Source organism: Cryptomeria japonica, chromosome 7 (assembly GCF_030272615.1).
Source record: "Cryptomeria japonica chromosome 7, Sugi_1.0, whole genome shotgun sequence".
NCBI lineage: Eukaryota > Viridiplantae > Streptophyta > Pinopsida > Cupressales > Cupressaceae > Cryptomeria > Cryptomeria japonica.
The window spans coordinates 184,250,567-184,352,061 of record NC_081411.1 but is presented as its reverse complement, the minus strand read 5'-3'; the positions used below and the strand labels follow the sequence as shown (position 1 = coordinate 184,352,061).

The window sequence follows — 101,495 nt, the reverse complement described above, 5'->3', positions numbered from 1 at the left end:
CACAAATTTGTTTCCCTCTTTTTTTTTTAATATTTTATTTCTATTTTTTCTTGTGCACAAATTATTACTAATATTATTAATACCAATTTTAAGATGTTGCTTAAAAATTAGCAAAAAAAAGATACTCATGGGGCCACTAGCTCCACAAATATTTCCTAAAAAAATTGAGCAGCTATTGCTAACCAAAATAAGCTAAGTGGTCGCATGGAAACATGCCCTTTGTTGTTTTGTTTGGTTAAACTTAACTTTTAAAATAGAGGCTGTGAGTTTAAAGTGGTCTCCTTTTGCTTAAATAATCTCCCAATCTCATATGCATTTACCTAAGCTACAACGAAGACTACCCATCGTACAAATATACTAGAAGAGAAGGGAAAAATAGTGATAGTCAACAGGCGAACAAATGGTAGGGAAAAAATCATGAACGACAAAATACAAAATTCCAAGATAAATGATCGGATGGTTGTGGACGTTGCAATAGTCTTGCACGTCCCTCAATGAAATATGGACCCTTGATTTGAAAAATCAGTCGATCCATTTCAAATAAAGAATGCTTTCAGCAAAAGATAGTAGGGAGGAATCGGGGGCAGGTGAATCTATTTATTAATAGGTAGACACGTATCAGAAGGAGATATTCTAGAAATAGCACATATGTGTCAAGCAAGTTCATTCCCTAATTTCACAATGACAAAGCATTTAGATACACTAATACCTCTCAGTTCATGAAATTAAATGGTGTTTAGCATCAGTTCAGTCAAATTTTTTAAACAAACTGCTCTGCAGGATCTAATTTTAAGTGCATATGCTCGCAATTACGCCAAATTTGTCTTTTTGAACTACTCTATGAATATCCTTCTAAGATTACTGTTGTAGCATTAAAACATGATTGTAAAGCAAGTTGATTTTGCTTACTAGTTTATACATTTTTTGGAAGCCTTCTCTCTCTTAAGATGATATACATGTAGATTTTAATTGAGTTGAAATAAAGTTTCCAAGTTCTCTGTTTTTCAATGGAATTGTGTTGGAATGGAAAACAAAATTTTCACACCCCATCTTACACTTTTGTGTAAATTATTATTGTTTTTGAAATGTTCTAACCGCAAATATCCATTCAATTCTCTCTAAAACAGTGGCATTTGACTACTTCATTATGGCACAATAATTTATCTGAAAGTTTGATTGGAATTTCTTTTGTTTGGCACCCATCTATTGCAGAGTTCTTTTAGGCTAGGACTATCTATAACAGAATCTTCTAACCTGAACTATCTATTTTCAGTGTATTTTTGGATGGCATTGTTTCAAAAGATGGGCCAAACCCAAACCAATCTTCCTACAATGGTTGCTTCAATCTGTTTATAATAAATGAAAATTAGATCTTAATATGAAGGACACGACGAGGTGTTTCGAGATCGACATTAGATAGGTCTTCTGCATCATTATTGGTGTGGAGGAGTCAGGGACTTGTTTCTTGTACAGTTAAAAAGAAGTCATTGTGGAGAGAGGCAAATTGTCTTTGATCTTGCAAGCCGACATGGAGGAAATGGAAATTGGAAATGGCAGAAGACATTTCTAGAGAATCTGGTCCTGAAATTGAAGATGGCTTTACACCTGTCAATTGTTTACAAGATTCCAAGGCATTTCCAAAGAATTAACTTTGTGCACATCATGAAATCATCGCATTCCATGAGACTACTTCATTTTGAGACATTTTGTCAAACAATTCTAGCACCTTTTCTAGGCTTCCACATTTTGCGTACATTTCTACCATGGCATTTGCAAGGATGACATCCGATGAGAGTCCACATTGGTTTATGGTTTTATGGATATCCATTCCTAGTTCTAAAGCACCCATTTTTGCACAACGTGGAAGGATACTGGAAAAAGTTAGCGAGACTGGGTTTACAAGGTCTGCCAATTGCATTTGCTTAAATTTTTGAAGGCCTTTTCAACATGTCGTTTTGTGTGTATCCTACAATCATTGCATTCCATGAGACAATGCGGTTGCCATAACCGCTAGAAGACTTTAGTGGCTTCGGGAACATCTGGAACTACTCGACCTTTGCCACAGCCTTCCTATGATTGCAACCTATTAGCATTATATATATGAGCAATCTGGAATTGCCCTAGCATTAGAATATTTTAAGCACAAATTTTGATTTGCAAAGCTTTTATTGTGAAGCGCTAACAAATGTCTCTTATTCCAAGTCTTTGGGGTAGGAGGTCCTTTGTTGTGTACGATCCATTTTTAGTGGAAGTGTGGGATCATTTTCAGGTTTTCGATTCCTCAATTTTCAGGGATGTAGCAAGTTCCTCCACAGATTTTGCAAGGGATGCAACGGCTGTAGCAAATACACAGATCAATTAGAAGGAAACCCTGATGCACACGTTCTCAAGGCCGACCTTCCTGGTATTTTTTAATTCTTGATTGAAAAACGATTCTCTGTTTTGCTTGTGGAAAATTTCCATTCGTGAGGAGAGGGATTAAAATGGAATGTGTGTTTTTCCTTGTAGGATTGAAGCAAGAAGAGGTAAAAATTGAAGAGGATTAAAAAGGAGATGTATTTCTATTACTTCAACTGAAAAGTAAATCGAAAATGATGAACGATCAGGATGTATTGCATCATCCTACATCCTTTTTTAATCCATTTTTGCCATTGATTTTGAAATATAGGAGGTGCATCTCATATAAGATAAGCCTTCGACGTATCTTTGAACTTATAATGTAAAATATAAGATACCCCTTCAGTGTAAAATATTTGACATGAAATGGAAGGATCTTTCTTGGAGCATCTTATTTATTTATTTATTAGGGAGTGTTTTACACATATCAGAACAGATTATTATTATTTTTATTATAAATTTGAGATTTATATTTTTGAAATTTTGAGATTTATATTTTTGAGTTTATAATGTAAAAAATATTATTGGTTTAAAAATTTATAAAATCTTTAGGTTTTTTAAATATTTTATATTTTAAAAATAACTATTTATTTTAAATAGTTTTCTATTTTTTATTTATAATATTACAAATAAAGTTATTTTTGAAAATAAATATATAGTTTTCAATAATGTTTTATTTTTCAAAATATAAGTGAGAAGTTCTACGCGGCTAATACTTCTTCATAGTATTGTAATAAAATTATTTGTTGTAATTCATAATTATTATTATTTTAAAATTCTATTTTTTTAATTATGTTTATGTAATATTAACTATGACTCTCACTTCAATAAAAAAATAGTAATAGTTATATTATAATATAAATAATATAGTGAAAATATATATTTTTCTTAAAAACATAATCTTAATATAACTAAAAATTCATGAAATTATAATTATAATTATAATAATAAAATTAATCTTAAACTTAATTATTAATTATTAGTTTAAGATTTATTATTTTAATTATATTTATGTAATATTAATTATAACTTATTATGTACATGTAAATTCACCATTATTATAATTAGATTAACGAGAAACCACCAAGACCAATTTAATTAATCAAATCTATAACATCAATGAAAGTATGCTATAAGAATTCAACAAAATAAATAAATCAATGCATCAAAAACCTCGTGTTGAATCTATCCATGTCACTTCCATTTCTCTCCTGCTTCTTGTGATATGTTGGTATGATTGCTCTCAGATTTGTGTTGTGAAAGACCAACAATATGATGACACAAGAATTTGAAGATAGTGATTCTTGAAAAAGGGAAAATGATGTTCAATTTATATATTCTAGAGAGTCTGATTGGATGGTTGAGATGTGATTGAGAACTGAATCTATCAATTGTTGATATTTTATGTGACATGTTGGTGGAAGAGAATTGTTCATGCTGACTAAGTTGGATTGATAGATCAATTGTCTTGATTGAAGAGATAACTAGTTTGATTGGGAGTTGAACATAATTGATTGATTAGTCAGTAAATTTTATTGGTTAGTTAACTGGATTGATTAACTAGATGACTAAATTGATTAAGTTGTTAACTAAATTGGTTTATCAGTAAAAACAAGGTGATTGATAGTTACCCGATTAGTCAAAAAAGGTTGATTGAGAGTTGACTAGATGTTAGTGGCAGATAGATTTTTGGCATGTGTTGTAGGAAATTACCATGAAATGTAATTTAATTTGCATTTTGGTTTTTGAAAATGTTAAACGACACATAAATTTACAATAAATCAAATTAATTGGAAGAAATTTGAATTTGGGGAGATTTGAATTATTCAAAATGGTGGGAAATTAAGTTAAATAAATTTATAAAAATAAAATCATTTGGGGGACATAATTACGTAATTAAATAATTTAAATAAATTATTTAATTATGGGAAAATAGAAATTGAACTTAATTAAATAATAAAATTATTTAACTAAGGTAAATAATCATAATTAATTAAATAATAAAATTATTTAATTAATTTTTGAAGAAGAATGATTAAATGATTAGATGATTAAGAAAGAAATTGAATAATTATATCTTATGATGGAAAATGATATTATTGACTTAGAAGAATGAAATTAGATTAAAATTGAAATAATTAAATATTATTTAATTAATATAGAAGAATTATTAGTGATATTACTAATGGGACAGTTTTAAGTGTTTACATTTTGCCCTTCTTTGAGACAATGTTCGAAGTAGCATTGTTTCAAACAAAGCTATTCTCACTAAGAGATGTCATCATGTAATAAAACACTAAGTAATGAGTTGTCCTTAACATATATATAGTTTACACAAGCGACATCATTATTAATAGAATAAAATACAATGTATAATCATAAATATTATATTCTAATAAAGTTTCATCCTAGAGGATAGAGAGATGGAGGGGGAAACAATGAGAGAGAGGGAGCAAATAGATAGAGTTATAAAAGAAGATATAGATGGAGATAGAAGTAAAGATGAAGATCAAGAAAGAAAAGAGGAAGATTGAGAGCAAGGTAGAGATATGAAGAGATAAATAGAGAGATAGAAGAGAGGAATTGATAGAGATGGAAAAGAAAAATAGCTAGAGAGGGGGGGAGATAGAAAGATAAAGATAGAGATAGGAAGTGATATAGAGAAAGACAAATATTGGTAGAGAGAGATAGCGAGATTTAACTTGATACATATAGAAGGATAGATTATGGAAAAAATATGGAGAGATACATATAAAGAGTAAAAGAGATATATAAATAGAGAGAGAGAGAGAGAGAGAGAGAGAGAGAGAGAGAGAGAGAGAGAGAGAGAGAGAGAGAGAGGAAAAATCAAGAGAGAGAGAGGGAAAGAAAGAGAGAGAGGATGTATGGATAGAGGTCTAGACATGTTTAGAAAGAGAGGGGGAGAGAGAAAAATAGAGGTAGAGATGAAGATAGAGCAAGAGAGAAAGAGGGAAAATAGATGGAGAGATAAAGATAGAAAGATAGGGGGATAGAGAGGTACAAAAAGAGAGGAAGAGATAGAGATATCTATAGAGAAAGGGAGAGAAATATATATATATATATATATATATATATATATATATATATATATATATATATATATATATATATATATGGTAAACATGGAGTTTTAAAAAGATAGAGATAGAAGGAGATATAGAGAAAAAGGGAAAGGGAGATAGCTAAAGAGATAGAAAAAATAAAGATAACTAGATATAGACAAATGGAGATGGAGAGAGGGTGAGAGAAATAGGGGAGATAGAGGGAGAGATAGATATATATTTGAAAGAGATCTAGAGAAAGGTAGAGATATACAAGGAGAAAAAAGGGAGATAGAGAGAGGTGGAGACAAAGAGATGGACAAGATGAGAGAGAGAGAGAGAGAGAGAGAGAGAGAGAGAGAGAGAGAGAGAGAGAGAGAGAGAGAGAGAGAGAGAGATGAAGTGAATTAAATACAGAGGTGAAGATAATGATATATAGACAAAGCAGAGTAAAGAGATATATGGAGATAGAGATAGTAGGGTGAGAGTGAGAGAAAGAAGGTGACAAAAAATAGTAATATAGAGAAAGGTATAGAGAAGGCAAAAAGAGAGGGATAGAGATAGGGAGGGAGAAAAAAGGAGCGTGTGTGTGTGTATGAGTTAGAGAGAGAAGCATAGAGGTATAAAAAGAGGGAGTGATGAGGATAGAGGGAGAGATAGGGGTAGAAAGGAGAAGTGTTATAGATATAAATTGGAAAACATAGAGGGGTGAGAGAGAGGGAGAGCTGGACGGAGAGAGAAAGAGGAAGAGGGGAAAATAGAGATAGAAAGAGGGGTACAATGAGAGAGAGGGAGATAGAGAGGTAGAAAGATAAAGATAGAGGGAGTGATATATAAAGAAAGGGTAGGAGAGAGAGAGAGAGAGAGAGAGAGAGAGAGAGGGACATATAGTGAATGTCTGTTAGAGAGAAAAATATTTGGAGATAGATATAGAGAGGGGTTAAGATATATATAAATAGATTGAGATGGGGATAGAAATAGAGAGAGGATAGAGAAGTGGAGAGATAAAAGAGGCAGTGCTAGGGAGAGAGGGAGAGAGGGAGAGGGGGTTTGGAGGGAGAGGGGGGAGGGATAGAGAGATAGATATAGTGGGAAGAATAGAGGGGGAAGAGAGAAAGATACATGGAGAGGTAAAGAGATATAGATAGTGGAGAGAGATAGATATGGACACACTAATCAATATCATGCTACCCTAACCATAACTTCCCAAGGGCACATGATATCCTTACATTATTGGTATGAAATGAGTGCAATAATAAGTTAGCTTCTCTCTCTCCCTCTTACTCTCTCACTCTAAACTTTTAATTTAGGTTTTAAGTTAAAATTATTGGTATGAAATGAGTAATCAAAAGTTAGTTTCTCTCTCTTTCTCTCTCACTCTAAACTTTTAATTACACTACCTATCAACCAAAGAAGGATCCTTACTATGGTATCGAACTTGTCTATTACTTCTTTTTCATATTTTCTTAATCTGAATTAATTATGCTTTCTCTTCATATAGGACCAAATCTTTCTTCTTGAACACAACATACAATTTTTCGTTGTACTACGCTCTCCAAGAGTACTTGTTTCCAATAATCTCCATCTCTCCCTCAACCAATTTTCCTTCTGTCCATCTCTAAATTTGTCAATCTCAATTTCTCATTATTTGTTTATATCTCTATCTCTATATCTCTCTCCCTCTCCACCTCTCTCTATATCTCTCTATGTATCTATCTCTCCCTCTCCCTCTTCCTCTATATCTCCTTATCTCTTCATTTAGATCTTTCCCTCTATATCTCCTCATCTCTCTTTATCTTTATCCCTCCCTTACATTTCATTTCTCTCCCTCCCTCGTATCTTCATCTCTACCTCTATCTTCCTCTTTCACTCTCTATCTCTAGAATGGTCTCCCTCTCTCTTTCCAAATGTCTTTCTCCCGCACTCTCTTTCCCTCTTCCTCGAACATTATGTTTATATTACATTTCCTCTTTATCTCTCTCCATATTTATTCTTCCATATCTCCTTCTATCTTTATCCCTTTATCTCTCCATCTCTTTCGACCCCTATATCTCTCCCTCTATCTACCTCTCTCCATATATCTCTTCCTATCTCTACCTTTATCTTTCTATCTCTTACTCTCTTATTATCTCCCTCTTCCCCTCCATACATTTCTCCCTCTCTCTCCATATCCATCTTGTTAACCTCTCCCTCTTGTTCATCCCCCCTCCGTATCTACCTCTTTATATCCCTATCTTTGCCCCTGTCTCTCCCCCTCTTTCCCTATTGAAAATAAAACATGATCCTATTAGAAATGGAGCCTAATTATCTTCGAAATTAATAGGTCCTATCAAATGACCTCAGGTATTGCATAAAAGTATGCAAAAAAAAGACCAAAATCTTTCCTCGTTGACCTTCCAAACCTCTTCAACATACCCATTGCACACCAAGATGGAATTGCTAGTTTAGGTTTTATGTTGAAAGTCATTTTATTATGTAAATAAAAACAAAAACAAAAACAAAAATACAATTATTCTACAGTAAGTAAAATAAGATAAAAAAATTAGATATGATCTCGTTCAAGAATGTCTAAGGTTAAAGAATGCCTAGTTTGATCAATAATGTTTTCAGCTCAGATGCTAACAATTCTTAAACAATGTGATCCGGAAACACTATAGATCAATTCTCATGGATTGTGGAAACTTGATGTCTACTAATGCCTAGTTTACCTTAATTTGTTCAAGCGATACAAACCTCATTTAAAATAAGAAAATAACAGAGTCCCCTTATAACCAAATGAGTACTTTGTACGTATATATACTTGGTTTTCTTTTAAATAGAGAAGAGTATTTTGCCCTCCAGCTGTAATACTGTTGAGAGCCGCTTTATGGTGGGCATTACCAATTTTTGTTCCTGGACTTACTGCAGCATTGTACGCATCGTGATCGATACTTTTGCTGGCCTCTTTTGTCATTAGGGTAAATCTTTGTGCTGCTGCCTTCAGCACTATCCAATACGCTACACTATAATGTCATTAAATAATTCGATCTACAGTATTATGCCGTGTCTACAGAAGGAACGCGCAGCCTCCGTCAAAAGACGTGGGAGAATGGACATTAACTCGTCCAAATGACGTGGAAAAAAAAAGACAGGAGAGATTCCATCGACAAGATAAATGCCACGACTGCGACACTGCCAAAAGAGTGGTAACGTTGCCTTATCATTGAATGCCTTTATTTCGTAAGGAGACTTTTGTTTAGCTGGACTGACACTTTTTGTTTAGGTGGAATCAGATATAAGATTTGACGTGGATTGGGTGTCCGGGAGGGCTTGGATTTACAATTTTAAGTTTGTTTAGATTTTATAAAGTGACTTGTTAAATTCTTAGATAATTTAATAAAGTAAGTATGTCTATGCAATTGTCATCTAGTTTTGGATTCATTTAATCATTTTTATAATTATATAGTTAGTTTAGTTGAAAGATTAATGTAAAGAAAAATGATTATTTAACATTTATAAATATAAAATTATATAAAATTCAAAAATTAATAATTTATAAAGTATTATTGGAACATACAAATATCATATCAGCTGGAAACATGAGTATCTCAAATAAATATGTATCACAAGTATAGATACTTTGTACACTTTTAATAATATGAAAACTATTCATATTATAAGACATACTTGAATACAGTCAAAATCATATAGACATTTTAAACTTTGAACACTTCACACATAACTTTTTTATTAATCAAAACAGATTACAATAATAAAAATAATTATAAGCAGCTTATCCAGTATTGAGATTAATGAGCAACAAACACTAGACACATACTTGACCGGTAAGTTTTAACGTGGGGAATTTGACAGAAAAATTAGACTTATATAAGAAGCACTTTTTTCAAACATTATGAATCACCGAGAATGCTTTTCCTTCGTTACTCGTAGCCATTTCTTTCTCATCCTGAGACGTATCTTCCTCAACAGCATCTTTCTTAGCCATATGCTCATGGCAATCCCAATAAAAAAAGGCAAGCCACTTGCTTATGGACCGGCGCACATAGTCCAAAAGCCCCCATCTTTCTAGTTTCTTCCACACCCACTCCCCCACCCAGTCAGTAAGAAAAGGAAGTAGACCATTTAAGTAGTTGAATCTGGCCTTCTTCACAGAAAATTTTGCAACCATGTAGAAAAAAGTGAAATTAGCACAGGAGCAGATGAACAAGCACGACCCAAGAACGACCCAACCCAGCTTGTGAGCTCTGTCTGCAAGCATGGCGTACACTGCAAGCATGAAGCCATACGCTGTAAAGGCAAAAGTGGCGCAAACCAATAGATTGGTGACACAGAGGAACAATACTTTATCTCCTGTGGTGATTGGTGTACTCATCTGCCACATCAGCACCACGAAGAGCGACAGAAAGAATGCCACGCAGTCAAAGATGAGAAAAAGCTTGAAGGTGTCTAATCCAAGCAGAAGCGGTGAGCCTTCTCCCTTTTCTCCTCCCTCCACAAAACCGCCCGGAACAGTGAAAGCCGCCGTAAATGACATTGTCGCTAACAGAACTGCTACCACTAGTTCTGTATTGCGCCTGTCCTCATATGTTTTGTCCACCATCTTTACAGCAATCTCGTGTTTCTCTGCGCTCACCTTTGGAGCGCTGTACAAGAAAGGCTTGCGCTTCGAAGGATAACTAGCCAGCACTGAAATTATCTTGTCAGATTCGTGATACTGTGTGTTCTCTTTCACAATATCGAGGGCCGTTAAGCCTTCCTTGTTAAGGGCAAATCTGTTTATACCCCGTATACGGAGAAGCGACTTAACCATCTACAAAATGCACACTCAAATTAAGTACATAAAAATTGATTGTCTATTTAAAACAATTATGCTTATAGATTTCTGATTTTTCCTGAATGAGCTTCAGATCCTATCTCCAGAGGAGATACTTTCATTAATTTCATTTTAATATTAGCTATTTCAACAGTTCACGAGATCTGGTCAAGAAATCTTACACAAACCCAAAACGTATATTTCAACACATAATAGCTGGTTCAAGGAAAAATTTTCAGTAGCAACCAAAGATTAGTATAGAAAGAAACTTACATTGAAGTTTTTCTTCCTGGCTGCAATATGAAGAGGCGTGTCTCCTTCACTTATCTCTGAAAAAGTATCCTTCTTTTCTGCGGGAAGCGTGTTTTCTCCACTTTGCAGGGGCCTTTTTGCGGCGATTTGCAGAGATTCGTCTCCTTCACTTATCTTTGAAAAAGGATCCGTTTCTCCAGCCGGATCTGTGTTTTCTCCACTTTGCAGGAGCTTTTCCTTTGGAGGCTCTTCGACTCCCTTGTTGACCAGGTATAATAAACCTAGCTTTTCATTCAAGTAATCAACAATTCGCACTTGGCTAACTTGGGCAGCAAAGTGAAGCACATTCATTCCACGCCTAGCTGATATTTCAACGGCGTCTGGCCTCCCCTCTATTAACTCTTGTACTGCTTCCCGATGCCCCAATTTCACTGCCACACATAGCGGAGTTTCTTCTTTGTCATTGACAGAGTAGCAAAGTTGGGGTTCAATCCTTATTAAACGCCTTATTATATCCACGTCGTTCCTTTCAACAGCTATATGTAAGATTGTATCTCCTTGTTTGTATTTTTCTTGGATTAAATCTTTTGCATTTGACAGCTCCAGTATATGATCCGCCAGAACTGTAAAACAGACATCCAAATTTATTACCTTAAATCAGATAAGATCTCGTTCAAAAATTATCAAGGCGAACGCCCAGTTTACCTTTGCTCAAGTGATGCGAACCTTATTTAAAATAAGAACATAAAACAGCTCTAATCCCCTAAATTAACAAAAAAAATAAATTAACAAATGGACAATAAAATCATTAAACGTCATAAGCTTTGAAAAATAAAACATTATAAATATATATGCTATCAACTGTAAAGGAACCTGAGCTGAAGTAATATACTATGAACAACATAATTTTAAAAAAAATATTTAAATGAAAGATTTTTGTATCATTCATAAGATTAGTTTTCAATCTGAAATGGAAATATGAATCTTAGGCTAAAACCTCATCAAATAAGAATTAAGGATTAGTGATACTCATTTCACAAATTTATTTCTCACACAATCTTAATCTCATTCCAGTATTGAGTTCCTTTATTCAACAAGACTTAATTCCTGAAAAACTCATTCAAATTTACCAATAGAAAAACAGAACTGCTGGATCTTGCTATACAATTGTGCTCATGCCATTTCAAGTGAAAGAAAAATTTGGACATAGGTGAAAAGCTTGATAATGAGATTTAGACTATTGGTTAGCTAGATTGGTCTTACAACTAGAATGATTAAATTTAGAAATTCCTAGATCTTAACTAAATATGCTATATCGACATAGAACATAGAAACGAATACGCAAAAGACTAACCGGAATCTCCTCTGTTTATTGCAACATATAAGCAGGTCCTCTTGTCCTCCGTTTTTTGCCATAGACTTGACTGACATACGGCTAACAGTGCCTCCACTGTGTCTGAATCGCCGCTCTCGTAAGCTTTGAACAGAACCGTTTCACCAAGCTTGTTTCGGACATTCACGCCAATTTGTTGGTGTTGGAGTAGAACCTTCACAACTTTGGAGAAACCTCCCTGAGCAGCCAAATGCAACGCAGTATTTCCTTGGGCATTGGTAGCCTTTACAAGTTCACGATTGAGCTGTAGGAGCTTTTCAACAAACTTTAGATTTCCTGCACTAGCAGCTAAATGGAGAAGAGTATTTTCCCCTCCAGGTGTAGTACTGTCGAGAGCTGCCTTAAGTTGGTAACTCTCGATTTTTGTTCCAGGTCTTACTGCAGCATTGTACGCGTCGTGATCGATCCCTTTGCTGGCCTGTTCACGCTCAGTTGCCATAGCAAATTTCTGTGTTGCTACCTTCAACACTAGAATGATGCCGTGTCTATAAGGGGAATACGTATCGTCGGTTCAAAGAATGGGGAAAATGGGCATACCCATACCCGTCCAAAAGGCGTGGAAGAAAAAAGACTTTGAGCAGATTCCATCGACACTGCCAACTCAGTGGGAACGTGAGCCTCGTTGCCTTATCCTAGAATGCTATTTATTTATTTATTTACCATCTACTTGAAGTGACATTTGACAGACGATTGACCAGCAACTAAAGTGACCATTGACATAGGACTTATTTGTTTAGCGGGCATACCCATACCCGTCCAAAAGGCGTGGAAATAAAAAGACTTTGAGCAGATTCCATCGACACTGCCAACTCAGTGGGAACGTGAGCCTCGTTGCCTTATCCTAGAATGCTATTTATTTATTTATTTACCATCTACTTGAAGTGACATTTGACAGACGATTTACCAGCAACTAAAGTGACCATTGACATAGGACTTACACAACTTTTGTTTAGCTGGACTCACAATTTTTCTTCAGCTTGAATCAGATGTAAGATTTGACCTGGATTGGGTGCAAGCGAGGTCTTGAATTTCAAGTTTGTTCATGCTTTATAATCGGTCGCTGTTATTCTAGTTTCAAAATGAACTTTTCGTACAGTGTGATAGCGATCTGTTAGTCAATCACGGTCATTTATAGCAAAATCGACAGTGTAAAACACACGACTAACACTCGTGTTAGTCAATCCATACTGCCGTTTTGAAACCACAATAGACTCATCCCTTACAATCTGACTTATATTATTAATTGTTACGTTCTCAGATAATTCTATAAATTTTGTGTATCTGTCCAAATGTGATCTGGATTCGTTTTGATCTCAAATTTGTAGGATAGTGACGACTCTTCCCTTTCTCTAACCTACCCACCCTTAGATTCGCCTCTTTCAAATAAACTTTTTTAAACACAGAGGCTACATCAGTAGTGAAGGGTGGGGATATCCGTATACAGTATTATGCTGGAAAATGGATACGGGTCCACATAATATAATAATAGACTTGCTTTAAAGATTAAAGAGAAAAATGAACATCTCGTCAAACAGGCGTGGAAAATATATGCAATAGAGGGGAGTCCATCGAGAACATTAACCCCGTGACTACGACCTCGCAAAAGGGTGCCAACGCTACCGTGATTGATCGCTCTGTTTAGCTATTCGGTTAGTTGACATGACATCTTTTATATTGTCAATTACCTTCAATGCTAGCCAAGATGCTTACATTATCAGTAAATAATGTGACAGCACGATTATCGTGTGAAATGGATACGGCTCTACAGATTAGAATAGGTGGCCTCACGTTAAAGTAGAAACTGGGCATAGCAGTCAAAAAGATGTGGAAAATATATGACACAAAGGAGATTCGCTCGAGGGAAAATATTCCAGGACTGCGACACTTCCAAAATGTGGCAATAAGTTGTTTCAGAAAATGAATTATAGCTTTATTTACCGTCACGGAGGAGGAGGAGAGCGTGTCCTGTCACGGAGAAGGAAGTGCGTACCCTAAGCGACTGCCCTGTGAGTGTAACGTCTGGTGGGTGTATTGCCTGCGGCGTAGCCGCCTCAGGCTTTTCAACTTTTGCTATGAGGATAAAGGAAGAAGCACGTCAGATAGGAGGAAACCCTAGTCAAAGCGTTACAGACACACCTACATCTGGTAGAATGGACGAGAATCAGCAAGGAATAAGCATAGAAGAGTCAAATCACGGAGAGAAGAACGCGGTTTCTACACCATGTGCCGCGAAGTAATGGACCATCAGCAAACAACGATGGTGGAAGTAAAACCTTAGAATTTATGTTACCGGATGAAGTGATTGATTGCATTGAGGATTGTCAACACCGTTCTGTAATTCTGTTTCTTCTTAGAGGAATACCATCTGAAACTGATTTTTACAAATGGGCTAAACTAAACTGGGAGAATTAGGGGATGGGAGATAGAAGCCATGAGAGGGCTAGGAAAGGGTTATGTGTCCTGCAAGTTTAGATTTGCTGAGCATGTCTAGGTTGTGCTACAATATGGGACCTAGGTTATTTGCAGCCAAATTCGGACCATCTAAATCCCGCTACCCGATGTGAGTTGAGCTTCTCTTTTTAAACCTTGCCTTCAGGCCTTATCTCAAAGAGAGAGTGTTTAAATTGGGAAGAGTTATTTGGTGCATGAATAACGCGGTAAATTCTCTAGCTTGAGGGTACATCCTAGAGTCTTCGTGGAAATGGATTTGAACAATCAACTTCCTAAAATACATTAAACTCATTGGTCCTAGGTTCGAGTTTTCCCAACCCTTGGTTTATTTAAACAAATCAATGCATGCTTTTACTACCGACAAGACGGGCATTTGATTATACTTTATCGTCTCAAATGGACTAGATTGGTGGTACAACCTCAAATTCCTACCACAAATAGCCCGCAAATGTTGCAAACTACATCCCAACCTCCAATTACCTCTGAAGTTCTTACAATCATTCAAAAACCTACCAATTCCTCTTTAGATGACCAAAATAGAAATGTTAAGCTCTCTAAGACTTTGTCTACCCCCTCATATAAAGACACAGTAATGTCTGATGGTTGGCAAATTGCAAGGAAAAGAAAAGAGCCTTCTAGACCAGCTACAATTCATAATAGACATTCAACCCCTCAAAGCCTTCCATTGTTAGAAACTAGCCCCCTTACGAGGTCGCTTGATTGTTCTTCACCTACGAGGTCTCTCTATCATACTTCCTCATCTCCTCCTCCTTCTGTGAAACATAGATCAAGATCCTCCTCATCTATTTCTATAGAGACTTATTCTGCTAACCAATCAATTGCTCTTGCCAACTATTTTGACATGTTGCCATAGGAAGAAAATCAGTCCTCTTAGCCATGAATTGCAAAATTTTATCACGGAGCGTAAGGGGGATGTCTTTAACCCACTGCAAATATGGTATTAAGCAGACTATTAGAAACTGGAAGCCTAATGTTGTTTATCTCTAGGGAGTCAAAATTAATCATTCTTGTCTTGAGTTTTCTCTTTGTAATGTGTGGAGAGCTGCCATATTTCTTCATACATCCCACAGAGATGGTCGAGGTGGGGCTGTTATTGGATTGTCTTCATGGATTTATAAATTTTTCATTAACAAAGGAGAAGACCCTTCACATAGTTGTGTGTGAGCCCTCACTTCTATTAATGGACAACCAATTGGATTTTGCTCTATTTATGCACCTAAAAATGCAAAAGAGAGGTGCCTTTTATGGGATTAGATGGCTAACAATTTACCTAATGCAGATTGGGTGGTAGGAAGCGATTCTAGTATGGTGGAACACTCCAGAGATCGCAAGTGGAATAGCCATATTAAACTAAGTTGTGAAGGATTTGACAAATGGCTAAATTGTAAAAATAGCATTGGAGTTGTTGATCCAGTCTATAAGCAATTCTCTTCTCATACTCATAATTGGTTCACTCAATCCACTTGTAGATTTGGAGATGATAGGAAAAATAGTAAGATCAATTGGTTCAATGTCTCTCCCAACCTATAGTTGGTGCAAGATTCCAATGGTTCTTATGTTATTGTTGATTAATCTCCCACACTATTAGATCACTTTCCTATCCTTTCCTCTTTATCGAGGTCTCAAGACAATTGCAAAACAAACCAAATACCTTATAAGCTTAATAATTTGTACCTTAAGAATCCTTCTTGTATGGCTACCTTGATTGGTATTTGGAACTCCATCCCCAAACCCAAGAAGGGTGAGTCTTACAGAGAATGGTGGCATTATGTTGTGTCTCAATGTGTAGAGTTTCTATGCTTCTTTGGTAAAATACTTGCTTGGCAAATAAAATACAAGGTAAAATCCTTTCAAGGGAAGTTGGAACATTCTAGGAAATTACTTATGTCTAATCCAAATGATAGTTGTTTACAAGATTTTGTTGCTTCCATTGAGACTAGGCTTCGTATGTTTGACATATATGAGCCATACTTCATTGGTGCAAGGAGGGCAATAGAGGCTCAATGTATAAGTGCAATAGAGGGAAACAATTTATAAGTGCAATTCATGATGAAAATAGGATTCTTTGGTCCAATCCAGAAGAGATCAAATCCATGTTTCTTCAATCCTATAAGAACCTTTTAGAGAAGATGTTTATTAGCATGGTGGACAATTAATATTAGAGGATATCTTGAAAGATCTCATTCCTATGAAGGTCGATCTGAAGTAAAGTCAGTTCTTAGATCGTGAGTTTTCTATTGAAGACTTGGAACGAGCTATTTTTTCTATGCCCCCTAATAAAAGCCTAGTTTTGATGGGCTCTCAATTGAGTTTTATCAAACCATGTGGCCACATATCAAAGAAGATTTTTACCTTCTTTATTTGGAGGCTATAGCACAAGGTTCTTTAAAGCCTACTATCAATAAAGGGCTAATTAAGTTAATTCCTAAAGGGAGAAATGAAGATTCTATATCTGGTTGGAGGCCTATTACTCTTTTGAATGCCTCATATAAAATTATAGCTAAAGCCCTTGCTACTTGGATAAAAACTATAGTGAAAAAGATTGAAAGACCTAAACTAATAGGATTTCTTGGAGGCAAATTTATTCTCGATAACTTAATGTTGCCATGGGAAACTAGTGAATGGGCTCTATCAATAGGACAAGATGCATTACTGGTCAAGTTGGATTTTTACGAGTCATATGATAGAATGTGGTGGAGCTTCATCTTTCAGATTCTTCAATGTTTGGGGTTTGGACCCAAGATTTGTTTATAGATTACGATGCTCTTTAATGATGTCAATGCCCAATTAGTCATCAATCGATCCCTTTTTAATTCAGTCCCCATGCAACAATCAATCAAACAAGGATGTCCATTAGCACCTTTCTTATATGTTATTGTTGCTGATTTTCTTGGATACTTATTAGAAAAATACAATTGAATGAACTTGATTAAAGAGATTTCTATTCCCCACAATGTTGCAGTGCTTAACTTGCATTTTGTAGATGATAGTATGCTATTCATTCAAAATTTAGAAGAGGAAATTAATAATGTGTTGGAGGTGTTGAACCTATATTGCTCAATTTCAGGTTCTAAATTAGCCCATCCTAAGACTGAATTTTTTATGGCGCAACATGTTTGTGCACCTCCTTAGATCCCCAATGACTAGATACATATTGTAAATGAGGGAAAATGTTTGAGATCTTATGGAATTAAGATCCAGATTTAATCCAAGATTCTCAATAGAGTACAAGAAGCTATGGTGAATGAAGATTTAAAATATGATGGATGCAAAATAAAAATGCTAGAATGCAAAAAGTATGCTCCAATGTTAGATTGTCAATTGCTAAATTGCTTATTTGGATCCTATAAAGATGAAAGAATCCTCTTATATAAAGAAGACCTTAGAAAATGGAGGGATACGATTAAGAGGTGAAAAGATAAATGGTCAGCTAGGATTAAAGGGTATGTAGAGAACAGGGAAAAGTTTAAGAAAACCGCCCCCCCCCTTCGGACAAGGTGTAAAAACCTAGCAAAAGGTGTATAATTGCCGAGGAAAATATTAATTTTACAGGCGAAATTTTGTGGTTTACGGAGAAAAATAATAATCTCCATTGGCGAATCATTCGTGATCGCTCAAAGTTTGTGAAAAATCCTGACAAATTGTAATGTTTTTAAAACCAAAAAAATATTTGCATGGGTGAATTGTAATATTGGCAATTTCAAGCTATTTTCAAACCATAAAAAAAATATATTGGTGATTTCAAGCTATTTTCAAACCATAAAAAGTATATATTGGCGATTTCAAGCTATTTTCAAACCATAAAAAAAATATATTGGCGATTTCAACCTTTTTCCAAAACGTAAAAAAAAAATATTGGCACCTCAACAGTCCCCGTCAAGTCATTAAAACACATGGAACACAGTCGTCAACCCTCTGCTTGAAAGATTCCCCATTAGAAAATCTCATGACCTAGCGACAAGCCCTTATGACTCTATCTCCAGCTCGCAAGCTGAAAATGCTAAGCCTTCATAACCTCGAGATCTAGCAACTGAGGGAAACTAAACTGCCACTCGCCAATTCTCGACCTCAAAATGTTATGTCCTCGTCACCGTAGCGACTTGGAGATAGTGGTAACTTTAACCCTTCTCACGTACTCGCCAACATAGAACTGTTTATCTCTTAACCACTAGCACTTCACTTGCAAGCTCACGGCTTGATCACGTCTTCAAACATTTAACCTCGCGAGCTGGCAATAACCATAAAACTTAACCACAAACTGTCTACTCGCTAGCTCACAACCTAAAAATGCTAACATTAAACAAACATGAGAGCTAGCAACAACTATATGAAATGAGTTACTTGCTAACTCTCATGGCTATAAAGCATGACATCAGACCAACTCGAAACCTCGTGACCAAAGCAATTTCATTAATAATCTTCAGCTCGCTAATATAAAACGCTAACACCCAAAAAGATAGAGACCTCGCAATTTAAAGCCAAACCAACTTGTCACCAACTCGCGGCTTGATCACCTCTTCAAACATTTAACCTCGCAAGTTGGCGATAACCATTAAACTTAACCACAAATTGTCTAGTCGCTACCTCACGACCTAAACATGCTAACATTAAACAATCATGAGAGCTAGCAACAACTGTATGAAATGAGTTGCTCGCTAAATCTCGTGGCTATAATGCATGACATCAAACCAACTCGAGACCTTGCGACCAAAGAAATTTCATTAATAATCTCCACCTCGCTAACATAAGATGCCAACACCCAAAAATCTAGAGACCTCGCGATGCAAACCCAAACCAACTTATCGCCAACTCGTGGCTTGATCAAGTCTCACACATTTAACCTCGTGAGCTGGCGATAACCATAAAACTTAACCATAAACTATCTAGTCGCTAGCTCACGACCTAAAAATGCTAACATTAAACAAACATGAGAGCTAGCGACAACTATGGTGGCAAGCTAATATGTACAAGGAATTTTTAAGGCTTGGATGCCATCTCATTCCTAAGGGACTAGTTTGAAGGTTTCTCCTCAGTCGAGGTTGATTAGATAAGCAAGGACAACAATTTCAGAGGCATAAAAGGATTGGATAGCTTCTGAGTTAGAGAGGGGAGATCACAGATTTCTCTGAGAAATCAGACGTTGCTTGTTGGCAGGGATTCTGAAGAAGAATTTGTACAATCAAGGAGAAATAAAAGCAGAACAAAATCATTCACATAAGATGAGCCTTAGCAAGATGCAATGGATTTGATAGGCATGACTTCTAGAGTCACATTGAAAACACCAAAATGATGATTTTTCAGGTGAATGAGCATCACCAAATGAAGCGTTAAAAATTTATATATAAAATAGAATGGTGACTTAATTGGTACAAGAGAAAAGAAACCTTTTTCATTTTCTGAGAGTGAATGGCTTCTACAACTGCAGAAGTTGATGGACCAGAAACTTTGCCAATTCCAATGTAAAACTTTATGGTAGTATCTTTAAGTTTTGGGCATTTTGATGGCCCCCCAATCCCTTTAGTTTCACCACCCTGAGGAGTCTTACCCTTGTCTGACATCCCAATCCCTTCACCACTTTGAGGAGTCTCAGTCTCACCCTTTTCTGACATCTCAATCCCTTCACCACCCTGAGGAGCCTCACCCATGTCTGACATCTTGAGTCTTGACCTCTCACTACGAATTAAAACTAATACTATCAAGTATGAAGGAATGATTAATTACCTTTATGCCTTCTCAATTCTGTGAATCAGGAATCAGGAATGCCTGGGCCTGTGTTGCAGGATTGTAACTCGGGCCCTCCGCCCTACAATCAACTTTGACATTCCAACTCAAATTGCAGAATGCGAATCAAGAGCTCCCAAATTTACTAATCAGACACGAACAAATTGTAAGAAAGAGTTTTTCAAACTGTCAATTGTATTTATATCAATCCATGATTGCATTTTTGGCAAATTTCGTAGGCATTTCAAAATGCATCTTGATTTAAGCAGGGTGAAATGGGTCCTCAAATGCTTATAATGTTTTAATTGATATTGGCAAATTGGGCCTCATTATGCTTAACGTGAAATTTAACAATACGGGAAATGGACCGACGTGTGCAATGAATATTTAATTTACCATTGGTGAAATAGGTCCTGGGCATAGGGTAGTTTTACTATTTCTGGTGAATAACGAAGGTAATTTAATACCCACATCTAAGTGATTCCAGGTGAATATTACAGGCATCCACATGGAACAATATGTGGTCAATGGTGAAGCCAGAATACAGTGGACCATTAACCCCAAAATTCTAGGCGATTTGACCACCGTGCTGCCCCAGACTATTCGCCATTTCCTGAAAAATGAAATCGTGGAATTCGCCAATTGGCTAAGATTCACCACTAAAAAACTCTCTAGTAGAGAAAATGATAAAATAATAAGAGGGTAGTTAGGAAAAATAATAAAATAATTGAAGAGAGTAGGTATAGGAAAATTAAGAGATAAATGACATGTGACATAGAGTGAAAAGGATAATGAATTAATTAAATAAATAAAGATTTATTTAATTAATAAAGGAAGTGAGGCCAATTAAATACATAAAATATTTATTTAATTTAGGGAAAGGAATAATTTAAATAAATAAAAATATTTATTTAAATAGGGATAGGGCTAGAAAATGATAAATGAATTAATTAAATAAATAAAAATCTATTTATTTAATTAAGTTGCACAATTTTAGGTGTCTACATTTTGCCCCTTTTTAAGACAATGTAGCCTATTGCGTTGGGTCAAAAAAGATGGTCAACTGACACATGCCCCAAAGATATCCTGGTAAGGGTGATGAGTGATTGATTATGCCCCCTCAAGAGATTAATTGAACAGATTGATGGAGATTGATCTCTCAATAGATTATAGGAGTAAACATTGGATGATTGCTATTGTGTAAGTGATTAAGTTGACATGTACATTTGATGCAAATACACAATTGATGAGGTGTAACTGAACAATTGATGGAAATAATCAGTATAGCCAGACTGATAACCTTATTAAGTTGATTGAGATTGATTGAGAGTAACGCTAGTGCAAGACAAGGTGATCCAAAGATTGATTGAGAGTAACGCTAGTGCAAGACAAGGTGAGGCAAAGATTGATTGATTGGTTGATCCAGGGACATTGAGATTGCAAGAAGCAAGTTAGTTGATTTGATAAAGCGATTAAAGATTTAGAGACATGCATTAGTTGGATAAAGCATTTGATTGAGCACTTTGCAATGAGAAGAATGAAGAAGATGATGAAAGAGAGATGAAAGATGTGATGAAAAGACAAAATTAATGAGAAGAAAAATTATGAGAAAGAGGATATGAAAGGTGATGAAAAATTCTTGTGATTTTTAAAGTGCTTATATCATCATCAACCTTATTATTGCAAAAGAATAAAACTCATCTAGATATGAATAAGACCAAAATTAATCATCATACCAATTGCGTGAAAGAAAACACATTAGACAAGAAAAGATTACCTTAGTTTACATCAGACTGTTATGTCCTCGATGATCTTAGATGATCATGTCCTATAATGAGTTATCATATTACTAAGGAACAATCCACAAGAAGCAAACAAGTGAAGATGCCCCATCCTCGCCTTTCTAGTCAAAGACATCTTGAAGATAAAATCTCTAGTCAGAAACATCCTAAAAAATCTAAAAAACATGTCCCCAAAGATAAAATCAAAACAATCAAAAGACATAATCAAACAAATAGACAATATGTTTTATACCACAGTGATTCTCATTCAGTTATCATGCTAATTAGATATATTAATAATGTGTTATTATGTCTGCTCAATCGTAATCTCGTCACAACATGATTTCATTGAAGTTCAAAGCTGCATGCTCATCTGAAGTGTTTGTGTCTCTTTAATGTTTATTACATGTTTTTGGATTTTTAGGATTTTCAGAGTTGTATAAATGTTTTAATTTTTTAAGGACTTTTTATGATTTTTATGATTTTTTAAGGACATTTTATGATTTTTTCAATGTTTGTGCCTAGTGTCTAGCAAGGCAAAAGTGATTTTTATAGAAATGGATATAAGTGAATGATGGTGAAGTCTTATGTGATGTGCAATGACTATCCCACAATAGGATAACATGTTAATCCAAGCACAAGGATCACATATAATAATATATGTAAGGAAGTTAAGTAGTGGAACAACTTCCTACACTAACCTTGAGAGGAGGGTAATGCAAAAAAATTTACAAATCATCACAATAGTTACAAAAAATAGAAATACTCATTGTAGACACCTAAAATTGTCCTGTTCAATTAAATAAATATTTTATTTATTCAATTATCTAAGCCTAATTCTTCTATTAATTAAATAAATCTTTATTTATTTAATTAATTCATTTATCCTCTTCTAGCCTTATTTCTTATTTAAATAAATACATTTATTTATTTAAATTATCCTTTTCCTAAATTAAATAAATATTTATTTATTTAATTATCCCATTTCCTCTATTAATTAAATAAATCTCTATTTATTTAATTAATTCATTAGCCTTTTCTACACATGACACATGTCATTCATCTCTTAATTTCTACACTACCTACCCCTTTCATTATTTTATTATTTCTTCTACCTACCCTCTAATCATAGTCGACCTCCTTTTACACCTCTCAATCTTATCCCTCCATTTCTTATAGTGTCTTCTATATAAGGAGATGCTTCCTTCATTATCAAACCCTAACTACTTGATCAATTGACTACACTACGATCCTACTTGCAACCACATTTCGTTCTTTGTTGAGCTCTTGTGCACATAAAATCTGAGAGCAAATATATCAAGCAAGATCAATGCAGATAGGAAGAATGGAGATCAAAACCCTATTGGACATGTGATGGCATAATCTTGGTGATTTTGTTTTATTTACATTGTCTTAGGTAATCTTCATATGTTATGGTGGATCTTTGTTGTTGTTAGGCTAGGGTTTGGTGGTTGAATTCATTTAGCCTTTCAATTTTGTTATTATTGTTATCCATTTTCACCATAAACATTTTGGCATGTCCTGTGGGACTCTTGTCCCTTTTGTATTTAACCTTCTTGTTGCAGATTTTGTGTTTCTGAAGTTGCGGATCTGACATTTTTGACAGCATTTTGGTATTTTCGCGTTTGCGTACTTTCGGATCGCGTTTTTTATTTTCTGGTGCGTCTGCGACAACTGAAATCGCGTTTGTGTTATTAGCAATATTTTGTTTTGCAGGTTTTGGAAATTGCGTTTATGTCCTAAAGTCGCGTCTGTGGTGGTTTAAGCCGTGTTTGTGTTAACCAGCCACGTCTGTGATTTCGAGCTGCGTCTGTGCCTCATAGAACCACATCTGTGTTGAGGGTAACCACGTCTGTGTTCATCAATTTCAAATTTTGAAGTTTATTCATTCAATTTCAAGTTTTGCATTTAGGGTTTTAGATCTGGTCTATTTTGAGCTAACATTTTCAGATCTAGCTAACGAAATTGGTGCAGCTTGTCTTGAAAGCAAAACGTTTGGTTGAAGGCCCCTATTTTCACAAAGTCTTCTGGGTTTAAAATTTACCTAACTTATGTGTTTGCAGGAAGGGGTGATCATTTGAAACAATCCAACCTACTAACAACCTTTTGTTGCAGGTCCTTGGTAAGAGTTTTTGGATTTTTATTGTGTGCCTTGTTTTCATAGACTAGAAAACACTTCAATTGGTGCACTAAAATTGAATCATTGTCTTTTGTGTCTTGAGCAATAGGCTCTTTTTGTTTAATCTTTAGAGGGTCTGTCTTCTCGTGTGGTCATTAGGACTACTAGTGAGAAGAGAACGACCCAAGTGGTAGCGAGGAAAACCCACCTCTTCTGAACCACTATAAAAAAATGTATTCATGGTGAAAACTATGGATAACGTGTGTTGATTAGTTCATATCGACACTGTCTCCCCATAAACCCGTTTGATCAAATTTATTTGATCAGTTGTAGGGCGTAACCCCTACCGGCTGGGAGCCTTCTGTATTTACAGAGCTAAAAGTGCCGCATGTATGGCCACACGAGCGGATGCCCTTACTAGCACCTTTTTGTTTTAGAAGCCCAAATCCTTCTAGTTGTTGGGGCAGGAGATCGGACCTCTGGTAGCGGCCCACACACATACGGTTCTTAGTAGAGATACAAAGTTTGCCACAGGTAGTTTTCGTGGGGACTGATTCTTGGCTGACCCAAGAAGTGAGTGCCAAGGGTGGAGCCAGTGAGGTCAAGCATCTAAGTATCCTCTCTGAATAGCATAGCCTCGGAGGTAAAACCCCATGTGGAATCAACAACTATTGTCTTGGCCAGCCATAAGAATTGTGCTTGACTTATTTTAAACATTCAGAACATTCAAGACCAAACAGCAAAACATTGTGTCTTTTGTGTCTTCAAGTGTATGCAAAACATTTTTACATCAAACAACACACTTTTTTTTTTTTTTTCAAATTATTTTGAGTCTAGACACTTACAAACATTGGGTCTTCATCACCACTGTGTCCTTTTGTCACGAAAAACAGTCAAACAATCAGATTTGATCACAACAAAATGACTTCACAGATTGGAAAAAAATGCACAAATTTTGTAGAAACGCGTCTGTGTCTGTCATAATAGCGTTTGTGCTGGATAACCACGTCTGTGAAGGGCAAAATCGCGTCTGTGTTCCCAGAATCAACAGTGCATTTCACAAAAATCTCAGAAGTGCGTCTGTGTTGAATAGAACCACATTTGTGTCAGGAAACCGCGTCTATGAAGTATACAAGCGCATCTATATTCAGAATTGCAAAAAAAATTTACAATCCAGCAAACAAACACATTCAATTTCAGAATTCTTGAGCTTCCTAGGTTGTTTCTCCAGGTTTCATTTAGCATTCAACTTGGCTTTGGGTCTCACATAGTCCATCATTGCTTCATATCTCACTTTACATTTACAATTTTTTAAACTTGAGTCAAAAGGTCACTTGCTTGTCCTCACTATACTTTGTCAACACACTACATACAACAATACTTTGCTAAGTGGTCCCTCATCAAGGTTTCTTACCTTTGGGTCTCATTTGGTCTTACTTAGAGTCAAGGTCAACTTACCTCATCAAGAAAAACTATCCTCTCTTTGGAAGCCACACCTACTCTACTACACACATACTTGTTCTTACACTTTGCACATTGTAAGTACACCTCAGATTCATTTACATTCCATCCAACTCTTGGTCTTCCATACCTTTTCTGTTTTCATCTAGTCTCACACATCTTGGTTAATACCTAGTTCATGGTTGAAACCCGTCTTCAAAAATCTAGGAGAGAAACTAAAGAGGCTCAAGAGTCCGCAAACATGAGTGTCTATGAGTATGACAATGATATCTTTTCCAATTCTGATCACACTACATTACCTGACATGGATGTCTCTAGAAACATTCCAAATGTTGAGAACATGGGCTCTACAAACAACAATGATACACACAATGACAATATGGACAACTTTTCAGTACATTCAGCAGATGTGGAAGAATCCATTATGGACCCCCACTTCAATCGATTGATTGAGGAAATAATGAGGAGAGATAGACAATACTTCTTACAAATGATGGCACAAAGTGGAGCCAAGATACCTCATGATTTTGACACGTCTCAAATAATGGAAAATCGACCTTTGCAAAAAACTCACTCCAACATGGATCAAAGGAGGCCTAATAGTGGAGGAAATAGAGGACCACATCTTGTGCCTGAATCACCATCATCTTTGTTTCAAAAACCAGAGGTCCCACATACACATGGTCAAGCATATGATACTCACCTTCGTAGACCATTATGGAAGTCTTATGTAGAAAGATATGCTCAATCACATACCAATGCTAAGGATCAATCACCAAAGCAATTGGATATTCAAAGGCATGCTCAAAATTTGGACACAAGGAAACCCCATGTCAAATTTTGGGGTAACACATTAGAACATGACATGCCTGTAGAGTATGGTATACATGGACAAAATAGATATTTCGTTCCTCAACATGAATCTAGACCATGTGGTCCATATATGCAACATCACTATAGACCTCCTCCATATGAACATGTGTATGATCAATATCATCCATATATGCAACATGCTCCTCCTCCAATGGGTGCCTCAAGTATAGGGTATGGTCCAAGAAGTCGATCTCCACCTAAGAGCAATTTGGAGCAACAAATTAGGGACTTACAAAAGAAAATGGAGGACATAAATACACCAAAGCCAACGTACACAATGAGAGACATATGTCCTTATCCATTCGACAAGAGCATTCCAATGCCTCCTTTTCCTACACACTTTGTGACACCTAAATTTGATAAGTATAGAGGAAAAGGGGATCCTAAGGCACACATAAGATAGTTTTTCATAGCTTGCATTGAAGTAGCAGTAGAAGAGACATATTTGATGAGATTATTCCCACAAAGCCTAGGTGATCAAGCTATGGAATGGTTCTCCCAACTCCCACCTGGTATCAAGTCATGGGGTGACTTAGCAGAGGCATTTATTCAACATTTCTCCTACAATATAGAGATAGACATATCAATCACTACTTTGTGCAACACCAAGCAAAAAGAGGGAGAGTCTTTTGCATCATTTTTACAAAGATGGAGAAATCTAGCCAGCAGATGCTCTTGTGAAATTCCACAAAAACAAATGGTAGAAATGTTCACCCAGAGTGTTAACAAAGACATTGGCTATGACTTAAGGAAAGCTTGTTTGTCTACCTTCAAGGACGTCATTGAAAAAGGCTTAGCAATAGAAAAGGTCCTAATTGAGCAAGGAGCCATTAAGATATTCAAGGAAAACAAAGATGACTTTAAAGGAAAAGACAAGCCAAGATTTTGGAATAAAAACAAGAACACAGTCAATGATGGTGTTGTTGATGCCAATATAGTGCGACCCAAATTCATCTTTTCAGGAACAAGTTCTACAAACAATCAAGTGAATACTCAAACAACTTCCAGATCACGAAGGAAGTACACTCCACTAGGAGAACCACTTGAGTCAGTCTTCAAAAAGCTAGTGGCGAACAAGGTAATCACGGTTCCAGATTTTCCTCCATATGAACCAAAGGTTAAACCAAATTGGTGGAATGATGATGAATATTGTGAATTTCATAAGAGCAAGGGTCATAAGACAGGAAATTGTCATCGACTGAAGAACATCGTACAAGATCTCATTGATAGAGGTGACATTGAGATTGAAGGGCACTCATCCAATCAAGAACTCGAGATGTTTAAGGAACCATTCCCAAAACATGACAAAGGAAAAGCTAAAGCCACAGAGGATCAAACCAACTATACTAGAGCACCTTACAACTATGATTCAACCATCAATCACATCTCGATGGACAATTTATGTCTCTACTATTATCATCAAGGACAAAAACCTTGAGAATCCTACTCAGAGACCCAAGATTGTCCTAAAAGGTGTTGGATCTTCTTCCGAACCTACTTCTGAATGTCATGTTACAACCCATCGAAGTAAAATTACTTTGCAAGGTTCTCCAACCAAGAACACTGCTTCCTCATCAACTAAGCTTGAGTACGACCTTGTGGAACAGTTAGGGAAGACACCCACGCTTATCTCCATTCTTGAGCTCCTACGCATATCCCCCGCACATAAATCCATTCTTGACAAAACTTTGAGAGACACTTCTGTCCCTACTGATCTAAATGTGGACCGGTTTCAAGCCATGGTGGGATACCTTTCCATTCCACATTCCCTTACATTCACAGAAGCCGATGACGCCTCCGTAAGTCAGCCACATAATGCACCTTTACACATTGAAGCCTTCATACACAAACATAAAATCAAACGAGTCCTGATAGATGGAGGAGCAGGTCTGAATATTTGTACGTTGAGCACAGTTAAACAATTGGGATATTTTGATAAAGCTGTGAATTCTACAAACAAAATTACCATCAAAGCATATGATGATGAAGAGCGTTCATCCAAAGGTAGTCACCTTACCTCTCAGAGTTGGACCGGTTACAAAGGATGTGGTTTGTCAAGTCCTTGATCTAGATCTCACATACAACATACTCTTGGGACGCCCATGGATTCATGAGATGAGCGCAGTACCATCTACATATCATCGATGTATCAAGTTTCCGCACAATGGAGTTGAAGTGACCATCAAAGCTGATCCTAACCCATTCATATATTGCCATAATCTGCGACCTAAATCAGAAATAACAATTCCAGCTAATCGAGAGGCTATTCCTTCATCAGCATATGTGGATCCAGAATCATTGAAAGCTTCTACATCAAAACAAGCAGAGATCAAAGAAAATTTCAAGATTAAAGACATGGGATGTGGTGAGTATATCTTTCATGTTGATCAACTCCCACTATCTCCAAAGATATTCAGTCGACAGGAACAATCTATAAACAATTTGCAAGGAATTGGGTGTGAACCACCTAGTGTTGTGGCTACTAAGTCTGAATGCAATTCTAGTGGATCCAACAAAGAATCTATTGAGCATATCGCCAACCCTCTTGAGAAATCATATAGCCTTACCATATAATCCACTACTTCCATTTCCACTCCACTTCCAGACTTGGATCAACGAGAATTACAAAAGCCCTTACTCATTGGGGATCACAAATCAAGCTATGAACAGAAAAATGTAAAAGTCAAAAATAAAGAGAAGTTCTTTAGTCCAAATCAAAATCAAAATCTATTGGACTCTGCAAAAATCAAAGTCAAGGATAAAAATCCTATGAAAGAAAAAGAGCAAGAGTTTGATCTCCCCTAATATCAAAATAATCGGGGGCAAAAGTTCTACAATTTCAAGTAAAAAAGAACACTTGTTGATCCTAAGTCTCCATAATGTCATCCTACTTTCACTTCTTTTCACAATCATAAGCCTTCATCCCTCATCCACTTGTTCCACACATCCATTCCCTTCTAGTGATACATCATGGACCTTTAATGGATCTTCCTCGAAGGACTTTGTTATCAAGGATGCCCAGACTTCTTTAGGTGACACGCATACAGGCCTGTGTAGTCCACACACTAGTAATTCTATCTTAGTTCCTTCATCAACGAAGACAGTCACTCAAGCTACACATCATTCAGTCAAGGAACAAAGCAGCTGCAATCACAAGGTCAAGCCTCGAACATTTATGGTCGGTGACTTGGTTCTTAGAGAAAACCCCAAGAATCAGCAAGACAGAGAGAAGAAGGGAAAGTTCGAACCAAATTGGCTTGGTCCTTACATCATTACAACAACCTATGAATCCAGGGCATATCAGCTCTCAACTAGAGAAGGTGAACCTTTGGAGGATCCTATCAACAACATGCACCTTCGCAGGTTCTACACATAGCTCTTCAAAGTATCCTAATTCAAAAATACAAAAAAATAAAAAAATTCAAAAATACAAAAAAATTATAAAACAAAAAAAATCGTTACTTGGTGAAAACCTAGCAAACAGGTACCTTGTGACACAAAAAAAATTGAAAAATCAAAAAAAGTAAAGAGAAATAATTTCATCCAACGGTGAAAACCACTTCAGTGGCGCCCTGGGCAAGTACCATGGTGAAAACTAGATCACCAGTGCCATGTGTAGAGACATTGCTCCTCCCTTCTTCAGGATTCACTTTCATCCTTCGCTTTGCACACACTCACAACCTATTCATTCGTAATAAATTTACCCATTCCCATCATGGCTTGTTATTTATCTACCTAAGACTGGTTAGCCATTCATAATAAACCTCCCTTTCCATCCATAATAAATCAGATCCTATCTGTGGCTAAGGCAAATCCTACGTCTAGTGATGGGTGTGGAATTGAGAGCATCACATGTTTCGAGGAGTACAGTTTCTTCCAGCTTCCTTCAGTCTATCCGCGCACAATCCGCAATAAAGCAACATTTGCATCGCCAGTCTGCAATAAGGTCTCATCTTCTTCGCAATAAAGTATCAGTTTCATGGATTCAGTCAGTTTCAGATGAGACACAACAACAACAATGAGCTTCAACAAAATCAAATCTTTCAACAGATTCAGACAACATATGGTTCAGTGCTATCTATCATTTTTGTAAAAGTAAACATTGTGACCACAATCAAATAAGACTTATACAAGTGACAAGAGACACTAAACTTGAGGACTATAATGGATGTTGGTGTCGAGTCTTGGTTTTCTTTTGATTTTATCTTTAGGTGACATGTCTTTTAGCTTTTTCAGGATGTCTCTGACTAGAGATTCTATCTCCAGGATGTCTTTCACTAGAAAAGCGAGGATGGGGTATCATCACCTATTTGTATTTGTTGTCTATGGATTGTCTTTTAGTAATGCTATGACTTGTCCAAGGATATGAGGACATTGTGAGTCTAGTGTGAAATGGGGCATTTTTTGTTTGCGACTGTCTTATCTCCATGCAAATAGGTACAATGACTTTTTGGGTCAAACATATGCCTCAATTGTCATAACCTACTTGCCATAATAAAGCTCAATGATGATAACGCACAAGAAGCTCTTTCACATTAATATCTTCCATCTTTCATCCGCCTTTCTTGATTGACTTCCATTGTCCTTCTTGAGTCCGCGTAGCCTGCTATCACATGACTGAGTATAATGACACACCAAAAATATTTGCATTTCATGTAGTTTGCACCTGCATTACCACATATAAGAATTTCATACATACATATAGATATCACAATTGCATCACATCCTGCACACAACACCTGTTAGCACAATTTACATTTGCATTATCATATTCATCTGCATTACATACATTCACATTTGCATCATGCATACACATATAAAACATAAAAGAACAAAAAAACATATTGCATTGCATCATATACATATTTGCATCCATATCATAAGCATCACATAAGAACATCTCATCACATAGGTACACATGCATATAGCTACCACAAAGATGAATCATCTCATATATTTATAATCAAAAGTGTCATGATACAATGATGTCAAAATCATATGGCTACAATCACCCAAAGGTGTCTACATCATCATACAAAAAAATGGTACAATACTGATACATAGGGAGCCTTCTAAGGCTATGATGAACTCCCTCCCTCGGAGCCGCCTGGCCTCAATGGAATCTGAGCCCCCGAAGGACCCACCCCAGGATCATCCCTCCTGTCCCCTCTATCTAGTGGTGGTGGAGGACCCATGACCCCACCACTAGATGCCTATCTCCTCCGACTCTCTCCATGATCATTGTTTTATTTACATTGTCTTAGGTAATCTTCATATGTTATGGTGGATCTTTGTTGTTGTTAGGCTAGGGTTTGGTGGTTGAATTCATTTAGCCTTTCAATTTTGTTATTACTGTTATCCATTTTCACCATAAACACTCATAAATAACATTCAAACCATAACATAGTAATTTACATGGGGAAAACCCTTTCAGGAGAAAAACCCCACACTCCAAAAGCCACCCAATATATTATTAAGCAATCAAAACAAATTACAATATACTTGTAGAGCAAGCTCTTTACAGGAGTAGCACTAATTAGAGATTTAGAGGTAACTCAATAACTATAGGACTCTTACACAACCTGTATGTCATGCACCTCATATATAAGAGATACAATATCAGAAACAATCAAATAGTATTACAAAACCATGGGCTAAAACCACCCAATAAGGTATAGCCAACCTTATCTCCCTTCTAGATGCCCTATGAGGTGTCCCTCCCTTTTTATATCCCATTTATGTGTTTGATGTATTTTATATTTCCTATTTCAGGAGTACAAACTTCTGGAGGCCATAACCTGAGAACTGTGTGTTCGATTGACGAACTGTTTAAAGCACCAGAAAGCTCGCGAAGTGCTCTATTGCCTCATAAATAGCTATGCCATTTATGCCCAATTTTTAGGGCATTTTGGGGCCTCTAAATTACTCAAAATCAAATTTAAACATTTCATTGGGCCCTCCAAAATGGATAAGTTAATATCTTCAAAACTAGATGTGATCTTATGACGTAACTTTACCAGAATGCTTATTTAGCCAACCAGAAGCTTAGGGGAGAATTTCACACCATTTTGTGCTCAAATGAAAACTTACTATCAATAGTAACCTCATGTAAATGCAAGGTTAAGACTCCATTTTCCCAACAATATAAAGCAAGGATATGGTGTAACGAATGTCATATGGTCCAAAGAAATGGCCATGTCAAGAGGTTTTTTGAAAACACGTTTTGCATTTTGTCCTTAGTTTTTTACCAAGATCAAGGGATAGCTTTGGATACGAGGTAGGTAGGAAAACCAAGATCAAAAGGGGTAATGAAGGATGGAAGCAAGCAATGGACAAAATAATGGATAAGAGCTTAAGGGTGTGAATCAAGTGTAATAGATAGGCATACAAAGCTTGCAAAAGATCCTTAATGTTCTCAAGATCAAAGGTGGAAAAGGAATATGTATGGATATAGGGTGAATAAGGGATAGTGGAGGATGAAGGATAATGGAGGATGAGGGATAATAGATGCATGCAGCAGATAAGATAGCATGGATAAAACTTTCTCCCAGTGTAAAGTGAGAAAGGATAGTGGATTAGCATGACACCTATTTGTCAGGTTTTCATCATGGTAGTTTTCCAAGGCGTATATTTGTCAAGTTTTCACTAATGGATGAATTTATTTTTCTTTAATTTTTTTTTAAAAAAAGTTTCTCTTTTTTTTTTGTGTCACAAGGCACCTGTTTCCTAGGTTTTCACCAAAGTGACAAAATTTTTAGGTCTTTTTCTGACTTTTTTGTATTTTTTGTATTTTTTTTTTTCGAAAGATAATGAATAAATGATAGGAGATGCAAAAAGGAATCAAGCATCTCCCTTATTTGGATGGTACCCTTGAAATATGTGCTGCAATAGACCATGGCTATGAAGGTATGCTCAAAGACGTTGGTAAGAAAATGAAAAAGGAATACGAGATCTAGATGATTGGACGGAACTAGAGTAAGGATTTATGCAAAGAATTAGATAAGAGGGATGGAAGAGTGAAAGACAAGTGCTGGATAAGGGATGGGATGTTGGAATAATTTTTCATGTCTAAATGGAAATGCTGGAAAGATCAACATTGACACACACCTTGGGGGGTGGTGGAATGGTGGAGGAAAAGTGAATCTCATATTTTAAGATTTGGATGGAGGAATAGCTAGGGATTTTGGGACATAAGGATCCAAAATGGATGAAGGAGGTAATGGGGGAATAGATTTGAAAGGTTAGGATGGAGGAACAACAATTTTATATGTCAATTTGGGTTTTCCTTTAGACTGTTGTGCTTCAAGGAGATGCTTAGGGATCCAGATGGTTTTTTATTTTTCATGCTTTTGTAGTTCCTTTGAATGCATTTCTTCTACAAGTTCCTTAGGAACCCATATAACTTTTGACTTTTCTTTCTTTTGCTCAATGGGCCTTTGTGGCCTTTTGTATTTTTCTTTTCTTTTGGATCATATTTTTCTTTCTTTCGACATGCTAATTAGATGGACATGTTGATCCTTGAATACATGTCGATTGCTTGACTTATGAATTTTATGCTTGGAATCCAAATTGCTTGGAGAAGGAAAAAATGTGTGAATGGATAGGAATGATATGGAGGTATTTTAGATGGATGGAAGGTGCTCAAAGATGCGTGCCTTTGTTGATCCTGTATAACGGATGGAGGGATATAGGGACCTAAAATGGATGGAATGGATGAAGGGGAAGGTATGTATTTGGACATAGATGGAAGGGTGTTGGATTTAGTAGGGATACCAATGTCCTGAAAGTTAGCTTTTTGGTTGAGACCATGAGCATTAAAATTTGCTTTGATGTGGATGGATTTTGATGTACCTTGTTCATGGAGGCCTGACTGTTTGCCTTGATTAATCCTTTGACTAATGGAGGACCTATTGCTTTTGGAAGAAGAAGAAAGTCCATTTTGAGTTGGATATGAAATGGAAGAAATGACCGGGTCACAAAGTAGAGTAGACCCAATGGAAGTAGAGGAACTCAGTTGACCTATAAAAGTTTCATTAACAACTTGCATAGAGATGTTTGAGTTGTGACATGGACTAAGGGAAATGATGGGATATTTAGGTGGATATGGAGACATGATAAGATCTTTAGGAAAAATAGGAGAAATGATAGGTTAATCTTGGGAGATGGGAGCTTGTGGAAGACATGGAGGATTATGACATGGAAATGAAGGGATACTTTGATCTTGGCATGGAAGGTGACCATTAGATAAAGTGGAAATGGTGTTTGGCTCTTCATTTTGAATAGGCTCATTTAAAAAGGTGGAAGAGGCATCATGATATTTCTTAGGAAGTGGAATAGGAATACTATTTGGAAGGATGCTTAGCTCTTGAAATAGAAGGGGATCATCTTGGAAGAAATGGAAAGGTATAAGAGGATCATCGTGGGATTCTAGGGAAATATGTTCTTGCTCAACCATTGGATGGGATTGGGGAGTTTTGGTGTCTTGTTCTTTATTTATGATAGGACTTATTTAATGATTCTTAAAATTATCCTCTTGACATGGATCCAATTCTAAGGAAGGGATAGGATTTTGCATAGGCATGGGGGATTATTGGAAGGTGTTCATGTTTTGGCATGATGGGGAAGTATTTTGGATGTGAAAGTATAGAGTGGGAATGTTTAGAATTGGAGTGCATGATGACATAGGATCTAACATTTTTAAATTATTATAGGAACTTGTATCAACATTGGGATTAGCTTGGCTTTCCATAGGAGATAGCCCTTGAGGGAAAACATGAAAAGTGTCATCATTAGGCTCATTGTTTGAGGGAGATTGTATGGATTGTTGTTGAGAAGCTTTAGGAGATGAATGCATGGTGGAAGAGATGGAGGCCACATGTGGAGCCTTGCTAGATATAGGTTCATAATTTTGATATGCTTAGGAGTAGTTTCTTGTTTCTCTTTAGGTGAGTCATTAGAATCCTCAATTTTGATCACACGATTATCAAGGAGATCTTGAATCTTATGCTTTAATTTTATACAATCTAAAGTCCTATGTATTTTTGGTCTATGGTCCGCACAACAGTTACTCAAAAATTTACATCCTCATGGATTTTTGTTAGGCAATGTGATAAGATTGTGGTCAAGAATATCTTTTAAAGACAACTCAATAGATTGTCCCAAAGGTGTATATTATTTATATGAGGGATATTTGGAAGAAATGTCTCCTTGTCTTGGTGAAGAAGTCATGCGATCTTTCTTGAGGTTTGGATTTTGATTTTCAATTACTTTTTGTTCCACCTTATATAGTCATTTTAGCATTCCTTGAAGTTTGCCACTCTTAATATCATGAATTTGTTGAGCCAACGTAGCCATGGGAATATATGATTGTTCTAATCTTTGACCTAAGACAATGTATGAGACTCTAGATGGAATGCAAACCCTAAAAGTGCAGACTCAACTATATGATAGGATACTTATGATATGAGGCTGTAAATGAGGTATTGATGACCAATGGTGAATCTAGTATGAAAAAATGTAGGGATTCAAGGAAACTCTAGCTCTTAAGGAAATTGGGATGCAAGGTGTTGTTGGCAATTGAAACTGATCTAGTGGATATCGATGCTTGATTAATGGTTTAGGGTTGTCATTGATGGAAACTCTCCTTGGAAATATTATCCAATAATCATGGATTTTGAGATCTAGAAGTTGTTGTGGTCTAGTAAGCAGTAATCTAGCTCCAGTATTTCAAGATATGCAATGCAACTTTTGGTCTGGAAGCTTTCCAGTGGTTGTGGTGGTGAGATTCATGTATCAGGTGATAGGGCCAACTCGTGGAAGACATTTTGACATCATTTGATGGATCTGCATATGTTTTTGATGATCCGATTCAAGATGAATTTTGATTATACATTATACTACAAGCCAACTTGATAATTATTTATTTTGTGATTGTGGATATATAATACCAGTGTAGAAGATAATTTTGGTATGTGGTATGAAGAAATATGAGAGAGTTGTGATCAATAAGTCCTTTTGGAATAGTTTCACATGCACATTCTTGATCTGGTAGCTGATTGAGACAAAAAATAGAGCAGAGTAGCAGAGGTGGTACAGTCAAACTTTATACACTTAACTGGAACTCATCCAGGCATTGTTTGATGCTATTTTGGAGTTCAATAATTATAATTCATCATTTTAAAAGATATGTAAGGCAGTGAGACTTCCGAGGTTGCAACCCTTATTGTAATTGAGCTGTAAGATCTAGGCAGTGTGCCTGAATTCTAGTCCATTCCCATTTTGTAATATTGTTTTGCTACTAGCCATAGTAGAATAATATTGTGGGTTTAAATCCCACCATGGTTTTTCCCATTTGGTTTTCCACGTAAAAATTCCAGTGTTATGATTTTATGGTTGATTATCTTGTGTTTTTGCATTTTATTTTACTGTGTATGCTTCTAGTGGTTTGAGACTAAGTGAGAAAATTTGTTTGCTGGTAGATCACTAATTCACCCCTCCCTCTCAATGATCCTTGATTCCAGCAAATGGTATCATAACCTAGTTCCTCCAAGAAATCCTAACTGCTTGAGGAAGGTCCAGGAGATTGAATGAATGGACTATGGTTTTTAGAGACATCTTTGGGTGGCACTCGAGGATCTTGATGCAACAAGAAATGAGATAAAATCTTAAAGAGAAACTTGAATGCAACTGAAGATTTCATTAATGGTTTGAAAGATCAAGTCAACACTTCAAGAGACGAGGAAAGAGCTGATGGACAAAATGAAGGAGAAAGAAGATCAAAGCATGGAAAATTAGGATGAAGTTGATGAATGTGACAAGATTGCTAGAGATAATGTTGTATTGAAGAATCAAATGCAATCCATTATGATAAAGCTAACTAAGGAGGTTGAAGACCAGAAGAAGAATTAAGAAAATTTGACTCAATCACTGAAGGATAGAGTAGATGAATGCTTCAGGATTACCTATGAGAATGATCAGTTGAAGCTTGAGTTGACACAATAAAGGAATAATGTTTAAGAACTTGAGAGACAAATTGTTGCCATAAGAGATGAAATTACTATTGCAAATGATTACAAAGACAAATTCAATTGTAGCTCAGCAAGGCTTGATGAGATGCTAGAAAGTCAGAGACATGGAAAGGACATGCGAGGACTTGGATTTGAGAAAGGTGAATCCTTCGGATCTGGACAAGGCAATGCAAAACCTAATCATAAGAAGAGAAAGAATCCTCTGGTAAGACAACCTAATGCTCATAAATTCAATGGTAGATATTTTTTTTGCAATAAATTTGGTCATATGGTGAATCAATGCAAAAGTAGGATGAATAATGGAATGAATAATATGAAAATGGGTCCTACCCTTACCAGTCAGTGTTTCATATGCAATAATTTTGGTCTCAAGTCAAACATGTGCAGAGAAGTGATGAATAACTTTCAGAATAAGAGATGTTATGCTTGTGGGATGTTTGGACTTATCTCTAACCAGTGTAGGATGAGACAAAATCAAATGAATTTTAGACCTATGCAGAGAAATGTTGTTTATCGTGCATGCAACAAAACCGGTCACATTGTAAAGTATTGCAAAAGCAAGAATAATGATCCAGTAAACAAAGGCAAATCATATGAGAAGGTTAAAGCAAAATTAGAAGAGATCAGACACAAACATGAGAAGATGCGGGTTAGAAAAGATGAATCCAAGACAAATAGTGGATCTGCACTTGAATTTGGTGCAGGATCTTCATCCAATAACTAAGGCTTTTGGCCTTAGGGGGTGGCATTTTCATGCAAAATCTTGTAGAACCCCCTGGAGAGATTTGTGATCGATCATGGTTTATTGCAGACAATTATTCAGAATTCCACATATCAATCTTGGAATTTGGTAGAGTGATTTATGTTGAATAGGGCATCTAGTTGTACCTTATCAATGTATTTCTGTCAACTTAATGTTAGGGTTTGCAAGGTTAAAAAGGGATAATATGAATCATTTCTCACATTGCAAGTGAAGAGTTGAAGCAGCAGAGCAAGGAGAACCAATTTCCAAGGCAATCAAAAGCTTTGAGGCAATCCGACAATGACTATTGTGCATCCGTCAAGAACAAGAGGCATTTAAAGCACATTTTGAACCCTAAATTTCTCAAAATGGCATCTTTTTCTATTACTATGCCCTTACTAGTTGAGGTTTCCAGAAGAGTGAGGTCGCAATTCAAGAAACATCCATTTAAGTCAATTGAGGACGATCCCACTAGTGCTTTCTTGTCTGTACCATCTGGAATTTTGCATGTTGATGATGTGAGATCTTATATTCACTATAACACTGAGGAGACTAGAAATGAGGCCATCCTAGCAATTTAAAAAAAATATCTCCGAGACAGAGATGGAAATCTCAAACCAGAATATGCTTGGTTGCAGAGGAAGGGTTTCACGCATTTTGTTCACTTCTCATTGTACAATGAAGATGACTGGGTGAGATACATTTTGAGCCATGTGCATGATGAGTTTATTTGTCTGGACAAACCATACAAGATAACCAAGCAGGTCATCCATGCAGTCACTTGCCTAAACCAAACTAGTGACTAATGTAATTTGGGGAAGGTATCTAACACAACCATTACAAAGGTAACCAGTGTGTAATTTGATAACAGATCTATGATAATTGATTATATTTTGGAACATTATGTGAGATTTGTATCCATGATCATTGGATACAAAGTATTCCAGTCTAGCAAACTAAATTTTGTCTCCAGTACAACAATTTATGCAACATATCATATGGTGAAGGAAGATGTGCAGTATGATCTATGTTCATTTCTTCTTGAAGAGCTTCTCAGCAATTTAAATAAGATTAAGAATATTTGTAAATTTGGTTCTCTAACCATCTGTCTTGCACTATATTTCATGAATGACATTCCCAGAATAGGCAGAGTTCAATGGTCTTTTGATTTACCGATGGCCATCCAAATCAAGAAAGGAATATATAGATTGGGAAATAGGGAGAATCAAACTACTGCCTTGTGGAGATTTTTTAAAATTTTCCAAAGCAAAATGAAGGATAGGGAAAGGATTCCTAAGTAAGTGGTGGAGAAGTATGAAAAATCTATCTATTTCATGGTCGATAAGGACCAATGTCATATGGAGGCAGTATAGCCCAAGACAATTTGGATTTTGCCAATGGCATATGAGGTTGATGCGTAGACACTTAACGCTTATGCTCAACATCTTTTGACCAAACTGATGGATCCAAATGAACCAAGATTTGGCACCTTCAAGGAGAAAGATTTGGAGTTACACAAGAAGTTCACCCAGCTGACAAGAAAAAGAAAAGTATCCAAAATGACTGAAGAAGAGGCTATGCAATTGGAATTCACTAGAGAGGTAGCCAAGCAAGTGAGGGAAAAGGTAATACAAATGGAAGAATCAAAGAATCCTAAGGATGAATCGGTCCCTTCCAAGGTAAATCCTAAGGAGACCAAGTGTGCCCCTACTTCGGTAAAGCCTTCTACAACATAAAGCTCATTTGAGAAAAGAGTTTTGAAGAAGAAGGAGAAACCAAAGAGGACATATGTTGTTGTATCTTTGGTTGCTTCTAAGACTGAATCAGATGAGCAAGCAGAGAAAGCAAAGAAGAAAGGTGAATTTATCATAGTAATCAGGAAACCTAAGTTTGAAGGTAAGAAAAGAAAGAATTCAAAACCAAAACCCTCTCTAATCCATAGGACTAAGAGAGGAAGAAGGCTAAGAACAGAGTTTGATAAGGACCTTGAATCTGGCAAGGTAGAGGGTAAATATACCTTTATTCCTCCATTTATTGTAAAAGAACTAACTGATGAAATTGTTAATGATGGAATTCTTAAGAAAATTAATGTATACTATGATGATTTTCATGAAAATGAGAAAAGGGAAGTTGGGGAAGCTGTTGTGTTGCATCTTCATAACTTCAACAAGTCATTAATTGAGCTATAACATAGTATTCCCAAAGATTTGTATAATATTCTTGATGCTAGGAGGCTAACAACAAGCATATTAGATAAAGAAATGAAAGAGTGAGAATTGATAAACATAAGTGCTTGTATATCTCAAGAAGAGGTTGATAGACTTATGGAGCTAGCCAGTCTGAAGGAATTCAAAAGGAAAAACATAATGAACAGGCTTATGGTTGGAAGGATTGAAGAAGTGAGAAAAGAAGCAAAAGAGATATGGAGAATGTTTCTAAAGAACAATCAGGTAGCGATCAATGAAGATGAATCTTAGAATGATGACACATCTCATCTAGTAGACCAAACCCTTTCAACCCTTGATGTTACAAATAGTCAAAATCCTCCAGACAAAGTGGAGATGAAAGGTGAAGAGGCTCAAGAGACCCCAAAGAATGTTGCTGCACCAAGTGACGACACCGATGCACAAGTAAATGGTAAAGAAGAAGTTCTTATTGAGTAGTAACTACTTGCAGGAAAAGAAGAGGCAGAGAAGGATAAGGCATATGGGAAGGTAGAGCAGATAACTGTCAATGTTTTGGTAGTCTTCGCAATTAACACTCTTGAGGTCAAAGGGAAAAGAATCTCCCATAGATCTCTATTAATTTTGATAAACCTATTGATATCGGATAGATGTCCCCGGTAGAAAGGCTAGTGGTAGCTGCAGTAGTCCAGTGTCAAGCTAGTCAAGACTTAGTAAATTCAGAGAATGAGAACAAGAAGTTAATTGAGATATCTATAGGTATTTTGCAGAAGGTGGTACCAAAAGTAAAATTAGATCCAAACTCCAACTCCTCTGGTAATCTTTCACAGTTGATCAACAACATCAGGACCAATTTTGAATCATTGGAGAAAAAGTGAAATTTTTAGTGATTAATATTCGCCAATTGGCTATTTTTTGAAATTTGGGAATCAAAATTCAGCTAATAAGTTCAACTTTTATAAATTTTATTTTAGTGTTATTTAAATTGCTAGAGAATTTATTTTCTTAATTTTTTTAACTCAAAGATTCGCCACGATATTCTATACATGATTAGATTAAATTCACCAACATTTTATATTTTATTATAAAAATCTAAATTAATTTGCCAATAATTGGATTAAATTCGCCAAGATTTTATATTTTATTAGAGAAATCTAAATTGATTTGCCAATAATATATTATAACTATTAGTTAATTTAGGGTTATATCAACAATCTTTAGTTGCCAGCATTTATTTAAAATATAATCTAATGAACTTCAATGTATTCCATGAGGTAAATTGTACCTACAAGCTGTAATGCTTGTGGCGTTTAAAATTGCTTTTGAATTGTTGACCTCAATGAAAATTAATGGTCTAAAATAATTTTTTGGCCCCATGAGTATTAAAAATTGTTGGTACATTTTATCTCACAAAATACAAAGAGGGCTATTAGATTATTTTAAGTTAATGGTAGAAACTAAATAGAGTCTACCCCTTAAACTCATTAACGATTTCCACCTTTAGGCCTTTAATTTTATATAAATGACTATTTTTTTAAATGAAAGGACTTGCAATAGTAATTAATTTATGGTCTTATTATTTTCCCAGATTCACCAATATTTTCTACCAAAAAAAATTGATATACGCCAATAAATTTATTTTTCTTTATCAAAAGAGGAAAGATTCGCCAATAAAGAATATTATTCTTATTTTTAAAAATTAAATATCCTCCAAGATTTTATACAATTTTTTGAGAGGGGGTTTCTTAAAGTTATCATTGACCACCAAGCGGGTATTAGACAAATTTAAGGAGGTTCATATACAAACTTTCTCGAAGATGGTAGAGGATGACAGAGTGAGATTAAATAAGGGTTTGCAAACAATCTTTGGGGCACTATCTAAAGGTGGTAAGATATATAAGTCTTCTCTTATTTTTCCTAAGATCATAGTTGATATAGACAAGAAGATTGGTATTTGTCAGGGTAAACTAGCTGGTATTTCACAATCATTTGACTCAAATGTAGCCCTAACTAGTAGCATAGAAGGGCAAGTAATGGCTCTAAATGATCAAATCTCAAGACTTAATGCAGATTAAGACAAAATTGTGAGGAGAGTTGGTGAACTCCGGAACTTGATTTCCTCCGAGATGGACACCATGTTGAATAATAAAGTAGATTGTATTGAAGGCTACGGCACAACTTGTTTCAATTGAATTGAAGGATGTGGAGATTCATGCCTATGTTTTCAGTGCATTCATCATAGTTTTGGATAACTTGAACAATGGGTGGGATACTCACCTAGGATCTTGGAAGACCATTTTTGCATATATCTTCAAGTATGTATAATATATCCGACATACACTCTTGTACATAAGTTGTTGAGGAGCATGCCATCTTAAGCATTGTTGTCAAAGGGGGAGAGTAGAGTGAAAAATGTATAGAACAATGCAAGTTTTTGGGTTGATAGGTTGCTATAGATTTTTTTAGTGTTTCATCTAAGGGGGAGCCTTAGAAATTTTGATCTGGTGTACATGTTTCAACACTTAGTCATTTTTTATGAGTGTTTCCATCAATGCCAGAGGGGGAGATTGTTGGCAACTGATACTCATCTGGTGGATATCGATGCTTGATTAATGGTTTAGGGTTGTCATTGATGACAACTCTCATTGGAAATCCTATCTGATAATCATGAATTTTGATATCCAAAAGTTATTGTGGTTTGGTAACCAGTAATCTAGCTCCGATATTTCAAGATAAGTAGTGCAACTTTCGGTCTAGAAGCTTTCCAGTGATTGTGGTGGTGAGATTCATGTATGAGGTGATAGGGCCGACTCATGGAAGATATTTTCACATCATTTGATTGATCCACGTATGTTTTTGATGATCTGGTTTAAGATAACTCATGATTACATGTTACACTAAAGGCCAAGTTGATAATTATTTATTTTGTGATTGCAGATATATAAGACTGGTGTAGAAGATCTTTTTGGTGTGTTGTATGAAGCGATATGAGAAAGTTGTAAGTGAGAAATCATTTTGGCATAGTTTCACGCACACATTCTTGATCCAATAGCTGACTAAGAAAGAAAATAGAGTAGAGTAGAAGAGGTGGTACAATCAGACTTTATGCACTTAACTAGAATTCATCCAGGCATTGTTTGATGCTATTTTGGTGTTTAATAATTGTAATTCGTTATTTTAAAATATTTGTAAGGCAGTGAGCCTTCTGGATTTGCATCCCTTATTGTAATTGAGCTGTAAGCTCTAGGAAGTGTGCCTGAATGCTATTACATTCCCCTTTTATAATATTATTTTGCTATTGGTCATAGTAGAATAATATAGTGGGTTCAAATCCCACTGTGGTTTTTCCCATTTGGGTTTCCACTTAAAAATCTTGGTGTTATGATTTTGTGGTTGATTATCTTATTTTTCTGCATTTTAGTTTCTTGCATATGCTTCTGGTGGTTTGAGACTAAGTCAAAAAATTTGTTTCTTGGTAGATCACTAATTCACTCGCCCTCTCAGTGATCCTTTATTCCAACAGGTTTTACTTGTGTTATGATGGATAGACACAAGGAAAAGTGATCAAGTGAGGGTGTACTATGTAGGAGATGGTGAGCTCCAAGCAGACTACCCAACTCAAAGATGCTTAAATGTTCCCTAACTCCAGGGTGATGTGCCTCAACTGATATGAGAGGATTGAAAACCAATGTTTGTTTCAAGACCTTAAAAGAGTAGCATAAATGAAAGGCTAAGACTTGTTTAACCAATGAATAAGTGCAAGGACTGAATATGCAATGAGATGAAGCAATCTAAAGGATGTAAAGAATAAAGGTGTTATGCAAGGAATAAATGTATGATTGAATGGGATGATCAAAATATGCAAAGAATAGGTATGACTAAGTGAGATGTGCAAGGATGAAAGGTGTGACTAGGTGGAGACTATGCAAGGACCAAAAAAATATCAGAACTGTGAAATGATATCTCAAGAGATTTGAAATGATTGTTTTGAGAACACAGGTTCAATGTTTCAATGGCAATTTTGTTTTTCCATGTTGGTTTTTGCAATGTGGATGAATACTTAGAATATTAGACCAAATTTTTTGTAAAATGTTTCGATTTCAAGTGTGGTGTTGATTATGAAATGTTCTTGTTTGGTTTGCACATAGTCAGAAAACATGACAAATACAATGTTTGTTAGATTTTGAAATGAAAACACATTTAAGTACAATCTCAAGGCTAGCAAGAACAATACTTGTTGAATCCCCTTGCAATCAAATACCACATTTAGTTGGATAGTTAGAAGCTTGGTAGCACTGGATCCTCTCCACGACACTCATTTCTCAGGCATACCAAGCTTTAATTTTTTTAGGTCATCACTTCCCAAGAAATTTACTATCTCAAATTGAAGGGCACATGAGGGGTTTCTTTGGCATGTGCCTATCACAATGCCTGAGTCAACAAGTACAAGGGTTTGAGTAAATCTAAACATAAGGGTTCGTAGTCAAGGTATTTGTATGAGTGGCCATAATCAGTAGCGTTTTCTACTCCGTTAAAGGAGGCCTCCCAACCTGCAAAGGCTACGCTCTACACGTTTTCACATGCCACACGAGCACTGAGGGAGACATAATGGCATTATCACAACTTATAACACTCATCGCTTACAACTTTCATCACAAATGCATTTGTTTATAATGGCTTGGAAGGGATTGGCTTCATCCTCTTGCCACTTGGGTCATTCCCTCTCACTGAGCCTTAAGGGCTTCTTGGGAGGCAGACCCTCTAAAGGTAAAACAAAAAGAGCCCATTGCTCATGACACAAAAGATGCTAGTTAGTTTTAAAGCACCAATTGAAGTGTTCACTAAACTAATAGACAATTGGTTGCAAAATCAAGTCTTTGTGAAATGTCTTGCACCAAATGTTATTAGTAGTTTCAAGATATTGCCTTTGACACATGAAAATAGATGCCCTACACAAGACAAAATTCAAAAGATTAACCTTCAAGATCAAGGCAAACACACCAAACAATCACACCACATGACTAACAAACAAATTAATCTAAGTAACAAAATAGATCTAAATTAACAAATTAAAAACTAAAACTAAATTAACAAATTAAAATCTAAAACTAATATAAATAAACAAATTAAAAATTGAAAACTAAATTAACCAATTAAAATCTAAGCTAATAAATTAAAAATTAAAAATAATTAAAATTAGATAAAAAAAAAAGTAAACTAAATTAAAATTAAAAACAAACAACTTTGATTTAAATTAAATTAAAAGAAACTAAAACTAATCTAAACTACATTAAATTATTAAAAACTAAATTAATTTTTTTTTAAACTAAAACTTAAAAACCAAATGTTAAAATAAAAATGAAAAATGAAAAACTAAACAAAAATCTAAATTAAACTAAAAAACAAAACTTCACCAGAAAAATCAAAAACTTCACGCACACAACAAAGAAACTAAAAGAATAAAATCTAAAGCTAAAACTAAAACAAAATTAAAATAGAAACCTAAAACTAAAAAATTAAAATCTAAAACTAAATGAAAAACTTAGAACAAAAATTAAAGAAACCAAAACTTCATACAACCACAAAATAAACAAAAACAAAAACTTTACGCACAGAACAAAGAAATTAAAAAAGGAAAAAAACACTTAGTCAAAATTAAAACTAAAAACTAAAAAAATAAAATCTAAAACTAAACTACGAAATTAAAAAAAACTAAAACTAAAAAAAATTAAGACTAAAAACTAAAAATTAACAAAACAAACTTCACTTGAGCACTTGAGGATATCCACAAAATAAAATTGTTGAAAGGATTTTTCAAAAATTTCTAGACGAATGCCGAATGACATTAATGATATGCGAGACACATTAGTTGTTTGACAATCAACTAAGGAAAATTTAGAAGCCGAGGCAAGGTAAGTTTGATGTTTCGACAGTATATTTTCCAAAAATTTGGAAGTACAGGCAAGCCACACAACAAATCTGCAAATTTAGAAGCACGACAATGTAATTTAAAAAAAAAAAAAAATTAACACAAGTAAAAAATCAAATGATAAATCCCAAAAAACTAGAAAAATTTGTAGGTTTGTTTGCAAGTAAAAACCAGAAAACAACAAGAGTTACTGCAGAAAATAAGATTTTGCAGGCTACTAGTGAAAAATGGGTTTTACAAGTAGAAAACCAGATTGGAATGTGAATTTTGTTGCCAAATCTTGGATCAATCTTGAAGCCAACCTGCAAAACAAATGATTTAAATCCAGAATCACGCCTGCTGACCAAATAAAATAAAATTTCAAACTAATCTTGTTAAAGCCTCCTGCAACAAACAAGTCAAAATACTAAACTTCTATCAAGCGAAAACCAAACAATTTAAAGGACAAATGCATGTCCCACCGAGCATGCCAAATGTAAACGAGGGAAAATGTCTGAGATCTTATGGAATTAAGATCCAAGATTTAATTCCACATTCTAAATAGAGTACAAAAAGCTATGGTAAATGAAGATTTGAAATATGATGGATGCAAAACAAGAATGCTAGAATGCGAAAAGTACATTCCAATGCTAGATTTCCAATTGCTAAATTTCTTATTAGGATCCTATAAAGATGAAAGAACCCTCTTATATAAAGACCTTTGAAATTGGAGGGATAGGATTAAGAGGTGAAAAAATAAATGGTCGGCTAAGATTAAAGGGTAGGTAGAGAAAATGATAAAACAATAAGAGCGTAGTTAGGAAAAATAATTAAATAACCAAGAGGGTAGGTAGAGGAAAATTAAGAGATAAATGACATGTGTCATAGAGTTAAAAGGCTAATGGATTAAATAAATAAATAAATATTTATTTCATTAATAGAGGAAGTGAGGCCAATTAATAAGTAAAATATTTATTTAATTTAGGAAAAAGAATAATTTAAATAAATAAAAATATTTATTTAAAGAGGGAAAGAGCTAGAAAATGATAAATGAATTAATTTAATAAATAAATCTATTTACTTAAAAGAAGGTTTAGGATAAAAAATTAAATAAATAAAATATTTATTTAGTTAAGTTGGATAATTTTAGGTGTCTACACATATCAGGCATGGAAAAATCACTCGATATTTTGGAATCCACTTTGGTTTGGGAGTTACCCTTTCAAATATGTGTAAAGACCCCTTACCAATTCTATCCTAAAATTTGTTTGTTTTCTTACTGATTTGGTCTTGAGACATTTTGTCAAACACTTGTCTAGTTAACTGATTGAGTTTTGTTTGCAGAGTGTGAGTTTGCATGGTAATTGTTCTCATTTTCAAAAACATAATAAATATACTAAATAATAGCAAGGAACATCAATATAATCTTATGATTTTGGCAAAATAACAATAGGGCAAAAGAAACCTTATATAGAGAGAGAGAGATAGAGAGAGACACATAACTTGTTCCATACAAAACAAGTAATAATTACAATATAATAATGTTTCTGGGCAAAAAAGTTTTAGAGATCACTACTAGTTTCTTTCCATACTTCCATTCATTACAAATTAGGCCAGGTCATTACTAAGGCTTAAGAATATTTTAGCAATACAATGATTTATAATCAATTTCAATATTAAATATTTCAATATTAAAATATGTATGTCAGACATTAATTCATGGTTGGAGACTGCCTAGTTTGGCTGATATCTAACCCATATTGTTCCAAAATCCCTGTTGTTCCTGATTGCATCCTAGAGGATGGTCTGCTCTAAGGATATTTATCCGGTATGTTGGTGCTGAGAGCTTCGATAGAGTGGCGCCCTTGCAGTGGCACCACTGGAACCTGCCTACACTTCCCAACCTGTTATCGCTAACAGTAGTGTTCTCATTCCAAGATACTCATGCATCTAAAGAGTCAGGAGGTGAACAATACAGGTAGACCACAACATCCTCATCATTGTCGTCTTCAACCAAAAGCACACATCTATGAACAGTGATTGCATTCTCACCCGAAATATAATAATGTCGGGCTAAACACAATCATGAAATAACAATGCAACTCAAAATAGTGGATTGGGGCTACATCCAATCCATAGTCCTCTTAGGGTTTTTGTCCTTTGAGGTGCACATAAACTTGTTCTTCTCGAAAAATATCGATACCATAGTGGCCAAAAATGAGCTTCTCCCCAAAATAAAGTCGAATTCTCTTTTCACCAAAAACCCACGCACAAAAAATTATATGGGAAATAACTTTCAAACACCTTGCCGAGCACAAGAAAAATTCTAAATAATTTTATTTTTTACATTTCTTGAATTCTCTTTCATCCCGATGATGGATCAGGGAGCGTGATCCGAAACTTTGCTAATTAGAAACTTGTACACAATCAAATCCAGAAGTTGTTCTCTTAATTTGACTTTATCAAATCTCCATTACTTTAAATTATAAGCTTTATTTTATAGATTCACTTTATAAAGTTTGGGCTTAATGAATAAAGTAACTTATAAAATAAAGTTATCCATAGATAATTATAAATAATCTTCATGAAGTCCCCTTAAGCCAAAAACACATTCCCTAATGACACACAACCCATGAGAATGTGGAAATGTATTAATCTCACCCCTTGAATGATCATTGAGAAGAAGGGGATGTTACAATCCTCTTTGCTCGGAATTGCTTTCCCTCAAGCAATTGCAATGTTTGATGTTACAAGATATCCTCACCTTCCCAAGAGGCATCCTCTAAAAGTAAACCTTTCATATGTATTAAGTATTCCTTGATCACATGACTTCTTAACTTCCTTTCTCTCACCTCCAGAACCTCGACTAGAACGAAGACTAATTTCCCTTCCTCATCAAAGAGTGGTAAGTTGGCTGTAGGAACAACATGCTACATTGTTACCTTATTGAAATAGGATACATGAAAACATTGTGAATCTTGTTATTCAATGGCAGCTCAAGCTCATATGCCACCTTTCCAACCATCCTCAGAATCTTGTATGGTCCATAAAACCTTCGCATAAGCTTTTTTGCGCCACTCCTCTTCAATGAGCTCTATCTATATGGCAGAAGATGTAACTAAACCATGTCATTAATCTCAAATGACCTCTCTATCCTGTGGTGTTCAACATATAACTTTTGTTGATTTTGTGCCTGATGTATGTTAGCCCTGAGATTTCTAAGGATATCTTGATGATCTTGCAACCAATCTCTAGCATGAGGAGCTCTTCTATCATCTATGAGTAGGTCTATAAAGGTCAATGGGTCATAACCATACAAAACTCAAAATGGTGACATACCAATGGACATATGATATGTGGTATTATAGCAATGTTGTCCCAAATACAACCACCCGACCCATGCCTTCTACTGACCCACAACATAGCTACGAAGATAAACTTCCTCCCACTTATTAACGATCTTTGTATGCCCATCCGTTTGTGGGTGGTAGCTAGTGCTACACAATAACTCTATGCCTGCTAATTGGAATAACTCCTGCAAGAAAATACTGAGATACTTGCTATCTCGATCACTGATAATGGTCTTTGGCAGTCCATGTGATATGAATACCTCATGGAAAAAAAACTCTACTACATGAGAGGTTGTCCAATTGGCTACAATGGTATGAACATAAGAAAATTTTGTCAACCGATCAACCACTACAAAAATATAGTCCTTGCCCTAGACTTTGCAAGGATGTGTAATAAAATCCACAGAAATACTCTCCCACTTTTTCTCAGGAATTGGTAATGGCTGCAATTTTATTGATAAGTCAAACACTCACGTGCATGTGTAAGGACATAATCCTTAAGACCCCTCCATGAAAATCTTTCCCTAACCTTTCTCTAGGTCTTAAAGTAACCCATATGTCCTGCTAAAGGTGTGTCATGAACAACCCTCAAAATATTTTCTTTGTCTTGATTCATGTACCAAATATATCCCATCCTTATAGTAAATTACATCATCAATCAACATGCATCAATCATCCTGAATCATTCTGTAATGGTGGGAAAATGGTAAATGATAGATCAAGAAAGAAACTACCCTTTCTCTCAAAGAGAGATGAGAGTTTCACTATTGATTACCACTCAAGGACTTTTCACCATGTTACATTAGAAAGAGGAGAGGATAATTCACTAGATTCAATCTCTCCACATGAAGATGGTAGGTTGAATTCTAAATGAATTGGGAATGATAAGTTGATCCCCTCTTCCCCGTTTGATTTAGAAAGGAAATTGATTGAATTATGTAGTGCAAAAGTGACCAAGAATTGATTATAACTTCAGAGTAGAATATGGGATGAAGTTGTGCACCTGGATCTAGTAGTAGAATGTCGAGACAAAGTCACCCTGCGAATTTGAGAAAAATTTGTCTGGACCGTGGCGGGAATGTACACAGTCCTCCGAAAAATCTATGAAACGAAAAGAGTTTTTCTGTCTCTGCAAATGAAGCCCGAATCTGAAAGTATAGATGCACACCTACAACCTACACTTATAAAAGAGAGGAAAATGGGTTGGGATTGGGGGTTTTCCTTTAGGTCAAACCCCAGTTTTGGAATTAACCAAGTAATGAAAGAAAGTACTTGCAAGTAGCTGTAAATGAAAGACTGAATTCTAAATCACCTCAAGGGAGGTTGTACTAGCAATGTTGATAGAAGGGCTTGTGTGGAATTGAATGTTGAAATCAATCTCCTCTTCAATGGTTGAATCCTTGACTTGAATGCAACACCTAGCCTTGAAGAGAGACTTGAGAATGCTCAATGGTGGAAAATAATGCTTGAATGTTTAATCGCTTGTGAATTTCCCACTCATCCAACTTATTGAACTTCCACTTCCTGAAATTCTACTTATGCAAATGAGAGGACGAATGTCCCTTAAATACATGTTAGTGGATTTGATTTTTGTCATGGGCCGACATCGGAGGAGTTTCCTTCCCACTGCACAACCAACAATGCAACCCTAGGAAGGGTCCTACCCCAAAATAGGATAGGGACAAGGGCGCAACGCCACTGTCCAGGGAGGATAAGGGCACCACACCCCTATCCAAGAGGGGACAGTGGCACCATGCCCCTTTCCTACCCCTTTCTCTAGGGCAGAGTGTGGATGGGGTAATGCAGAGGCCAAGGAAGAAGCTATTTCTGCAAGCTGAGCAATCTCCAATTTCTGATGAGGCTAAAGGATTCATATTTGCATGCGTGAGGACCCTAATGTAGTCGAAAATTGCTACCTGGTCGCAATTTTATGATACTACATTTAGCCTCCACTTTAACAGGAGTATAAGCGTATGCCAATATTGTCGATTAAGTACAAAGAAACAAGATTGAAAGACTTTTACCACGTCAAGGAGGCAAGATGCGCCAAACCCCCAGTGGACTTAGGATCTTATGATTTTGATTTACAGAGTAAAAGGGAATATTGAGAAGGGGATAACCATGACTGCAAGTAGAAAAGTCCCCTTCACTATGAGTCATGAAAGAAAGGATACTAAAGATTACAAAGAAAAATAAAGTTCACTAAATAATTTTAAGTATCACAAGAAGGAAAATATGAGCAGAGTGTATGGCCCATGTTAAAGCGATCCCACGTGCCTTATCAGGATCGATTTATTTAAGGTAGGATACACCCAAGAGAGAGAAGAAAGGGAGCACGTTATCGCAAGGATTTAGCCCCCAATCGAGGTATAAACCCAAGGATAATGAACACAAAACATGACGTAGTATAAATTTCCTTGGGGTCAGTATGTTGTATGATAACTCATGTATATCATGTATGTATATGCATATAATAATCTTCATTCCCCAAAGAAGGATACTACCTTAGAAGAAAGGGAAGAGAGGATGTCTTTTGAGTCAACATGAAAGAGACCGAGAAAAGATCTCAATGCTTTGCATCATCCCCAAGTAGACATTAAGGGAACAATAGAAAAACAAGGATACACATAGAAAAATGGTCACAAAAGAGCAAGAAAAGAGAGAGAGAGAAGATCTACAGTGCTAATATCGCTAATCTAGCACAACATCTACCTCCTGATCTTGCTGATCACTATTTCACGGAGGTAAGCAACATGCTAGAAGAGCAATATCTAGCACAACAGATGGAGCTATCACAAGATCCAAACAAGGACTATGCTCATGTTGTACGTCACTGTGTTCGATTCTACGAGCTAGGATTAGGGATTGTGAAAACTCATCCAATAAATGTTTGTCCACATCAACATACTCATACTCACTATCAGAAGCATTAGGAGTTGTATTACCATTATGGATAACATTTTTACCCATTTCTTCATCAAAGTTTAGAGAAAGAGGAGAAAGAACAAGAATAGGAGTAAAACCATCACATGTTTTATGCAACTTACGATTTGGAGATGTTGGTTGAACATCTTGCTTAGGAGAAAAGGAAATCATGTCAACTGTCGAAGTCTGAGGAGATTTAATATTTTGAGGGATAGCTTCATGAGCTCGAACACAACATCTTCATCAGCATTCTCTCACACAACGATTCCGACGAGTCTTAGTGGAAGGCTAAGAAGGAGGAGGAACACTTGAAAAAGTAGGAACATTTCTCTCCTTGATAGTGGAAGGTTTAGGTTGAGGTCTTTTTGGTTGAATAATAGGGGAAGCAGGCCTCTTCTCTTGATAAGAGGAAGGAGGTGGAATTGCACCATAGAAAGGAGGAATATTAGGTGTAGGAAGGAGACCAGGTCCATCATGAGGAGGAGGTATAGGTGTAACCTTTGGAAGAATATTGTTGTTCTCCTTAAGAGAAGGTAAAGTCACATCCATAGGGGTAGGTGGACAATCTTCCTTAGGAGGGAGATTAGTTTTATCCGAAAGGGGAAGAACCTCATCTTTAAGAACAATAGGAATGTTAAGTGTTGGTGATCTAGGTTGACTTAAGGATAAGATCATATCATTCTTCTATTTTTGATAAGATTGAAAAAGAGCATTGCTTCTTAATGGAAGAGATTGAAATTGTTTAGGCCAAAATAAATCAATAGGAACACCAGGGCTTCTTTCGGATGGATGAAATAAGATATGGTTCATGGTTATGATTTCTCCATTGTGAGGAAATTTAAGACACTTGTGGATTGGAGAAGGGTATATGCACGAAGTTGTGGTACCAAAAAGGTGCCACACTTCAAAAAAAATTTAAAAAGCGCATAAGGCACATGCACTATAGGGCGCGCGCCCTATAGTGTGTACACCTTATAAGGCATGCGCCTTATGTGCATTGTAAACTTCAAAAACACCCTGACCCGCATTTTGGATGCATTCTGCATTCCAAACCCGCATTTTGGCATTTTCGGGTGCCATTTTCTTGCGCTCACCCTTTGTAAAAGCTTGAAATTGGGCACTAAGTTGTCCATCTCTCATCAAAATGCCGCCACACCATCGAAGAGCTCGAAGAGGTATGTATTTTTATTTTCTTATTGTCATTTTTTTAATTAATTTGAAGATTAAACTAGGTTTATTGATTTAAATTTATTTCCATTATTAGGAAATGAGATTAGACAAGAAAATGTTGAAAACACTCAATCACCTCCTCATGAAGACCATATTGAAGAAGAAGCACATCAATCACCTCCTCATGAAGACCATATTGAAGAAGAAGCACATCAAGAACCTCCTACAATCCCTAAACATCCCATAGGTACACAAGAAAACCTATTAGGTCAAATAGAAAATAGCCAAAAAGAGCTTGAAGGTTTAATCACAAAGCTAAAAGATCTCGCTAGAACAAACTCCCATAGGACAAACCTTGCCAGTTCTTTGCAATCTATTGTATCTCACATACAATCTGTGAGTGGGCAAATAAATTTTTGGTCCCATAAGAAGGAAGAACAAAAGTAATTTTATGCTAACAAATTATCATATGCGGTAGTAAAGAAAAAGAAAATTAATAAATTTGACTTGTGTGCTTTTTACGGACCCCCGAACGAATCAACCTTTACACCCTAGATTTAGGCGATTCCCTATTCATTGGTGTCATCATGAAGGGATTAAGAACAATTTTTGGGATAGGTGGTGGATGGTATTTGATCAGTCCCCATGTAATAATCATGAGGTACCCCAATACTTTTTGAGAAAACTGTACTATGAGTTTGTCCTTAATGAGATCCCAAACTATTTTGATTTTCTAGATTTCCAAGGTAGAGGTGGGGGTTCTTCGTATGATAGAGAGGGTGCACAGCGTGATCCAAATCTCCCACCAAGACCCTTGGCCAAACTTATGGTGGAGCATGTTATTATTCCTTCCATTGTGAAGGAGAGTATTGAGGTCGAAACTCTAGACTCGATTAGCTCACTTACTTAGACCCTTATATAGTATGCTAGGCCTCTAGTAGAGGGTGATGCGAGTGATGATGTTGATTCTTCTAGGCATCGAGTTCCAGCTAATTTTTGTCGATCTTGTGGTTCTCTTTGCACTTATGATCCTAATAGTTCTGAGAATGCACATGCACGAGTGGAGTTTGCAACAGAGAACATTGTCATGACAGAATCCTTGCTGAATGAAACATTTGGCATTGATACCTAGGTGAATTTCATTACAAGTTCATTTCATTCTTTTTATTAAATATTATATGTAAATTTGAGAATATATCTAAATTAGTAAATTATTATGATAAAAAATTAGAGTCAAAGTGTTCACAATACTAGCAACATTCCTGCAGCACCCTTTTTCATTACTTCGTCGACTCCACAGGTATACAACGAGTGAAAGAATATAATTATTATATGTAGATAGTTGAACCTTATGTGAATGATTTTCTAATTACTCATTTTGGATGTCAAATAGTTTGATGCTAGAGCTTCAACATCAACACCTCGTAGTGTATTTCATTGACAATCTTTCACCCAGGTAAACAATTTATCTTTAATGTTGTTAGTAAATAATATAGATAGTTTTGGCGATTAATCAGTAACTTTGTTTAATTTTCAGATGTTGACATCAGAGGCTCCTCCTGCTATCTGTGCGTCAATGGAGTGCGGTGTTGCTGCAGCAGTAGCAAGTTCAACTGCTTTAATAGAAGTATGAGACATATTTGTAAATTTAGTAAATTTAGCATTACATTTGTTATCTTAATAATATGTTATTGAAAATTTTAACGACACTTGTATTTAGTTTAATTTATATTGTGATCCTTATAGGAGGGGCTTGTCACTCCAGATCATGAACGTGCACCTGTTGTAGATGAACATCATGATTATTTGTATGCGATAAGTGACTATTCTATTATATGTCATTCTAAAATTCAATTTTTGTATATGCTAACATCATTCTTTTCATTGTATCAGGTGGAGTTATAAAAAAGTCTAGAGAGGAGGTCGAGTGGACATACTCGAAAGACATCTGCACCATATACATCTCCGTCCCCTCGACAGGCAAAGATATCTCGTGATTTGTTTCCTTCCCCTAGAGGGAAATGAATAGAATAGGGTCCTATGTTGTATGCTTATATGGCAATTTTGAACATATGTTTTGTATTACAAATAAGTGACATTATATTGCCATATGGCTTTTGGCAAGCTCCTATTTGACTTTATTGGATACCATGTTGTATGCCTATATGGAAAATTTGAACATATGTTTTGTATTACGAATATGTGACATTTTATGTCCATATGGATTTTGGCAAGCCCCTATTTGACTTTATTGGATATCATGTTGTATGCCTTTATAGCAATTTTGAACATATATTTTGTTTTATGAATATGTGAAATTCTAAGTCCATATGGCTTTTGGCAAGCCTATTTGTTTGTATTGGATATATTTGATAGTTTTAACGGTATACTTGCATGGATTTGTAGCTTTTTGGTTAATGCAAATCATTTATCATGGTTATCCATAATTGCAGTACAAATGATTAGATGAATAATTGCACAAAGTTTATTGTTACTTAAGCTTTGAACCTAAATATGTGTTTGTAATCCAAGACACAAGCCACCCCAATGCATATGAGCTAACGGTTCGGTGCTGCAACATGACCCCGTAGGATCAGACAGATCGTTCTTATGATTAACAGGCGCCGAGAAACGCGATGCCGAATATTGACAACTTTGAGAAATTTGAGCACTTGGGCAATTTCACTGCTAGGGTGTGGCCCGCAACAATTGAGCGAGTTGGAGAGAAAAAAGAAGGCATTCTTAGCGTAAACCCAACCACCCCAACGCATACAAGCTGACATTTCAGTGCCGCGACGAGCGGATTGAAAGATGGGGCATTGTGCAACTTTTCATTGAACTCATCTGATGCTTTTTGTCGCAACCGAGAAAGAGTAACCACGAGCAACTAGATCCGAGTCTACTAAATCCGAGAGAGGCTTTTTTAGAGTGCCATAACATGACCCCACAGGATCAGATACATCATTCTTATGATTAACGGGCGATGAGAAACGTGATGCCAAATATTGACAACTTTGAGCAATTTGAGCACTTGGGCGATTTTGCTGCTAGGGTGTGTCCCACAATGATCGAGCAAGTTGGAGAGCAAAAAAAAGACATTCCTAGTGTAAACCTAGCCACACCAATGCGTATGAGCTGACGGTTCGGTGCTGCGACGAGCGGATTGAAAGATGGGGCATTGTGCAACTTTTCATTGAACTCATTTGACGCTTTTTGTTGCAATCGAGAAAGAGTCGCCACGAGCAACTGGATCCGAGTCTACCAAAACCAAGAGAGGATTTTTAGAGTGTCATAACATGACCCTGCAGGATCAGATGGATTGTTCTTATGATTACCGAGCACTGAGAAACACGATGCCAAATATTGACAACTTTGAGCAATTTGAGCACTTGGGCGATTTCGCTACTAGGGTGTGTCCCGCAACGATCGAGTGAGTTGGAGAGAAAAAAGAAGGCATTCCTAGCGTAAACCTGACCACCCTGACGCGTACGAGCTGACAGTTTGGTGCCGCGACGAGCAGATTGAAAGATGGGGCATTGTGCAACTTTTCATTGAACTCATATGACGCTTTTTGTTGCAACCGAGAAAGAGTCACCATGAGTAAATGGATCCAAGTCTACCAAAATCGAGAGAGAATTTTTTAGAATGCCATAACATGACCCCGCAGGATCAAACGGATCATTCTTATGATTAATGGGTGTCGAGAAACGTGATGCCGAATATTGACAACTTTGAGCAATTTGAGCACTCGGGCGATTTTGCTGCTAGGGTGTGTCCCGCTACGATCGGGCGAGTTGGAGAGAAAAAAGAAGGCATTCCTAGCGTAAAACCATCCACCCCGATGCATATGAGCTGACGGTTCGGTGCCACGATGAGCAAATTGAAAGATGAGGCATTGTGCAACTTTTCATTGAACTCATCTGACGCTTTTTGTCGCAACCGAGAAAGAGTCGCCACAAGCAACTGGATCCGAGTCTATCGAAACCGAGAGAGGCTTTTTTAGAGTGCCATAACAGAACCCTGCAAGATTAGACAGATCATTCTTATGATTAACAGGCGCTGAGAAACGCGATGCCGAATATTGACAACTTTGAACAATTTGAGCACTTGGGTGATTTCGCTACTAGGGTGTGTCCCGCAACGATTGGGCGAGTTGGAGAGAAAAAAGAAGGCATTCCTAGTGTAAACCCGACCACCCTGATGCGTATGAACTGACGGTTCGGTGCCACGACGAGCGCATTGAAAGATGGGGCATTGTGCAACTTTTCATTGAACTCATTTGATGCTTTTTGTCACAATCGAGAAAGAGTTGCCACGAGCAACTGGATTTGAGTCTACCGAAACTGAGAGATGTTGTGGACACCAAGGGTGTGCTAATAAGAGATGGTATGCCTTCAACTTGAGATGTAAGAGATGGGGTGCCTTCAACTTGAATTGTGGTAGACATGCTCTCAACCTCGGGATTCAATTGTCCAATTGCACGAAGGTTTTGCATCCATTGCCTTTGTGTGGTCAATTTTGTCTCTCTCTTAGATTGGATGGATATTTCATGTTCCTCTTCAATTGGCACCTCTTCTTCTATGGTATTCAATTTCCTTTGTTCACGAAGTTGCTTCATTCCTTCTCTTTTTTTTGCATTCTTAGCTTCACGCTCTTCCGATATTACATTTTTTGGTCATTTCCTCGACATGATGATGATTTCTACATGTACATGCACATAAAAGAGAATAAAGTGAAATTATGCATCTATGACTATCCTAATTATGCATCTATGACTGTCCTAATTATACATATGTTAAAATGGATATATGAAATTGAAATTATTTCATGTATTCCTTTTCTAAATTATTTCATAAGATCTTAAAAAGGATGTATGAAATTGCAAATTTTGTTTTAAAACACTAAACAAATAATTTTCTTATGCAACTTCCTTCAAATGCATTGTTAAATCTAATGTAAATCTAATAGGATTATAATCAATTTTGACTCACACTTTTATTCTAACATTTAAACAAAATAACACTTAATAAGTATTTGAATTCTAAAAACAAGAAAATATTACCTCAATTATTCAAATTTGATAAAAAAAACTATGTTCTTCCTCTTTGACGTTGCCAAATGAAAAAAAACGTGGTGGAGAGCTAATGGAATGTATAAAATAACCTTGCATAAAATGTCAACACCATGCAAAAAGCATTTTTTGTCTGATCATGCGCAAAAAGAAGACAAAATGAGAGAATGTGGGCTTGGATCACAGGTCAAGGGTCCCATATAACCGTTTTTTAGTGTAGCTCATTTGGCTAGCGCCAAATATGGCACTAGCCAAATGACTTCCATTGAAATTTTTTACCTTTGATAAATTTCTACTCTATACCCTATAACCTTTTTTTTTGTGCAGCTCATTTGGCTAGTGCCAAATGACTTCCATTAAAATTTTTTAACCTTTGATAAATTTATACTCTATACCCTATAGTTTGATAGCCACAACCATAAAAATTAAACCATATGACTCTTTAGGACATAATATGGTGTCTTAGGACACCATATGACCCCTTAGGTGTCATTATGGGTTGTATAGTGTCCTAAGCGGTCATATGGTGTCTTATGACCCCTTAGGACACAATATGGTGTTCTTATGGGTCGTATGGGGTCATATCGTGTCCTATGACTTCTTAGGACACCATATGACCCCCTAGGACACGATACGGTGTCGTTATGGGTCGTATGGTGTCCTAAGGGGTCATATGGTGTCTTATGACCCCTTACGACACCATATGACCCCTTAGAACACAATATGGTGTTGTTATGGGTCGTATGGTATCCTAAGGGGCCATATGGTGTCCTATGACCCCTTAGGACACAATATGGTGTCGCTATGGGTCATATGGACACCTAAGGGGTCATATGGTGGCCATAGGACACCATATGACCCCTTAGGTGTCATTATGGGTCGTATGATGTCATAAGGGGTCATATGGTGTCCTATGACCCCTTAGGACACAATACGGTGTCGTTATGGGTCGTATGGTGTCGTAAGGGGTCATATAGTGTCCTATGACCCCTTACGACACCATATGACCCCCTAGGACACAATACGATGTCATTATGGGTCATATGGTGTCCTAAGGGGTCATATGGTGTCTTATGACCCCTTACGACACCATATGGTGTCGTTATGGGTTGTATGGTGTCCTAAGGGGTCATATGGTGTCCTATGACCCCTTAGGACAAAATATGGTGTCGTTATGGGTCGTATGGACACCTAAGGGGTTATATGGTGTCTTATGGGGCCATAGGACATCATATGACCCCTTAGGTGTCGTAAGGGGTCATATGGTGTCCTATGACCCCCTAGGACACAATACAGTGTCGTTATGGGTTGTATAGTGTCCTAAGGGGTCACATGGTGTCTTATGACCCCTTAGAACACCATATGACCCCTTAGGACACAATATGGTGTGGTTATGGGTCGTATGGTGTCCTAAGGGGTCATATGGTGTCCTATGACCCCTTAGGACACAATATGGTGTTGTTATGGGTCGTATGGACACCTAAGGGGTCATATGGTGTCCTATGGGGCCATATGACACCGTATGACCCCTTATGTGTCGTTATGGGTCATATGGTGTCCTAAGGGGTCATAGGACACCCTATGACCCCTTAGGACACCATATGACCTCCTAGGACACAATACAGTGTCGTTATGGGTTGTATGGTGTCCTAAGGGGTCATATGGTGTCTTATGACCCCTTAGGACAAAATACAGTGTCGTTATGGGTTGTATGGTGTCCTAAGGGGTCATATGGTGTCCTATGATGCCTTACGACACCATATGACCCCGTAGGACACAATATTGTGTCGTTATGGGTTGTATGGACACCTAATGTGTCATATGGTGTCCTATGGGGCCATAGGACACCGTATGACCCCTTAGGTGTCGTTATGGGTCATATGGTGTCTTATGACCCCCTAGGACACAATATGATGTCGTTATGGGTTGTATGGTGTCCTAAGGGGTCATATGGTGTCTTATGACCCCTTAGGACACAATATGGTGTTATTATGGGTCGTATGGTGTCCTAAAGGGTAATATGGTGTCCTATGACCCCTTAGGACACAATATTATGTCATTATGGGTCGTATGGACACCCAAGGGGTCATATAGTGTCCTATGGGGCCATAGGAGACCATATGACCCCTTAGGTGTCGTTATGGGTCGTATGGTGTCGTAAGGGGTGATATGGTGTCCTATGACCCCTTAGGACACCATATGACCCCCTAGGATGCAATATGGTATCATTATGGGTCGTATGGTATCGTAAGGGGTCATATGGTGGCTTATGACCCCTTAGGACACCATATGACCCCTTAGGACAAAATATGGTGTCTTTATGGGTCGTATGGTGTCCTAAGGGGTCATATGGTGTCCTATGACCCCTTAGGACACCATATGACACCTTAGGACATAATATGGTGTCGTTATGGGTCGTATGGACACCTAAGGGGTCATATGGTGTCCTATGGGGCCATAGGACACCGTATGACCCCTTAGGTGTTGTTATAGGTCGTATGGTGTCGTAAGGGGTCATATGGTGTCTTATGACCCCTTAGGACACCATATGACCCCCTAGGACACAATACAATGTCATTATGGGTCGTATGGTGTCCTAAGGGGTCATATGGTGTCTTATGACCCCTTAGGACACAATATGGTGTCATTATGTGTTGTATGTGTCCTATGACCCCTTAGGACACCATATGACCCCTTAGGATACAATATGGTGTCGTTATGGGTCGTATGGACACCTAAGGGGTCATATGGTGTCCTATGGGGCCATAGGACACCATATGACCCCTTAGATGTCGTTATGGGTCGTATGGTGTTGTAAGGGGTCATATGGTGTCCTATGACCCCTTAGGACACCATATGACCTCCTAGGACACAATACGATGTTGTTATGGGTTGTATGGTGTCCTAAGGGGTCATATGGTGTCTAATGACCCCTTAGGACAAAATATGGTGTCGTTATGGGTCATATGGTGTCCTAAGGGGTCATATTGTGTCCTATGATCCCTTAGAAAACCATATGACCCCTTAGGACACAATATGGTGTCGTAATGGGTCATATGGACACCCAAGGGGTCATATGATTTCCTATGGGGCCATAGGACACCATATGACCCCTTAGGTGTCGTTATGGGTCGTATAGTATCGTAAGGGGTCATATGGTGTCCTATGACCCCTTAGGACACCATATGACCCCCTAGGACACAATACGGTGTTGTTATGGGTCGTATGGTGTCCTAAGGAGTCATATGATTCTTATGACCCCTTAGGACACAATATGGTGTCGTTATGGGTCGTACGATATCCTAAGGGGTCATATGGTGTCTTATGACCCCTTAGGACACCATATGACCACTTAGGACATAATATGGTGTTGTTATGGGTAGTATGGACACCTAAGGGGTCATATGGTGTCCTATGGGGCCATAGGACACCATATGACCCCTTAGGTGTCGTTATGGGTCATATGGTGTCTTATGACCCCTAAGGACACCATATGACCCCCTTGGACACAATACGGTGTTTTTATTGGTCGTATGGTGTCCTAAGGGGTCATATGGTGTCTTACGACCGCTTAAGACACCATATGACCCTTTAGGACATAATATGGTGTCGTTATGGGTCATATGGTGTCTTAAGTGGTCATATGGTGTCCTATGACCACTTAGGACACCATATGACCCCTTAGGACATAATATGGTGTTGTTATGGGTCGTATGGACACCTAAGGGGTCATATGGTGTCCTATGGGGACATAGGACACCATATGACCCCTTAGGTGTTGTAAGGGGTCATATGGTGTGTTATAATGCCTTAAGACACCATATGACCCTTAGGACACAATATGGTGTCGTTATGGGTCGGATGGTGTCGTAAGGGGTCATATGGTGTCCTATGACCCTTTAGTACACCATATGACCCCTTAGGACACAATATGGTGTCGTTATGGGTTGTATGGTGTCCTAAGGGGTCATATGGTGTCCTAAGGCGTCATAGGACACCATATAACCCCTTAGGACACAATATGACCCCTAACGACACATAAGGGTTATATGGTGTCCTATGACCCATTAAGACACCATATGGTGCTGTTATGGGTTGTATGGTGTCCTAAGGGGTCATATGGTGTCCTATGATCACTTAGGAAAAAATATTATGTCGTTATGGGTCCTATGGTAACCTGAGAGGTCATATGGTGTCCTATGACCCCTTAGGACACCATATGACCCCTTAGGTGTCTTTAGGGGTCATTTTGTGTCCTAAGGGGTCATTTTGTGTCCTATGACCCCTTAGGACCTAGAGAGAGGAGGGAGTGAGGAAAAAACTGAGGCAAAGAGGTAAGAGAGGGAATTAGATGGGTGTAAGGATGAAGAGGGAAATAGCTCAAGGGATAGGAGAATACGGGAATTGTGAGAGCTAGAGAGGGGAGGGACAAAGAAGAGTTTGTATCTATTCCACATTTGGCACGCACCAAATAGGGAGAGTGTCAAATGTGTGTATAGAAACCCCCATCTCACCTTTGCCTTCTTTATCTCCCTTCCCTCGTAGTTCCATCTCTCTCTATGAACTAGATCTCATATTCTCTCTCTCCCTTTACCTCTTCTTGGGCTCTTCATTCTTATAGATACATACTCTTCTTTGTCCCTCCCCTTTCTAGGTCTCACAATTCTCTTATTCTGCTATCCCTCGAGCTATCTCCCTCTTCATCCTTATTTGGTGCGCGCCAAATGTGGAATATGGACCACATCTGGCACGCGCCAAATGGAATATTCATTCATCACATTTGGCACACACCAAATAGGGCCCTCGCCATATTTGGCGAGCGTCAAATGGCCTACTCTAGGAAACACCAAACCTATGGTTTGGATTTTCCTTGGCCATCCAACCCAAAGGTTTGGATGACCATTTCAGGCTAGAAACGTGTTTTTGTCAGAACATTGAAAATTTTGACATATTTTTGGTCGTGCTCTCCATCAGGTTTGCATGTGTTTCAATGAAGTTGAAAAAAAATATTGTGGTAAACTTGAGCTCCCTCTTAGCTATCCAAAAATGTAATTTATTTCAAATTTTGATTTTGTTAAGTCTTTCATCTATAATTCCTTTTGTTAGTGTGTCTGTTTTTTGTCAAAAGACAACATGCACTATTTTGGGTATAGATTTTTACACGTTCAACAGATTTTCAAAAAAATTACATTTTTAGAAACTAGACTCCATTCTATACAATTAAAAAAAAAGTTTTGATTTTTTATTTGTTTTCAATGATTTTAGGAGGGAGCACGCTGAAATTTCAATTTTTCAGGATGTGTCCACTTCAAAAATTAGTAAAAAATCATATACTCATTAAAAAATTAGCTAAAAATTTTGGCATAAACTACAAGGTGTTAGCTAATTTCTCACCGAAGCGATTTTAAAAATTCAAAAAAAAAGTTAACATTTTAGGGGGGCCACAACAAACGCTATGTTATGTTTTTTGCATAAAAACATGACCACTTTTTGTGGCCCCCCTTTTTGAAGCCCTTATTCTCCACCATTTTCAAAAAAAATTAGTAGTTTAGAAAGTAGACTCGAAGCACTCTGACTCTTGTTCTTTTTGCATCTTCAAATTTGGAGTGTAACTATCTTCAATTTGTCATTGAAGTTCAGACTTTGCTGATTTCAGAAAAAAAAAAAAAGTGGCATCTTAAGACCCCCTTTTGGTACCACAACTTGGTGCACATACCTAGAAGCAATAGCCTTCATGAAATATAGCCAAGGATAGCCCAACTTCACATGGAATTGCTCAAAGGAAGGTATGATAATAAAGTCAACATCCATGGATTTAGAATGAACTTCAATAGGAAGGGTGATAGAGCCAATGGTAGGACAATAGAAGCCATCAAATAACTTTACAGCTACATTAGAAACATCATATATTGGCTTATACAATTGTAAAGTGAAAAGATACTCTTCAGTAATAACATTAACCATGGAAGAGGGATCAATCAGGGCACCACAGAAAAGGATATCCTTAACCTTTGCAACTATGTATAAAGGGTCATCAGGTGCTCTAATGGTCTCACTAGGGTGAAATTCAATACAGGGATCCTGAGGAAAATTTTGTGTTTCTACCATATTAACCAAGTTTGGATCCATAGAGGTGAATTCTTCAGAAGAGAGAGGATTAGGCACAATCTCAATAATGTTAGAGGTATGAGATACCAAGGGATCAATGAAAATCTTAAGATTTTGATTAGGAGGAGCTATTGTTTTATTCCCATTATCATTCACACCTGCCACATATATAATATTATTATCAATCAAGTCTTGAATCTTATTCTTCAATGCAAAACATTTTTTAGTATCATGACCAAGTTGACGATGAAATTGGCAAAAGGAATTGTTATCAAAATAAGGAGATGCAAGTTTAGAAGAATCAATTTGTTTTATAGGAGGAAGTTTGATAACATTTCTGTGCAACAACTAAGACATAATACTATGTAAAGATTCATTCAAAGGAGTAAATTGTCTTTCTCTTTAGAAACAATTAGAAACAGAAGGCCCACCTGTTGTAGCATTCACATGGTTGTTGTTGATTGTATCATTGAACATGATGAAGCTTTTTGTTGGTTTGAAATTTGCAAACGGTTGTTGAACACTCTCCCCCTTATCACTTGGAGCCATAGGAGTGGATTGCTCCATTTGACTCATAGTCAGCTGATAATTATGGAGTCTTGTGCACAACTGCGGAAAGGATGTAAACTCAGACAAAGGAAGCTTTTCTTTGATATCTTTTTGCAAATTAGAAATGAAAATTCTTTGAATATCATTATCAGGTACATGAAAAGAAATTTGAGCACACAAATGCTTATATCTACGAATGAAATCAGTCACTTTTTCTTCAACACCTTGTTTACAATGCATTAAATCAGTTAAAGTGATTTTACGACCAATATTGTTTTGAAATTGTTAGATTAAAGCATTTGCTAGTTGTTGAAAGGAAGTGATAGAATAAGAAGGAAAAGAACAATACCATTGTAAGGCCTTATCTATTAGTGTTCTTGTAAACAATTTTGCAAGCAATCGTTGATCATAAGCAAAATCAGTACACAATGTTTGAAATGTTTTGACATGCACAAGGGGATCACCTTTTCCATTATAGAGTTCCAATTGAGGGATCTCAACATGTTTAGGTGGCATGACTTTAACAATATCAAGAGAAAGTGGGCTCGCAACATCAAAGGTGGGCACACTAAACTTGGATTGACTCATGGAAGCAATTTGTTGTTGTAAGGAAAACACGGTTTGAGCAAGATTGTTGATTGTCATTTTGGTAGAAGAATTGATGTTAGACATAGGTGATTGGGAAGGTGGTGTGAGGTAATTGAAAGAAGGCATGGATTGAGAATAAGGTGGTGAGACAATATGGTAAGTAGGCATGGGTGATTATTGGGTAGGAAAAGGGACACTTAAATGAGGAATAAAATTGTTGAAGGAATTTCCCCCTTGTGTCACATTGATTGGTTGAGAAATAGTAGGAATAATCATGGAGAACATAGGTAAAGATGGAGGATTAAATGAAGCAAAGGGATTGCTCCCATGACCTATGGTTGTTGAAATGACATTTTGAGTTGAAGTGGCCATGATGTTAGATGTGAAAGTAGGAATAATAGTCATAGGAGTAAAATGAATTGAAGGATTGACTTGTGTTGAAGGTTGTGAGTAACCTATGGTTTTAGCAGAACTCTTGAGAGGCATGAAATTAGAACCAACAATAAGTGCAATGCCACACAATATATCAATTTCATTCTTATCACTTTGAAGCATGCGTTTAAGATCTTGAATTAATGAAAGAGCTTCACTATTAGGGCATTCTTGGGACATCCATTGTTGAAAGATATCAAATTGATTGTCCAATGTGGAAAGTTGATCTAAAGAAACCCTAGTTAAAGCTTCTTCTTCATCATGGGATCCATCAATGGGGTGAATAGGCACATGATTAGGATGGGAAGAATTATCACGATCTTCATTAAAGAAGTCACCCAAATTAGGTTCCATCTCCTTAGTAATTAAACCTTGGGAAGCTTTAATTCTAATTCTTCATCTAACGGGGATAGGATAGGTAGGACTAATAGTGGTAAAACTCATCCACTAGAGGGAAAATTTGAATTTTGAATTGTAAAACAAACCTTAAAAAATTGAGTAATGCAAAATGGAAGGAAATAATGATTACATAATTTGAGCTTTGCTGGAGGAAAAAGATGACACAATTTCCAAAAATGAAAGGAAATTGGAGTTTTAAAATTAGGGTCAAGGGAATACCACTTAATCTTAAAATCAGAATTTTTAAAATCAGGGCAGACTATGATTAACCTCTTAATTTTAAAAAATTTCTTGAAATGTGAAATATTGAATTTTAAAGGTATTTATGATTCTAGAGGCATGAAAAATTGATAAAATTAGGCAATCTTTCAAATTTAAGCTATTAAATACAATCATAACAATCTCCCGAGGACCATGGCGGGAACGCACATGGTCTGACCAACTTTTTTTGAAATTTTTAAGGATGGATATTATGATGATTTTAAAGCTAAACCCCCAAAATTGGAGACTTTTACGATCTTTAGATGGGCAAAATGACGAAGCAAATGTGAAAATAGGACCCTATTAGGGTTTTGAAGAAAAAGGAATTGGATTGTAATTTTGAAAAGGGTCAAACCTAATGGATAGGGACACCTTGGAGAATGTTTAGAAATCTGAATGTAAATGAAATTTATTTGAAATTCACACAAAATCCAATTAATTTTAGAAATTAGGGTTTGATGACCTAACCACTTCATTTTAAAATTTGAATTTTGGGAAAAAGGGGGGAAATTGAAAATTTGAACTATAAAAATGAAGACAAATCTGAGAACAATCAGAAATCTGAAAATTAAATGGAAATCCAATTTTTGCACAAGTTCGAGATGATTTTTGAAAATTAGGGTCTTAACAAGTAACCTCTTAATTTTTTAAATTTTAATTGCAAATTGAACAAGACAATGAGGAAATTGAATTTGACAATCAAAACAATTTTCAGATCTAAGATAACCACAAGCAATTTTTACAAAGCACAAGTTCAATTTTAAATTTAAAAACTAGGGTTTTGAATGATTTAACCACTAAGTTTGCAGAAAGTTGAAACTTGTAAATAAAAAAAATGCAATTTTGTTCAAAGGAAAGCATGCAAGACGTCGAGTTCACCAAAATGTAATGGCAGGAAAATGGTGAATGATAGATCAAGAAGGAAACTACCCTTTCCCTCAAAGAGAGATGAGAGTTTTGCTATTGATTACCACTCAAGCACTTTTCACCATGTTACATTAGAAAGAGGACAGGATAATTCACTAGATTCAATCTCTCCACATGAAGATGGTAGATTGAATTCTGAATGAATTGGGAATGATAAGTTGATCCTCTCTTCCTTGTTTTATTTGGAAAGGAAATTGATTGAATTATGTAGTGCAAAAGTGACAAAGAATTGATTATGACTTGAGATCGAAATATGGGATGAAGCTGTGCACTTGGATCTGGCAGTAAAATGTTGAGACAAAGTCGCCCTGTGAATTTGAGGAAAATTTGTCTGGACTGTGGCGGGAATGTTCATGGTCCTCCAAAAAATCTGCAAAATGAAAAGGGTTTTTCCGTCTCTGCAAATGAAAGCTGAATCCAAAAGTACAACTGTGCACCTGCAACCTACACATTGAAAAGAGAGAAAATTGGTTTGGGATTGGGGATTTTCCTTTAGGTCAAACCCCAGCTTTGGAATTCACTAAGTAATGAAAAAAAGTACTTGCAAGTAGCTGTAAATGAAAGACTGAATTGTAAATCACCTCAAGGGAGGTTGTAGTAGCAATGTTGATAAAAGCGCTTGTGTGGAATTGAATGTTGAAATCACTCTCCTCTTCAATGGTTGAATCATTGACTTGAATGCAACACCTAGCCTTGGAGGGGGACTTGAGAATGCTCAATGCTGGAAAAGAATGCTTGAATGCTCTTGAATGCTTGATCGCTTGTGAATTTTCTACTCATCCCACTTATTGAACTTCAACTTATTGAACTTCCACTTATCGAACTTCTACTTATGCAAATGAGAGGATGAATGCCCCTTAAATACATGTTAGTGGATTTGATTTTCATCACGAGCTGACATTAGGGGAGTTTCCTGCCCAACAATGCAAACCTAGGAGGGTCCTACCCCAAAATAGGGTAGGGAAAGGGGCACCACGCCCCTAACCTGGGAGAACAAGGGAGCCATTCCCCTATCCAAGGGGGGATAGTGGCGCCACGCCCTTATCCTACCCCTTTCTGTAGGGAAGAGTGCAAACGGTTTGATGCAGAGGCCAAGGAAGAAGTTTTTTCCGCAAGCTGAGCAATCTCCAGTCTCTGATCAGGCTAAAGGACTTGAATTCACATGCGTGAGGACCTTAATGCAGTTGAAAATTGCTAGGGTCACAATTTTATGACACTACAGATTCCATCCATGATCTCACTTACAAATGGGTCTTAGAATACTCAACCAAAAGTTGAGTCTTCCAATCAGCTAAAATCTCAGATATAGAGCACAATGTAGAGGTAGGAGGTCTCCTAGAAAGTGCATCAACCACAATGTTTCTTTTCCTTTGACATACTCAATGTCAAAAATCATATCCCTATATTTTGCTGACCCAGTTTTGTTGTTGCTCATGTAACTCCTTCTGCTCAAGAAGTACCTCAAATTATTGTGAACCATTCTTACTACAAATTCCCTCCCTACCAGATATTGTCTAAACTTTGCCAACACATCCATGATAGCAAGCATCTCCTTATCATAGGTGGAATATAGTCTCTCATTATCCCTCAATTTCTTGCTCTCATAGGTGATGGAATGTGCATTCTGCATGAGTACTACATCACTTCCCTCACCTAGTGCATCACACTCTAACACAAATGGATAAGAGAAATTAGGAAGAGCTAGCACAGGACAAGTGCTCATAACCTCCTTAAGCCTATCACATGTTCCCTGTGCATCATCTGACCGACTAAATGCACCCTTTCATGTGAGATATATAAGGAGAGTTGTAAGCTGAGAGAATGAACCTCATGTAATAAGAACAAAGCCCAAGGAATCCCCTCATGTTTGAAACATTCCTAGGTGGGGGTCAGTCAACTATTGCCTAAATCTTTTCTTGGAGTACCTTAACATAGTTATCCCTATCGCATACCCCAGTTATAGAATCTCCATCATTCCAAACTCACATTTGGATACCTTAGTGAACTAACTGTGCCTCCATGATACTTAAGACCTCAGGAATATGTTGAAGGTCTTCCTCTCATGTTCTACTATATATCATAATATCATTGAAGAATGGCAATACAATTTTTTGCAACTTCTTATTTAAGATATGATTCGTACACTACTAGAAAGTAGCAGGTGCATTAGTTAGACCAAATTACATCACTAAGAACTCATAGTGTCTATAGTGACATCTAAATATAATCTTTTGAATATCCTCCTCATGAACATAAATTGGATGGTATCTTGATCGAAGATCAATCTTCGAAAAGTAAATTGCCTCATGTAACTCATCAAGTAACTCATCAACCTGGGGAATGGGATACTTGTTTTTTATGGTCCTTTTGTTCAAAGAATGATAATCAATACAAATCTATAATGTACCATCCTTCTCACTAAGACCACTAAAGAAGCAAACAGGCTAGAGCTTGGTCTAATATGTCCCATGGCAAGTAATTCCTTAATTGTATTTTCAATCTCTTCCTTTAAGTTCCTCAAATAACAATATGGTGTAGTAATGATAGGCTTGGTGCCCTCTTCCAACTCTATAACATGGTCAAACCCACAATCAAGAGGTTGACCTAGAGAAATGTCTCCAAAAACCCCACTATGCTTGTCTAGCACTACCTGAATATCTACATGTAGTTGTTGACCTCCTCCTAAAGATAAATTTATAGAAAAAAAACATTGGGTTGCCCATTCTAAATCATCATGTTTGAGAATGGCCTCCATCCAATGTGTTGAAATTACTCTAGTCCCTTCATTCGTCAAAGCCTTCAAGTCAACCTTCTTCCTATTGTCCACAAACTCTAATTGCATCTTATGGTGGTCTAGCATGTATTTGCTAAGAGACTGTAACCACTACATGCCAAGAATCACATCAAGCCCCTCTAACTTAACCACATAAAAATCATTGGTCAAAGTGTAATCACCCATCTGAAAAATAAGCAGAGGAATTATCCCAGTGCAACTCAAGGTATCACCACCCACGACTTCCACACCAAAAACTGGAATCTCCTCAACTTGTAGTTCACTCCTCACCACTATATGCACATTAATAAAGTTTTGTGTGGCACCCATATCTAGTAGAAAAATAACTCGCTACCCATTAAGTACTCCCTTTAATTGAAAGGGATGACATAGAGGAACTCTAAATAGTGAAGCAATAGCCACATTAATCTAATAGCCTTCCTTATCTTTTATTATTTCATGTGCAGTTTCCTCCTGATTCTCATGTTGTTCATTATTATTTCTATCTTCCGATCCGCTGTCATCTATCTGCTCCTCCTCAACATCAGAAGTGACCTCTATATAATATATTTTGCCCTTTCCAAGGCATCTATGCACAAGATTCCAAGGTTCTTTGTAGGTGAAGCATAACTTCTTTATCCTCTACTCATCCCTAGAATCAAAGTCCATCCCAAGTAGTGGGTTCTTGGGTCGATTGTAAGATTTTAGATTTGGGTTTGAACCTTTGAAACTTCTTTTAGGTGGCTGATAGGAAGTGGATTTGGTATCAAGCTCCATTGCCATTTTAATTGTGTTTTGTAGTGATTTAGGCTTGAGTACTTTCAAAATCCCCTTAATCTTATCATTTAGACCTTCAACAAAAAATATAATCTTCCTATTTTTAGACATATCCAGAACCATAGTTCAACAATTATTTGAAACTCATTAACATAAGCATCCAAAGACCCAACTTGTCTTAATTGTGCCAACTCCCTGTAATACACTTCCACATCTTTCCTGTTAAAGTGCACAATCAACTTAGTGCTAAACTCTTCATAAGAATGTATTAACCCATGGTCTTGTGTCACTAAGCCATGGTGCCACCAATCATAAGATTTTCCTTCTAAATGCATGGTTGCAAACTTGATTACATTTGCTTCCTTCATTGGTTTTAGAGTCAAGAAGGTGTTTAATTTGTGAATGCATGCCCTTGCACTTATCCTTCCACTTCCATCAAATGTGGCTAGAGTTAGTTTACTAGTGGCCCGCTTAAGCTCCTTATTTTGTTGCCATCATCTCCATTCTTGTCTTGTCCTACCATTTTCCCTTCATTGTCCCATGTATTGGATGAAGGTCAAATATGCTCTGACATGCAGTGGAAGAGTATTCCACTGATCATGCATGGTCATCACATTATCTGGAAATGCTACATGCCTCCACTAGCATTGTTCACCTCTTCTTCTTAATTACTAGTTAGAAACATTGGAATCAATGGCCTATTTGTAGAACATGTAGGAGATCTTTCTTCAAAAGGGGATCCAATCATACTGCCACCATCTACATGGCTGCATGGAGGTCTTCGTGGTGCTACACTTAACTATTGGATAACAATGGTAAGTTGTTGTAACATATTGGCTACTTGTTCTTTCTCCTCTTGAATTACTCTCATAATGTCTCTTGCTTCTCTCTCATCAGTATTCCGTGATGGACTATCATCTCTCCTATCCCACATACTCTCTACAGGACTGGAAGATGAAACCTATTTGACCCCTAAGATCTCAGATACTGTTTTACCTTCCCATATTTGAGGGCGTTTCCAATTTCTGTTCTTTTCTTCCTTTTGATAATACCTCCTTTCACGGTCACTTGATTGCATGAATTGTTTGAACTGAACCTAGAGGATGGTAGGATTTGGGCTCTGATACCACTGTAAAGACCCTTTACTAATTCTCTCCTAAAATTTGTTTATTTTCTTACTGATTTGGCCTTGAGACATTTCATCAAACACTTGTCTAGTTATTTGACTAAGTTTTGTTTGTAGAGTGTGGGTTCACATGGTAATTATTCTCATTTGCCAAAACATAATAAATATGCTAAATAGTAGCAAGGAACTTTAGTATTGAAAGATATCACTATAACAACACGACAAAAGAAACATGTATACATATATATACATATATACACATATATACATATATATATATATGTATATATGTATGCATATATGTGTATATATGTATACATATAGATATATGTATATATCTATATGTATACATATATACACATATATGCATACATATATACATATATGTATGTATACATAGATATACATATATGTATGTATACATACATATATACACATATATGCATACATATATACATATATACACATATATGCATATATACATACATATATGCATACATATATACACATATGCATACATATATATATATATATATATATACACATATATATATATACACATATATATATATACACATATATATATATATATATATATATGTATGCATACATATATATGTATGTATGTATACATACATATATATGTATGGTATATATACATACATACATATATGTATGTATGTTATATATATGTATATATAACATACATACATACATATATGTATATATATATATACACATATGTATACATATATATGTATATGTGTGTGTGTATATATATATATATATACGAACTTGTTTCATACAGAACAAGTAATAATTAGAACCTAAGAATGTTTCCGGTTAGAAAATTTTTAGAGTTCACTACCAGTTTGTTTCCATATTTCCATTCATCACAAGTTAGGCAGGGTCATTACTAAGGCTTAAGAATGTTTTAGCAATACAAGGATTTATAATCGATTTCAGTATTAAAGATTTTCAGTTGTTAATATATATATACCAGACCTCAATTCATGGTTGGAGACTGGCCATTCTAGCTAATATCTAATCCATATTGTTCGAATATACCTGTTGTTCCTGATTGCATCCTGGAGGATGGTCTGCTGTAAGGATATTTATTCTCTATGCTGGTGCAGAGAGCTTCGATAGAGTGGCGCCCTTGCAGTGGCGCCACTAGAACCTCTCCACACTTCCCAACTTGTTGTCGCCAACACTAGCCTTCTTGTTCCAGTCTACTTGTGCATCTAAACAGTCACGAGGTAGCCAATAAGGGTAGACCACGACATCATCATCATTGCCATCTTCAACAAAAAGCACGAATGTATGAACATTGATTGCATTCTGACCCGAACTACAACAATGTCCAGCTAAACACAATCGTGAAACCTACTGCAACTAAAACCAGCGTACTGGGGCTATGTCCAATCCATAGTCCTCTTAGGGTTTATGTCCTCAGAGGTGCGCCCGAACTCATACTTCTTGTAAAAATGTCGATACCATAATGCCCAAAAATGAGCTCATCCCCGAAACAAAGTCGAATTCTCTTTTCACCAAAAACTCACGCACAAAAATTTATATGGGAAATAACTTTCGAACAGCTTGCCAAGCACAAGCAAAATTCTAAATAATTTGACTTTATCAAATCTCCATTACTTGAAATTATAGACTTTATTTTATAAAGTCACTTTATAAACTTTGGGATTAATGAATAAAGTAACTTATAAAATCAAGTTATCCATAGATAATTAAAAGTAATTTTCATGAAGTCCTCTTAAGTCAAAAATACATTCCCTCACAACACAACCCACGAGAATGTGGAAATGGGTTAATTTCACCCTTCGAGTGATCACAAGAAAGAAGGGGAAGTTACAATATGTTGAGTTGGTTCATCTCTAAATTCAGAAATAGGCTGATGACTTGGGGAAATAAATTTATGTCCTTTGCTGGTAAGATTCAAGTTGTGAATAGGATATTCTTAGCCTCTCATGTCTATTAATCTTCTTGTTGGATGCCTTCTTAGTAGGGGTATAACGATATTAATAAAATTATTCACCAATTTTTGTGAACTAATTGGAAAGGAAAAACTAAATATAAATCTACCTCTTGTTTACATTGCATTTAATCGAAAGCCAAAGTTGGTTTACACCTCTTGGACCCCAATACACAAGGGTATGGCTTAGTAGCCAAATGGATTATCAAAATAACTTCAGGAGAAGAACCTTGGAAAAAGCTAATTCATCACCATAACATTCTTACTACAACCAATAAAAAATGGAAAGAGGTTGGTTGGGTTGACAAGATTTTGCTTGCTCCTTTTCTTCTCTTAAAAGCCTCCTTTCCTCTTCAACCCATATGGAAGGCTTGGCAAGTTACCAATAAGTTCTTATGTTGGAAAGATAATTCACTGCAAGATGGGTTTAGTTTCAGGAACTCTTCCATCTGGTGGAATAGGCAAGTGCAATATCATGGCTTGCCTTTGGCTATTGCCTTTCCTGGACATGCTTCTTATTATTTAAACAAAGGATTTCATCAATTTGGTGATATGTGGGATTTCAATTCCTTTAATTGGACGTCATAGCATACATTGAAGGATAAATTTAAATTAAACAATATGGCTGAAGGTTTTCTTATTTTTGTGAAATCAATGGTCCTTGTGGACCTTATTATGAAACTTTGCACCCGATTGCCTTGTAATTTTACCAGAGATTAGTGTTGGTTGTCTAAATATCAGTTTGGTTGCTTTCCATTAAAAATGATCCATTGAACCCTAGATTGAACAAACATTGTAGGTGTATTTTTAGTGAAAGGAGGTGGAGGAATTTGAGTGGGAAAATTTGGAGGTCCAAAGTTGATGTGAATGCTCAAATTTTAGCTTGGAAAGTTTTGCGCTACAAATTGCCACTTGGGGAAAGATTGAAATTTATGATCCATCCCATTAAATGCTCATTTTTCCAAATTAATGAAATCCTAAAACACATATTTTGGGACTGTCCTATTGCCAGAAAAAAAAATGGAATATTATTTTTAATCGTTTTCTTGTCTTATTTAATCAATCCTTGAGTTGGAAAAAATATTTGTTTGGTGCTAAGCTACATAATAATGTGGTAGCAGATTCTATGAGACAATTTTTTTGCTTAATATATGGAGATACGGGTGTTTATCAATGTTTTCAAATTAGCCTATTCACTAGGTGATAGAAATTCTAAAGTTTTACTCTGTCACCTTGTTTCAAATTGTCTTTCTTTTCTCTCAATTGCATGGTGTCACCAAGAACAACAACAAGATCAATTACTTCTTGAATTATATTAAGTTTCAAGTTCTCCATTATCCAAAAAAGTCATTCCCTGTTTAAGACAAATTCAAAGTTTTTTCAAGTTCAGCCTTCAAGTGTAATTTTATGCTATGTGTGTTTCTAAGTTAGTTTATGAATGATACTATCTTCTAATTGTGGCTTCTTGTTTGGCTGCAAATATTTTACCTCTTATTATGGGTTTTTTGCTAGGTTGCAAAACCTTGTATATGTTGTTTGTGGCTCCATGTTTGGCTACAAATTGTTATCTCTTGTTTGGGCCTTCTTGCTAGAAATTTTTGTATATGTATTTGGTCACCTGTAATACTATGTTGACACTTGTTATTTCTTGTGGCAGTCCTTGAACTGCCCTTCTTTATTGTATTTTTTTCCTTTATTCATTGATTCAATACAACACCCCCCCCCCCAAAAAAAAAAAAAAAGAGCTTCATTCACATTTTATAAATGGAAAAGAGAATAATATATTGTTAAATATTTTAAAGTTTAAGCGAGATTGAGTTTAAATAACAAGATAAGAATTCAAAAATAAAGATTTGTTAGTTTTTGTCAAATAATATGAACTAACAAAACTACTAAGTAGTGAGAGAATATGAACTAACAAAACTACTAAGTAGTGAGAGATATCTATCAGAAGGATCACGGTCATCTAATTTACATCATACATTAGAATGGAACCATCATCAATCTATTGTCAATCAATGAAATCTCCTTCTTCTTCATGGTCTGTGGTTCTTGGAATCAATTTCACAATGTGCAAGAATGATACAATAAAATTTTAGAATAATAAAAATTAGATTTCATCATTCTTCTTCCCAAATATTAAAAAATAGTGATTTGTATTATAATTCAAAAGTTACAATTAAAATATTAGACAATTACTATTGCTCACTAAAATCAACTAAATATATTTATTTCTATTATTTCTAAATTTTTAAAATTTTACTACATAATTTATCCCATCTTTAAAGTATATTAATTGATTATCTTATTCATAAAAATTAATTTATAAATTATATTTTTGATAGATCTATTATTTTTGAAAAAATACCGGTTAGCTATCTATCATTAATTAATTCATTAATACAATCTAGTTTATATCTGATTTATACATTTAATTGAATTAATGCAAATTTAATATATTTAATTGAAGAGGTCAAGAAGTCTTGCACAAACCCAAAACGTATACTTGAACGGGCAGAATAGCTGGTTTAGGGAAAAAATTGCAGTAACGAACCGAGGATTAGTATAGAAAGAAACTTACATTGAAGTTTTTCTTCCTGGCTGCAATATGAAGAGTTGTGTCTCCTTCACTTATCTCTGAAAAAGGATCCTTCTTTTCTGTGGAATGCGTGTTTTCTCCACTTTGCAGGGGCCTTTTCGCCGGGATATGCAGAGGTGTGTCTCCGTTACTTATCTTTGAAAAAGGATCTGTGTTTTCTCCACTTTGCAGGAGCTTTTCCTCTGGAGATTTCTCAAGTCCTTTGTTGACCAAGTCTAACAAACCTACCTTTTCATTCAAGTAATCAACAATTCGCACATGGCTAACTTGGGCGGCTAAATTTACTACGTTCATTCCACAACTATTCCGTATTTTGACAGTGTCTGGCCTCTTCTTTATCAACAATTGTACTGCTTCCAGATGCCCCAATTTCACTGCCACACAAAGCGGAGTTTCTTCCTTGTCATTAACAGAGTAGCAAAGTTGGGGTTCAATCCCCTATTAAACTCCTTATTGTATCCACATCGTTCCGTTCAACAGCTATATGCAAGATTGTATTAAATCTTTTGCGTTTGACCCTAGTATATGACCCACCAGATCTGTAAAACAGACATCCAAATTTAGTACCTTAAATTAGATAAGATCTTGTTCAAGAATGTGGCTAAGGCTAAATAATGAATGCCTAGTTTACCTTTGTTCAAGCGATGCAAACGTCATTTAACATAAGAACACCAAACAGCCCTAATCGCCTAAAATAACCCCAAAAAAATGAAATCTACAAATGGACAATAAAACCATTAAACCCTCCTAAACTTTAAAAAATAAAGCAGTATATATATGTTATCAACTGTAAATGAACCAGAGCTGAAGTAATATGTTATGAACAATATAATAAAACAATTTTTTTAATAGAAGATTTTTTATCATTTGTAAGATTAATTTTTCTATTTGAAATGGGAGCATCTTAGACTGAAAATTTTTCAACTAATATCCTCGACACAATCTTGTCCTTGTCCAGGTTATTGTTGGAATCTTGATTCAACTAGATTAAATTCTTTCTGGACTCATTCAGAACCATTCAATTCTATCAACAGATAAACAAAAACAGCTGAATTACACTAATAATCGTGCTAATACCATTTGAAGTGGAAGAAAACCTTGAAAATAGAATGATATTTAGTTGGTGAAGTTTGATTACGAGGTTTAGACTATTTGCAGGTTAGGTTGGTGTTACAACTATAACCATGGTAGTATTGTATTGACGATCTTAACTAAATTTTTTATATCGACATAGAACTTAATAGATGCTACTAACGAATAGGCAAACAAATCCTAAACTCCAAAGGCTAACCTGAATCTCCTCTGGTTATTGCAACATATAAACAGGTCCTGTCGTCGACCGTCTTCAGCCGTAGACATGACGAATTGGGTCAAAAGGCATCTTCGCTGTGTCTAAATCGCCGCTTTCGTAGGCTTTGAACAGAGCCGTCTCATAATGCTTGTTGGGAACATCCACACCATTTTCATTTGATTGGAGTAGAGCCTCCACTACATCAGAAAAACCTCCCTGAGCAGCCAAGTGCAGCGCAGTATTTCCTTGGGCATTGGTAGCCTTCACGAGGGAAGGACTGAGTTGCTGGATATCTTTAATTAAAGCACTATTTGCTACACTAGCAGCCAAATGGAGAAGAGTATTTTGCCCTCCAGGTGTAATACTGTTGAGAGCTGCTTTCAGTCGATAACTCTCTATTGTTGTTTTAAGGTTTACTGCGGCATTGTACGCGTCGTGATTGATCCCTTTGCTGGCCTGTTCACGCTCAGTTGCCATAGCAAATTTCTTTGTTGCTGCCTTCAACACTATCCAATTCGTTACATTAAAATGTCATTAAATAATTCAACTTACAGTATGATGCCGTGTCCACAGAGGGAATATGTAGCCTCCGTTCAAAGAATGGAGAAGATGGGCATAATCGTCAAAAGGGCGTGGAAGAAAAAAGGCACTGAGGTGATTCCATCGACAAGACAAATCCCATTACAACGCTGCCAAAAGAGTGGTAACGTGAGCCTCGTTGCCTTATCGTAGAATGATTTATTTATTTATTTACCAGCTACTTAAGTGACCTTTCATAGACGATTTACACGATATTTGTTTAGCTGGATTCGCAATTTTTCTTAAGGTGTAATCAGATATAAGATTTGACGTGGATTGGGTGCAAGCGAGGCCTTGGATTCACAATTTTAAGTTTGTTTACGCCTTATAATCTGACTTGTACTATTACATGTTACATTCCAAGATAATTGTCATTTGGATTCGTTTTTGTCTCATTGTTTAATATAATTGTACTAATAATTAAAATTTGTATGATAGTGACCACTCATTTTTTTCTCTAACCTATCCACCTTTAGATTCGCCTCTTTCGAATAAACTTTTTTAAACACTGAAGCTACATCACTAGCGAAGGGTGGGGATATTGATATACAGTATTATGCTATGAAATGGATACGCCTCCACATATTATAATAATAGAATTGCGTTAAAAATTAAAGAGAAAAATGAACATCTTGTCAAAAAGGCGTGGAAAATATATGACAGAGAGGGAAGTCCATCAAAAACATTAACCCCATGACTACGATCTCGCGAAAGAGTGCCAACGCTACAGTGATTGATCTCTCTGTTTGGCTATTCGTGGTCAGTTTACATGACATCTTGTTTTATTGTTAATTACCTTCAATGCTAGCCAAGATGCTTCCTTGTAGTATCAGTAAATAATGTCACAACACTATTATCGTGTGAAACGGATACGGCTCTACAGATTAGAATATGTGGCCTCCCTTTAAAGTAGAAAATGGCCATAGCCGTAAAAAAGATGTGGAAAAAATATGACACAAAGGAGATTCCCTCGAGGAAAATAATTTCATGACTGTGACACTCCCAAAAAGTGGCAATAAATTGTTTAGAAAATGAATAGTAGCTTTAGTTGCATTTTATGATATAAATTAAAAAGAGAATAGTATATTGTTACAAAAATGGATGGGTGGATGAAAATACATGTCAAAGTTTAAGTGAGGTTGAGTTTAAATTACAAGATATGAATTAAAAAACAAAGATGGTCAAATTTAAACAATGTGAACTAATTTTTACAAAAGCGGTTAAGTAGTGAGAGTTATATCTATAAGAAAAGGATCATGGTCATCTAATTTATATCATACATTAATTGGAATGGATCCATCATCAACCTATTGTCAATTTAGGTATAGAAAAAAATAATGATTTATATTATAATTCAATTGTTATTATTATAATGATTTATATTATAATTCAATAGTTATTATTAAAATATTATGTAACTATCTATTGCTGTTTTCGATAAATCTATTATTTTTTAAAGAAATACCTATTATCTATCTATAATTAATTAATTCATAATTCAATCTAATTTATATCTATTTTATAGATTTAAATGAATTAATTTAATTTTATATATTTAATTAGATTAACTTCTTTCAAAAGAAAATTAATTTTACATTTATAAAATAGAATCCTATTAAATTTAACAAAAGTAATTTAAAAAGTATTATTAAGCATGAAAATATCTGATATGAATATGTATCATACATATAAATTTTTTAATTAATTTATTGAAAACAATACAACAACAAGAGCTGTGAGATAGCATGAGTCCCTGCCTTCAGCTAAAAACATGCTAGCAATGCAGTGAAGTGTTGAGAACAATTAAGTAGTATAAAGTTATTTTGAGCATGTAAAAAATGTATAAAATAAATAATAGTATATATGAAAAGGTAACGACTTTTCTCATTTTACTGGTTGCAGGAATCTTTGTTATTAAATATATATTTCGAGTACACGAGAGAGACATGATAAATTTTAAAAATTTGGGTGATCTTATATTTGACATAGTAGGAACTTTTCCTTTTCATATAATGTAATTTCAAAAACAGTTTACAACTGAAATTCAGTGCAAAAATGATAAGTGGTTGTAGTGTTCTAAGAACCAGTTTTCAAAACTAGTAGAAAGTGACAGTTTGGAAAGTATGGTGTCTAATACTATGCGTGTTCTGAATGTAACTGAACAGTGCACAAAATTTGCATTTACAAAACAAAAATAATACAGATGTTGCTTTGAATATTATAGGTATATCCAGCTGTGCAGTAATTGAAGAAACTAGCTTTTGATTGTTTTAATCTTCTCTTTTGTGAACCTGGAAAATGAAGAAAATTAAAATGTTATTTATAAAAGTTTGAAGAAACTAGCTTTTGATTGTTTTCATCTTCTCTTTTGTGAACCTGGAAAATGAAGAAAATTAAAATGTTATTTATAAAAATTTGGGAGTAGTTGAAATTTGAAAACGTACAATTTTGTACCATATAAACAAATTTAAGAACATGGATAAGAAGCAAAATGCAACATGTGCACACTTGATGAGAGATTTCGAATGAGTACTGCTCTGGAACACCTCTGCATGAGAAATTTGGAATGAGTACCATGTTAAATTTTCTTCTTATTCTAAAGGCTATGCATTTGGACATATGTCAGTTTCTATTAGCTATTCAGTTTGCAATAATGATAAGTTATTCTTTCTGTTCGGGTTTAGCACGTTTAAAAATTTCAAGTTATTTTTATTACTGGAGTTGGGATGGTGACTATAGTTTTGAAGATTCTACAACATATTTAGACAATTTCATCATCTTTATTTGCAGCTACAAATTGTGTATTGATTTAAGATGCATTTTTTCATTTTAAACAACGTTAATGGGTAGTGAGTATTAGTCTATAGCCATGTGATGTACAGAAAACAGAATCTTCACAGCTGATGGGACATATAGGACATAAGCAAAATTTTCACAGGTGATAGTTTGTTTCACATAATTGAAAAACCATAATGCTGCATATATGGATACCTCAACCAGATACAGTAGCTGCACATGGCAAGTAGTTTTATTGTGGTGCTATTTTGTTACATCAGCCTATATACAAGCAGATGCAACTAAAGCCACTAGAAGCCATTCTGAAGACAAATAACCCGGGCCAAAGAAAGTAACAGTATTACGTTAGCAGTGACATTGCACTGGAAAATGTAACTTTCCAAAATATTTGAGTATCTAGTAGGTTGTGGATTAAAACTGCTAGATAGTTTATCATAAAGTGGCTGACAGATACCCGGTTTTCTTGTGGCTTGCATCTAGCCTAGTCACGAGGTGTCACTGTCCTTTCGAAGCCAGTACAGATAATGATTTTATTGTTGGTTTATATGGCACATGCCCATGGACAGCCTTTGTGTCATTTGCTACAGATAAAATTAGCTCTAAAAACATATAAATGGGATACGTCCAATGAATTGTCTGTTATTCTCTGAAAGTCTGGCTGCTACTAATTAGATTATGTGCATATTCTATGTGCCCCACAGATCCCTGCTCTCAAGTGATGGCTACTTTTGATCTGCTCCCGATAAATGATAATTGATTTTTTTTGGTATTATAGAAGATTTGAGCTCAGTACCATCTAGGTGCTTACAACATGGACTTTGCTATTAAATCAAAGTATCTTTTGACAAAATGATAATTGTTGATGTGCATTCTTGAAGTAATAAACACCCCTAAAAAGCTTAGGATATATAAATAGGCTGACCTAAAAAGCTTAGGATATAGAAAGTTGAAGCTGGTCGTTATGAAATCCAATGTTTCATGAAATTATATTATATATAGATAAAGGACAATCCATATGGAAGACAATGAAGTATTATCTAGTGAAGGGTGCTATACCATGGTTTAATCCACAGGTTCTGTAGAAAAAAAACTGTCATGTTGTTAAATGGCTCCATAAAATTAAAAAATATCCAAGTATTCATTATTGTCCATTACTTCATTAAAAAGAAATAAAATTCACACCACACATGCTTTCAGTGGGTACAAAATGTCCCCTATTAATTTGGATGCTTCCTATGAAATTCTGGCTCCACTTATAAACCCTGGGCAGGATCCCCCTGTAATTAAGAATTGGTCTGATCCATTTATTAATACAGGCCTTATGAGAACTTGTCATGGGGCCACCACATGAAAAAGAGGTGACAGCTCGCTCTATGGGGGGACCCTGCCTTTGTCTAGCGGTACTCTTGGGGGGTGGTCTCTCTGTTTTGGAGGTGCTGTAAATTTACGAAGTTTTCAGGAGAAAGTTGAACCCTGGCTACGAAATAGTATTGGTATGTTATAGCTGAAAATGATCAGCCATTGCAGCCAATGATAGATCAAAAAATTAATAATTTTTAAAATAGTTTAATAGGAAATTCTGGCAAAATTTGAAAAGTAGTTAGCGCATTGCTTTTCAAGATTAGAGGCTAGAATATAATTAGCATTGGGAAGATGATTATGCTCAACTCACATTGCATATAAGATTGTCATAATCCATAACTTCGACCTTGGAAATTCCTCAAGTAAAGCACAGGCCTTTACAGAATTCCTTGTGGATGCTTGGAAGTTGATCATAAGCTTGAACGGGAGACAATTCACTACTTTTTATATTAACTAAACAAGAGAGCCCAACACTCGGCCCATAAAGTTTGAGGTCAATGAAGTTTATTGGGACAACAAACTGCTTTGGTGGTTGTTACAAAGGCCGGGTGTTGGCATGTAAAAGGTTCTTCATTTCTCATATGCTGCCAAATTGATCTTCAGTTATAAGCAAAAGTAGTAAATCTAGTTTTGGAGAAAAGAGTGAAGTGATTGCTCGTTACTCATTTAATTGTGTTACAGCCAAATTACTTCTAGAATTTGTGGGTTGGGGAAGCAGATTGAAGGAGCTTTACAATCATAAAAACTTGTTCAATTGAACAGGTATCTTTTTGTCTCTTCATGTTTTCTATTTTGGAAGAGGAACGTATCAGCAATTCATATATTCCATATAGCTTGAGCATGACTAGTCTAGATGAAAGAATGGTTACAAGTCTTGTTAGTAGCAAAAGACAAGTAAAATGTTGACTGGGCCCATTCTATCCAATTGACAACAATATGTATGTTGAGAGTATGCTCATTCTCATGGAGGACAGAAAGCAAGTGAAAGCAAGTGAAGGAGTAAAAACCTTGCAAGATGCAAAGGGTTCAGCTCAATCATATGGAGGCAAAGCAGGGGAAAAATTAGGTAATGTGAAGGGAACAACTCAATCTTATGAAGGACAAGCCCAAGAAACCATTGGCAACATGAAGGAAGCAGCCAAGAGTAAGAGTTAGTTCATGATTTCAATCAAAGACTTCTAGTTGCATTTTCTAATATCTCTGTATTAACATGTTTTCGAAGGCATTAAGTCTGCTGGAAGTTTTGCCACGTTGTGAGCTCAAGCTTGCAAGTTGGGATAGGGGTATGAATGGGAAACTTGATTGAAGAGATAAGATAAGTAATGTCTTTTGTAAAAGTGGCACCCTTGAATGCTCATGCCAATGTGATGAAAGTTGAAAATTATTAGCTTGATGGCGTATCTTGTATTGAGGAAAACGCATGGGGCTTGAGTGGCAAATGTGTGCCTTGAGGAGGCTAAGTTGTGTATCTCTACATCTCATGGTAGGTATGTGTGGCGAATGTCTAGTTTTTGAGTAAGCAAATTTGACCTAGGTCCAATTGGGAGATTTTCATTACACAGAATATTTTAGAGAACACTAAATCTCTCAAGAATGTTCTACCCAATATCCTACATTCCTGTAACTAAAATCATCATATTTTGACATCGCACAATTATCTTCCTCTATATGTAAGATATTTATTTGCCTCTCCAATCCATACGGTGGCTGAAACCGTTAAATAAAAATCTTCTGGAGAAAGAAGAACCAGAAATATAGTCAAAATTGGAATTGGATCAACTATGATGCATATTGTAATGCACTCAAAATGAAATAAAAGAAATCGTCACAAAGTTCGATATGGAGTTCTCCTGCATGTGAAAATCCCAACTACTTCCTAAACATGTCCTTTGATCTATTCAGACCATAGAAAGAGTAAAAAGAAGTACACGAAAGATCCCGACAAGGAACATTTGTGAAGAGGAACCTTTCATAGGAAATCTAGAGGAAAGAATTAATTTCGGATGAAAAATAGAGGAAAGATTTCGGATGAGAAGGGGAATTGCATCCCAAAGAATTAATTTCGGATGAAAAATAGAGGAAAGATTTCTAATAGCTATCTGTAAACTTAAAAATTTGTATTTAACAATCGTCTGTTTAAGATTATTGTTGAAAGCGCAATATAATTCTCCAAAATTTTAATCGTGAAGCACAAGTGCACAATCTTTATTCTCTTTGTCGAATTGGGAAAGATATGGCTTTCTATGTGGCAAGCAAACTTAATCTAGTGTTGGGAAACTCAGCATGTGCTCTGTAACTGCTTGACCTTTCCATTCAAGTGGAAGAATAGGATGCCCACTCAATCATGGTGTTCACAAATGGGTCCAATAGAAAGGCCTTTAAAACTTTCAAGCAAATGTAATAGGCAAATGCAAATGCTTAGGGCACTTCGAACCGCAATGGGCATTCACCGAAGTGCACGAGAAAAGGTATTTATCAAACATTCTAGTTGCAAGTACCCAAAATTGCAGGGTTAAGAAGGGCACAATTAAAATTTAAACAAGAGGCAGAGTATCAGGTTTTTAGCATATGAACAGTAAATTTTCAAAATCATATTTTCAACTCAGAATAGCAAGAGAAATACCTTTGTTTCCGCTAAAACACCTTATTTCCTTTTGATTCATTGAGTCCCTTGCAGCACCTTAATGCCTTTGATTCACCGAGACCCTAACAGAGAGCAACAAACATAGCAGAGAGCAGCTGGTAGAAAAACCTAGAAGTATAATTAAAAAGTTGAGGCGAATGCAAGAAGTATGTAGAAGCAGCAACAACAAGGCACGTACACCACCGCCTGTCATAGCTAGTAGCAACCATTAAACAATGTGTACTGCCGCCTGCTCTCGTACCCGATTTAATATGTAGTACATTTAAATATTTAAGATTGATTAAACAAGTATGCAATTTGACAGCTGGCTTGCAATATACTCTTAATAATAAAAATAATAATAGCAAATATTTTCAAAAAAATAAAAAAAATAAACCTCCTAAAAAATGAAACATCTAATGATAAATCAAAAAATTAATAATTTTTAAAATAATTTAATGAAAACAAAAAAAACTTTGATATAAGATTAAATTTTTCAATTTACACAATTTTCAAAACATACTAATGCTAGAAATAAAAACATTAAGCAGGGACTAATAAAAATAATTACAATGAGAGGGAGCAAGCAAAGAAGCTGACATAATATGTCAAAACTTCGTGCACTTTTAATGGTATCCAAAAATTCATATTGCAAGACACTCTCAGCTTTGACTACTTAACACATACTTTCCCTTGCTGCACAAAGCCAGTAAGTTTTACGTGGGGAACTGCACAGAAATATTAGACTTATAAAAGCAACTTTCTCAAACCTTGACAGAAATATCAGACTTCGTTACTCGTAGCCATATCGTTCGCCCGAGCCGTACCTTTCTCAGTCTTATCATTCTCAGCCTCATCTTTCTTAGCCATATCCTCATTGCGATCGCAGTAAAAGATGCAAAGCCACTTGCTTATGGACAGGCGCACCCAGTCCAAAAGTCCCCATCTTTCTAGTTTCATCCAAATGCACTCCCCCACAAGCTCAGGAAGAAAAGGAAGTAGACCATTCAGGTGGTTAAATCTTGCCTTCTTCACCGAAAACTTTGCAACCATGTAGAAAAAGGTGAAATTACCACAGCCGCAAATGATCAAGCACGCCCCAAGAATGAACCAAGCCAGCTTGTGAGCCATGCCGTCAAGCATAGCATACACTGCGGCCATGAAGCCATAGGCCGTAAAGGCAAAGGTGGCACAAATCAATAGGTTGGTGGCACAGACGAACAATATCTTATTTCCCGTGGTGATAGGTGTACTCATCTGCCACAGAAGCACCACGAAAAGCGACAGAAAAAATGCCAGGCAATCAAAGATGAGAAAAAGCTTGAAGGAGTCCAACCCAAGCAGAATTGGGGCACCCAATTTATCCTCTGACTCTCCTTTCTCTAACTCCGTCACAAAACTGCCCGGAACAGTGAAAGCCGCCGTAAATGACATTGTCGCTAACAGAACTGCTACCACTAATTCTGTGTTGCGCCTGTCCTCATATGTTTTGTCCACCATCTTTACGGCAACCTCGTGTTTCTCTGCGCTCACCTTCGGAGCACTGTACAAGAACGGCTTACGTTTCGAAGGATAACTAGCCAGCACTGAAATTATCTTGTCAGATTCGTGATACTGTGTGTTCTCTCTTACAATGTCGAGGGCCGTTAAGCCTTCCTTGTTGACGGCAAATTTGTTTATCCCCCGTATACGCAGCAACGACTTGACCATCTACAAAATGCACTCTCAAATTAGTACATAGAAATTAAATGATCTATTGGAAATAAATACGCTTAAAAATTTAAGATTGTTCCTCGGTAAGTTTCAGATCCCATCTCCACAGGAAATACTTTGATGAATTTCACTTTATTATGACCTATTTCAATAGATCACAAGATCGGGTCAAGAAATTTTACACAAACTCAATATGAATACATGAAGGCACAATAGCTTGTTCAAGGAAATAACTTCAGTGACAACGGAAGATTCGCATAGAGATTAACTTACATTGAAGCATTTTTTCCTTGCTGCAATGTGAAGAGGCGTATCTCCTTTACTAATCTTTGAAAAAGGATCTTTCTTATCACCCGTATCTGTGCTTCCTCCATCTCGCAGGGGCTCTTCCTCTGGAGGCTTGTCAACTCCTTTGTTGACCAAGTCTAATAAGAATAGCTTTTCATTCAAGTAGTCAACAATTCTCACTTGGCTAACTTGGGCAGCTAAGTGTAGCGCGTTCATTCCATTACTATTTGGTATTTCAACAGCATCTGGCCGCCACTTTATCAACTCTTTTACTGCTTCCAGATGCCCCAATTTTGCTGCCACACAAAGTGGTGTTTCTTTGTTTTCATTAACACCGTAACAAAGTTGGGGTTTAATCTCTATTAACCGCCTTATTATATGAACGTCGTTTCTGCCAACAGCTATATGCAAGGGTGTATCTCCATGTTTGTACTTCTCTTGGATTAAATCTTTTGCATCTGGCAACTTTAGTATATCTGGCAACTTTAGTATATAATCCACGAGATCTATAAAAGAGGCATCCAACATCATTACCTTAAATTAGATAAGATCTTGTTCAAGAATGGCTAAGTCTAAAGAATACTATGAAAACCTCATCTAAAATAAAACCATTAAGCGTCATAAATTTTGAAAACTACAGTAATAAATGTACAATTTATGAAACAGCAATCAACTGTAAAGAAATCAGAGCTGAAATAATATATGAAGAAAAATATAAAAGAATACTTAAACTCTAAAGGGAATCACCTGAATCTCCTCTGTTTATTGCAACATATAAACAGGTTCTCTCGTCCACCGTCCTTCGCCACAGGCTCGGCGAACATGCTTTGGATAGCTGCCTCACCGTGTCTGAATCGCCGCTTTCACAGGCTTTGAAGAGAGCTGTTTCTTTCAGCTCGTTTTCGACTTCTACACCGTTTTCAACGTGTTTCAGTAGATGCTCTACTACGAGGGGGAAACCTCCCTGAGCAGCCAAGTGCAACGCAGTATTTCCTTGGGCATTGGTAGCCTTCACAAATAGAGGATTAAGTCGCAGGAGCTGTTGAACGAATTGTAGATTTCCTACACCAGCAGCTAAATGCAGAAGGGTGTTTTTCCCTCCAGGTGTAGTACCGTTGAGAGCGTCTTTAAGTTTGGGATCCTCAATCTTAACTTTCGGATTTAGTGCGGCATTGTACGCGTTGTAATCGATCCCTTCGCTGGACTGCTCAGGTTCAGCTGTAGTTGCCATGGCAATTTCTGCAAATTTCTGTGCTGCTGCCTCCAATACTTTGATTTATAATGTCATTAAATGATTGGATGTACAGAAGAAATAGGGAACCTCAGTTCAAGGAGATGAGAAAATGGGCATGCCCGTCAAAAAGATGTGGAAGAAAAAAGACTCTGAGGAGATTCCATCGACAAAATAAATCCCACGATCGAGCGAATACGACTATTCGGGAATGAGTGGCAATGTGAGTCTCGTTGCGTTATCGCAGGATACTTTAATTTTGTAAAAAATACACTTGAAGTGACCTTTCACTATATTTGTTAGATATTTAAACATTTTTTGAAAAGCCTTTTTTAGAAGTTACTTTTTAGATAGCCCAAAGTCATTTGTTAGGTTGGACAGTGGAATCTTATAAAAGAGATGAGAGACTTGTTAAGTTCAATAGTGAAACCTTTCATCTTTCTTGTTTATTCTTTCTCTATTTTTATATATATTAATATAAATAAAAAATATAAAGAATAACAGATATAATTGAAATAAAGAATACAATCAACTAAAACATGAGAATAACATGTCTATCTTACAAAGACAACTAACAGGTGGTAGTGTTTGAAGAAACATTACAAAATCCTTATAGAGTAAGAAAACTAACAAGAAGCCAACCGACATTACAATGAAGAAACATGGTGGAAGATTCTACATAGGTTCACATTGCAGCTATTCTAAAGTTGATACGTCTGATCTTGAATTCGCTGAAGTTGTGTCATGGTTGAAACCTTCTTTCTGGATAAGTCTGGATGCTATGATAACAAAAAGGCAACCCTAAAAACTATGTTAGAGGAAAGCATTAGAATACTAGTTTCCTGAAAAATAATTGCTTGAAACACTGTAGTTAACTTGCCTTTCCAAATATGTCTCAAAATAACTTGTCTAAAGAAGTTTATTCCCTATTGTGTTCTATATAAATTTTGTAAGATGACTGAAATTTTTTTTACTAATTTGTTCCAATTAATAAAGAGATTAATCTCTTTTTCTTTTTCTTATAGAAATGAGTCATAGAACTGATTGTACTTACATGAAATTTTGTATTCTTTAATATATGTTGTTTGATGATACATATTTTTTATTTTTCACTTTTTAATATATATATATATATATATATATACGCAATTGTCATTTAGTTTTGAATTGATTTTGGTATAATCATTTAAAGATAATTATATAGTAATTAATATATAAGTTTATATAGAGTTGGGTGTGTGTGTGTGTGTGTGTGTGTGTGTGTGTGTGTGTGTGTGTGTGTGTATGTATAAATATACACACACACACACATATATATTAGTGATTTTCATATTAATATTTTGATGCTTACATCAATATTGTTGTTTTTAAGAGTATTTGTGTGTTAAGTGGAATTATTTTAAAAATATTTTAGATTAAAATTTTGTTGGTCCTCAACTATTTAGTGAAGGCTAGGGATATCTCTCGATTGCTCAATTCGTTGGGCTTTTCGTGCTCATTTTCCATGCCAAATTTCTTTTATTATTGTAATCAATGCATTTCCATATAATATCATTAAACAATGCAACATATAGTATTATGTTTGTGAAATTGACATGACTCTACATAAGCTAAATTTAGCCCTACTTTGAAGAAACGAGAAAATATACAAATTGATCAAATAGAAGTGGAATATTGAGACGTTTTCCATTGAGAATGTTAATCCCAAGACCAAAATAGTGCAATGTTGTAGTGATTGATTACTCTATTTAGATGCACAAAATGTCTTGGTATTTGAAGGCATTCAATATGTATTAAAGAACAAGGAATTGATATTCAAAAAATATATGCGTTGAGGAGAATAATTTGAGGAACAATTTTCTTTCGACCATTAAAAAAAACATAATTTTATAACAAAATATCTTTTGACATCTACATGATTCAAGAATGCCATCTTTAATCATTTTCATAACCATAATGCTAGACAATTCAAGTCAACAATCTAGGAGAACATGACACTTATAATTCAATGTATTCTCAATATATTTTTAAGCACTTCTAGTACGTGCGCATCCACAAACATTGGAAAATCAAGTTACAAAAGTCTATAGTCTATCATTTTAAATTTGTATATCACTAGTCAAATATGTTTCAAAGGTTATATCCATGACTTTTAGTATCAATTTCCCAAAGATTGATGCAAAATAATTTTGAAAGCAATCCAATCTAGATTTTACATTATTCTTCTTACAAATATAAGAAATTTTCATTCTATACATCAAACAACTATCTATTGACCACTAAAATCAGCTAAATATTTGTATTTATATTATTTCCAAATGTTACAATCTTATCCCATTCTATAATTAGATTGACTAATTAACCTATTCATAGAATTTAATTTTAATAGACTCGCAATAAAGATAATAAAAAGAGAAAAATGAACATCCCATCCAACAGACGTGGAAAATAAATGATACAAAGTAGAGTCCATCGAGAACACTACAGTGATTGACAACTCTATTTGGCTATTCACAGTTTGTTGACATGACATTTTTTTTTTTTATTAGCTACCTTCAACACTGGTCAAGATGCTTCCTTATAATATTACTAAATAATGTGACATTTGCTATTTTGTTGTGGATACGGCTCTACACATTGGAATGTGTGGCCTCACTTTAAAGGCCATAGAAAAATAGAGTGGAAAAAATATGACAGAAAGGATATTCCCTCGAGAATGTTAGTTTTGACTTTGGCTTTAGTACAATTTTATAAATTAAAAAGAAACTTATATAGTGTTAAAAAGGGTGTGGGTGGTAAATAGGTTATTTTCAAAGTTTAAGATTGAATTTAGATAGGAAGATCAGAAATAAAAATCAAAGTTTAATTGGATCAAATTCTAATAATATGAATCAATATAACTACTAAGTAATGAGAGTTTATAAATAGGAAAAGGATCGTGATAATTAATTTATATCATATATTGATTGGGATGGACCATCATCAATCTATTATCAACTAGTGAAATTTATATTTTCTTTTTGATCTTCATTTACATGTTGTTGAGTAGAAATTAAGGAAATGTCTAAAGTTAGGCAAGGAGGAACATGAGAAAAATATGGTCAACTAGGAGTACCACATCAGTGAGAAGATGTTGATGGTACCTAAGAAGGTTAAGAGCATCCATGAGCAACATGATCCTTGCTTCTTGTAGGAGGCTAATAGCCATGTGACTAAAAGCCATGATCCCTTTTGGTAAGGTAGTTATGTCTATATTTGTACCCATGTGAAAGAGAGTGACCTTAATGCAAGGTAGAAGGGAATGAAACTTTGGTAATTATATAACTAGACATTTCTCCTATGCTTTAAAAGCACTGGTCAAGTGCAACTTTATTATCTTGAACCTAGATATATATAAGCACATTAGTGAAAAACATATCTATAAAGAAAAAAAATCATATCAACACTACTAGTAAAAATAGAAAACAAAAATCATTCCTAAATGATAAAAGAATTTTCACTTTAAAAAAATTTTAAATCTAGATAAATTTGGAGGGGAAGCATGATTGGTCTTTCAATAAAACCATATACCATAAGAAGAGTGTAGGCTTGAATGACTTAAAAGAACTCATCAACCCGGGTACAAGTTTCCTTAGATATAGTACAATACAAAAAAGATACTTGAGAGGGGACGTAGCTATTATGGCTCCAAAAACATAGTACATTTGCACGGAAAGTGCATAACACAAAAGTTAGTTGCACGTTATACACCATTGATTTTGCAAGCTATGACTGCGATTTTCCAAACGGTCAATAACACAATGTACGATTTGACTATTTTAGAACCAATTTACCTTCTACCACCTTAAGAAGCTTAGTTATCTACAAAATGTACCATAGTTAATATTCGTAGATGGGAAATGTGAGAGTCAAATGGAGGAATGCACCAAGAAAAAGTAATCAGTATCTGACTTAAGAGTTCTTGACTAAATAGTTTAAATCTACAATGCAAGTTCCCAAAGAGGTTTGGTGGTTCCAATAGACAACTACTTTTATTCCACAATTGTTTGCTATTTTGATAGCATCTGGCCTCCCCTTTATCAATGCTTCTACTGCTTACAGATGCCACATTTTTGCTGTCATACAAAACAGAGTTTCTTTGTTTCCATTAATATTGTAGCAAAGCTAGGGCTCAATCTCTATTAACTGCCTTGTTTCTGGCAACAGCTATATGTAATGCTATGACCCGCCAGATCTGTAAAAGAGGCATCCAAAATCATTGGCTTGAATTAGATATTGTTCAAGAATGGGTAAGGATACAAAATGCCTATTCTACTGAGAGAATACGTAGCCTCAGTCCAATGACATGAGAAAAATACGACCCGTCAAAAAGATGTGGAAAAATATGAATTAACCCCATGACTACGACAGTCCGGAAAGAGTGGCAACGTGAGTTTTTATGTGGTACAGTGGGATGCTTTAATTTTGTAATGAGACATTTGAATTGATTTTTCACATACGACTTATCTACACGACTTTCGTTTGGTTGGAATCACAGTTTTTCCTTTAGGTGGAAACAGATATAAGATTTCAGGTGGATTGGGTGGAAATGAGGCCTTGGATTTTAATTTTAAGTTTATTCAAAGGCATTCAATGTGCTTTACATCATTCATATATATCATTGATATTTGGAAATCAATCTCATATATATAGAGTTGGCATTTGAAAATTAATTAAATTGAGAAGAGAATTATTATAATAATATTTCATTTTTGGTTTTAAAAGGAATTTATATATGTATATAATTAAAGAGCTATTTTTAGTCTTTTTTAAAATTATGAAGTTAGTTTAGTCAAAAAATAATTTAGAAAAATACAATTGTTATGATCTAATGATTTGTGGAACGTATTTTTAAATAGTATTAGTCCTTGCACATTTTCATATGTCAATGATTGACGTAAAACAAGTCATAAAAGTTTTATATGTAGTTATTTCAAATATGTATGTCACAAGTCAAACATGCTCCTCAAGCTTGGTATTCAAAGATGGACTCTTTCCTTTTAATAGTTGGTTTCACTTGATGTGATTATGATCCAAACGTATATATTATATAGTAGGATCAAATTCTCACATTTCTAGTTCTCTATGTTGATGACTTGTTGATCATAGGGAGTCACTCATCCAACATCAAGGTAGTGAAGATTTCTTATACAGACTTGGGTCTTTTGCATTACTTCTTGGGGATTGAGATCACTTAGTCATCTTTAGGTATCTTCCTTAGAGAGCCCAAGTATGCACTTGATATGCTCTCCAAATTTCACATGGTTGATTGTAAGCTTGCACTGACTCTATTTTTGTTAGGGGTCAAACTTGAGGTTGAGTTCTCTTCACTCTTGGTCGATGGCACTTTATATTGACAACTTGTTGGGAGTCTCATCTACTTGACTCGTACGAGATCTGACATTTCATATGCTATGGGCATAGTCTCTCAATTCATGTTGAAGACACATGAGTTACATTGGAAAGTATCCAAGTAGATCCTCCATTACATTCAAGGTACTTAGAATTATGGAATTTAGTATTCAACAAGCATGGATATTGACTTGGTGGGACGTACATATTTAGATTGGGCTAGTGATTCTTAGGATCATAAGTCTACTTCAAGATATTGATTCTCACTTGATTCTGATCCAGTTCATTGGCTGAGCACGAAATAGTCTGAAGTTGCTCTTTCATCAATAGAGGTTAAGTATTGAGAGGTAGTTAATGATACCATTAAGGCTATTTGGCATTAGCATATTCTCACTGAGTTTGATATTCCAGTCATAAATCCTACCATCATCTTTTGTGATAATCAAAGTGCTATATAGATCTCAAGAAACCTAGTTCATCACCAAAGGAGAAAAGAAATTGAGATACATATGCACTACATTCGAGAGCTAATCCAAGAAGGCATCATTGATCTTAAGTATTGTTCTACATAAGAGTATACTACAAACATCTTCACCAAAATCAAGTTCCTTCATTTTCAAGCTTCGCTTGGGATGTGATAGGTGTCTACTTTAGGAGGGAATTCGTAGTTCTTCATTTTTCTCTCTTTATAGGGTGGTGCAGGAGCACCTAGGACTTAGGCTTATAGTCTTTTCTCAATTTTGTCCTGTACTGGCCTTAGCCAAGTTAGGTACTTAATAAGGACTCCAGGAGGGTTCAAGAGTGAGTGTGATGAGTCAAGTGTAGGCCTAGTTGAGTTAGTTTCTTCCTAGGTTTGCATTTTGTGCATAAGTAGTGGTTTTAGTAGGAAATTGACCTTCTTGATGGTCAAAAGTGGTAAAAATTGGTATGAGCATTAGAGAGGTTTAGAATAGTCCTAATAATTCTTAAAAATTCATGAGTAATGACTTAGAATAGCTTTCATAGGTTGGAAAACCAAAAAGTGCAAAGTTGTAAAAGTTGTCATGACAAATTTTGTCCTAAAATGCTCAGTGATGGAGTTAGGGATGGCACAACGCCCTATAATTCCTCCACACATGGGGAAGACTATAAAAACCTCCTCTTGCATGGTTACCAAGGTTGGAGTTTTTTTTTGTATGATCAACAATTTGAAACTACTCATTTTCGGACTGTTTTTCATTATTTTGGTTTATTTTGCTTACAATGTGAATACAAATGGATTGAATCCATTGATCTAGTAATGGATTGAGTTTATTTGGCATGTTTCAGAGTCATTTAATTCATTTCAAGCTTTTTAGTTAGTGTGTGTTGGTGTTTTCATAGTTTTGTTTGCAATCAGCCAGTTTTGGCTTGTATATAGTAATTTTATGTAAAATGGTTGCCCCATAAAATCTCTCTGTGCTACCATCACGACTTGTTGGTACATGGAAGGCAACCACTTGTATAGTTTACATATGGAGGGAGAAGTTCTCGAGGTGATGTTTGATATGGCTACCACCTTGTTCTAGGCGAGTCCAGGAGCAACCTGGCTAGAGAAGACAGGGTAAAATTTGAGTGCTTAGTGCAAAGGTGAGCACAAAACCACAACCAAATCATTTGGAGGGGTCCATGAAGTCCATAAAGAGTTTCCATTGCAAGGAGAATCCTTTAAAATACTTTTAGATGCCCATTTCACTAATTTGATCAGTCACTGTCGGTTAGGAGGCCTAGAAACCCTTCAAAACCCTCATTTTTGGGTTAGGGCATTGTACGGTGAGTTGGGAAACCAAAACCACTAAAATCACTTGGGGATAGGGGATTTCTTGAAGAAAAACCAACCTTGTTGCAGAGTCTTTTGGACCGTTTTCTTCCAATCCCTAGAAAACCGGATTTTGGAGGCCTAATAGGGGCTCATTCATTGTAGCCCTTTTCTAGGCAAAATGGTGAAATCGATAAGAAAGATAATGGATGCAAACCACAAATGGACCCAAATGGTAATAATTTCATGTTAAAAGCCACCTCCACACCTCTGCAACAACTCACAACAGTAGGAGGTGAAATTGACAAGTTGAAGACAAGACATCAAGAATGAGCATATGGGAAACACTTTGAATCGGTAGGGTTTCTAGTTAAACACTTGATGAAAACACCTTGAGATTGGAAAGAATCAAGCCCTAGAAGAGATTGAGAAGGACTTAGATTTCTTGGACATAGCTAAACCAAGAAAGGTTGGTGGAATTGAGCAACACCAACTAGGTGAAGTGTGAGCAAACTAGGTGAACCCGATCATGGGGGTTGTTCCTCTTATGCGGGGGCTTCTTCTCTTGGGGGTCACGGAGGCTATTCCTCTTGTGGGGGGGCTTCTTCTCTTGGGGGAAATTTCTATGTACATGGGTACTAACATGGCCTCATTTATTGGGACCCATATTTTCACCTACCTAAGCTACGCTTATGGGGGATGTTAGTGTACTTTTTTACTTTTCCCTATGTTAGGGGGTATTTATTTTCCTACGCATATTATTTAAGCTCTCTTAGGCTATTAGGAGTGGTTATTATGAATGATACGTGATGAAATAGTTACACTACATGTGTAATTCCTAGCTACTCATGGGTAGTTGAGTTACACACCCTCTTTTGGCTTGTTGTGCCACCTCACATAACCACTATTTTGTCAGTTCCTAAGAGGTTTATGGGGTAGTTGGGTTTCTCACCATTTTTTAGCTTTATGTGCCACCTTTTTAACTCCTTTTTAGTTTTCATGTCAGGAGGTTGTGTCGCATGTTTTTAAATTTACCATGCAGGTAAAACCTCCCAATTTTTTATGAGAAGTGGGAGTTAATGCACCTCTTGGATGTATATGCTACTACTTTTCTATATAATAAGCACTATACTCTCACCTTCACTCGTTTAGTGATAACTCGGTGAGAGTCTCCTCAAAATTCTCTTCTGTCTCTATTTTCTATCATTATAGATTTCTCTTAATTCATCTATTTTGATTTTTGATCATTTATTGCTTGGAGTTGCATGTGATCTACGACTCACATCATGTCCTTTCTTGATTCTTGCTTCTCATAAAATATAAAATTATTCCCTATGATGTTGGCATAATCTGTCTACCTTCCTTAATGATATCTACATCACATATATAATTACTATATCCTATAATCTAATATTTTTATATTCTTATTACACAATGGATCCATTATTTTTGCTACTTCACATTATAACACATTAACATGCTTATCTCAAAATTATATTTACTTTCTTTTATGATTCATTTTCTCCTTCCATACATTACATACTATGGATGCATCTAATTGAAGATGGGATATATTAGTAGTAGAAATTCTATGTTATGCTTTAAAAATGGAAAGTACTACAAGGTCTCATCATCATTAGTAGGTATAATGATATCATATGATATGTCTTTGGCTTGATGTTCCATGTCACTAAAGGACCACCATGCCAAACAAATCATTATCATTTTTAGAGACAAAAATGGAACTATTTAAGTTTCTTTAGCCATCATATATTTTCTACTAGTTGGGCAATATCTCATTTTATACTAATCTCTGCAGTACACATTTAGAAACCGAACCCTACAAAACCACATGTTAGATCACAAAATCACCTAATTCTTACTAAGGAAGGTGATGAAAATTTGAGGGTAGCTATATGCCCCCCCTATTTCGGCTTGCTAATTTAGTGAGTTGTAACAAGGTATCATGTTTACCACATCAAATTGTGAAAGAAGACTGCTGACAAATGCTCACAAGAAGATTTTATACAAGATAAAAAAAACTAATGAAGAATAATTTGGTAAGAAAGAGGTCTAAACCTCAATTCCAACACAACAAAGAGTGTGAGGATTTGAGAGCTCTCTAACACAAGATGAAAGATTTAAATGGAAATAAATGCAAGAGATATAATCCAAAAATGCAACTCCATAAAGGAAATTGGAAAAGAATAGAGGATTTAAATGATATCAAAGAAACAATCTTCTAAAAGAAGGCAAGAGATCCTAATTAGGGACGTGCACATTCACAAAATAGAAGGGTTTATTATAAAAGATACTACTCAATGAAGAAAAGAAATTGATGAAAGATCGAAGACTTCCAACACCAAGGAGGAGGTCCCAATTAAGGATATGTACTTAAGATCCCTATTAGGGATGCTTGTTCCAATATGAAAGAAGGAATTCAAATATGAATACACCTCTACAATCAATCAGAAACCCTTATAGAAGACACTACTTCACAAAGGGGAAATTTTAATTTTATGAAGGAGAGATGTTTGAAATCATTCTTGCCCCCCATATATAGGGAGAAGAGATGAGATAGAAATAGGCTATTATGTTTCTTCCAAAAGTATGATTGCATGTGAAATTGTACCATCATGAATGACAATGAGACCCCAGTAAGTGAGCTACTAATTTCACATAATGATGAGAAACATAATAGCCATTAATGTGATTTAAGGATATGATAGATTGAATAAGGTATTTAAATATATCATGTTAAATTCTCTACTATAAGTGAGATTAAAAACATATATAAGATGATGAATGTTAAAAATTCTTTAGAAAGAGAGAAGTTTATAGGAGAAGAATAGGCCACTAAGTCATACTTTTCTTTCACACAAGAAATCTTAGGAGAGGGATAAGTGTAATTCATTAGAGCCTTATTCCTAGAAGAAGGGATTTTAGAATGAGTAGAAGATAAAGTCTCATAAGTGGGATTAGAAATATCTTGAGGAGATTCATAAAGAGATTTTTTCATCACCAAGATTTCCTTATGAAGGGGATGAGTGTTGAAAGAAGTAAAAAATGATTTAATTGAGATGAGCTCATCATCAGTACTAAATATAGCATTCACATTGAGAGATGGTCTTTTAGATGCTTTGATGGGATTAGAGGGATTATATCCAAATCCAAATGAATCTTCATGTATGTTATGTTGTAAAGGAACTTTAATTCCTTGTTCATTTGCACCACAACCATTGCCATTATAGCCAGTCTTAGCTAAAATGTGAAAACCAAGACCATAAAGGGATGCCAAATCGGAAAGAGATGGTTGCACCACATAGGTCTCAGTGCTATATGAATAAGAGGAAGGATTTGAAGAATTACCACAAAGTTCTTACTTAGTATTTTTAGACAAAGTGGGTTTCTCTTTAGGTTCCTCCTTAGATTTCTCCTTCCGAGTCTTAGATTCTTTCCAAGATACTCTATACTATCCTATAAAAGTAAGGTTAAAGTCTAGAGATCCCCAATCATCATCTGAGAGCACTCCTCAGGGAGAAAATATATCTTTCGGAGGAGATTCCAATTGAGTAGAAGAATCAAGAGTACTAGAAGGAACAAGATCATTAAAGGAAATAGATGGATTTGAAGAAGTAGGAGGATTGGGAGAAGAATGGGAAGTAGTTTAACAAGAAGATCCAACTTTTAATGGAGCTTGAATATTGGTATCAGCTAACAAGGTGTATGTCTTAAATTGTCATAAATGAAGTTGACTTGCCTATGCAAAGTTGAGGGGACAACTGGTATGCTATGAATCTATGGTCTCCCTAATAGAAGGTTATATGTCAAATTACCAGACATGACATGAATATGTGTAGACAAAGTAACATGACCTACCTTAACGGCCAAGGTTATGATACCTAAAGATTTTTTAGCAATATTATCAAAGCCTCAAATAGAAATAGAAGCAGGTTTGATGAGAAAATGATCCACATTAATCTTATCCAATAAGTTCACACTGTAAACATTAAGGCCAGATCCATTGTCCACAAGGGTTCATCTTATAGCATTATTGTTGATAACAACCACAATCATAAGAGGATAATATTGATGTTGGATCTCATGATAAGATAACTTATCTTGTGTGAATGCAATTTGAGATTTGGGTTTGTTTGTAGGATCAATCAAAGAAGCCATGTTATTAGGTGTCACTACAAGTGGGACATCTAAGTTCTTCAAATAATCTTGTAACATCCCATGATAAGAAGGTGAAGTTTGAACCAAATCCCAAATAGAAATCTTGATAGGAGTAACTTTAAGTTGTTCAATGAGATCATACTCCTTACTAAGAGTCTGTGATATACGAGGTGCTTGTGGAAGATTAGGTTGAGAGAGAGGAAGTGAAGTTGGGATAATTGGAAGAGGATTAGGTTGTCTATTGTTTCTTGTGTTGTAGGTATGCACAACCACATGATAACTCTCTTTATTGATTTTCTTAGCATACTCATAAGGGCTCTTAGTAGGATAACCTCCCTGCACAGTAATAACAGGTTTCTTAGGAGTGCAAAAAGAATAATTAGCATAACCACCTTGAACCACTAAGATAGGCTTATGTTGAGAAATTTGAGAAGGATGAGCACCTTGAACTGTGAAGAGGGGTTAATTAGGTGTTTCATTCACATGTAAATTTATTGAAGATGGTTTAGGAATATCAAAGGTTTCCTTATGAATGTGCCAAGAAGAATGGACAAGATTTTTGGAATAATTGTTGATAGTCCCTTCTTGCACTAAGATGTTATCATGGATAAGAACAATTTTAGGAGGTAGACTAGGAGTAGGTATTGATGTTTTAGAAGGAAGAGTATTAGTAGGAAAGGTCATATCATCCTTTATCATCAAAGGGTCTACCTGGCGAATAAACTCTCTAGGAAAAGGATCAACATTACTCTCTAATGTTTCACCTTTGAGAGGGAGACCTTTGAAAGAGATGTTAGCAATCTCTTCTTGAACCAATGTATCCTTATGAGTAGAACCTAGTTGAGGAGAAGGATATGCCTTACCTTCAGAGGGAGAATGATTAAGATTCATGAGAGGTAAGATGCTATCAAGGGGGTTACTCTCATAGGTTAGAGAATAATTAACACCTTCTTCTAATGGTTCATCCCAAATAGTGAGGTCTTTGAGAAAAGTAT

The 101,495-nt window shown here is 35.9% G+C and overlaps 2 protein-coding genes across 2 annotated transcripts; both read right to left on the bottom strand.

The window, feature by feature from the left end:
- Positions 1 to 9,152: 9,152 nt before the first annotated feature.
- LOC131056348 (uncharacterized) lies at positions 9,153 to 89,290 on the bottom strand. The gene is made up of 11 exons (XM_057990701.2): positions 88,670 to 89,290; positions 87,908 to 88,428; positions 86,711 to 87,631; positions 86,609 to 86,617; positions 78,628 to 79,059; positions 77,253 to 77,708; positions 15,201 to 15,315; positions 13,856 to 13,987; positions 11,879 to 12,430; positions 10,546 to 11,147; positions 9,153 to 10,269 (listed from the first exon to the last, which is right to left on the bottom strand). The coding sequence occupies exons 1-11, from the start codon at positions 89,151 to 89,153 to the stop codon at positions 9,343 to 9,345; spliced, it is 5,151 nt and encodes a 1,716-aa protein (XP_057846684.2). The 5' UTR covers positions 89,154 to 89,290; the 3' UTR covers positions 9,153 to 9,342.
- LOC131056349 (uncharacterized) lies at positions 46,461 to 86,617 on the bottom strand. The gene is made up of 4 exons (XM_059208016.1): positions 85,922 to 86,617; positions 77,253 to 77,809; positions 65,281 to 65,458; positions 46,461 to 46,548 (listed from the first exon to the last, which is right to left on the bottom strand). The coding sequence occupies exons 2-4, from the start codon at positions 77,562 to 77,564 to the stop codon at positions 46,532 to 46,534; spliced, it is 507 nt and encodes a 168-aa protein (XP_059063999.1). The 5' UTR covers positions 77,565 to 77,809; positions 85,922 to 86,617; the 3' UTR covers positions 46,461 to 46,531.
- Positions 89,291 to 101,495: the final 12,205 nt, after the last annotated feature.

Excerpts from the sequence above, each read along its gene's own strand:
- LOC131056349 (XM_059208016.1), bottom strand. The coding sequence starts at position 77,564 with ATGAACGTAGTAAATTTAGCCGCCCAAGTTAGCCATGTGCGAATTGTT. Across the intron at positions 65,459-77,252 it reads CCAGGAAGAAAAACTTCAAT|TTGTGCACAAGACTCCATAA; the intron begins GTAAGTTTCTTT and ends TCCTTTCCGCAG.
- LOC131056348 (XM_057990701.2), bottom strand. The coding sequence starts at position 89,153 with ATGGCAACTACAGCTGAACCTGAGCAGTCCAGCGAAGGGATCGATTAC. Across the intron at positions 88,429-88,669 it reads AATAAACAGAGGAGATTCAG|ATCTCGTGGATTATATACTA; the intron begins GTGATTCCCTTT and ends CCTCTTTTATAG. Across the intron at positions 10,270-10,545 it reads CCAGGAAGAAAAACTTCAAT|ATGGTTAAGTCGCTTCTCCG; the intron begins GTAAGTTTCTTT and ends TGCATTTTGTAG.